The sequence below is a fragment of the Filicampus tigris genome, chromosome 14 (genome assembly GCF_054856515.1).
Source record: "Filicampus tigris isolate MCC_2025a chromosome 14, RoL_Ftig_1.0, whole genome shotgun sequence".
NCBI lineage: Eukaryota > Metazoa > Chordata > Actinopteri > Syngnathiformes > Syngnathidae > Filicampus > Filicampus tigris.
The window spans coordinates 17,375,082-17,519,260 of NC_141230.1; the positions used below are offsets into that span (position 1 = coordinate 17,375,082).

Sequence of the window (144,179 nt, forward strand, 5' to 3'; positions counted from 1 at the left end):
TAACAAAAATTGTGAAAAATGGTACAAATGCAGGATACTCAATTATGAAGCAATCCAATTAAAAAGTAGAGGACGGGTTTTGCTAGCATAAGTGGTCAAATTATTTGGCTCAAGAGTACAGCGGAACTTTTAAGGTAGAAAATCTATGCCGTGTCACTGGTCAAATTCAGATTTGGAAACAAATTTCCCCACAGAAAATAATGGAAATAGAAATAATCTGTTTCAGAGTTTTCAGAGAATTTTAAATGCTGTTTTCCTCAAACACCAACAATATATTACTTAATTTACTTGACTTTCTCCCGACCAAGTAATGGCGGGAATTTGAATGATCACGGTCTGTCTCTATATGTACCCAGTGACTGATTAGCATCCAGTCCAAGGTGCAGTCTCCCTTTCACCCAAAATAAACTGTGATAGGCTTCAGCTCCCTGTTACCCTGAACAGGATAAGCACTATAGAAAACAGGATGGATGAACAACTTATCATCAAATGGATGGATAGACAACTTCTTTATCGTCTGTCACTCACTATAAGTTCTTTACACATAAAAAGAAATAAAAACTCTTTCAACATCCTCTAAACTCTAATAACAGATGCCCAAAAGTGGAAGGAGTGTACGCTGGCCCATTTTGGCCACTTCTTCTCACTTCAAAAAGTTTCTTTTTAGTTTAAATGGTTTACTTTAGCCAGGATCCATCGCCGTTCTTTGGCGAAAGGTAGGACCCACACAGGTGACACCGGTATCGCTGCAGTATAAACTCGCTGATCTTTGCCTCCTTTCATGAGCTAGCTTGCTAGCTAGCTGGCCAGCGCTCATCATCTACCACTCTTGGTGGATCTTGCTCAACTTTCTCTCCGTGCGGCGCCGCGGGCTCGACTACGGCATGGACACCCACACTTTACGCTCAACCCCATTCTAACTGTTCTTGTTTATTGTCATCTGTTGAGTGTGTAGCATTTTTGAGTATCTTGAAAAGTGTATTGTCATGTGAAACTAACGCATGTCATGGTTAATCCACAAAACAACAAAACCCATATTTGAATAAAAAAAAATAGTATTCTTCCTGTCTAGCTAGTTTTCAATCTTACACAACATGCTTAAATCTTATGGAAGAAGAAGTGAATCCTGCCTTTTTATTTAGGAAGATGTTTAGGGGAGTTTGTTATCAGCGCCGGTGTGTGTTGTAGATAATTATCGTTTCCGCAGGAAATCCCAGTATCCAGCCAAAACCTACAGCTACATCACACTGACACAAAAACACACACGCACATGCGGCAATATTGAATGCAGCTGCATCTCCCACAGGGGAAAGGGTAATTTGTCCAGCTCAGAAATAAGGGTCTCTCCATTTCTCTCAGCAGAATGATGAAAAACACGAAGCCATGCTGCTAATGAAAAGAATACTCAGGATGTGTGTTATTATTCCATCAGTCTCACCTAGCGGGGCCCGGCCCGGGGTCCTCGCCAGGGGAAGGGCCACGGCTTTTCCACCGCTCGACTTCCAGAGAGGGCGCTTGTGGCTGGGCTGCCACTCGCAGGTTTCCTCTTCATCCATTCCACAGGAATTTGGCCGCCATTTCCTGCACGGAGGGGACGAGCTTTGACTGGCTTGGCGCACGCAGGGGCGAGTAGGTATTTATCTAACCACATACTGGGCTTGATTCATGTGAAACAAGCACGCCCTGTAAACAGTCTCATTACTGAAGTCCAGCACTTCATCACTCAAGTCGCCCGCTGGAGAGGCAGCCTAAATTGGCGTAAAAGCCTGGTTTGCTCACATTTGCCTGCTTGGAACTGACAGATTGAGCTCAGAGCTAATATGATCACACTGTGTGTGCGGCTTAAAGAATAAAAGTGCCGCTGTATGACTACGTTGGGAATATTGTGTAGCGTTTTTAAGTGTTGACACCTCAAATAGCAGCTGAAAATCTAAACTGAACCCTCACCACAAGTTGAAAGCTGGTAGCAGCACATATGTGACCTCCTTTACTTCTAATACCACAATTTGTCGTACAACAAATCACAGCACCATATGAGCAGCGCATTTTGTACCTGTGCCTCCAGTGGGGAGGGACTAAGCCAACTTGATCCACCTCTTAACACCACCACGATCATGTCACAATTCTAGAAATCATCAATACTCTACAAAAACATGATATAAATAAATTTAAATCTGATCGTCAGTCAGCAACTCAGCATAGAGGCTACAATCTGATTGGACAAAATGGATGGTTAGATTTCATTCACATACTTGTACAAGACGGCGTCAGGGCAAGAAGGTACACACCCTCATCATGCCAAAAACACATTTTGCAGGGACAAGGACTACTTTAGTGTCTGTGTTACATGTCATCATACATGTTCTTTTCAACACAGAATCTCTGGTTAAACTAACAGAAGTCAGCTAGCTACAGGAGTTAGCTAGCTAACTGAAGTTAGCATCGCAACAGATACTTGAGCATTAACAGCCAACACTCACATATTCTCTCTGCTATGTGGCTATAATAAGAACTTGTGAAGTTTAGCTTTATTTTGCTAGCCGGCTGTCGACTGTTGGCATCGCCAGAAGGGTCAGTTTAGTATGTGTTATATGCGTCTTAGATAACCAAAACTAAACCAAAGTTCGAGTTTATTTTTTTAATTCAGTAGAGTGTGGCTCTTCCACAACTGCACTCGACACAGATTTTTACAGTAATGTAGTTTAATCTCATCTAATTATGATGATTACTGGCATATTCAATGCTACCTTAACATCTGCTTCATCACGGCTGGATCCAGGCACCGTTTCCAAATATGGTCGGTCGTTTCATCTCTGCACAATTGAACAGCAGCAAATCCAGAGAGAATCATTTCCGCTCTAAATCTATTTGTCGCAAAGGTCTTCTCACCGCGGGCCACCTGTAATTTGTGCTGTTAACTAAAGGACATTTCATTTCCTGCAGGCAGCAGCGATGGCTCACATTCAAATTCACCGCGCGCGACGCAGAGCACTTTGTTTTTATACAGGCATGCAGCGGTATGAGTCCTTGAGACAATCAGCATACCAGTTAAGGCATAACTCATTCTTGCCTTTTGCGATTTACACGGGTTGAATATTTAAACGATGTCACGCTATTGCAGTGAATACATAAACTTCCTTAAAAACTTCAGTTTCATGGCACCTCTAGCTTTTACGGCGCAACTTTAATTCTGCTTCTTGTGGACAAGGGCACCTGCATGCACTAAAAGTTTTATTAGGTTTACCATCACATTTAGCAGTTTAATTTTATCAATACAAGTACAGCATTTTAAATTCTGCAATTACAAAGAAAGTCATTCTCAATTTTGGTTAAGGATTTTTATTTTATTATGTTTCTTCTTGTGTTGCCCACTAAACGGTTTATAATTGCCTAAAGATGCTACAATATGGCACCACAGCACTACTTTTCTATGAGAAAGGCCCTTGGCCACTTGCTTCATTCACTTCAACATAGTTCCTTGGCAACAAGATGCCACATGATGGCACCAAAGCACTATTTTTCTAGTAGGACAGGATTTGGCACCATCTTTAGGACTCAGTGTGTTTCAAAACGCTTTTAAGATAATAACACTGGATAGGTTAACAAAACAAATGTGAATAGGCAGACGAACTCTGGATAAGAAAAGTCTTTCAATATGATGCAGTGTCATTCGCACCACAACAGTTAACACATTGCTATATGAACATCTCTCTGACGGTGCCACTCACAACCGATCCTTATCTTTGTAAATGCAGGTCTAGGTGGACTTCATAAAGTGACCGATGATTGCATGACTATTTCTAAAACTATGAAAACTTCATATTTTCCTTGCGAGTACTTAAAATTAAGCCAACTACCCTTGTTTTTAACAATAACAGCATCAAACAAGCGAATGAATTAATCATGAGGTTGAAATGACAAAACTGGCACTCTACATGACTTATAATTTGTAATGTCAACTCTGGAAGTATACACCGCAGTGAATTAAACGCTCCTGTCGTGACATGCAGTACCCTGATGAATGAGCGCATCTCAGCCTACAACCTGCATCCTGTGCTAAGAGAAAGTGTCTCCTTGTCGGCAGTACAGTACAGATAGTTGAGTGTATCTGTATTGAGCTTGCTTTGAAGAATGGGTGCCTCGCGTAGCTTCTGGCCCTGATGCTGTCTGCCTGAGTTCACCTGAGCCGAACAAATGGCGGTGTCAAGCTATCTTGCTTCATGTAGCCCTCCGGTCCATTTTTCAGCTGGAAGGCTGCTGGCAAGCAACGGCGGACGGAAGCGTGTGACCCACATGAATTCGAGTGGCACTGCGGCCAACTTAGAGACAGCCAGGAAAGGAATCAAACTATTTGGGACCATCGTTGATGGGAGCTTCCAGAATAGGTCGTATCACAAGCTTTCACTTCATAAATATATGAAGTGAGATTCAGCCAGCCGCCACCTGCCAGGCCAGTAAAGTATGTCGTGTTTTACGATAATACTTTACTATAATTATAAATTCCTATTTTCATGTGGATACGAAAGCAAAGTGAGGAGACTGTCACCGAAACGCATGCGAGCTTTCACATCAAAAATAGATGTTTTGCGGTATGGAGCAACCGTGTATAGTATATATATATTGCCTTTTATGATAATAATACTTAACTATGTTTCTAATTTCATATGCACCTGTGGATAAAGGTATATGCACTTCCTCCCCATAATACAGCTAAATATAATGTCTCTTCCTTGTTTTTTGTGGTTTAATAAAAGGGGAAAAAATAAATTTACAGCACATGGGCCTACTGTACGGGGAACCTCGAAACGTTTATGATAAGAACACACAGTGGTTGCTCAATGAATGGTTCGCTTTTATGCATGTTTTAAGTCACACCTCATTAACTCCACTAAAAATGAACTGTGCTCTAGCTGACTATCATTGTTTTCTCTTATCCCAGGAAGATGGTCTTGTCTTGACTTTGTCTTCCTCTTATTTAATAAAGCAGGAATCACCCCGACCACAAACATACGCAAAAGTCTAATCAGTCATTAATCAGATAAACAGAAATTATTCAGTCATTATATACATTTTTCATCATGACTTCACAATGACAGTAAATGCAAAGCAGATAAATTCTTCAGGAAACTGCTACTTCTGTTAATTTATCATCAACATGATCAAAACCTCACAGGCTTTCTGACCTCCAAAAAGGTTGCAGGTTGCATTTAACACAAAGTTAACAAGGGGGGGGGAAAGAAGTTCTCCCAGGTGTGTAGCTTCTATTTACAGCCAGGATCAGACAGCCTGTTTCTGGGCTACCTTTCCTGGACCTGGACCCAGGAGGGAGAAGACAAGACAGCGTATTAACTGCACAAGAGGTCTAGTCATGACAGGTAATAGAAAGAAAGGTGTATATGGGAAATTATGCAAAAAAAAAAAAAAAAATCAAAGACCACTGAAAACTACATGTAAAATTTGCATAATGTATGTAATCATAAGTGATTATAACAATCAAAGCCTTTGGAGTTTTGAGTAATTGATCTTTTTTTTTTTTTCCTTTTTGAATGCTTGCATTCTCACTGAAGGCTTCTGAAGAACTAAAGCAAGATTCAGTTTTCAATGAGTATAATTATCTTAACATAATTCAACCCGCCATCTCTGTGCCCTGCCAGCAGAGGGCACTGATTGAACAACCATGCCTTGCTGCATCAGAGAGGCTTTTATGAAATGAAATGAAATGGCAATGTTGGATATTGACTGAAAGACAAGAGTAATCACTTATAAATCCTAATTTTATATTAAAAACATTAGTCAAGTTTTTCTATGAGTAAATAATAAAAATTTGACACATGTTCCATAAGTGTCACCCTCTCTCTGCAGCACGTCTTGCTTCCAAACACGCAGCCACATGGTGGTGCTGAAGGCAGACGCTTCAATGTGTTAAAAGTCCAATGAGAGGCTTCATTTGTATTTATGTATTTATTTTATTGCTCCAACAGTGAAAGGCAAGCTGCATGCAACCTCTATAACCTGATCATTCATTTCTTTCTCCTTTTGGCTCAGCCACCTTCCTGCCACCAGTCCACCAGCAGCGGACTGAACAAAGACAAATGAGGTAGCTTGGACTGCAATCGTGTGTGTCCGACAAACAACAACAACAACAACAACAACAACAACAGCAGCAGCAGCAGCAGCAACATTTACGGCTCCTGGAAGGACAGGATACACCGAGCATGGGGAGTGAGAACACAGAGACCTGGGCGGGAATGGTGGCGTGAACAATACAGCGGGACGGCTGCCAGGTTTTATGGTTCGGGATCCTGCTCCCAACCCCCCACCGCCAAGCCCCTCTTCCTTCCTGCCATGTACTGTAGTGTAGCGTACACTTGGGCCGCTATGAACCGCGCGTGTTGAAAGAAGTGAGGCACAACAATGAAACAATACGGGAGCGGCGGCAGGGTGGGTATAGCACATGAAATCGAAATTAATCTCACCAGGGGTGATTCACACCTCACATCCTTCGCTGGGAGGTGTGCTTGAGCCACGTGTACAATTGAATACAAGCACTGGTCACAACATTAGGCTATACTGTAATTGTTATTTCAGCTTGTAAGGTTTGCAAAATACTTCCCTTGGAGTTAAATGTGCCTCACCTAAAGAAAAATGCATGTTGTGTATTTAAAACAACCACATGGCTTTGCTTTAGAGCAGTCCATTTAGCTTAATGCTAACAAACAATGCAAAACGTCATAGACAGGCTAACGAACAGTATCTGTGTCGAGTTGTACATACTTTCTAAAAACAGTTAGGTAAGAGAAATAACCCAATACCAGTCAGAAAGCGACTGCCTTTTTGGGTTGAATATACAACCCAAAAGGTTGGGTCAAAATGAGTAACGAACAAAACAACACAAATAAGTTGTGTTGTACAAAACACAAAATACTGGGCTGTACAAAACACAAAATACTGGGCTGTTTTTGTACAACACAACCCCCCAAAATTGGGTTGTTTTGTGAGTTATTAATTTGACCCAATTTAATGGCTCACAAAATTTATTGGGTCAAATGAATAACATATTGGGTAAAATGAAAAGTTAGTCAGTCTCCTGAGTCAATCCCTTTTTGACCCATGTTGGGTTATTTTTGACCCAACTGTTTTAGAGTGTACATTTTAGTGTCTGCACTTTTTTAATGTTCCAAAGTTGAATCAATGAAATGCAACTTTAACATGTTTTTTTTTTTTTAGTATCTATTCTTCTACTCAAGTACAGACTGCAAGTACGTTTGCCACCATTATGCCAAATGGAATTGCAGCCCTTTGAGAGGGTACAGCTTCCTTCACCTGTACTTGCAGACTGAGTACTGTCAAGGTTGATCAACATCCCGTCATGCAACAGTACACACTCACAATCACACAATCTAACACACACACACACACACACACACACACTTGGCAGACAAGCTGGGGAGGTGCGTGTGTCCGTGACAGCGTCTTAACAGCTGGAGCCGAGGTCATCCGTCAGCATTGGGCTTGATATTAGGGCCGGCTCCCCGGTGGGTCATTGGCACAGATGACAAAGCTGTCTGAAGGAGTTATAGAGCTGCCAGTCTCCCCCTCCGCACGCTACCTCGTCACCTGACCTTCATCCAATCACAGGCCAGGGACTGAATTGAAGAGCCCGCTCACAGCCCACACCCAATACACACACTCGTGACTGTCATTCTATTTCGACAAGTATGTAATCAATTGAGCGCAGACGTCTACCAAGGCTGAACGATCTAAAAATAAAATACGAAAAATTACGGCAGATTATATCTAAACCGCAGTGGGCCTTCAATGGGGATTTACCGGCCTTAATTCCCCTCTTGACACCACCACTACCACGGCATTAAAGGAACCATCAATACTATACAGAAACGCAATATAACCAGTGCACGTACATTATCCGGAGCAGATCAGAATCAAATTGTATCTAATCATGTGACAAAAATCTAAATAAAATATCCATAAATCAAAATCATCAGAGAAGCTCATCATAAAGGTATTCAGGTGTGCAGATAACTACAAATATGTTTTGGGTCGACGGAAGCGCGTTTAAAATGATAGACGGACCGTGAAAAAAAATGTGTAAAATGCCTAGCTCTGATAATAATGATAACAACAATTACATGTTCTTTTCTCATAAAAATATATAATAAGCGCTCCCTTCACATTGGCTTTTACGATACAGAAGGCCCAGCAGTGACTGCAACTGGCAGAGCCACATTTGAGGACGTACGTGACGATAAACATGTATGGACTTGTGATTGGCTTCAATGCAGATGACTATAATATTTCTGCAAAATGCGTATGGCACTTGTCGGTTTTGGAAATAAAACATTTATGTTTGAGGAGTTTCCCAAACAAGCGTAGCTTTTGCAGGGTGAGGAAATCCAACACTGAACGATGACGTCATACGCAGTCTGCTAGTACATACATAGGATAAAGGAATTTTCTATTGCGCTTCATTAGATTAGTGATGTGTTCCCACATACAATTTTAGGAACGGAACTCCGTCGTAAACCCTCTGGTAAATTCTTTCTTTTCTTCTTTTCATGTGACACACACGCTTTCTGGCGCTAACAAGATGCACAACACAACAAGTGGCTAAAGCCTAAAAGACACTAGCATGAACACTAGCACGCCTGCGCGTGGTCCCCACACCAGACAACAATACACAGGCACATCGGCATTTACAGCTCGAACTATATGGCTGCAATAAAAAACAGGGCAAATGAGGCATTCTGTGAGCCCCCAAGCCAGATGTTGAGTGAGTGGTGGGTGTAATAAGGCTTAATGAAGGGTTGGACTTAGCAAAGTGTCCGGGGCATGAGAGGGGAATAAACACAACATAAACCAGTCCTAAAAATTAAACTTGGCAATCGGAAACAATTGGACTGTTCTCGGCACTGCGATCAGTTTGTGTAATCGTAAACGATAGTGTTGTTTAACGGCCTGTAAGTATAAAACAAGTATCATGGTTGTAAAAACTGCAATGAGAACCTTAAGGTGACAATGATGGGACACTTCCTGCACAGGGAGTCTGTCTAGTTTACAACTTCCTTCTTGTGGCGACAATCCAATCAAAATAACAAGTGTCCAGGTGTTGGGTACGACTGGAGAGCGACTAAGACATTTGTCTTTATTATACATTGATATAAATCAAAAAGAAAAGCTGTCAGACTGTGTGCAGCGGTACCCTGACTTACGATTTTAATTTGTTCTGTGACCAAGCTCGTAACTAGGGCTGGGCGATATGGCCTAAAATTATTAAGGTAGTATAAATGAAATCCTTTCACAATAACGGTATATATTGCGATATAGGGCAATAATTCAATATCAATATGTATCGCGATAAACACGTGATAAATATCAATATAAAATACATTTGTCAAAATGTTCCATAGAAAAAAAAAAAATCAGGAAGAAAACCCAGACCCCAGCTTTCTGTGCGCTGTCGGCAGAGGCTGCAGTATGCAGTTAGATTTGCGCCACAATTACAAGCCCGTACGAGGAAATTTGGGGCACAAAAGCGTGTTTTGAGCGCAGCCAAGTCGCCAAGTGCTCGTCTGCATTTTTGCTATTCACGGACCAGCCCGTTCCCTATCCCATGCGAATTCTAGGTAGGCCTTATATATTTTTGCAGATTTGGACATAGTACCTCAATGACATAAGAAATTTGAGTGAATTGATTTTTGAGAGAAAAAAAATCCACAAAATGACTACGTGTGCTTAATGTTGGTTTGCTGTTCAGCAGTTTAGTGCCGTCCTTGAAAGGTAATTTTTTTGTAAGAGAGCCCTTTTCATCACACAATACCATAGATTTTGCCCAATGAAACAAGACTCAAGTTTTGGCTCACAATAAAAAGCAAAAAAATAAAAAAATAAAAAATCCGCCAAGTAATGGCTGGAAACAGAAAAAGTCATGATTTGGGGTAAATTTAAATCCATGTACCATGTACTGTTACTAGACTAATGTACCGAATTGGGCTAAACACAACCCGGCCCAAAGGTGCAGGTCTGTTATCAAGTATACAAAAGTCACACCTTTGAGATTACCGCCTAACCGACAAGCCATATGATAAACGTATCCTTTCTTCTCAGAATGTGCATGATGAACGTTTGGCTTTCAGAAGATGATAATGCCAACTTTAGCTTCAGGTATTTAGGGGAGCTTACTGGCTCCTTCACCCTGAGATGACCCAGTCTTATCAGCTTTCTACTGACATGACCCATTTGATGTTGGTGTGCTGGAAGCACGTAGGGAAAGTTGCAATCATTCATTCTTCATTCTGCTTCAAAGTCATTCAAGCATTCTTCTACGGGAATTCTTTTGTGTCATCCCACGACAGAAAAGACTTTTCCTCAAACCTGTAATTGCTGGCCCGTGATGACGATGGCAATTTTCCATCCTCAGTTTGGCCGGTTAGAGCAATACTTTTTAGCGCCACTTTCGATTAGCAAAACACATATATATATATATATATATATATATATATATATATATATATACATACATACTAAAAGAAATTAACTCTGTTAACTCACTTTTATTTACTTCCTGTAGATGCTGACCTCTGCTCACTGTGCAGCCAAACTTAGAGGAGAGTCACTGTTGCAAAGACGGATTTTTACGTAGTTTTACTTGAAAAAGTTGCTCGATGGCTCATTGGAGAAATCCAAAATAATTTGCACACTTTGCACAGCCAAATTCAAATGCCATATTAGTTGTACGTCTTTGGTGTATTGTTCAACTGTTGTATTTTACAGGAAAAGAATCGTATTCAAGGATCAAAGAAAGCTATTGGAACAGTCTTAGAATCGAAATATACTTTTATTTTTTTTCCACATTAATTCCAAGATTTTACTCAAGTAAATATCACTTCCAAGCTTTGTAAAAAAAATTGTAGTTGAAAAATGCAACTAATCGCGATCAATTATGGAAAATTTTGCAATTAGTTAGTTAAAAAAATGTAATCGCTTGACAGCACTAATAGGCCCAGGTACCAAATCCACGGATGGCCACTGGTGTAAGAGCAGGCTGAACTTTAAGCACTGCTGTTGCTGAGAGCTAATACAGCAAGACAAATAAAGGAAAGGTTAAGAGACATGCGTTGTGGCACAGAGGTCCACTCACTTAAAATGATGCATTGCGATATTGCTTTCCTATTGGCCGGAACATTTATTTTGGGTGATGGCTGTTGGTTTACTGTGTCAGCAAGCAGGAATCATCTGGAGTGTGTGTGCGTGCGTGCGTGCGTGCGCTGTTTGCAAGGTTTTCTCCTGGAGTTATATTAGTTGGGCACACACTTTCTGGTGGTCTGGCTTCATCATAGTAATGGGCCCATTATGGCATAAAATAAATAATTGTTCAGGCTTTACTCATGCATGGAAAGTAAAGCGTGGCTATAATAAATTGAGTTTTGTCACTTTTTCAAAAAACAAACAAAAAAGTAGCCTTGCATTTCATCACAATCAAAATGTTTTAAAAGTATGAGTTGCACAAGTATTCAAGAATATTGTTGCATGATGAATTATTCAAAACGCAGTTTATTTGTTTGTGCTGTCAAAATGTGAGATGAATTTTTATGTTAGCCACGGTGCAAACAAACATAAGTAACCATTTAAATAGTGTTTAGTAGGGGATGTTCAAGTCACACAAAATGTAACTGTTAACATAAGTATTAGCATATTATTGTTGTAAATGTATCTATGTAAATGTAACTACTTGAAAATGCACTGTTGCATTATTAAATCCACAACACACATGGAAGCTGCATTGTCTCGTGTTATGGCAACTTTCGTACAATGGCGACCCTGATTTATGTATTTTATTTGTGTATAATATTGCCAAACCAGCCAGGGCAACTCCTGCCAGTGCTATTCAGAGTTGTGTGCAATGAGCATGGATTGTACAAACTTTGTCGCACCCTAAAACAATAATCAGACACGGTCTGGGGTTGTTTTTTTTTTTACATTTAAGATAAAATATGTTGTATTTTAGGTTCCATGCGTACTTTTTTATTTACCTGTCCCTATTTTTTAAGTTAAAATTTCCTTAGCTAATATTGTGATAATACTGGTACTTGTTTTCTTAACTATAATTGCTTTGGTTACATATGAACCACTTCATGTTCATACTGTAAGTTGCTTAAATGCCATATACACTTCACATCCGTAGGAGCCTTGACTTACAAGCACCCCAACTTATCATTTTTTCCAGTAATGACATGTCAATTGGTCGACTCTTTGATTCGTCTTGCTAGCCAATGTGATGTGCATTCCCATTTGAACAAAAAAAATGAATTGCCTCGCATATGGGTCAGAACAAATATGCAAAGAGAACGCCATGGAAGGAGCTGCTGTCGACCACAACTCACGCCCAGACACTCACGGCTCCTGACGTCACTAACTGGGCCACGCCCCTTAAAGACACACACAAATACAACAGCAATTACACTTTATGAAAGAGGTTTATTTGTCTTAGTTCAAAACATGTAATTGTTTTTACATTAAAACTGTGTTTTTTTTTTAAATGTTTTTTTGGTCTGGGACAGCTTGGTTCCATTTAATTTCAATTCAACGGTCATTTCAGGGTACAACTATATCCTGCATAGTCCTCACTGCAGCTACTTGTTTGCCCAATGGCAATTGACCACACACTGCAGACTGGGAGCGATCTACTGGGTGATTCTATGCAAAATGGAGGTGCTGCTCGAGCGACTGGGTGTGAACTGACCAATGCCGTGCGGCAGAGATAAGCCAGAGCTCAAAGTTGGACCCGTCCAGTTGACCGGGTCAAGACATCTCTGCGGTCAAACGCGAACAAATGGCTCTCCTAGTCAAGTCTCATGTTACCTCTGTCAGAGGAGCGTCTCACCAACACCAACAACAATTAGACTCACTCACACACACACACACACACACACACACAGGAAGTACCTCATCACAACACTGTGCTGTGGCCAAGAGCTGTTCCAAACTTCTCATCTCCTCAAGACTCCTAATGGAAAGAACAGAAGTGAAATGTGTAATATAAACGTCATAGGAGTCCAACAGAAGATATTTCACCACCAAAATGGGTCTGATGATACTGTACAACCTGCAGTCTTTAGTTCTTCATGTAACATGCATGTTCAACTTAGTGTAAATATGACAGAAGACAAAAGTGATAAATCAAGCTGAACACTCACTTTCTGTGGGCGGCCTCTTTAGTCAACAGCAACCACAGAGTGTCACTCATTTACGTTAGAGCAGCAAGGCGTGCCAGGATTTTTTCCTTTTTTTGTGGGGGGGGGCGCTTTGTAAATGTTGAAGTCAACTCGAAAACAAATCATTTTGTTTAAAGGCACTCTGGAATCATGTGCAGATTATCTTCTTGCATGTTCAAAGTGAAGGCATGTGGCCTGCGCAATGGCTGTCTGCTGAGCTGGAGTCTTGGAGAAGGAGGTATGGGGGGGGGTTGGTAGTGGGGGGCTGATCGTGATCTGGTGGACTTCCAGTGTGTCGCCTTGCCACTAGAGGGCAAAGCAGCTCCAAAAATCACGCATGGCTCACATGATGAGACATGGAAGATGACCTCAGTCACAAGGCTGTCTATGGATAGTTAATATAAAGAGGTGGGAAAGACAGTCATACGCTGTACTTGAGTAGAAGTACAGATATTTGTGTTGTGTTAAAAAAAAAAAAAAAAAAAAGACTGTAAAAGTAGAACCGATTTAGCTAATTTACTTAAGCATAAAAAAAGAAAGGTATACTACAGTTTACAATAAAGTTTACTATAAAGACTGATATGCACTTCAATACAAAAGTAACTTGCCACGATGGAATAAACGTTTCCCTCTTTTTTTTTTTGATAAAACACAATTTTAAAATCATGTTTATGTTGCCTGTTGTTTAAGAGCTAAAATAGTATAAGCTTGACTTTTATGCTAGCAAAACAAAGTCCCATAGCTTTGCTTACCCTAAATTTGCAACAACAACAACAAAACATACACATTACTTGTGATTTTCAGATTAGAAATGTGTATTTTAGGCTGTCAAAAAAACACAATGAATTCACTAATCAATTAATCTGTCCATGGCCTCTAAAATAAGGCTATGGGCAGTGATTTTCTGCTTCTTCTAATCTGGTGTGCTCCTTCTTTCATGTTTTTCTGCATCCCTGCTGCCCCCATTTTTTCCCCCACTATTAGACCCCAAGATCTCAATCACTCAAAGCTCGAATGCGGTTAATTTGGTCTCTCTGTAGTTACATATTTTTTAAGTTGTGTTACACAGCAAGCCTATTTTGACGAAGTAAGGCATACAAAGTACGGACATCTGTTTTTAAATGTAGGAAGTAAAAATAAAAACTCATCAAAAAATATACACTAAAGTCAAGTACACAAAGCTGAAAAATCTACAGGTACCGTAAGTATTTGTACTTTATTACTTTCCACCACTATTTATAAGAATCATAAAATTAACGTTTCACACCAGGGACAAATCACAAACGCAGATCATACTGTAAGCGTTTTCCACTGAGACTTTTACATCGTGGCTACCCCAAATCAGTTTGTATTTCATAATTCTAAATTGATTGACAACTGTCTAGTTAAGCTTGCAAATGAAATACAGTATATAATAGCTGCTCTCTGGTTGTTAAGTTGCTACTCTTGGCTCTGCCGTGTTCCTGTGGGTCCCACCACCACCTGAGCCAACTGGGAGAAGGAATGCACAGACTTAATGATGCGCCGTAAATCAGAGGAGCCACACAGGGATCCCGGCCCGCCATTGGGCAGCGCGGAGCTTCCTAAAGCCCAGCCCACTATGAACTTGAGCTCCATGTGTGGAAACAAAGAAAAGCTGATCCACTTGGAATCGCTCGGCAAAAAGAGAACCGGCACGTTCGACACTGCCGAGGCTCTTGTTGGTTGGCGATCTCCGTCGAGGTCGAGCAGGTTTCAGCCAGGCATCGCAGCCAGCGTGGAGGGTTGAAACGGAGTGTGAGGAGCTGTGACCTCCCCTGAGGCTCTCGGGATGCCGGCCGAGGGCACGGAGGGTCTGAGAATTGAGGCCGACTGACATAAGTGATTGCAGCTGCTGCGGAGGCCTTGAAGTTGGCTTCAATAACATCCAGCCAAGTCAGAAGAGATGACAAGGTGTGAGGAGTCTTGTTTGTTCAAACCTCGCTGGAGGTGACAACTCTCAACCCAATGCAACATTGGGCAAGCGGACTTCAACAAATACTTTTGCGATAAATTGTATCACTAAGATCAACTAAGCACAATTGCCAAGCGTACTCCTAAACGCCAAATATAATGTTGCCTATTTTGGAGAAAAACTGTAAAGTTATAAGAATAAAGTTATAAATCATATCTGTGATAAATAGGATGGAAGGTCGTAGCATTAAGACAATTTTTTTGTCTTGAGTTGCGAACAAGTAGTGAACAATACTCACAGGCATATATTCCTTATCCTGTGTGAAAAAAAAAAGGTAACACATCTTAGTCATCAAATCTATGTAATAGTATTTCCATACATATCATACTGGCTTGGTTTGCGTGAGTACCGATACCAGGTATCGTATTGGGCCGATACAGGCCTTATTTTAAGGTATCAGGTCCTCATGGAGGCTGGCGATATCAGTCACCGATACTTAGGGCAAAAAAAATCAGACATTGGGTAAGTCCTCCTCATCCGTAGCTGGCGCTATACTGCGGCAGATTGACATATCAGCAAATCATCATTTGCGTCAGAAAGGAAGGTCTTTGTTCACAATTTTTTGTCATTGTGTTAAATGAAATTTTAGACATCAAAAGTACTACAAGTATCAGTACTCTGTATCGGTGAGTACCCCGAATGACTACTCATACTGATATCAGTTTGAAAAAAAAAAATGCATGGAGATTTTTTCTAATCACGGCAGGGCTCTGTATAAGTATTGATTATATACTTGTATAGAAACAACATTTTCAATGCAGCATGTTGGCCACATTTTTGGAGTATTGCTGTCATTGTAATGGACATTCCAAAAACTGAAAAAGAATCCAGTTCTTTGAGCCTTTTGTATGATTTCCTACCAAAGTGTTATTTGACCCTCTCATGTACACATTACTAATGTCCCTATATTGTGCGTTTTATTTTCATGTACCATACCATAGCTCATTTTTCCAGGGCAGTCAAGTCCACTATAAATGGTCTATCGCGCCAAACTGAAAGGTGTTTACGGGGCAATGGTTGCGACAGTCGAGAGGATGATGCTGAATAACTCTTCATTTTTCTCCCCCGGACCAACTTGTACTAATGACAGTGGTGTTAATGATGTTGACACTCCCACCAGCGCCAGCCATGCTACAGTAATGAGGGGAAGTAAATAGCAGGTAGCTGACAACGCGGTTGCCTCCGCTGCTACACAACTAATGAATCCTTTCACACCCATTGCACATACACTACTTTACAAAAGATGCCAGCACTCTTGGGGAAGCGAAACCCTGCCTTTTGGAACACCTTTACCCACGTGTCTGTTACCACGGAGAACAGAATGTATGCCTGTGAGAATTTGTATGAGCTCTATTTGTATGTGTTGCGGTTGTTTGAACGTTTAGAATGAGCTAACATCTATGCTAATGTTCCGAACCAAACGGCCGTAACACCCTGCAGCAAACTATAAAGCTTAACTTTGTAATTCATCCTAACAGCATAACTTGAAAAGTTGGTGAGGGAAAGTGAACATGATGACTGCACCTGTTTTTAGCCTTAGTCTTGAACCTTTTATACACCATGTGTTATGAGGTAAATTAGATGTATGATGTAACTATATCACACTGTACAGTTTGCAATCTACTTTGTATCTACTGTACCGTACAATTGATAATTAATTCTCTTCTGCTTTTTGTGTCCAGTAAACTTCAAATGGGAGTGACAAATGATCATCTTGAAGCAGACACACTTTGCGTCACCTTTGGAGAACTGTGTGAGCGAGAGTCTTCGTTTCATTTCCTCTTAGTGATGTTTTATGGTAGTCTCCCATTTCTTGACATCAAGAGAGTTAGAACACACGCTAAGCAATACTTGAAATGTGTAGACGTGGCAAACTTTCTCAATTTTGCGGATTTTCACTACGGGGGTTCGATACGATTCGAATCGGAAAATCGTTTTCGATTTAAAAAGATGTGAGTGCATCGAATCGAAACACATGAAATCATTACACGTCATGTATTGAGATATGTATCAAATCTGTTATTGAAGATGTGTGTGTGTGTATATATATATATATATATATAGTACATACATACATAAATACACACAGACGCACACACACTGGGAGAATAAAGCATGATATGAATGCCCCAGGGTTACAGCATGTTAAATAGAACTACTCTCTCATCTGTGCTTGAAATTGTGTCGCTCTGAAAGATGCGTGTAATTATGAGCACTGTTGCATAGAAGTTTCCTCATTGGCATCACATCACACATCAAACATCTGCAACTTGCCGGCATCGTACATCTGTATCTCGGATCAGATGTTGTCACGGAAACACATCAGTCTGCTAAGTGAGGAGATTAAGCAAAGCAAGACGTGCGGAGAGGAAGAAGGAAAGAAAGAAAAATGAGTGGCGCATGTCCTGCGTTTTACCTGCTGTGCTCCCCTCACATGCGTGTCTGTGTGACCTCGCTCTGAACTCCAAAGTGAAAAATTCATTCACCTCAGGAGCGCCTGTACAGCATGTGAAGATTGATGCGCGTGGCAGAACACATGAGTAATGGTGTCAACACGCATCTCAGCACTGGCGGCCATTATTATCATCTTTGCCGTAAAATGACACTGGGACTAATCTGATCTTTAAACAAACAGTCAAGTCAATGCGGTGCCTTTGCGTAAAATAATCTACAGAGTGAAACTGTGAGCTCGCCAATATTCAGGCTTGAAGAAATGATGGCCATGTTCCAGCTTTGCATGTAAAGAGGATATGCTGGATGTTCCGCCTTCTAGCAGCATGTGACCCCTCGTGAGGAATGTAAACCTCATTGCTAGCAGCGCTGTCTGAAGCTGCAGAGTATCCTAAACTGCATAAAAGTGTCAGTGAACGTAAACACAGCTAGAATTGATTTGATTTCTTTAATTGAGATACATTTTGAATAAGAGAACAACAATAAAATGATAAAAATGACAATAGTAACACGAGCAGCAAACTAAACTTCACAACAAGCAGCAGTTTGGCATATTGTGAACAATTCTTAAAAAAAATGTTTTTATTGCCACTTGAAACAATGAGAAGTACTCATTCTGTTTTTAACAAGACCGCGCAATTTGCCTTACGAAAGTCTGCTAGCTTAATGCTAACACATTACTGGAAAGACAGGCTAACGAAAGCAGCATCAATATCGCGGTAGTCATAACGCTTTAAACAGCTTATATTTGAATACAAACGGTAGCAAAACATGTAGACAGACAATACGACAGTACTCACAAGCACGTGAGTACATTGAGAACCGTTGAAAACTTTTGAGATGTAGATACAAAGCTGTCAGACCTGAAATATTTTCCTCAACCTGCATGCTCACATGATGAGCATGTTGCGTTTGTTTTGTGTGTGTGTGTGTGTGTGTGTGTGTGTGTCTGTGTGTGTGTGTGTGTGTGTGTGTATGTGTGACGCAGACTTTCAGAGCAGGGGGGTTGCAGTAGAGCTTCCATCAACACAGTGTCTGAGCAGGCAGAGGGACTCTCTGACCCTCCAGTGAACTTTTTGTGGGGGTTACGAAGGTGCTGGTGAGGTGGAAGGTCAGAATGCAAGCTCGTCACAAACAACGCAGTACTACGCAGACGGCAATGATGCTCATATGATACCATAGCTCATTTTTCCAGGACAGTCAAGTCCACTATCTGCGGGGGTTGGATGCAAAGACCTGCGGCGAACAGCAAATATTTGCGAGTTGTTCCTCACCATTACAAACCACAAATGCATATGCGTTGTTAAAGCAATTCCTCTCCGAGCATTATCACCTCTGCGTTGGATATTGAGTGTCATTAGATTGCGTAATGTGCATAACTAATATCAATTACATCTCACACAGCATTACTGTTGAATCCTTTTCAATATACAGTAGTCTCCAATTAAAGTGATTAATAACAATGACTTGTGGAACTTTTGATGTGATAGCAATTGCTTCCACAATGTTGGTTGCTAATCAAAATGGCAAGAATGCGTCATCTTTATTTGTCACAACTCAACATGCTTATATTGATGTTAAAGAGTAAACTATACATAGCTTGCCCTATAGAGGGTGTTGTGAAGATGTGATGTCAGCAGAGAGCTTTGCTGAGTGCAGAAATGTCCATTTTGCCCTTGCGGCCACATGTGCACCTGCTGTGCACTCGCCAGCTTTGAAGGTGACGGATCTGACGGAATCAACATGAGGAAAAACATCAGGCGTGCCTCGAGCTTTTTTCTGTGGAACACTGCGGCGGCGAAGACAAAAGACACATGCCAAATGGATGTGTATCTGTTGCAGGATATGCTGTATATGTATATGACTATATATGTACTTTTCACGGCTTGTCTCCTGTGCCCCCCCCCTCCCACCACCACCACAGAGGCCCCGGGAAATGCTGAGCAGCAGGAAAGCAGCACAGCAGAAACGACAGACCCAGGGGTGCTCCCACTACACTGCAATGCAACAACACAAGCAACCATAATGGCTGTTCCTCTCCAGTATACATCTGTACTAGGGCTCCACCGATGTGGATTTCTTTTTTTTAGGTTGATGCAAACTCCTATATTTGGCACAATAAGATTCCGCTAACCGATTAATCAGCCGATTAATTACAAAATATATATGATGAATAAAATAACTTGTTTCTTTGGTCCTTTAATGCTTACAACAAAGATATGAATTACAGGTTGAACACTTGACTGTTTTACAATATTTTGTCGTTTAGTATTTGTTTAACTTAACGGCAGAGGAAAAATCGGCAAAAATTGGCTCGTTTTTTCCGATTTTTGAGGGAGATGGTTTGAATGTCATTGTCTTTGTCTTACATTGTAATTTGTAAAAATGTCAATAAATAAATATATGAATAACGGCAAAAATTGGTAAATGAATCGGTCAGGCCCTAATGATGTAAACCTTAAGTTTTGGCTCGCAACAGAATGCAACAAAAATCGACCAAGCAACTCATATATGAGGGCACTCGTATGTTGAGGCACCAATATAATTTCATTACTATGCGTCTGACTTCCTTTCTCTGCTGGTTTCCTCCGGGATGCTTTCGAGCTTAGGCCTAGTTTGCCATTCCAACATCCTATTGAAAATGACTGTTAAAAACCGTTTTTCCCATTGGTTGGGGACATTATGCCTCTGGGGACTAAGCCTCTGAATTCTGCCCGGCAACAGGTGCCCTCGCAAATGTGTGATGTGAACACTAAAAAAATATATAGATATTCTGTTGATCAACTGTATCTCGAGCTAAAATAAGATTTCATAAGTGAATAATATTCGAATCAAATGTTATCTGAGAGAACACTGTTGTTTTACCACCGCGAGCACAAATTAACTTCGGCTCACATGGGTAACCCGTGGTCATTCCTGCTTTATAGTCCTAAATTGAAAGAGTCTGCGAAAACAGGATCACGGTCCTACAGTCCTCCCCTGAACCACTAGGGGGTAAAGCTCCCCACAGTACAGTAGATGGCTGCTGATGTGTATGCAGCAGGTCCTACTGCAAGGAACCCTGATCTCGCCGACCAGACCTCCCTCTGCGCTGTTATCCAGCGGCCTAAATGAACCAGTCCACCTCCGCTTGATTATCATGATGTAAGGCTCCCCTAATTGGATTCTCCGCGGAGTAAAGCCTTATCTATTTTCGAAATTTCTCCTGCAGCATCTGGGAGATGTTGTCATTCCAGTGATAAACACCATTTTCACTTGAGCATTTATTACTAGACAACGCGTGCGGTGAAATGGAGATAAATGAGCGCAAATCCCCCGGCTCTGATACGCTACTATAAGCTTTCACCTCCTGTGCTCCCCGACGCTCCGCCAGCGGCCTCGCCTGCGCGTGGGAGATGCAGCAGCTAACAAATGACCAGCAGGATTATACACTTTGAGCAAGTGAGGGAATTGTTTTGGAAGCGTGTTGAAGAAGAAAAACTCATATCGACTGTTTGGCCTTTTTAATTCTACTTATCGAAGCCATTCACATGAATGAGTTACTTCATTAGGGATACAATCCTATGAGATACATGTTGCCCTGTTTCGATTGAGATGGGTTAAAAAGTTGCGATAGCCAAGTCATAAGAGTAGGTTTTTGTCCAACAGTGCAACCAATAATAAATATTTGGTTACTGATGGTAAAAGTGTTGTGATTCCCAGCCAATCATCAGGTGTGCTGCTAGAAAATGTCAAATGTCATGGAATTGAGACAAAATGTGTTGATTTACTATAAACAAAACATCTTTGTTTTCTACAGTATCTTGGCAAGCGATGTACAGTGACAGGCAGAACAATTAAACACTCTCTCATTAAATGTCAGAAATTGTAATTAATCTGTGTATCCACCTGTTGCCATCGATAAAATAGAATAATAGCTTTGTGTTAGACTAAACAGCCCCAGATTTCACATTGAGTGAGTCAATTAAGATGAGATCAATATTACTTCAGCATAAATGCTTTTTGTGACATTTTTCTTGTGGGCCACGGCGGCCATTTTGTCACTTTCGTCGACTAAAAATGACATCAAAGTTGCTCAGGGCTCAGGTAGCAACCAATCACGGCTCACCTGTTTCCTGAAGCTGAGCCATGGTTGGTTGTCACCTGAGCAACTGTAATGTCATTTTCAGTCAACAGCAAGTGGCAAAATGGCCGCCGCCCGAAATGGACAAAAACGGGTGCATTTGAATGCTTAACAAATACTGTACATGGGAAAGGGAGATGTAAAAAACGCATACTAAATTCCAATCACAATAAGGAGAGGAAAACAAAAATCTCGATTAGATTAGTTTTTCAAAGTCCTTCAATCCTACTATGAAGCCTAGACTATGATCAATTCACCCCTTCAGTCTATGACTACAGAGCAGGTTTTTTTTTGGTTGATTTAGCTCCTTGACAACTCCATGAAAGTGGATATTTTTTTTGAAGTCCACGAAAAGCTAATATGAGGAAACATACAAGGGCTCCTGCATGACCTGCACATAAATGCACCCTTTTCTTATTGGATGATATCCCGTATATTGGGAGAGAAATGCTACACCGCACGCTCCAGCCACAATGGAAAACAATCTTTCCACATCACAGGTCATATTGGAAACTAATAAGGACAGAGACTTTTTGATCCACCTTTACATACCGGTGAACTCTGTGGTTAATACACAGCCGTTATTATTTTACCATCAGTCAGCTTCTCTCACCTCGCAATCTAATAACGCTTCAGCTTCATTAGCATCCACAACGATCCGTTCGCCCTCCAGCTTGATGCAAGCCGCCGGGATGTGGACCACAACACTTTTAAATCGGAGTTTCATTGTGCGGAGAGCCAGGAGGCGACGTCAGTGACAGACCTTCTGGCTCTCAACCTGCGTTCCATCATATGCCCCTTTTTTTTTTTTTTTTTTTTTTTACTTTTTACTGCGGTCTCTCTCCTGACAGGTGGCGAAGCTTTGAAAATCAAGATGTGGTGAGAATGCGATGAGACCCTTGAGGAAGTGGCTGAACTTTTGGCCTCCGCTTTTGGGGACAGTCGGAGCGGCGTGTGCGGTATTAAGTGGCCGACTGCCTGAAAGCTGTCACGAATGGGCAAAACATTGACACACGAGCGCGGCCTCAAGCAGCCATTCATCTGCAAGGCGGCGCTAACCTTGAGAGGATGTTGATGCAACGCGCTTCTGCCGGTGACAGCCCAAAACAAATAGAGACTAGATCATTTTCATAAACACATCTCCAAGAGGAATGATGCTTGACTAAGATGCATGTGGCTCAAAAGCACACACTTTGTTTCTTTCACTAAGCGGCACTATAAAAGTGTATTATGATATTATGAACAGTAGAACAAGTGCACACCTGTCTAATAGGTTTTTATTGATGCGCTTGTCAAGCCTGAGCTTTATATTCATTTATTTTGCTAATTCATGCAAGAACCACCCCATAACGGCACGAGATGTAATAAAGCAAACCATGTGGTGTGCATCAGAACACTAAAATGTTCGCTTTGGGTCTTGAGCTCACACAGTGTGGTAAACTTATTTATAGCGTGTATGCCATTACAGTAGATGAAGACATATGGCTCTTTTAAGGCTGCTAACAATACCAATCAATAATGGTGAACGTCTCAGCCTCGTCACGTTTCATAAATCATCGCCATTGTTTCGGGATGACAGTGATCATTCTCCACTGAGTCGCAGCATGAATGCACGCAAATAATCTCCGTCTTGATCTCGCGGGGAAGAAGACGCCTCCGCACAGAAGAGGTGGTCAGTGCGGTTGAGGATTCGGACGCTTTGTAGGATACGCATAAAAGACAACTGCGAGGTGTGTCGGAAAAGCTCCAAGGCTGCAGCCGCAAAAGATATATTCCAAAACACAAATTGCTAGATTTCCCTTTCAATGTGGGATAGACGATCAACCAGCATGTCCACAAAGAGATTTTGCAGTGTTTGCTTTGTTCAGTGCGCGAGAAGAGGTTGGAGTTGTGGCGGAACAATTTCACCATCCGCCTGCTCACAATGCCCTGAGCATCCGACACTTCCTAGCTGAGAAGAGCATCGCCTTGCTGGAGCAAATACCCGACCTGGCTGGCTCCGTGTGATTCAAGGGGGGTCTTCAAAGGGACCCATTTTGAAAAGACGTGGATGACATCGCCTTGTAAGGAAATGAAATCCATCCACCCGGTGAGGAACGAGGGCCGAACTTGCCTAGTCAAGAATGTGGTCGTTACCTGAGCCCTGAGCAGTTGTGATGTCATTTTCTGTCGACAGAAGTGACAAAATGGCCGCCCCCTGAGATAGCTAAAAAGGGCTGGATTTTGCTACTTAACTCATATTCCACAAACGCAATATTAATCAGAATGCCGTGTTTCAACTCGTGGGCCTGCTAGGAACATCTTCATGAAAAAAATATGTTTGGGTTGATTTCCACTTTAAAAATAACATCATCAATTAATAAAATTCATTAGATTCAGACATTAGAGTCTGCTAAAAATCGTTCTCTCAAAATGTACGTCACATGTCAAATTACTGTGAAAAGGCTCAGCAGCCCTGCTATAAGTACAAAATCCCTTTTTTCTCCTGAGAGTGCGCCTTGGCAAACTGGACTTGTTTGAAGCCAGAACTCGCTCCACACGCGATATTGTCACAAGGCGTGGTATATTTTTGGGGAATGAAGGAAATGCTTGCATGCACACCAACCGGGCCCAAAAAGGGGCTTCCTCTCACTTACAGTAGGTGATGACGGACAACAGCGCAATGAATGGGCCCGCGTCACACACTGCAGCTCGCAGACACATTCATGCACCGGGAATAACAGAGAGGCTCTTCCTCGCGTGGGCATACAGCACACTGCTTGCGAAGGTTGACGTACGTGGGAAGAGACACGGGTCTGCAACCGCCGCCAGGCATCGAGAACGATCAGTCAGTGGAGTTTTTTTTTTTTTTTTGCGGGGTCATGAGAGAGTAGCTAAAAATGACAATCTAAGAGCCAATATGACATTTCGCTTAATAGTGTGATGACAGAATGATCACATTTCCTGTAGCTGCACTCTGTCCAAGTGCTCCATTTTTCTCAACTTAGCCACCGTCTGCCTCACCGTGCTTATAATGGGCCATGGGTGACACTGTACTTATGATAGGATCTCGCATGTCAGCCCGTGTCATGCAAATATTTACCTCAATTCTGGAGTGTGAGTGCACATACTGGAATTCCCTGTTGGTGCTGGAATGATTTCGGAGTCCCATTTCCTTTGGTCACCAGCACAGTACCATGGCCCTGCCCCAACTTCCTTCGAGAGACCCTGTGGATTGAGAAATACAGTTTAATTTGGCCACACCTCAGAAAGTGAGCGAGAAAGAGAGAAGAGACAGAGAGAGATGGCACCAAAAAAGGAAGTCATCACAGTGATGTTGCTGCAAATGCACATTCAAACAGCAGGCATTAGTACAACAGAACGTGATGAAATGGTTTCTAACGGCTTTGTGGAATTATAGGTCAACTTTGTTTATGTAATGTCGCAAGCAGGACTTAAAGGCGATGATTTACAATGCAATAAAAGATATATACCAGTAATGCGTTGCCCCTCAGCCTCCGCCTCCCCCATGGTGAGGGAGGAGTCTGAGTGCTGCGCTCTTTGCGCTTTCATACACTGCCTGTGGATTTCTAGGGCGTCACATTCTTGCACTTATCTTTATAGCCATTAACGCTGTCAGCCTTCTCACATCCCTGTTCAGCCTCACTCACCAAATTCCATGAATATCACTTGACAAACCCGCAATGCTGACTTGCTAACAAATTGACCCATTTGTCTAAAGTAAGTACAAAAAAAAACAATACCGATAAGAAAAAATATGTCATTTTGACAACATTATTGTACGGATATCAAAAGTCAAAATTAATCAAACTCAGCACTCTAGAGGAGAGATAGACCGATATGTTGTTTTTTTTTTAGGGCCGATACGATAACGATTATTAGTAGTCAAGGCTACCGATAACCGATATTTGGAGCCGATATTAATTTTTCGTAAAAAAGAAAATATTGGCATCAAAATCTTATTAAAAAAACGACTTTACGCATGTTTATTTAACATTTTTTCAGATTTGTATAATGTAGATTTTTGGGGGTATTATTATTACTCTAAATTTTTGACAATATACATCTTTGTTACCAAATTGTAACAAATAGTTCATTGAGCACCCAGGGTCGTCAGCATGTCTTAAAAAGTGAAATGAAAACACAAAAAATAGCTCCATATAGGTTTCGACAATAAATGAAGTTCTCCGAACTTTCAAAATGACAGAAAATTCAACTTTCACATATCTTTGTTGATATTACTGAGAATTACTAACTGGGAGGCTGTGTTTAGCCGCGCTAGCTAGCCAGTCACAGCTTGTAGCTGGTTCGGCGTATGTTAGCCTAACATTACCCCGGAAGTTCCCGAGCAGCTGCGAAAGAAGGGAGGATAGGTGACAGTTCAAAGTTGGCTGGCAACTTCTCGAGCGCCGGGGTTTTGAAGCCATTTTCACACCGAAGCAGTTACAACGACATCATCAACAGGCACACGTGAACACTGACTTGCCGCGGCATACCATTCATAACAATTCATTACAAACCCTTCCAAATGCAAGAATCTAACATAACAGTGGTCTTAAAAGTGTAATTTGTTCTTATTATTAGAAGCAGTCCGAGGCAAAACATGACATATTCACATTTCCATCTATTTTAATGATTTGCATTGCAAATGCGCCTGAAATTGTTGCAGTTCTGCATACACGCGATCGTTGTTTCACGTTGTTATGATAAAGAATCCCAAGAAAATTCATAAATATATACAGCTAAGGATAAAATTAAGAGAGCAAAAAAAAAACTGGACTTCTTTATGGTATTTTGACCAGTCTTAATTTAATGCAAATTAATGTTCTATCTGACAATATTTGTATTTGAAACTTGGATGTTATGTTGTATGTTGAAAAAACAACACTGTTCATTTTAGTCAAAAATATCCCTACGAAAAGTATAAGCAGAGAAACATAGTTTTGAACTGGTCTCATTTTCTAAAAATAAAATTGTCTAAATATATTCTCTGCGTGAATGTGAATTTACTTGCTAGAACACAAAAGGAGCTACAGTACACGCAATGTAGTGTCATACCAGTAATAGCCGATAGGGGGAGTCTGGCATCACTGCTGCCTCCAGGACACACCAACACACACTCATGTGAAGATGCTGTCAGCAGTTTGTAATTGCTGATGTTCAACAGCAAGTTCCAACTCGGGAAAATAATGAGGAGAGAGTAATGTTTTCAGATTTTACGATTGTGACGTCATTTACAACACATGCACACACCCACACACACGCCGTTTGTTTTACACTGTGTTGTGGAGCAGCCATGCCAATAGAACCCATTTGGATGGATTCAAAATCCTGCTGCCCCATTCATTTTAGCCAAGCCGCAGCGAGTTGTCTAATCCTTTAGTGTCATACAACTTTGGACAAACAACACAAAGGATTTGGCTAATCCCCTATTAAGGCCCTCTGTAATCCTATTGAAAGCCCTTGTATACACACCAGGTTAAATACTGTAGACACAGCAAAGGTCAAAGGGATTAACCTCACAGAAAGTGATCTGATGCTAAAGGGGAAAAAGACAGAGTAGGGTTGCGACTGTTTGTATTTAGGCTTGGAAGAAACTAAACTTGCATAATGATTAACAGGCCAGTGGGTCGCCCCAAAACAGACTGTCATTTCATTTTCCCACACCTCTTGACAAAATACAGAATCGAGCGGTAGTACCATGACTAGTAAGTAACTACACAGATGTATTATCATCAAGGCTCGACTAACCCGGTATAAAGGCGTAAATATGAAATAGTCAATTAAACATATCGTATTATGTCATGAATATACCTCAAGGGCCCATTGTTCTGTCATGTTTTTAAGACTAAGAACAATAAATCAGTTGTAACCAACCAAATCTTCTCCATTCAATTCATATGCACATACTTTGCTATTAGGCTAACGATATATTCATTTTCATTGGAAGGCTGTTGAAAGCATAATGATGTTAAAGTGCCGTCAAGGGAGCCTGAGCCTGATATTTTACTGGCTGTTTATTTTTACAGAGGAGTGGCCGTGAATCGGTGGAGCCCTCTGTGCTGCAGCTCCACAACTGACAACGTGAGAGAGCATTTCCCAGCTGAAAGTATTTGTTTCTCTTCTCTAAAAACATACGACAATGTCCCAGAAAGCAGATGCGTGTTTGTATTCAAACCTCCTCCGCACATCAATGCTACTGCAGTTTTACGGCGTATAAATGCACCCCACGCACTACCTTTGGCTGTATTTTTTTTTTTTTTTTTTTTTCCAAAGCAGCTTAAGATGAAGAATATGGCCAATTAAAATGTGCGGCCTGGCACAGCAGACACTTATTGTACTGAGTATAATTGATTGTCATCAAATGAGTGTGCTGAAGACAGACTAATACTGTCGGCTACATGAGTTTCTGCGTGCATGGACAGCTGTTTACGAGTGTTGCAAACCCACCCCCGGGATGAAATCATCATTTTTCTCACTACGCCGAATGCTCCGCTCTATAAAAGTGGACAGGGCGATGGGCGATTCTCCATTTCATTTTCCCACCTCACTAACTGTTGGCCACACGGCGGAATGGGATAACTGCGCCAGTAATATTTGCTGTGTGGGACTAAATCCATTAGAATAAGCGTTTGCATAATACAATTCTGTCATTGAGCAAATTGGGAATATGAAACGAAGCAATCTGTGAGAATGAGCCCTTGCAAGTAAATACGTAATGATTTGCACATGGCTGCACTCCTGACATGAGGAACAAGTCTCGACTGAAGCAAATTAGACGAGTCTGATCTATCAGTTGTCAGCCGGGCTGCCCTCCACACACTGAACACGCACTCATCTTAAGGCAGGAGGAGGCTGAAACGAGGTAAGCGTTCTCAAGTGTGCAACTTATGCAAGGAGGCCTTCTGGAAGGCATCTAATCAGCACAATGATTACTCACCGGCCACTCGTGCAAACTGACAGGCCTGACTGATGTGGATGCAAGAGGGCCGAGTGGATGGCGCACATCAGGCCCGTCGGGTCAGAAAGCAACGCGTTGGCTGCATTTGGCCCAGCTGATCTCTAATTAAGGAGGGCATTGACATCATATGGGGCAGCCAAGATGCGTCCAACGCACTAAAGCCAGCAAGAAAGCAAGGAAACAATCTCATGAGCATGAAACAAGACATTATTGCACTGCATTTTTTTTCCCACACTTTCTTTCTGCCAAAACGAAATGCAGGTCATGGAAAATCTACTGGGAAGACTTCCTGCAAGACAGAGTGTGTTTGTGGGAATTCATCCCGAATTTGTGAGGTCAGAGCAGGGTTATAATAGTATTTTGATTTCATTTTTTCATTTTGTTTCATTTCAGTTTGTTTTTACAGGTTTGTTATGTACGAAGTGTGTCTTTTTATTTTTGTCCATAAACAATGGATATTAAGAAAAGTCTACACACCCCAATTCAAATGACATATTTTTATGATTTATCTTGCTCTAATTATTTCAAATGTTTTCACTCATTAATGTGACTTATATCCTGTGCATTTTTAAAAACAAATCTCTCAGGAGATGATGTAAAAATAAACAACTGAGATCACTGGAAAACATGGCTGCGCTCAAAATGAACTACTCACATTCAAACTCACGTTAAATGGGAGGAGGCACACACCTATTACCATTTAATGTGCCTCTCATTAACGCCCCCAAAATGTTCAGCTGTTTTAGTAGGCTTTTCCTGACATTTTTTTATGCAAAAGGTTTTGTGCTAACATTGATTGTTATTTCAAACTGTTCATAATTCCACTTGTCTAACGCCCCTGTTCCAGCTAAAGAAAAACAGCCCCAAAGAAAGTTGCCACCACAACCACGCTGCACCATAGGTATTTTGTTCTTTTGGTGTGGGTTTTTTTTTTTGCTTATGCCAAACATACTGTACACCTTTTGGACTTATTGTCAAGTAGTTCAACCTTGCTTTGTCACATGAATAGGAGAAAACCTTTTGGAATGATTTATCTTGGTCTCACTGTTTGTTTGTTTTTTTAATCACAAAAATCAGGCATTTGTACATGAGTGTATAGACTTTTTTATATGCACTTTATGCAGCTTTTTGATGAATTCATCAATTCGCCTTCAGTGTAGGGGTCCTGTGCCCTGCCAGTGGCCTGACCAGGCAGTGAACTCTTGCATTCCTAAAAAACACGGTCATCCAGCCTCTGTAATTTGTCATGTTAGGAGCTGACAGTAAAAGGTCATCCACTCCCATCGCTGGAGGCAAGAAAAAGCACCAGGATGAAAGTGCACGTTCAGACGACGGCCATCCTAGGACTGGGAAGATGCACACGCACGCTTACACGCACACACACACACATCTTTATCTAATCTAGGCAACCTATCCATCTCATATTTCCCACACTATCTGACTGGAGAAGTACAAGCAAGTCCAATAAAAAGCAACCCAGCACCTAATAAAGAACTGAATACAAGATTTCAGTAGCATGCAGCATGATAGTGTCTGCATTTATAATGTGTGGGAGAATAACTTGAGTCACGTTGTGTCTTTTCAAATGGATTTACGCCTCCCTTCACATCTAAATCTAACATCTGTAGAGCCGCACTGAGACACTCGCCAAGATGTGAAATGAAATATATCCCCTGTGAGAGTATGTTGAATTGAAGAGGAGACCACGTCGCACCACTCATCATACTCTTGTTCGCCGTCGTGACATAGTCGGCTAACAACACCATCCGCCGGCTTTATATTTCATGTTGCGGGATAGTTGCACATTTAGTTTTCGGGCAGACAAGCTATCCATTACATTGGGCCACCTCTGACTCGGCTCCAATAGAGAGGGCAGCTCTCGCAACAGCTCATCCATCATGCGCAATATCAATTGATTACAAAACATAAACAGAGCATCTTTGATATAAGGGGCCAGCTGGACCGACGGGGGCGCAGCACGGGAAGTGCACTTAGAGGCATCCCGCCAGAATAGTCCAGCTTCTGTCTGCTGCCCTCCCTTCCCAGACTGGCATGATTTAGCCACGTCCTTCGCTTCCTGCAATTATTTTACTTCCGAAGCACAACACGACCACAGCCTATTGCGCTGCGACACCGTGGGCTCGGCTCTAATGACTCTTTCAGTTCATCCTCGCATGGACATCCATTAAACCATTCTACTCCCTGTGGTGCACCTACGAAAAAAAAAAAACAGCCTACCAGCGCAAAAACATGCACCTTCATAGCTGAAGGTATGAAAAAGGGCAGACTACATATTAGAGGGCGTAAATGAGGGAGACTGGGTGGGGAACATGGACATATGGTATGTGTGTGTGGGCTGTCTTTACAGACAAAGGCCAAGCTTCACATTAGTACAACATGGTGACATAAGCCTTACAAGCAACAATGTCGACTATCGGAATTCCGCGCAACATTCCGGTGTTATCCCAAAGGTTTCTGTCAAAACCAAAACACGGACACTTTAATAGGAAAACTTTGTTTAACTTTGTGCTGCCCTCGTTCCCAAGGTCTCACTAGTATGAATCTTTTTGGAATAGTGGCAATCGGAATAGCTTAAGATTCTCATCCACAACCAGCTAATTTTTGCCATCTCTGAGCGGCCCAGTCGTACGAAAACGCGTGATCAGCGATTAGTTGACTTCAAGTGGTAAATGTTGATGCAGAAAGTAAAGTCGAGTCGTCAGCTAATCAGTTCCTAGGCAATATTGCTTGTGAGGATTTTATATACACACCGAAACATATCAATAATTGGTATTGTAATGCCTTCACATGTGGGCAAGGAGAGCCACAGTCAGCCATTCATTGAACGGGACACAGACAAACACACAAAATGAAAACACTCAAGGAGCTGCTTTATGCCACAACTCAAGGACAGACGCTCACATGCAGACTAACCTGCCAACCTGACATCACTCACTAGGCCACACCCCTGAAAGGCACACATTGAACACACAAATGCTACAGTGCGTAAAATAATTACGCTTCAAAGTTTATTTCTTTGCTATCTTTTTTCTAATGTTTTTATAAAATACAATGCTGTTTTTCTTTGTTGAAAAAATGTGATGGTTTTGGGGGGGCGGCAAGTTGATGGCTTTTTAATTCATTTCAAAAGGGGGGGGGGGGAATCATGTTTGTATTGATTTTGCAGCTTTCAAATTGTATTATCTCCCTGAATCTGCAAGACTTCTGAAACACATCTAATGTATTAATTATTCAACCAATAAAGAGCTTGAGCATCAGATGGAGCAACTCCAGTCACACTGAAATATGACCAATTATGGCCTTTTAATTTTTACCCAATTGCCTCCCCTATCTCTACTTATATTGCACTCCTCTGCTGGTCCATGCAGCATTAGGGAGGCGTCATTAGGGAGAACCACGTGGCCAGGCGGCGCACACTTGGGCAAATGGAAGTCGTAAAGCAGCGCCGCTCATGCGACAGACGTTACACGCTGACCCTCCCCATCCCTCAGCCGCTGCAAACGGCTGACAGTGGACCAATGACAGGGTAAACCACAGGCTTTTCAAACTCAATTTCGTCCCGCATTAATTATTCCTCTAAGTATTCTATGCCCCTCATGATATCGAAATTCATAAATGTATAAGGTTAAGGGAGGCGAGCTTTGCGAGCTACACTCACCAACGTGATGATACAAATCCCATTTTATGGTAACTACCTAATTAGGACTAGCGAGCTGTGCACCGTAAGACTCATAAATCTGCGTTATATCAGACAAATGCCCCTCGACTCCTCCCGGTTCATGACCAGAGCAAGTTCAGAGCTTTATGATGACTCCAACTTTCATTATCTTGCCTTTTACATTCACCGGCTATGCAGCACGAACACACCTTCATGTTCATCTACATACATCTTGAAATGATGCATCACAATGAATCCTTTGTTTCACAAAATTGAATCAGTAATTGTGTTTTGCTTTTGTTCTATTAATTGGTATGCGCACCGGCGTCCCTTAATTAATTTTGATGTACAGCTATACAATGACAATGAATTAATCTATTCCAATCTAATCAAGGCATCAGTCCTTCGGAATGTTTAATGTTGCTTAAATGATTAAAACCTGAGCGGGCTGTCAAATATACACGAATACAGCTTGTGCGGTGCTCAGTTTCAGGGTGACCCTGAGTTGCTCTTTAGTGTCCTCATCTTAGGTGAGGAGGGTTCAGAGTCGCTGCCGGAGGGTCTATCATTGTCCATTTGAACCCCTGACCTATGGTCTAAGGTTCAGAGGTGCAGATGATACTCCGACTAAGGCACACTAAGGCAAATGGGGCAAATGTGCCAGTCACAGGAAGCTTCACTGGCAGTCTGAATCAAAACTACTTCCAAAATGAAATGAGATCTGTTATTACCCGGATAGACGTATCAATATTCAAGCTACTCATTCTGGGCATACTTTGTGGGAATTGAGACATGAATACAGTGTGCTAAAAAAACATACAGTAATGACATAATTATATAGAATTAAAAAGAATTATACAGTTTTGTCTCACTTTGCATCACTTGTATGGTAATTGTGGTCGGCCATAAAAAAATTTAAAAAAATAAATAAAAAGACAGATAGACCGTACATGGATATCTGTATCCATGTATCCATCCATTTTTATCCGCTCCTTGCAGAGGATAAAAAATACATGACAGAGTACTGTTAAATTTCATGTCTAAATGATGACTGATTTTTATTGAGCCACTGCCTGACCTTGACCACAGATGTAAATAAAGCATCAGCAGCCTGCTGTGGCGCCTTGGCGGGTGCATAGAGAACTGCATAATCTGCGAGAAATTGGCAAATGACATCAGCACAGATTGTAGGCTTGTCATTTATAAAGACACAAAATTTCTACCGCAGCAGATTCACTCCATTCGTGGGAGTTGGAATGTACAAACCACACCACACTTCCAAAACTATGCATAAGCGAGTAAAGTAAGTAAGCAAGTAAATACCATCAGTAAATACTGTCCACTTATTCAGTTGACCTGCGTAGCATGAGCTTGATGACAGTCCTACTTGGTCTTATCAGCTGTGAATGTCAAGAAAACAAGTTGAGCCTACAATCAAATCCTTCCATCACGACGATTATGAAGATTGGCAGGACATGACAGAACTCTTTGTCTCATTCCATTCATTTTTTGTGCACAAGTGCGCAGCATTACTGGAGTGTGAGGTTAAATTGGGCGTCCGAGGCAACATTCCTGTACAGACGGTTGCCATGAGGGTTCCTGTGCAGCTGGCAATGAATTAGCTCACTGTACACTCAATGGACAATTCATTGGGTACATCTGTCATGTCTGAAATGCATTGCATCATACTATTACAAACGCCTCTCAGTAATTGTACACCGCTGCAACTACGTTAGCGTACATTATTATATAAATAGCTTCTTGGCAGTGTTAAACTGATTGATCTAAAGATTACAGTGAAGCCCCATTAATACATCCGCAATAGATGGAAATCCAAGATAAATCCTCATAAAGATATTTTTGATAGTTTTACTTTAAACACACTCAAACTTAAAAATAGCAATGTGACGACAAGTGGTGGAATTTTAAAAAAAACAACACAGGATTAGCATTTCAAAGGCCTATAAAATGCTGTATAACAAATAAATTCATGATTGGTGACTAGATGAAGTATTTTTCTTCCACCACTGCTCTTCTCACTAATAATGTTCTATTTACACAATTACTTGGAAAGTGACAACGTTTGGAACATCGTGGTAATTTAAGTTGACGCGCCGACTCGGGGACCTTGGAATATTGACACGGACGGGTTTATAGGCGGATTTTTAAGATGGACTTGTTAGGCAAATGAGAAAGAGCTTCCCCAAGTGGCAGACAAAACGAACGGGTCCAGGAGATATAATGATTACACATTAAATTACACATAAAACTAAAGAGAATTAAATATTGTATATTCCAACACCAAAATAAAACGCAAACTATATTACTAAATCTAACAGAAGCCAGACAGCTTAACGCTAACATATAATAGGAAACCTAATCGACGGGCTAACGTAAATTAGCATAGACCGTTGCTAGTTTGGGGACCGTTTTTACTTCTTCATCTTGCTGTTAATTAGACCTCAGTGCTATCTGGCATGTTGTGCCACAACATGAAACCAATTTTTTTTTTTAAACTTATCTAAATCTCCAATATAGTGGGCGTACGCACAACAAACTGCAAGAACGTTTGATACATTCCATCTCTTAGTCAAGTTGATTAGCATGCTAAGGAAGCAAAGCGCTGTCGTGGAACACGAAGATGGGAGCTGATACGTGTCACTAAATCGCTCGTTATACCGAATCCTATTTTGCTTTCAGCATGTTTGAGAGGAGAGCATGTGTGCAACACAGAGGTTGACTCCCTTTCCTTGCATGTGCAGCCTGCAGGGAAACCAATGTGCACTACTGGTGAAGGGCTTGTGACATTCACTCGCAATAGAGGACATCGCTTCACTGGAGACCTTGCAGTAGCCATATACGGCAGGCAGAATGTGGCCAGATGGAACTCGGCTAAATTGTCAACATTTCCCTGAAGACCATCGGGCGAAGCCAGTTCTCCAATTTTGGCCGATTTTTTTTTCCCCTCTCAAAACATGTGCACACACATGGAAACTCACAAAACGCTGTGTAAAGTAAGGGCACTGGAGCCTCCCGAGTGGCTCGTGTGGGAGGACAAAGGTGAGACTGGCTGTAATAAAGCCGTATGGCCGCTGTTAAGAAATGAAATGTAAAGCCATCACTGTGATCCATCTTCATTAAACAATTTCCCCTCTCCCTTGCTTGTGAGGGTATCTTTCCGAGGGGTCGGGTGCTACGTCTCCGCCTCTCGGGTGTCGGCACGTGTTTAAATATATTGGAGAGCAACCACGCAACGGACGGACGGACGGACGGACGCCGGTCGCGTGCCGACTGGCTGCCATTCAACTCTTGGAGAGTTTCCCCATCACCCCCCTGCAAGTGATACATTGCAATGTGACAAATGCAAACGGAGGCATTTAGGAAAAGCAGTGGGAGAAGGACTGCAGTCATGTTGTTAATGCGGCCGCTCAGTGCCAAACCAAATTGGAAGCGTTGCAAGCCTGATGTCAGTCACATTGCTAAATCAGTGTGGGCTTGGTTCCATCACATTTCTCCCGCAGGAAGTAACTTACGGCATTTTTCTCAGAAATTACAGACTCAGAATTTGATTTGTTGAAATTGGACATTAAGCACCAAACATGAGAACTGTATCATTGTATTATTTTAACAATATTAAAATGTTACTGGTTGTATTACTTCTCTGTATCAGACTGAGACATGGAGCTAAATAAGCTAACACATGCTTCAAAACATCAACATTTCAGATGGAACGCAGTTCTGCACAACTGCCAGCTACAACCACAAGTCTTGGTGTCACGTTATGCTAGAAAGAGAAAGATATAGGGGTTTTTTTCAGGTACGATACCGGCACCGATTAGTACTAGTCAAGGAGGCCGTATTTAAAAAGTCTACACACCCTTGTTCAAATGTCAGGTTTTTGTGATTTAAAAAATGAGACCAAGACAAATCCTTTCAAAACATTTCCCGTCATTAAAGTGACCTACGACCTGTACAACTGAATTTTTTATTTTTTTTTGTAATCGTTTCAAGTGGGCAAGTAAAAACTAACATTTGAAATAATGTGGTTGCACAAGTGTGCGCACCTTCTTTTAACTGGGTTGCGGTTGTGTTCAGAATTCAATCAGATTCAAACTCATGTTAAAGCGAGCGTGCTTACTATGTAGCTGTCTTAATTTACCGCTATATTTAGTACTATAATAATTTCCTGTTCATAGAGGGTTGATCTCTACCCTAAGGCCGTACAATTAATCGAAATTCAATTACGATTTCAATTATTACACTCCAAGATTACAAAATTGGCATAATCGTAAAAATACGATTATTAATACTAATTTGGAGTTGTTTTGAGGCATGCGCACACGAGTTACTCTGCTGCGCCGCCCTCTCCAAGCTAGCTAGCTAGTTAGCCAGCCAGCCCACACCCCGGAAGTCACACTGCACACGCTCCTATTCAACGTTTTAACAGAGTAACAGACCTAAAAATGGCACAAGACCCACCACAGGAACGACTTGTAAACAAGTCGAAATCGCTTATTTGGTTACATTTTGGGTTTGCCGTGGAAGACGGCGAGCAAAGACGTATAAAGTGCAAGTTGTCTCTGCATCCACCGGCAACACAACGAATCTATTCAACCATCGTTATAAATATCGTAAATATTACTTTAAAAACAAAACAAAAAAGGCTCTGGACAAAGGTCTAAATGTATAGATGAATAGCATGTCTGTTATTCTGTAAAAATTGGCATTTTACTCCCAACAGTTTACTACTTTGGCAATTTATATGTGCATAGCAAGTTAACTCGTTTGTTTGTACAAGGAAACCATACTTTAATTTATACATTTCCACTTAAAAAAAAAAAAAAAATTAAAATAAATAATTTAATAAATGTTGTTGGGTCCAAAACAAACTTAAATTATTATCGCGCTTCAAAGAATTTTGTCTTAATATTTTTTACATGTTTAAAGGAAACCATACTTTAATTTATACATTTCCACTTAAAAAAAAAAATGTTTAAATAATTAATTTAATAAATGTTGTTGGGTCCAAAACAAACTGAAATTATTATCGCGTTTCAAAGAATTTTGTCTTAATATTTTTTACATGTTTAAACCTGCAAAAAATAAATAATGCAAAAAATAAATAATCGTTTGAATGATCGTGATTTCAATTATTACAGGAATAGTCGTGATTAATATTTTTTTCATAATCGAGCAGCTCTACTCCACCGTGACAAATTATATCCAGACTTCTTTGAAAAGCATACTTTACACCGAAGTACGTATTCTGGTCTTTCGCGACTCTTCATTTTACATATGCTCGGCGTTGTTGCGTTTGTATGCTTAACTACTTGTCTGTCTTTAGTCAAAGCACTTCTTGTTAGAAGTGTATCTTATTTGCTGTCACGGAGGTGAGGATTAGTTGCTTAAAAGAGAGGATCCGTACCGCGCAGCCAGTAGTTGCTGCCCATAATGGTGCTGCGCAAGTTATCTTAGCGCATAGCGTTCGCAAGATGCCAAGAAAGAAGGGACAGGATGGGTGACTGTGTAACATGGATGCAACACTTTTTTATCGGAGCTTGGCGATAAGAGCTTTTAAAAACACGTAGCTTTGACGATCACGAAACAGCGCTGTCTGAGATCACAATTTCAACCCCAAAACGATAAAACGTTCAGCCGGACATTGCACCAAACATGCCTTTTCATCTTATGGCCAAAAAGTTCAACCTTGTTGCATTGCACCATAACAAAACCTCCCAAAGACGTGGAATAATTGGAAATGGAAAAATTACTTCTCACAGGCAAATCAGATTTTTCTCTGACAACATAATTAGATGATTTATGTTTTTCTTCTTTTTGTTAGATTTTTTTCCAACGGCGACAGCCTCTCTATCTGTGCCAATTCCAAGGGAAATTGCACCAAAACCTATCGGATAAATTGCCTTTCTATCAAAGTTGTGATTTGTCTAAATACAAAACTCTATAATCAATCTTCAGCTCCTCTCCTTGGGTTTTATCGCAGAAGCTACGAAAATTCCCTGAACACTGCAAGGTAAATCTGTTCTCATGTCAGCAAGCAGCTCCACACATAAGTGTCTTTCACAGTCAGAATAAACACAGCAGGTAAGTGGCGGAAATGTGTTGTAATATATGCAGGGATTTGTCAGAATACAAGAAGCTAAATATGAGTGTATTATGCGAAGGAAATTCACCATGCGCTGCCAATGAAGAGATGCTTTACTGACGAAAACAATCTGCTTGCTCGCCTTGTGCCATTTAACGCAGCTTCTCCTCAAGCATTTCTAGGCAGAGGTGAATAGTGAGCGTGTGCTGTGCATGCGTGTGTGTTTTATGCAAATTGCTAGGCGAGGTGATTAATTCATAATGCGTTTCAGTGCAATGGAAGGCAGCGGGAAGTGATCAAGGGCAAGGACATTATGGAATGGTACAGGCAGCATAGGGCTGGCTCTGCTTGCTCTACACTGTACCACAGCACGACAACAGCTCATTACATGGAGACAAAACACCTCCCCCACTGATAATGAACAGCTTTCACGAGTGCTTTTTTTTTTTTTTTTTTTTTTTTTTTTCTCTCTCTCCCCACCCGTCGTATTTTGTTCCTTCCTGGGCTGCGCATCATTCTTCATCCAACCGAATCAAGTATTGATCCGGCACTACGTCTCATATCCATGCACTATAATTGTACTGTGCATGCAATGTGTCAGATCATTTTGTTTCCTGAAGGTGCAACATATGCGCTGCAATGCATCACCGGCCGCGGTTTAATAACAGACTACAAATGAGATGAGTAAAATGAGTTTGAAGCGCTTCAAGAAATAAGCCATATAGTCTAGCTTAGCTAACATTGTTTTACTGTCTCAGTCACTCACACGCAGGCAGACCCGCTTAGTAGAACTGCACCGAGTGCAGCCAATAATTTAGTCATCGGGGGAAATAAAACAGAAGAAGTTAATATGTTTCGGCTTGTGCTGTGCAGTGCAGTATGTTTGACAAAAGTAAAGACTGCGTGGCAGCTTTGGTTGGACGTTACCTGACAATAGGAGAGACAATACAGCGGTGCCTTGACAAAGGAGTTAAATTCGTTCTGTGACCACGGTCAAAACATCATTCCCTATTGAAATGTATAGAAATGCCATTGATCCGTTTCAGTGGAAAACATTTGAACAAAAATCATGTTTCTATTTTTGAAAAAAAAAAAATCTGTTTAAAAACATTCAAATTATTCTCTAACAGTTGCTGACTTGAAAATTATGCTGACTGCCATTTGTTTATAATGCTATTTTTTTCAAAACACACACAAAATAAGAAAAAGATTTGTTGAAACGGCATTAAAAAAAATACTACTTTTATTCTGAAAATACGCACCAAAATTGCATTTATTTTTCACAAAATGTATTCTTAAAATTAATTTGACAATAGTTGTGACTGCAAGTATTTGTTTCCCATTATTTTCCACGAGTTCTGATGTATTAAAAAATACATAAATCAAACACAGGGGCAATTGTGTATACTCTAAGGGAATTATACATTTAAATTTAGATGGCTTTTGCAGGGCAGCTATAACTATGATATGGCCCCTGATGAAAATGAGTTTGACACTCCTGGTTTAGACCATGTCAAAAATTGAAATCACCTCTGATTGGAAAGAGTTCTGTCATGTCCAGATGTCATGTCCGACGGAGGTGCCCCGGCCTTATGTATCATTTTTAGTGCGGCGTCTCAGCAGCAAGACACAAAGCTGCACTGGCAGCGCTCGCACCTTCAGGTGTCAAGAGTGTTGATGATCGCAGCAAGGACGATGCCCTGCATGTGTCAAACAATTGGCAAATAATTGATGTCATCTTTTCCACTGTTATTTCCGTAGAGGGGCACTAACTGTGTTGCCAATATCAAAGCTCCTGCAGGGGAGAAGGCGAAGCCAGGGATGTGCAACAATAAGACGGATGGAGGAAGTGAAGAAGAGCGAGTGGGCTGGGGGAGGGGAAAGAAGTGCCAGGCTCAGCTTTTTTTTTTTTTTCTCCTCTCCTCCACTGAAGACACACGGCCCTCCGCGAGGAGACAAAACACGCGTGGCCGTCATTTGTCCGACATCTTACGTGATGCGAAGGCCTTTCCCTCGCCATGCCAACCTGTGTGGCAGATGATGTATGTGTTTCTTCAGTCCCGTGATTACTAGCATGGAGCTGCAGAGCGATGCTCTTCACCTCATCAGTTCCACAGGCTGCGCTCCAAGGTGGCTGAGGGATTCGCTGCGAGATGCCTTCTGACACGCAGCACAACCAGGGCGGAGCGGCGTGAATATTATACAGTGCATTTCACCACAGCCACCCACTGTGAACAGATCAATCGAGGTGGATGAGGTGAATTACAATTTTAATAGAGTGCCTAGGAGCAGTAATTAAAAAGAATGATTATATTTTCCCTAAATGTATGAAAAAGTCAACGGTCCATTGGGGCGGTGCAAAGCTGCTTGGGTTTAATGTATAATGTACGTTGCCGATTTGCCTCATGTGTCCTTTGTGGAAACTTTCTATACTGAACTCCAACAGCAGAGCAATTGCTATTGTGATTGTTATGGTTTGTAGGATTGTCATCACTTCCTACGTCAGCCCGTTAGCAGTGTTCATGCCTATCTGTGATAGGGTCGAATGCTTTTGATAAATAATGTAACTGAGATTTTGTTTCCTCAATATTGCGCTTGCGATTTAATATGCGATTACTTTTTTTCCCAAGTTGTGTGTTAGCACTGGGCTAAATGGACTCAGCCAAAGCAAAGCTATGTGGTTGATGAACATAAAGATTGTGTAATTCTCTTTGTTTTATGTTTAGTTTGACATAAACTTGAACTTGTTGTAGCACTAAACAGATTAAAGCCTCTTTTTTAAAGAACTGACAACTATCTGTCAAACCTTTGCTTGTTGTGAGGTGAGTTGAACTCACTGGAACCATGTATCATATGTTGCATTTTTTGCTTGCCAGAATGGTTAGAGATTACTGTTCGTCTGGTAGCTATGCGGATAACGGAACTGCATCAGTTGTTTAATATAAAACCAATTTCGATGGCAAATTTAGTGTTCAAAGTCGACTAGTGAACTAGGGTGCCACATGCGCTGAGCATAGGCTGTTTCGGAGCAAAACGTTCTGGGTTTGAATCTGGACTTAGACAAAACTGACTTTGATGCATTGTTGTTCTTTTCTCAGACAACAAAAAGTTTTACATTTAGACATATATTGTTTCTTTTTTTCTTAATCACCTAAATATTTTTTTTTTGTTCCATTAATATACAGTACCTTTCCAACCTTTGACTTGGTGTGTTATTGCGAAGAAGTAAAAAGCATTGTTGGGCCATCACACAAAGCAGTTGACCTGTAAGTGACACTGACACCTTGTCTTCCCACAGCCATTAATCACTGCCACGAAGTATGTTGAACATTCATATTATGTTTCACTTCATTTGAAATATCAGAAGCCCGCTGCAGTCTTTCATGGCCAGTGGATGATTCACAATTTCAGACGCAGCTCATCCAAGATCAGTGTCGCCTTCAAGAATTTCAACTCCAATGCGTGTGCGTGTTATTTTTACGTTAGCCAAACTTCAAGTGTGATGCAAAACAAATCTCCGTCCAAAGCTTGACCAGACATTGTTCTTGATTTATTTCCAACTGCAATCTGTCTGACACAAAGAGACTCTTGCCAAGTTGAACAGCGGGACAGGAAGGATGTTGTCACTTGAAAGTTCACGACTAAATCTTCCTCGCCGAGCTCGGACTCATTTAGAGCGCTGTGGGCTGTCTGTCAACAAAATATCTGTCTGTCTATCTGTCATTGTTCACCCAGAGAGAGAGAAAGAGATGTTTTTGTAGGGTGACCTGGCCAACTATTTTGTGTCAACTGGTGTCAGGCTACAAGTGCAATATAGTAGCCTGCCTTCAGGCTCAACTCCAAACCAGAGCCCCTTGTGTCCCAAACAACATCAGCAAATATTAAGTTGCTGAGAGGGCCAGCAGAGGCGACACAGATGCTGTGACCAGACAGGAAACCACTCAGCCAACCTGGGTCCTTTAAAAACGAAGTTAACCCAAAAATGTTCTTTAAAATAATATGTTCTATGCACCTCCACTAGCCTAATTCTAATTAATATTGCATTTGTGGAGTATGAGTTAAGCAGCAAGATCCACTTGTTTTTAGCCATCTCATTTGGCGGCCATTTTGTCACTTTCCTTTCTGTCAACTGAAAATGACATCACAGTTGCTCAGGGCTCAGCTAACGACCAGTCATGGCTCACATGATTTTGAAGCTGAGCCATGAGTGTTTGTTACTTGAACCCTGAGCAACTGTGATGTCATTATCAGTTGACAAAAGTGTCCAAATGGCCGCCCCATGAGATGGCTAAAAATGAGTGGATTTTGCTGCTTAAAGAGGAAGTCAACCCAAACATATTTGTTTTCAAGAATATGTTCTAAGCAATCCCACTAGTTGAAACAAGACATTCTGAAAAATATTGCATTGCAAAGTGAACCGCAAAAAAACGATATCAATTACATTCATTAATGACCCAAACCAAAAAATGCTCTAATGGCTTTGTGTAGTGCCACAATACTTTGCACTTTTGTTCCTCTGGGAACGCCTAGCACACCATAGTGGAAGCTTTCTATCCCATCAAAGAAGAGGAAGTGCCCGGCTGCTGACATGATGCCATGCCCCCAACAGACCCGACGACGCAGCACCTTTCATGTTTCAGTTAGGAGGAAGAAGAACAAGCCGACAATGCTGCCTTTGACCCCCTCGATTATTTCTCAGAGGCCTGCACGTACACTCAACAGACACGACATTAGGTACGCTGGCTCTGTCGAATGAGATGCAATTTAAATAATTTGCCTTTTACAAGAGAATAATGCTCCATTTATCTACATGAATAACAATTGTTATCTTACTGAACAAAATGAAGCATTTCTCCCCCCCCCCCCAAAAAAAATTGCATACTAGTACACTCATTGCAATGTTAATTGGAATTTGATTACATGTTCAACCCTAGCATTTACACGACAATACAGAGGTTTGGCAACCTCACATGAGATGAGCACAATATTAAAAACAATTCTTACGTAAGTATGACATCATTATGATGAAAAACGGCTCTGCATTTTAGCTCCAAAATGAAAAGTCTAGTGAATGTACAAAACGTTCACCAAGCGTCAATAAAAACGGAACAGGTTGGATTATTTTAAAGGACGAAGTCATATCCCGCTAACAAAGTTTTTCTTATTATCATTTTTGCCTTCTGGATACAAAGCAGGCCATCCAGTTGAGTGAATTTCAAAATGGGATGCAGAAAAACTCATTAGGTTCCCCCTGAACTTCCCTCAGCTGTGGTTGAGCTGCAGCAGGTTAAGTGTCATTCAGAAATTAGCGTTCTTCCTGCCAAAGCGCTGGACGTCACGTCGGCTGTGACCATTTTTTTTTCGAACTACATTAAACAAACCCTCAGAAGGCCTCAATGATGCATGCAATCTTAATTTTTATTACGGCAATTTATTATGCACTCCCCGAGTTTATGACAGCCCCGACTGTCATTAACAGATTAATTAGAATCCCCCCCCCCCTCGTGCTCTGAGTTAAAGAGAAACGGGAACGCATCTCTTCATAATACGGAGAGCTGGACAGCCGTGTTTCAACGTTCCACCGGCTTTTTCCTTCTTTCCGGGACTAAATGGAATGGAGAAACCGGAGGCATACCAAGGCAGTCAGACACATGTGATGCATTTCAAAAGGACACCACGACCAACACCACCTCCCAATTCATCATATCAACTTCTCCTTGCTTCTTCAACCAGTTGCAGCAAATCTTTGCCCTTCAACTGCGCACACACTTTGACCCTCTCATGTCTTAAAACTAGCAAGAAGAAGAAACTTATTTCCTTGTCGTCTCGGGACTATAGCAACCCTTTAAATGTCTCTTGCAGAAAGACACAGTGGCTGTCTTGACCTGGACAGCAATAACCAAAATGAAATTCACTCCAAACAATACTGCTTAGACAGGAGCAAAGCTACAAGAAAAAGAAAATCATTGTTTGTCCTCCTATGTCGTATTGTTTTACGCTTTTGCACTTTTCTGCTGATTATTAAACACTGTGAGAACAGTTGAACACATAATGACATTTGCTGCTGTGGGCCAAAGCTCACGCCCAGGCACTCGCAAGCAGACTCGCCGACAACATATGCCAGCCCAGCAGGGCCCGCCTCTTAAAGGTACATCCATGTACACAGACACTACAATATGTACATTATTGTCTAAACATTTTGTGCTTGCATTTGTTTTTGGTTTTTGTGTGTTTTTTTGAATACATTTACAGTGTCTTCATAAGTTTAAGTGCGTTGTATAAAATTAAATAGACTCTAATGCATCTGGAAGGTGTAAAACTTTTATGGTACTGTATATTGTCACCATTTTCGTGGATTTTCACTTACTGCAGTTCGGTCTGAATTCAACGTATCGCCCAAGGGAGATTTTTATTTAGAAATGACTTTAAGATTATAATAAAACATCACTTGTTCTGTTTTGTTTAATTCCTGGAGGTAAAAAAAAACATTCACACGTAAAGTGTCATTAAGTAACACATCAACTAACATTACTAATCAGCTTCTGCTCGGTATACTAAATGTAATTTAACAAAAAATGTGATACAGTAAGTAAAAACCAAACCACAGTTTGTCTTGAGCCACAGGTGCTTCTGCTCAACTGAGCTCGTTTACCTTCCGGTTGATTAGCATCACCTGTGGCGAAAACCAAACTGTGGCAGGGTTTTTACTTTCTGGGCCTGGAATTCCCATCTCTGATTGGTACACCTGCGTTCGCCTACATTTCATCAAATGGCTACTTTATGAAAATAACGGGTTTTGAAGGGCATTCTCGGTTTCAGTACAATTTTTGTGTTACTACTTAACTACGCGTCACTTTCATGCACTCCAAATGTGCATTTAATACAGAAGAGTCACTCAACGGCTGGTTGAAAGACTGTGACGCATTATAAATCCAAATACCGACCCATTCAGGTTACAATGCTTTTAACCATTACAAGACACAGTGCAGCACATCAAAAACAAGCTTAATCAGCCATTTCTCCCGAAATAACAAGGCACCGACAGATAAATGTCAGCAAACTCACCCGCGAAGAAACGTTTATGACGTCCATGGTTGAGTTGAGATCCAAAGGGAAACGCTCACTTGCGTGGGACAAGTTCCAGAATGTATAATCCGTAAAATATGCATTCAAAAACTTTAAAAACCCACACACAAAACGGATTAAAAAAAATACGTTATCACTTCAGGTCGCAGGTGAAATCTCTTCTCTGATAGGCCCATTTTCCTGTCAATCACAGCTCAGTGACCATATTAGGTTGTACTGTCCTCGTGTACAATAAGTTCTTAGAACAACATTAAATTTGGCAATTATTTCACGTAAATAAAAATGAAATTCCAGCCGCACTTAAATGTCGCTTATGAAATCTAACACTTTTTGCATTACTGCTTTTCTGCTCTTGGAGGTGAGCAAAAGGGAAAGTGAAAAGGTGACATTTGCAGTGGAGACAAAGCGAGCGTTTTGTTGGCTCAGCAGGTTGCGAGGACGTGACGCCGCTCCCTGGTTTGTTGCATGAAAAGTTCAATTTCTCACCACAGTGGATTTCTTTAATGACACAAAACTTCATTTTTCAATGACAGCAAATGAAATGTGACTTATACAGGCACTGAATACACACATAGAGACTCAATAAGGTCACATGACTCACTATCATTAACTACAGTACGTTGCACTTCATTTTTTCCAAAGAGTTCTTAAGCATAAATGCTCCCTTTGCTGTGTTGATGATACAGTCAACACTTCATCTCCCTGAAGATGCTTCTCTACTTAGACAAGCTGTCAACAACTGTCACAGTAAGATCAGTTCCTCAACCTAAAGTTCCAAGGTCAGAGTAAGGTTCTTTTACGGAGGAAGAGGCTTGTCCAGATTGACTGAGGAGAGAAATCCAATTTTTACCCACTGAGTTTTCAAACTGCAAACCAGGGAGTGTGTGAGGGGTGTCACATCCTCAGCACGTGCTGAGTCGGCAACACATTGTCTTTGTTTCCACTGCAAATGTCAACCTTTTAATTTCCCTTAGCTTTCTCGTGCAGCAGCAAAGTAATCAGGCAAAACACACACACACACAAGCAATTATTAATCAAATATAAAAAGCAGTGAGCTTTTATTTTCAATTTACATGAGCTACATGTAAAAACGCACACACACAAAAGGTCGACCTCTATGACCTTAAAAGACAGAGCTCTGATTGGCTGATCTTATCACAAGGTACAAGCTCAACCAATGATGTTGCACTCATCTGTGAACCGGAAGTAAAAGAAGCAGAAATAACCTGCCAACTTTTTTTTAATGTTTTTTTTTTTGCAATGCTGGTGACCTTTTCTGCATTATGTGTGTGTAATTCTTAATAATGGACTCTTTTATTTGTATGGATTATGCCTTCTGGACCTTGGCCAAGACGCTTCTCCTCTGACTTCTATCTCATCTCTGGACATCAAGTGTCTTCTTGGTAAGTTTGCTGATTTTATTTGTTTCTTTGCTGGATGCTTGTTGTATAATGTGGAAATCTCAGGAGGTTTTTTTTGTTGTCTTTTTTGTGCTTGTCGTTGAAATTGGGTTGTCTGTTGAAATGTTACTGGCAAAACCAAAACTGTTTTGTGAAATGTTTGTATGAAGCTTGTTGATTGCTGATTTGAATGGGGCGATGTTTAGGAATTTGGCACTTAAATGAAATCATTCACTTGATGGTTGATGACAATAATGAATTCTTGCACCCGCCGTGGTGTCCATAGTCATTTGTTTTTAGCTGAACTGACTTTCCTGATTTTCTGACTATTTTTATGGTGAAAGAGTTTTTCTTCTTGACCACAGCAGTGTCTTCTCATGTATCTCTGCCAACACCAAATAGATAAAAGTGTATTATGCAATATTAATATGTGTGCTGTGCTGTAGAAATGGTGCTTAAAACATCCGTCGGTCAGTGTATATTGGTCAAGCAAGTTTAAAGTGAGCTACTGAGCGAGGTACTTTAATTTGAGCAAATTTGTTATTTCAGAAGTGTGTGCATAACTAGTCACCCTCTGCATTATTCAGTATCCAAGAAGTAGCTTTCAGTTTCAAAATGTTTGGTGACCTCTACATGAGGAGCTTCAATAGGGCTTTTCAGTTTTCCAAGAAAAGTCTTGAACGCATCCTTTGTAATCCGAGTAAACAAACACTGTACTTGCTTGTTGTGTTAGTGACCAACGTGCCTCCCAACAGTCCTTTCAAGTCTGATTTGGTGTTGCTTCTGTTCCAGTTGTGGCCTAGAGCACATGCAGTGCAACAAGAATAGCAGCAGTTATTGTCATGCATTTTCAGCGTTGCTTTTCTCTGCAGCCCCTGGACTGAGTATGAATAAAGCTACTGTGTTGGTGGTTTGATTTCAGTGCAGTGGGCAGGCGACATGCTTTTCTGTACTGACTCAGAAACTCATTTTGTCCTTTAGTCACATGTGGCTGGCCCATTTGAGAAAAGTGATGGGAACATCTATAGAAATTGTAGCTTTTTATGTGGCAATGCATAAGTAATCAAACAGGCAAATAGAATGGACTGATTTTATTAACTTGTGCAGCTGTATTATATAAGACTCATCGTTCTTATTGATTACATTAATATCTTGCTATATACTGTTTGGTATACTATCTATACTTTGCAATATACTGTTTTGTCTACTGGTTGCCTGTCTATCCATCTATCTATCCATCCATCCATCCAACCATCTAATCTTGCTGGCCAGCTAGCTAGCTTTCTAGCTAACTCGCTATCTAGCTAACTCGCTATCTAGCTAACTCGCTATCTAGCTAACTCGCTATCTAGCTAACTAGCTAGCTTTAATCTATCTGTCTTTATAACTTCAGAAACACGGCAGTGCAACGTTATGATTCACATAGAGTAGCTTTGACAAATAGGGTATTTAAACTGTAGCTGACAGTAGTGTAGAAGTGTGTATCATACTGAGGTGTTTTTAAATGCGATTTCTTTGGCGAGTGAGTCGATATGTTTAAGTTATATCTGAGCAGGCCACACAGTGACACATTGATTCAGCAAGATAAGATGATCACAAACTTGCCAGTTCCCGCTTCTCACAGGAAGGATCGTCAGTGCTCAAAGCAAATATCGGAATGACAGATTGATACATGGGGACGCCAGACCATGATGATAGTAGCAATCTGTATGGAACGCGGGCCAGAGCAGCAACAAGAAATTACTTTTTTTTTTTTTTTTTTGGTGTGATGCATGGATCCCGCTGTTGAGCCTAGTTCATGGAAAGTTCAGCTAAGCAGGCTGCTCTGTCATGGTCCTTTTTGAATAGATTCATTCTGCACTATCTCCCTGGCAGGCCCGGGGTAATGGATGAGGTGCAAGGCTCTAACAAAAAGCACATCTGCATGCACACGATAACGTGTTTCACAAAGGAGTGGCGGCTTGCTTTGAACAAGGACCCTCTTGGAGATTTCCACACATGGTCTTCATAAACAGTTCAGATCCTCAAGTGACCGAAAATATCCCCGGTCTGAGGTAGACTGCTTTTATTATGATTTCTTTTTTTTTTTAACCAGTTTCTGTATGCCACCTAGAATACAGTTGTACGATTCGGAATTGGAACCATTTTGGGGAAAAGTCTGCCGCTTAAGTCACAATAAACATGCATGACGTTACGAGATGGCAGAACGTCATGTACCATTGGTCACTCAGCATGAGTTTGGTTTGGTACCTTCTTTGCACACCTCATGGGTGAGCACTCACTTGAGATACAGATAAGCATATCATGCCAGATCTTAGTGTACCTCACAAAAGCTCAATTCCGCAGGTTATACTTGTTCTTGGGATGTTTTGCTGCACATATTCCAAAAGAAGGACCACCGTAAGGTTTTCAAGATGAACTCAATTCAAGAAGGGACGTAAAAGAATTTAAGGGACCATTTTTACGCTGGACCAGTTTTTTTTTCCATTTCCATTATTTTCCATTTGTCCATAAGCATTCTGGAACAAATTTTCTTGGATTTCAACCTTTTACAGAATGTGCCAAATAAAAAACAAAAACCTTTTGGGTGGGAAACTGGATTATGGACACAGGTGTGTTTAACGTATCACCAGAGCAGGGCATTTTACTACAAATTGAGCGTCCATTATTCGTCATCCGTCTGCAGCGTGGGTACCCTCATCCGTCATTCGCCTTTTTTTTTCCGGGGGTATGAAAAATAGTATATACTATAGGCCAGTCCGCCTCTAATTTTAAATGGGCGTCTGTCGGCGATTCGAAAAAAATAAATGAATGAATTCCATCTTGATAGATCACGTGATGTTTACATCGATCTCAGCGCGTCACTCGGCTGTAACACGGCCGATCTGATTAACAGAGAGCGCAAGTAAACGGCCGATCGGAATAGATCACGTCACATATAAACAGGTGACCAGAGAGACAAAAAAGTGTCCATGTAAACCCGGCTAGTGACGGATTGACAGACCGGTCCGTCACATAGGCGGAACGCCCAGCTCTGCTTATCACAATAAAAACTCAAAATGGCTTCTTCCTCTTAAGTTGTGTGGCAGTGTGATTGTATGATGTTAATAGCCAGCGTTGAGCAGTAATGGTCATTACTATTTTAACTACATTTGTCAGTAGTGTTGTCGTAACATCTCTGTTTTCAACATCAAATACCTTTCGAATTGTGAAGCTAATTTTCATTGTCACCGTGCAATAATGTACACAGAAGGTACATTTCCCCTGGCAGTTCTAAACCTTAAAAGTATCTGTTCTGTTTGACTTCACAAGCTCCAAGATGCCAATACCGAATATAAAAACACACGTTCAAGTATAAACTAGTCATTGCAACTCAGTCAGCAAACAGAAATTGCTAAAATAGCACTAGCTAGCAACATATTTTCGACAGCAAAAGATTAAAATGGCATGGACACCACATTTCTCTGGTGAGAAAGCTTCAGTGTTGTAATGCTACATTTAGTGTCAAATAGGTTAGCTCACTACATTTCCCAAGTAGCTTACTCAACATTATTTGCTGTAACTTACAACTCTTATGTGTTTTAACCCTCATTTTACAACAAAAATACAGTAGTCTGATGGTTTCTTAGCCAAAGGGGATTAAACTGCCACTTTCTGGCATTATTGTTTGGCTGTTTTAGAAAATCTGGCAGCTGAGAGAGTGCATTTGCACGGATACCTAACATATAGACAAATTTTGCCAGACACAATAGTATGTGAACAAAATTACTGTGATGAAAGTGCCACTGTGGCTATAAACCACTCAGAAATGCATTCCCTTTGCCCTTGCTCTACTGAGCACACGTCATCGCTCGGCATGCGCAGTATTGTATAATTGACTGGCTGGCCCCGAGGCAGCTGGAGGTGTTCACCATCTCTGCGGTCACACCTCGGTGCTTCACAGTTGGCGAGGGCGGCCGTGCCACAAATCACACCCCGCTGACAGCCGCGCTCTTTACCCCGCATCCTGCGGAAATGCAGCCGCTGCTACAAAAGGCCTGGAAGCTAAGACAACGCCTTTGGAGCATTACACCAAAGTTTTGCCTCTGCTTTATCTGCAAAACCAGACCTGATTAACTGTGAGCAAACGGCGGTGGCATTTACCCCGCCCGTAACCTTTAAATATGGCAGAGGAAAACCTCTGCTCCAGCAAAGAGGAGCTTTTGGCCAGAGAAATGCATTGTGTCACACTCCCGAGAGGGAACAGATGGGGACGAGTGCTTGCGGACGAGCCAACAGCAGTCGAGAAATGGATGATTGTACATTTATGTATCAGAAGTGAAGGCTTGAAAAGCCAGAGGATTAGCAGCGGAAATGCACTGGATAGACAAATAAACATAACTAATTTATTAAAGCCACCATAGTGGTGTATCATTTTCACCCTGCCATAGTGCAGATTTTCATTTTTACTTCTGAAAATTCACCTCACAAATCCAACATAGTTTTTTTATTGTGTCATATTCTCACATGCCAACACTGAACACTTAAAGGGAAATCAACCCAAACATATTTTTTTCAAGAATGTGTTCCCAGCAGGCCCACTAGTTAAAAGACGGTATTCTACGGTATATATTAATATTGCGTTTGTGGAATATGAGTTGAGCAGAAAAATCCACCATTTTTTAGCCATCTCTGAGGGCGGCCATTTTGCCTCTTCTGTCGACTGAAAATCACAACTGTTAAGGGCTCAGGTAAAGACCAATCACGGCTCACTTCAGAAAAGAGGTCAGCCATGATTGGTCGGTACCTGAGCCCTGAGCAGGTGTGCTGTCATTTTCAGTCGACATAAGTGAAAAAATGGCCAGAGATGGCTAAAAACGTTTGGATTAAATCTTATTCCACAAACGCAACATTTATCAGATTGCCTTCTTTCAACAAGTGGGCTTGCATGGAACATGTTCTTGATAAAAATATGTTTAGGTTGACTTCCCCTTTATTCCACAGACGCATGTTCTCTATTTACATTTTCATTGTTAAAAAGAAACAACATTGTTTTCCACTGTTTGAGTTTTCAGGCTCTAAAGCGTACATGTAGAGAAAGGGCCAAAGTGACACCTTTTTCAGTAAAAAAAAATAAAATAAAAAAAATAAAAATAAATAAAAAAGTTATGTAAATGGACCCTGAGGATTGTAAGGATAACAATTGGTGCGGTTCTTGCTGGGGACCACAAATGCATTCAGATTGCGGCTGGTGGCTTGAGTGCGTCCCAAAATTGTTCAAGTTTGATTGTTAGCCCATTTATCATTATTCTCTTTGGCAAACACAATAGCAGTGCTTCCCAGAAGAATTGGGGCAGAACTGCAGAAGACAAATAATTTACTAGCACTTTGCCTCACTGAGCAGCAGTGTCAGCCTGCCAGGAAACATCCATTTAAAACCATACATCTTTGCGTCTCCAGGCGCCACAATAACTCACCACGTTCAATAAATACATGGAAATGATGTTCTTATTGTTATTATTATTATTATTGTTATTTCACACACTGAAATTTAGATTTGGTGTATTATCATTAGTTATGTCAGGTTCTGTATTGATTGCTGCATGCAAACTAGCAAGCAAGATTACCAAACCTTCTTTTACATTCAATTTTTGTGCAGATCCAGGTCATGATGCAATTTTCATTTTTTGCAGTTTGTCAACAGTGACTGATCGGAACTGCCCATCCCAGAATATAAATAGCGCCACCCATCTATTTGTAACATCTTACCCATCCTTCAGCAATCAGAATGAACAAATGCATCGACGAAATAGTGTTCCCCCATTATATGACATTTTTTTAAGGGATAATATTTCAAATGTTTTTTCACAGTGAATGTACTCACTGTAATGCACGTGTATGGGGAAAAGGAGAGCTATAGCCGTTGTAATCCTCAGTTGTTGAGCACCCCCATGCTTAAGATGCCGTTGGCCACAGCTCTCACCCCAAATTTTTGTTTTAAAGGCATTTATACTTGGGGCTGATTTCATTTCTGTTGGCAATTTATTCCCTTTGCATGCAGCATAACAGCTAAATGCTGCTTCACCGTGTTTGATTTGAAACCTGGACTCCACTAATTGACCCAAGTTTGCAGACCTCAGAGCCCTAATGTTTTTTTCCAATCACCATTTTCTTAATGTGTTGGGCAGAGGTCTTTGCTGTATTGAATATTTTCATGTATTTAATTTCATTTGATTCATACAATTTTTGGATTTTTTTAACTTGGTTTTACATATAGCAGGTTTAGGATTAAACAAGATTAATTTCACTCAAATGTATGAAATTGCTTTCCATTAGCTTGGCATGTATATTGTCTACGCTCCACATTTCCAGAAGGTAGCGGTAATGCATCCTGTTTGTCAGCAGAATTTGAAATCCACAAAAAGAAGAAGAAATACTTTCCCAGCATGAGTAGCATGAGCTGTAACCAGTTATCACCTTCTAACAACTTTGTTTGTAGCTAATTAAATGTTTTTGCATAAATGACACTTCTTGTCTGTATTCTCCTGTTGTGTTACCCCCCCACCCACATATAGAAATTGCATTTTAACTGGCTCCATTTTTAAAGAGAGCAAGTCGATAAGATCCCCTCTTGGCAGTCTTTTCTGCAATGACACTCTCTCCTCGCAGAAAGTAAATTAAGTGGGGAGCGAGTGCAGTGCGCCACGGTAGGAATGCGGGGCCCCAGGCAGCCCGATGCTCCAGGGGAGCCGGAGTCGACATTATGCTGCGGCGGCGTGGGCCACAGTGGCCACGGTGGCTGACAGCCCAGCGCCCTCGGCGGACGCTCTCGGACCGCTGCCACCATATTCTCGGGGCATTTACATTATTCAAAGATGAATGCATTGTCAATTTTGTGTCTCCAAACACTAGATATGTGCGCCGCTTCACTCCTCCCGCAGCCAAAGGTGGACTCACCTCCGCCCGCTGCAAGACACGCTACAAATGAAATCAAATGTCTTCCTCAGCGGTGCAGAATTACTTAACCCTGCAAGCTGCTGCTGTGCTCTCGCTTTACACGGTAGAGACAAAATTGTAGTGGAGACAAAAATACAGATAGAAAAAGTGTCACCTTTTATTCAAAGGTGGTTGTTTGGATCACCATAATGGCTAAATTGTGAGGAATGATAAAGGGGACTTGGAGAATTTTGATGTAATGGAAAAAAAAGTGTCGAAATGTGGTTCAATAGGCATTTCACCTTTGACTACATTTCATAGATTGACTGCAAAAAAATGTATTCACCAAATAAATTTCATATTTTTGTTACATAGGGATGACCTGAACTGTGACTTTAATTCATTCGATGACAATACTTATTACTCAAAACATTCAGATCATCTTTCTCCATTGAAATGAATGGAAATGCCATTAATCCGTTCCATTATATGTTACCATTAACGGTATTGATGGCGTAACGTCATGTGAGTACCTTTGGCCAGGATGGGTTTAGGAGCCGTTTTTAAAAGCAAGGTAGTTTGGCTGTTTTAAAAACCTGTGTAATTTTCTTTGTTGTATGTTTACTTTGACAGTAAACTTCAACCGGGAGTGCCACGAAACAGGTGAAGCACCTTTTTGGAACAATTGTACAATTCAAGAATTGAACATTTGTTTATACAGTCAAAGAGTGAAAATCGGGGTTTGTGAACCAAGGTTCCACTCAAATGTTATTTTATTGGCATGGATCTCTCTCTCTCTGCCTCACTCGCTCTGAATGTTCTGAACTCCCTGTTCTGATGCCAGTGTTGTGTTGGACCAACACCTCTGCAGCTTGCAGCAAAGTACAACAGTTCATTTTCCTTTGTTGCTTCAACACATTATTATTAAAGAGGAAGTCAACCCCCAAATTGTATTTCCTATAATATGTTCTATGCGCCCCCACTAGTCCAAACACGGCAATCTGATTCAAATTGTGGAATACAAATTATGCAGCAAAATCCACACCTTTTCATCCATCTCTGGTGGGGGCCATTTTGCCAATTTTGGTCGACTGAAAATGACATCACAGCAACTCATTGCTCAGGTAATGACGAATCACGGCTCATGTTTTCTAAAGCTTCTAGAATATAGGATTCTTCATCCCTCATGATCCAGTATTGATCTACCCTTAAAATATTCCCTAAACTTTCTGATTTAGATGAACTGATAACTTTTGGATTGAAATATAAGAATATTGTTATTCATTCCGCAATCATCCTCGTATCGTCAAGTTACAGGCTACTTTATTGAAATAATGTGTCTGGGATTACAAATGAAAATGGCCGGGGATCATTCTTTATCCAGAAGACAGATTAAATTCCAAAGCCTGTTACTGTAATAGGCACACTTGTAGCTTGCCATGAATTAGAGCTCTAATTATATTAGGTACTATTTTAAACAAAATAACACATTTCTTATGATCCATAGGTGTAATTTATAGCAAAGCCAAGTTCATTTTCCTGGGCAATCAATTTTGCTGTGTAGCAGAAGACTAATGTCATTATGGAAAGCGCCGAGAGCCGAGTATCGCACCGAGCACAGGAGGGGTTTTCCAAAGATAAATGAAGATGCAATTTATTCACTCATAATTTCATACGGAAGGAAATCTGTATGAGCATCACCAAAAGAGTGCAGGCCCTAAGCCTGGGCAATGGCGTCTAGTGGGGCTTTTGTGAGGCAGGCGTGGCTAATGTGTGAGTTACTTCAGGTTTCCTCCCATCACCGAGTTATCTCTCACCAGGGAGGAGGAGAGGAGCATCCTGGTCGGGCCCTCCTAAATCATAGCCACGGGAGTGAGTCATTTATTTCACTTACAATTATATCTATCAGCCACACGTAAGAGCTGCCGTAAATCCCCACACTTCTGGTTCGCGGACTTCAGTTCGGGTTTCTCTGCTAGTTACTCTTCAGCCGCTCGCGGTTTCAGAGTCTTATGAATCGGCAAGCCTGTGTGTTAGGTTTTCAGGATTTGAAATGAGATGAATTGAACTCATGAGATGATCGAGAGGATCATCCTCACAAGCAGGATTTTCTTTATTTATCTTGAGGGTGATGCCGGCTGTGATGGAAAAGACAAAAAAATGCGTGATGAAAGCAGCACACGTCTCTGTTCAGACTACTCAGTACAAAGTGGCTAAAGCAGCAAAGCGTAGAACTTGATATTAAATAAACAAAAAAATTTGACATTTTCAATTACGCTTCATATTATTTGTATGAATTATTATGCTGTTAGAAATGCATATTGGTCAAGCTCCCACAATTCTTTATAAATTAACAGCAAGTAGACAATATACTTTACATGCAAACAGAGAAGTGTGAGGTTGATGATAGAATGGACAATGACAGGGTGGACATTTTGGGCTCATGGTCGCATTTAATGAGCACATGGTGGACCGTCACTTCGCAACATGATTCATTATGCAAGCTCAGTGTAAACTGTTTTTAAAAATGTATTTAAATATCAAGTGATATTTCACTATGACAGAGTGGACATGTGAATGTACGCGCAAAATATGATGACAATTACAAAACATAAGGGGTTTTTTTTTCTGCAACCATCCACTGTCTTAACATCCAATGAAGAAAGACAAGATGATGTCACTGAAAACATCGGAGGGTTCTTTAAAGGGCAGCTACTCTATTCTGACAGGGTGGATATCAGTTTGAAGTACACATGCAAAATTCTCACTATAATAATGAAAAGAGAATAGTCGACACCTGCATACTCACAGCTCAGCACCCGCGGGTTAGCTTCTTAACAGATTTTTTTTTTCAGTTGTTTTTTTCAAAACATTTTTATGTTTTGTTTTTGTTTTTGTTTTTTTACCCAGTTCCCTGTGTTTTTCGTGGAACAAGAAAACCATGTAAAAATGATTTTGTATCATTTAACCACATGCCAAAATCATCATAAAAATCAACATCCAATGAGTCTCCCTTTTGCACTATAGTAACCTCTCAAACTAGTTCATGTAAATGTCTGTAAGTGATTTACTTGTGCATTTTTTGCTTCTCTTCTTACACTGTGTTTGGATTTGTACTCAACACAGCTTTCACTTTTGCAAAAAAATTATTTGTTCATTGTAAACAACAAAAACTAAGACAACTTTGTGTGTCAGTGGAGTAGTGCTCACATGGTGTTCCCAAAAGCAACGTTTTAAGTCATACATTTGTCATTGTGACATTTTCTTAAATAAAAGTCAATACATTTACCAGCAGAAGGTTGTAAAAGACAGTAACAGACTTTTATCATAAAAAAAATATGTTTTCGTTATAGGTGGCTTTACAATAACAATTTATACATTGTTTACAACCTTATTGTGCATTTTTTCCGCATCGGAGTTATTAAACCAGTAGAGTGGTTCTTGTTGCATGGCATGTTTTATTGGTTTAACAGTACAGAATATTGAACTGATAGCGTCAGTGTTTGTCAGGTGTCTTAAAGCTTTTTATTTTGCTGTCTGCATTTTCCCAGTCTGAGAGTGTCATAAATGCATGCTTTCAAATCAAAACATCACATTAGTGTACTATGTAGTTTGATAAGCCTATAAATATCAATATCAATATCACATTTTAATACTGATTAAAAAAACACACACAACTATTCTAAGTCTTTTATTGTGAACAGGGATATATAATACATAATACAAGTCAGTGTTACATTAAAAATCCACTGTGGTTCATAAAGTATTTCGCAAAAAAAATCAAATCAAGTAATCTTATCTTATTCACAGTATGAAATTGCCTTTTAAGGGATGGAGGTGGTCATGTCTAAAAGAAAATGAATAATTTACGCAGTAATTTAACAAAAGCATTTTGTCCATCCTTCTCCATCTTCCATTCTATAATCTTTATAATCAGCATCAATCCCAAAAGCAAAGAAGACTAGCAGAGAACTTTACTTTAATGCGAAAAATCTCGCTTCTGTTGATTAGAGTGGGAGGGGAATAAAAGTCCCATTTTCCGTCGGAAATATGTTCTGGATCCACCGCACCCGCAAGACTCCCGTTGTCGTCAGTTGCAGCAAAAATAAAAGCCTTCGTATATAAAAACATCCATTGATGATTTTTTTTTTTCGGATACTGTTTGTTTATAAAGTACTCCCGCGGCGTGTCCATATTCCACTCAGCGAAACAAACACAGCATTCATTCTGGCGGATGAAGATGGATGCAGCCGGAAGTATCGCGAGATCTTCCTGCAGACCATTTGAGCTCTCGTCTCTCCCTAAAATTTCATCTTTGTCGCTTTTAATTTCACCTTAACATCATTGGAGTCCGTGGAAGCGCAACACAAACGTTAGCAGTGGGTGCTCGCGGACGTGTAGACGCCGCCGCAGCACTGAGGACCCCTTGTTGGCGTCCGGCCAGTGCGCATGCGCGACTGGAGCTCCAATCAGGGTCACAGCATGAGCGCGAGGGCTGCTCTTCACTTCCCACAAGATAGATTTATATTTATAGATTTTTATTTGTTTGGATGGCGCGTCTATACTGTTTTTAAATCATATTTAACCGACAGTCTAATTGGCTGATTGCTGCATTTTACTAAGTGTTGTCCTTCTAAAAGATCATTTTAAAGCTTTTGTTTGTAGAAAAATCATCTATTTTGACTATGCAAATGTGGGCTATGTATTGGATAACAACAATGTGTTTCTTTAGCTAAATGTTAATCATCCAAACTTTATTTTTTTATTGCATAACTCCCTCGATAGCATTTTCTCCAGTTTATTCTTCTTCATGTTGTTTATATGCACAAAGCAAAGCTGCACATGCCATAATAGATCACTGGTATACTCGAACCGGTGATCTATTATGTCATGTGCACCTTTGCTTTGTACCCCCATACTCCCCCATAATGCCATTTTGCATATGCGGTTATTTTTTTCAAGGTCCCTTTGCCATGTATTTTTTAAAGCAGTAAATGTGTTCCGATAATCAACATTAGATTCATTATATAACATGTTTTGGTTAGGCTTAAGCTAAAATACCGGCAAATTAATCAGGAATTGATATGAAAGGTAGTTTATGTAGTTCAAATAGAATTGTTAGGTTCCTAAACACTTTGACTTGTGAAATAAAATTAGTTAAATGGTCAAACGGGACAGCCCATTAATCCAATTTTAATCGATTTTATTGTTAAGTACAGTTTTTTCTTTTGTATTTAACTTTATTGGACAATATATTTGCATTTAACTTTCAGAATGTTTATTTAGGTACAATATTTCTATGATTTTCTTTTTTTCCCCCATCTTTTTAATTAACACTGGGGCCTGAAAAATGACTCTACCATACCTTGTTAGATCATTTCAAAAACATGACTACAGTTTCGACTTCCATGGCCAAATGGCGAGTCTTGTGGGGGCAAATTTGGAGATGAATTCAAAGCAACATTTGAGGGGACAACGAGCACGCAGCGTGTTTATGGCCTCCCCCCATTCAAGATTAGCCCGCACGGTTTGAAGTGTGTTCGTTGGATTTGGAATGCAGATGCTTTGTTGGCGAGGAGGAGGAATCAGCGAGGAGTCTGAAAGCGACGAGTTTTTGATTAATGAGCTTTGAAATGGCTCTCCAGGAGCAATAAAGGATGAACTGCTCCCTCTCTCTCTCTCCGCGTGCACGCGTGCATACACATTAAAACACGCACACGCATGCACTTTCCCTTTCTTGCTCGTCAATACATTGGATATGTTTTAAAATCCACCCAGTCAATAAGGATCGAGCTCATTTTCTTCTTAATAATCAGACGGTCGGTGTCGTAAAAAATAATCAAACGTCAATAATCTCCGGGGCCGTTTATATTTCGGTGAAATGCACTTTATACGTTGGATGTGCTGGTGTCTAATTTATCGATCTGCGTCTCCTTGTTTGCGAAGACCAGTGGCGCTCAATTGCCCTCCTGGTAGCCTGCAGCAAACATTATATTCATATTCACAATGAAAACAAAACACACGCGCCACATGGAAATAAAACAGTCAAGTTTGAGCACTTTATTTACAAAATGTCCAACACAATAAAATAGAACATTTCAATATCATCGGGGTCTGGTAATTTGATGAGTAACAACGGGAGACAATGAGTAGAAAAAACAAAATGACATGCTGGTGTGTACAATATTTGATACTTCGATAGTCTACGATTTGTTTAAGATTCCACACAAGATTAACCATGGACACATAGCGGTGCTTATACACTATAAAATGCCCCATTTGGCCCCGATATACAATTAGAATTTTTTTTTTTTCAACAACCCTGTTTTGCCATCAAGTGCACTGATCTGTCCAATCTTACAAAAAAGAAAAACACGTATAAATACTCGCTTGTAAACGATAAATAATGTGCAATCATTAAATAATAAATAGAGGGCCCCAAAAAACGATTATTCAATAATCATGAGAACAAATAAATAAGATGGCGAGGATGAGATCCTGACAAAAAAGACAAAAAACGGGACTAAAAGTCCTTCTCGCTACTGATGAGTTTCTACGTTCATCATCTACAAGCCTTACTTCAAGTCAAATATTCAGTCCAAAATGCGCATTGCACTTTATATATTTATATATTTAGAAAAGGAAAAAAAAGAACGACCTCTCAGACATCCCCACGTGTTCAATAACGTGGGAGAATTATTTAGAAAAGAAAATACACAATAATAGTCATATCAATACTGTGATGATGATGATAATAATGCACATGACTCGCTCGGAGTTATTCGAATAGTGAGGTAATAAAAAGAGCGCAACGTAATACTGGCACACACACTCACACAGCTCCACACTTCCATTACAAGTGCGTGAGTTTGGGCGCTTCCTGAATCCTTCCCTGAGTGGCTTGGTGCGAGGTGAGGTCTGTGTAGGTGGGGTGAGGGTCGCAGGGTCCGTGGTGGTGGTTCCCGGGGATCTGGGCGGCGCAGCTGTAGTCCACGCTGGTGGATGACGGGTGGGGAAGGTGGCCCAGGTTGAACACGGGCCCCGACGCCGGCATGGAATCCACAAAGTTCCCTCCCACGTACACGGGGCTGCCCTGCAGGTTGGCGCCGGCGAAGGTGGCGCCGCTCTGCATGCCGTGGTGCTCGTAGTCGGTGTTCTGGTAGCGCTTCTGCTGGGGCATGCAGCCGCCCAGCGGGGCCGTGTAGGCGGCCAGGCCGTACATGTTCTGCTGGGGCTTGGCGAAGGGCGGAGGCGACGGCGCGTCGTAGGCCAGCGAGCTCCCCAGCTGGCCCGAGTAGCCCATGTGATTGGCGCCGGAGAGCGGCGGGCTTCTGTCCGGGGAGTGCCCCAGGGGCGAGTGCGCGATCCCTTTGGACTTTTGGTCCTTTTTGTACTTCATCCTCCTGTTCTGGAACCAGATCTTGATCTGGCGCTCGGTCAGGTTCAGCAGATTGGCCATCTCCACTCTGCGTGGGCGGCAGAGGTAGCGGTTGAAGTGGAACTCCTTCTCTAGTTCCACCAGCTGCGCGCTGGTGTACGCGGTTCGGACGCGCTTGGACGCCGGCCCGGTCGGGCTCTTTTCGTCGCTCACCTCACCTGTGACAAAAAATTAAAAAAAACACACCCACGTGGATGTAATTTTTGGAGTCATAGTGTACTGATTGTGAAACCATACTTCGCCATATTATTGCGTCCTCTTACGAAAAGATGCTTTAGAGGTTCTATTTTGCAGTACAGGTGCAAATATATGTAGCACCATAACAATGAAGGCTTCATACTGATTCTTTACAATGATTACATTTAATGCATCATCGAGGTTATGATAATGCAACAATTAATTGACAACTAATCAATGATCAAATTTAATCAGCATTTATTGAGCGAACGCCTGCTTTTACTTTGGAAAACATATGACATGTAACGGACCAAACCAGCAAATGAATCGTAATCAAAATCAGTTTGTGTACATTATACACTGTCAAGTTGAAATAATGTGCTGCTTTTTTAATGAAGGGATGGAAATTAAAATTTAAAAAAATCTGATTCATCCATAAATCCAAAAAATAATTGATGACTGAAATAGGTTTTATATATATATATATATATATATGTATATATATATATATATATATATATGTTAGAGTTGCAACGGACTTATTTCAGTACCACGACATAAAAGGTCTTCCGGAATTCATCATTTTTAGAGTTTAATATGATGCAATTTAATAATGATTGTGGTAACAATTTTTTTCAGTATCTCAACATTATTAAAAGTGGAGTCAATATTTGGCACATATTTGTAGCAAAAATACAAAAGAAGAAACGCAGATGATTCATCCATTTATGGGCCATAAAATGATGCACGGCGGGCGTTATCTGGCCCCCGGGCCTTATCTGGCCCCCGGGCCTTGTGTTTGACACCTCTCGACAATTTTACTTGGCGAGCGTGCAACAACATGCACAAGCACCCCCGTCATACCTGCAGCGGGGCAGTTGTTATTCGTCTTCTGCTTGGCATTCTGCCGCGTCTCCTTCATCCACGGGAAAATCTGCTTGGTCAGGGCGGGTGACGAATTGTTGCTCCCCGGCGGAGGCTTCTTCTTCTGGGGCGCGGTGGATCCCGGCGAGGGTGGCAGCGGGGCTCCGGCCTGCTGCTGCTGCTGCTGCTGCTGCTGCTGCTGCTGCTCCCCGACACTCGACGCTTGGCTGCTGCTGTTGCTATTCGGGTTATTGTTGCTTTGGCTGCTGCTGCCAGCGCTGCTGCTGCTGCTGCTGTTTTGCCGCATGCAGTCCCCATTTAAGTCACTCTCTTTGAGGGTCAGCGGCCTGACGGCGGAGGTCTGGATGGGGCACACAGAGCCCTGGTAGTCCGCGTCGATGTTGGCCGCGGGGTAGGGCTGGTGCGTGTAGTTGTACGAGTCAGCCTTGGGGTATGTGTAGCCCCCGAAGAGTCCAGAGTTGTCGTAGTATGTGGCTTTCTGCATTTTTGTTGGCTCACTCAAAGACAATCAAGCAGGGAGCGTGTCTCCAATGGCATCAGTGGCGGTGCTTGTGTAATTTTTCACGTGATTGGCCTCCCCCACTTTGGCTCCAGTCTGTCACCTATACACCCCAAAATATGAAGCGACATATTTTAAGGCTCAAGAACTCATACCTCCCAATCACCCAGAGGTGTGTTTAGTCCAGCAATAATGCACATTGCAGCGCCAGTTGGGGCCTTTTTTTGTTGCCACACAAAACAGTTAAAATTTAACTTGAGCTCAAAAAGGCTCTCTGTGGGGCTTTGGTGTGAAGCTGAATCAGCATTTGACACAGCCACACACAATGGCCTTTTCACTAATCACAAGCTCTGACAAGGCGCGTTGTGCATTGTTTAAGATGGAGAGACACTCACATGGATCACCAAAATAAAATGTGGTAGAACTGTTCATATCAATAAATGGAATGTACGTGTGTGTGAGGTGATGGGGGGGGGGTTGTTGGGGATTATAGTGTGTCGTTGGTGTGGGCGTGGTTGGCACAATTGTATATGATCATTTGTCTTGTCTCAACACAACTTGCATAATCGAATACAATTCAATACATAACAGTTGAAGCAGTGCAGACGGTTATTTAATTTTTAGCGTAGAATTTGCAGCAGTGTAAAATCTTGTTTCTAATACTTTCCACATATCCATAAATTATTGCAAACCCAGAAAACATTATTATTATTAGTAGTAGTAGTAGTCGTAGTAGTATTTTATTATTATTATTATTGGCGTCCCTTCTTGACTTACACACACATTTCCTTGCAAAAAAAAATAAACATTATAATGTCCTCAAAAATTGCGAAGAATTAATTTTACGCGTCCTACCAGGTCGTAATCAGCGTATAAAGTTTCCTCGTAAATATCAAACGCAGACTGTAGTGCATGTTGGTGGTAGTGCTCGTCGTGCTGCATAACAATTGCACCTGTCACTGTGGACCGCCGCTGCAAAATTTATGAGAGCAAATGTGCGCGTCGTACACGCAAAGTAAAACACACACACACGCGCACACACCCATGCACCCACACGCACGCACACACACTCGACTACAAGTGCAAAACAACGAAGCGTAGGCGGAAGGCAAGGGAAAGAATTTCATATGGTGCCGAGCTGCTCTTATAAAAGCGGGCTCGTTGCTGGCAGTGATGCACAATTTTAGTCGGCTTCTCGCCATCGAGAGCGCAAAAGAAAAAAAAAAACGGAACTACTGGGAAAATTCATTTAATGCTTACATTTTGATTGCTCGATTGTACATTTTGAGTGTTGCAGCTCCTCTGATTTTAAAGGTGAATAATGACATTTCCATGCCTTGTGTCTGTGTAGGTCATGAAAGGTTCACTTTATGTTGGGGGAAAAAAAAAACAACAACAAAAGTCTTTGTTTGTTGTGTGTGTTTTACTCACCAAATTCTGCGCAAATGCGTGTGACGCCCTTTAAACATTCATCACCGTTCCCAGCTCCACCTGCAAAACACAAATATATTTTCTCACCGCACCAGTATTGCATTTTTGTAAAATAATAAACATTTGCACCCGTCACAAATATTTTTTATACCCCCCCCCCCCAAAAGCAACGTGTCACGTGATGCCCTTTCCCATTCGAAAAAAAGTACTGCATGTGCACTTTAAGCACAAAGACGATATTTCGCAGCCATAAGCTGTTTTTTTTCCTGACCTTTTAGGTCATGCGGCTTTTAAGTCGACGTTTAATGAACAACGAGGAGCCGTTTTGAAAGCTTTAAGTAGAACCTCAAATTGCGGCAAAACGCCAAAGCTGCTTCACGCGCGCGTCGAGACATTCGAGCGCGTTATGGATGCTTCGGATGTGGAATTATTTGTCAAAGCGGGTCGATGTAAGGCCGCTCGAGTGCTTCGGCCCACTGGGCGACTAGTAGCAGACATGCTCGCCTATTCAAGGCGCAGTGTTCCTCGCCTACGCGCTGCTACGGTAAGTTTGCTCCACACAATGGGCCCGACTCCATGTAGACACTTATTATCTCCACGATGGAGTCGCGAGGGGAAAAAAAAAAAATAGTCGCAAGTGTTTATGTTAAAATGGATATTCGCGTTTAATTTGAAATGTGGAGCTACTGTTCAGTAATTTGTAGCCATAAAAAGATGCATTATGATTTAAAAAAAAAAATCACACTTGAGATTTAAATTCCTTAATGTAGAAATAAGAATAATCCAATTGTATTGGGGACGTTTTTTTTAATTAAAGGCTATAGTGTCCAAAAATGTGAAACCGCTGCGGAAATCTAAACGCTTTTCCTTTGTCCGCGAATCCCAACACATGACTTGAGGTTTTTTAACAAAGCCGCGCAGCTCAAAGCACATAAATCACGCCGAACGCCATTGTGACGATAAGACAACAAATTAATGTGATTTACGATCCAGGAGTCAAAAAGAAGAAAAGTGCCTTCTACTTTTCCCTTCGCGCCGGCTCGCGTGAAAATGAGCTGAAAAGTGCACCGGGTTCCGTCTCCGTCATATTGGGCTTTTCCCCTTCCAAAAAATTCAAAGCTTCCTTTTTGGGGCTCTGCATCCTCTGCACCCGCGAGCGCTTTAACGAGCGTCCTCCGCCTCCGCTTGGAATAAATCACGCTTGCATCAAATTAACCTGCTTAAAGGTTGCTTTGCGCCATGCAGCTGCTTACCTGCGCGTCAATTCATCATTTACAGTAAAAAAAAAAAAAAAAAAAAAAACAAGAAGAAGAAGCGATGGCGAGGTCGCTCTCCGACTCCTTGTCGAATAAATCCTTCAGCCCGCCTTTTGTGTGCACACAATGCTGTCCTAAACCTGATCTTGCTCTTTTGCAGACATTTCCATACACCGGTGGAGACAGTATTCCCGAAAGAGTGCGAGGACTCAGCTACCAATAAAAAGCCAACATTGGGTATCCTTATTTCTGCACAGCAAGGAGGGCAGAGAGAGGGGGAAAAAAACACCTCGCTGGCAATCAATCAGCAAGTGAAATAGCAGGAATTCAAGTGTAAGGCCCCGTGTAGATTTGGGAGCTAAACAGTAGAATATTTGGTTTGGGGAGGAGGGGGGAGCTTTATGATGACAAATAAAGGCAGTGCCCTGCAAGATGCGAGCATATTTGTCCACGTGATTTGTTCTTCCTCCACCTCACCGATCCATTTGGACAAAAAGGCTGCGTTCACATTCGCTCCATTCACAAAACCTGCACGTTTTCCAATCGTACACATTTTTTAGGGGGGTGGGGGGGGGGGGGGCACATTACGGATTTTACATACATGTGGAAAGGTAAGGCCATTGTTCTCGGCACTGACAGTTCGACAACAAGCGTGTCTTTCAATAACACAACCAATGAGCGAGCATTTGTGATGAGAAAGCTTCGGAATGCTTTTGTGCTTGCTGTGAAGGGGAAAAAAAGATTCAGCATATGTTCACAGGGTCATAAAAGTGAAAGATTTACAGTTTTCGCGCTCCCACAACCCCCCCACCTCACCCCTCCTCCCCTTTCTCCCTCCCTCACACCCTTTCAGGAATTACTGGGAATGATTTACAACCACGCACAAGTGTCAAAGTTCCATTTCTACACATTTCTAAATAGTACTTGAATGCATCGCGAAATGAAATATTTTGGCCATCCGCGCCGTGCATGCACACACCCACAAATCCAAAATAAGTGGCCAGGCAAGATGCAGTAAATAATCGGACCTACCCGAGCATCCATCGGTTCGGATGTGTCGCTCCTGACGCTGCTGTGCTGCTTAGAAGGTATTATTGCCCCCCCAACCCCCCTCTCCTTAGGACGATCTTTTCAGTTTTTCCAAGTCTAGATAGAGTCCTCGCGATTAATGACGACGGTGAGCTTCGAGGGGGGCAACGGGGAGCTGCATTAATTATCGGGCCGGTCACGTGATCGGAGACAAGAGTGTTGGGGGGGGGGTGGGGGGGGGGGCGGAAGCAAGCTTCCAGCGAGATGCTGTCGGCGTGGATTTTCCTGCGAATGCCCCCCTAAAAAAAGACGACGCGCTGTTGTTGTCAAGAGGCAAGGAAGGCGGAGGGAGAGGAGAGGAGAGGAGAGGAGAGTCAAATATGGCCGGATGGGGAGAAGCAGCAGCGGGGAAGCAGCCTTGGCGCATGCGGCTGTCATTGGAAGTGGCACGGCGCCTATGGCTGCCATTTATTGGTGCTCGCACATGTAGGTCAGCGCGGATGCTCACCCCAACATGTGTAGTCCAATCACACACTTTTCCCATACAATCATATGCGAATACTAATGGGGGGGGGGGCGACTCGCATCCATCTGATGCGTTCAAAGACATCACTTAGATTTGATTTGGAGTCAAATACAGGAGAGCGTGGATTGTGTGTGTGTGTTTCGGGGGGGGGGGGGGGGATTCCCATGTCTTGTTCGAGGCCTTTTGTGTGATATTGATATGAGCTGCAACAAGGTGTGAGGTCTTTCCCGATTGGTGCCATTTGAAATCATTGAGGATTTTCACTGACTGAAATCAAATCACTTGAAATCAAAAGCATTTTATGACGATATGTTTCGAGGAAAACACTCAACGTTTGCGCAAACGCACATATAGTGCAATTGGTGCTCTCTATTAAGGCATTTATTTTCATTTGAACATGTTTCTTTAACTGCATGCGAGCCTGGCTTTATGCACTATAAACTGAAAAGGATGACCGTGTTATCATTCATCTTAAAATGGCGTTTTCAAATACGTTAATTGTGGTTTACATACAGTTAAAAAACGTGCGTGAACTCAAAATATCAAATCAACTCAGGGCAACAAACTTTGAGAACATTTTAAGGTGGGCTATTCAACAAAAATATTTTAAGTTGTGTTAACGTGAAAATGGGCTGTCCCGCATTTTCAACAAAGAAGCGAGCCTTTGTCCCTTGTATTAGCCCCCAATTTAAAGATAGAAATAAAAGGAACTCGACAAATTGATTTTGAGTAAATAACTTCATTGCTTGTTTTGTTGTGCTAGCACATTGTTGCCATAAATGTCAATAATTTAGATTTTCAGGTTGTGTCAACTTAAATGACCCTTTTAGCGCAAAAAAGCAATGCAAGTTGTGTTTTTTTTTAACAGTGCAGTTGATCTTGGCTGAAAGCAAACTTCACTGCCCTCAAAATCGAATCAGATTTACTTAAATAGCATTTTTACTTCAACCTAAAGGTTTCCGTTTCACCTGACTATTTCTGCCATTAAATTATATGCAAATTTGTATTTTTTGTGCTCACTACTGCGTTTGTATTTTGGATTGAAGCAAAACAAGAGGACAGAAGAAAAATGAGGATAGACTTCAAACATGAGAGAAAATGGGTCCATGTGTCAGATGGCTTCTTGCAGAAATTGAGCACATTCTCACATGCAATGTATGCTTTTTATAAAAAAAAAAAAAACGTTTTAGTCAACGTTCGTGTAAATGCTTGAAAGGAGAGCAGCCAAAAGGCGCACATTTGGCCGATGTTTTCCAAAAGCGCCCGTCCCGTGCACCTGGCACCTCATGCGTCAAAATCTAACGACAATTGAAATTACACGCATACAGGAAATATTGTTCTTTTTAGCAACGCTGACACACATTTTTTTAAACTACTCATCGCTATTTTTAGTCAATATTATCCTTTCTTTTTTTTTCTTTTTTTTTTTTTTTTTTAATTCCCTCTTGGAATGACTGAATTGCTCGGCTGAAATCAGACACTTTCTCTTCCTGCCATCATTTAAATGCATAATCAGTAGAAATCTTTATTTGTTTCCAATATACTTCTCACATCCCGATGCACAAATACAAGGTAGAAAGCATGTACAAAAATAAGACCAGTAAAAGACATTGCATATTGACAATGACGCCTCTATCAGAACATCAGATACTGTGTCTTTTTTGTGGGGCGGGGGGTGTAGAAAGAACTCCGGGGTAGAAATCACGCACCGACTTGCTTTGAATGCTTCACGGAGTTGTTTGTGAGGACGAAAAGGGAGAAAATGCAGCTCGGCCGGCCGGGTCAGGGGTGTCGGGGTCATCCCTCGCGGCTTGAGCGTGTCCCCTGGATGAACCTGCCACCGACCTTCGTCTCAAATACCTCCCCGGCAAGACCTCCACGAGCTGGGACAACTTCTGCTCCTTCTCTTGTCTTCAGACAATGACGGATTTAAAACAAAACCGTAAAAAAAAAAAAAAAAAATCCCCGTCTTTTTTTTTAACCTGGCATAATCCCCCCCACCCCTTTGTGTGACTAAAGACAAAATACATTCTCACATTAAACTAAGACGACAAAAAGCCATGCACAAATGTGTAATTTGTAAAAAAAAAATTACAGAAGGAATTGCATTCATTTCATCGTGTGTGCGCGCGCGATACGAAAAATGTACACGTTGTTTTAACAAATAAATAAAATTCAACATTCTCCTAAAGATTCGCAGTATTTCAAACGAACTCGATGCCATGCGGGAAGATATTTAAAAAGAAAATGGCATGACAGAGAGGAAACATATTAACAAAGAAGCATAATATAATGGCTATTCGCGTACAAGGAATGTTCTTTAAAAAAAAAAAGCTTTATATAGTACAAAATAAGTTAAAACAAACAAGGAACGAAGAAAGAGCGAACTATAAGGAGATTTGTTTTCCTGCTTGCGATTTTTCCTTCAAGCAAATTGTGCGTATTGGTGAAGGGGGCTTTTTTGCATGTGTGTAATTTGAACGAATGGCCTCCCTGTGCTAAATAAAGCTACTTAAGACTGAAAGCCAGCGTGAATCCACGAGAGACGACACTCTTAAATCCACAGAGGCCCTTCAGCCCCCCCCCCCCCAAAAAAATAAAATAAAATAAAAAGATTTGCTTGAATTTGTGGCGCCTGTTTGCAGGAAGAGTGTCGAAACTTTCCGGTAAAATACTGATTGATTTATTTTCGTGACGTCTTAGGCTCAAGTCAACACTGATTTTTCTTGTTAAATAAAAATAAAAGAGTCAAAAAAAGATTTCAGTCCATGCAAAAAAAGTCAGCTGCAAAAGTGAATTTGTTGCGGTTTATAAGGACGTGATCTCAGTGCTGTTGTCCTTGTGAAGGCTTTGCAGGTGGCCGTGGGTCGGCACCGACCTGCCTTTGGTGTTGGGCAGTTTGTGGTCCTTCTTCCACTTCATCCTCCTGTTCTGGAACCAAATTTTGATCTGCCTCTCGGACAGACAAAGCGTGTGGGCGATTTCGATTCGGCGCCTTCTGGTCAGGTAGCGGTTGAAGTGGAACTCCTTCTCCAGCTCCAGAACTTGCTGGCGCGTGTACGCCGTCCTCGATCGTTTGGGCTCGGAACCTGTGTAATCCGGATTCACTGCAAGGAATATCAAAAATAAGGTTTATTATTTAGGAAGTGAAAAGTGCAGGAATCAATTGTTTTGGGGGGGGGGGGGGGTTTACGCACACACACACAAAAAAAAAACGCAATTGCAAGCACCCTTCGGCTTTTTACTCTCTACTGTTTCGCGGCCTGTTTCCCCCCAGCTATCAAATTTACGACTCGTGTAATTGGCAAGGCCTTTCAAACGCTCCCATAAACATCACACGGCCTGATTTCCAAAGCGGAAGGCGAGCTTACCCGTGGTGACGTGCACTTTCTTCATCCAGGGGTAAACGACCGCGGGCTGCTTGGTTTGGACCCCGTTTGGACTCTTGGCGTTCAGCTGGCCACACGTCCTGGCTCCGGCCACATGGACCGACTCGTCCGGCTCCGTCTGCGCGGAGTACGGGCTCGGCTGTCCGGCTCTGTCTTGAACGTGACCCCGCGGCTGCAGCGGAGATTCCTGCACTGAGTTGCAGCCGAACGCTTGCTCCGTGTAGTTGGCGCGTGGGTAGATGGCCGGGTGCTGAAAGTCAGCGTCCTGCGAGGGGTTGAAGTAGTCCGAGCCCTGCTCAGGTATGTAGTTATTCTGCGAATATTCCTCGCAGGGAGGAAATTTGGGATCCACATACTTGGAGTTGACCATATACGAACTCATGGCCATTAATTTGTGAAGGTAGAAAATACTAATTTTTCTCCAGTTGTCTTTTTTCCAGCCTCCATAAAGCCCTCCTACTTTGGTGTCAACTGAATAAAGTTAGCGGACCATGTGACTGTGCGGGCCAATGGAGGTGACGCTGCTGCTCGCACGGGTAAACAGACAAGGAAAGAGCAATTTCATCCTCTCCAAATATGCCTCTAATTAGACTCCTGCAGGAAAAATAAACCTTCAAACATCTGCTTTGCGCGCACGTCTGGAAATGAAAGGTCCACCCGGGGGAGAACAAAACCACTTTATACCTCGGAATTGTTCTCAAAAAAAGAAGACAAACACACCCAAAAAGTAAAGGCTCCACCACCAAGCTCGCATATGTGCTCGTGGTGTTGAAAAGCGACAAAGAAGAAGCCCCCTGGTATACAAGCAGAGTGAGGACAATTGATGGCGACTGTCTTTGTCAAGGAGGGGGGGGGGGGGTCATCCAAAAGTTACACCAATCTCATCCCTTCATCTGCTGCCACGTCTCGCAAACAATTGGTCGCCTCTGGGAATCATTCATTAAGCGCACAAACAAGAGGAGGGGAGGCGTGTGCGCTCCTCGCTAAAATCGCAACTTCACTGTAAACAAACAACAACAACTTGTATTTTGGGGGGCTATATCATTTATTTAAGTTGGAATAACTTTTAAAATCTAAATTATTGACATTTATGGCAACTGTGGTATAGCACAACAAAGCTAGCAAGTTGTATGCTCCGTCACGATTTGCTGAGTTGTTTTGACTTATAGCTTTAAGTTACAAGGGACAATTAAACTCTTATTTCTTTGTTGGAAATGCAGGGAATCCAATTTTCACATTGGCAAAACTTCAAATATTTAGTTGTATTGCCTAAAATGTTTATCAGTTTGTTGCCTTGAAATTTTGAGCTCACACAACTATTTTTTTTTTTAAGGTGTTGAGTAATTTTGCCTAAAACATATATGAAAAACTTGCAATTGTATTTTATTGACATTTAAGGAAACAATGTTGTCACAATCAAAGCAAGCTCCAAGACAATTTGCTGAGTTGTTTTGACTGGTATCTTTAAGTTGGAGGTTCAGTACAAGGGACAACAGCTCTGTCAATTCTTTGTTGTGAAATGAGGGACAGCCAACTTTACAAAAGCGAAACCTCAAACATTTAGTTGAATCGCCCAACTTCAATTTTTGAGTTGACCCAACTTTGTTTTGGATTCCAACATGTTCAGGCGTGAATCCAAGGCCAGAGGGTGGCATCCGAGGAAGTCGATCCATCGAAGTCTTTTCATCGACCATATACTCCCCTAGAATCGAATCTGTGACTGGGCTTGCATCACACAAATTCGGTTCTACAGGGTATATATAGACGACGGCAGGCCTTCCGCAGCAAATCAACACGAAACAATCAAAGTTGAGCTTTCAAGAGACGAGTCATGCAAACTTCTTCATGTGGAGACTTACCCCCCCGCCCCCCCCCCAAAGACTTCCTTCCCGTGTGTTCTTGTGTGTGTGTTTTCCTGCAATTTCCGCCATTTGCCTGTTGATAATGACCCAGTTACTCTGGCCTCTTCTTGGCATTCCTCTCAATTAGAACTGTCAAGTGAAAAAAATAAAATGCTTATTCAGTCTACCAGCAGTTAAAGAGTCATTTCTAAAACATATTTAGCTGACTATACTCCATACCACTTTTGTATTAGTATTGCAACAGCTTTTACAAAGGTTTGACTTTAGATTTTCTTACAAAACAAATCTTTGGCCCATATAATCATGCAAGTATCAATTCACCTCTTTAACTTCAAAGTTAGCATCAGAGTTTCTTTAGCTAATTCAAGTTTTGTTTCATTTTTTTTTGTGCAGAGATCCTCCACATGGCGCCAAAATCCCTTCAGGATGAACCAAACCTTTATCCAACCTAATAATGCAACAATTATTTCACCTCAAAGTTATAGCATTTAAGGTTTACTTCGTTTATTTTTGATGCAGTAGCCTAATCTTCCAAGAGTTCCACATTTCCTTCAGGATAGACAATAAAAATAACAATAATAAAGGTTCTAGATTAAAAGGAACTAACCAATAGTTCCATTCTAGACAGAACCTCTGAAGCGGCTTTATTTTTCTGTGTAAATAAATTCTCTACGTAACTGCATCTCAATCCCCACACTGCCTAGAGTTTACCCCCACCCACCCTCCAAAAAATTTTTCAGGCCCTCTGACAGCTCAAAGGGGGCACAAGTTGACCAATTCCCTTTTTAGCCATTAACTATAAGCTCGGTGGCAGCTACTTACACAGCTCTGCAGCCAAGCTTTCACTCTTACTGATTAATTATTGTGCATAAATTGAGCATTTTCTTTTTTAGATTATTTTTTTTGGGGGTCACATTCTCATTTTGTCACACATCCAATGATCAAAACTATCAATTTTAAGTGAGCGTGAATGTTGGTCCTATAAGAGAATAAGATCATAGGTCATGTGACTTAAGGATAAAGCAACAGCAGGTCCTTTATTTATCCATATACAAAAAATAATAATATTTTTGCCCGTAAATGTGGTTAAAAAAAGTGTTTGGAAAACATTCTTGATTGAACAAATTTAAACAAAGAAGAACAGGATGACATTGTGAACAGGGAATTTTAACTAGGCAAAATTCGTTTCAAATTCGTTTAAGGACAAACGTAAGAAAAAAAAATGAAGATGCAATACTTGCACGTGTGTGTCAGTGAGACAGGCTGACCTGTCTTTCACCTTGCCCAAGCCAGCCAGCACTCGAGACGGGTCAAAGCCGAAATGCAGCACAAAAGAATCATACAGTCAGCGTTTTTCAGCTAAACACTCAAAGCAAGTGTCTTTGCCTGTTTTCACTATTTCAAGGACTGCTGCTTTTAAAGAGCTCCAAATCACACCGTAGAGTTGACAGAATTATTTGATGCCATATTTAGGCGCCTTGTTAAATACCTGAACGAAGCCATTATGCTCAATTCGAAACATTGCAATATATATATATATATATATATATATATATATATATATATATATATATATATATATATATATATATATATACATATATTTACTTACTTACTTTGGTTAAGAACCGATTTAGGCACTGAAGATGCGCATCGGGGCCTAAGGCCAAATGTGACAAATATTTCATATAGTGTTTATTTGTATATAATAATGTGATTATTCTCGTTAGAAAGTAGAACTTTTATGCACCAGAACAGCAGTGGACTGAAGATAAAGCAGATAAACAGCGCTGGAATGTAACTCAAGTCGTGCATAGCGAGGCTTCACGACCATATTTAAATCCACACTTTGAATTTAAATCCACACTTTGAATTTGAATCACATTTGAAACACTGACATTAAAACATCAAAATGAAATCGCGATAAGAACGTCGTGTAGAACGTCATCAACCCGAACCCCTCCCAACCCCCCACGATTTAAGCCGCCCCCATTTTCCACGCAGGAAACAGCGTTAGGTATGTGCGTGACATCATACACCCATGCAGCAAATGATAAAACGCCGTCTTACCGCAGTGCCAGCGACACACACAGCAGCACTATACCCGCGTCCCCTCCACAGCCGTGGACGACACGCAGCCCCACGCGGCCGTCCGGCCGAGCGCGCTCCCCTCCGGCCCATCTGGAGCCGCTCGACGATACACAATGCGAATTATATTTTGTCTTGTCAAGCCACGGGCCATAAAGCAAACTTTAATGGCGTCACGTGTTTCCTGGCAGCCACTCACGAGAGCGCGCGGGCCAATAAATAACCCTCCAAAGTTGCACTTCCTCAGTAATGGCTGTGAGGTTGCGGAGCATGCGAGGAAGGGAGGAAGGAAGGAAGGAAGGAAGGGAAGCCGGGAGGAAGGAAGGAAGGAGCAAAGGGGGAGGAAGGTCATAATTGTCGTGACACCACTGGGAACATGTGCACTGAAATGGACACCTTTCATTTAAGCACTTTTATTGTCATTCTTGTTATTATTATTATTATTATTATTAGCAGTACTAATAGTAGTAGTTGTTGTTGTAGGACCCAAATATGCATCACGGAATGGACATTTCATTTAAGTACCCCTGAAAATAATAGTAATACTGTAATATCCATTATTTGTATGATTTATTGTAGAATTGTATCTTATTTTTACTTTTACTTATTAATGATACAGATTTTTTTTTTAAATGTATTTGGATTTTTGTTTAATTTTGGTTTGACTATAATAGTAATAATAATAGTGTTTCTTTGTTTAGTAATAATAATTAGAGTTAGAGTGATAATAATAAAAATTATGCTGATGAGTGGTAGCAGTAGGATACAAATATGCATCGTGAAAATAAGAAAAAATTATGCTGATGAGCGGTAGCAGTAGGATACAAATATGCATCATGAAATTGAATTTAAGCACACCTAAAAATAATAGTAGGCTATTAATGCCCATTAATTTAATTATTTGTATTCATTTGTATTTTACTTACTAGTAGCAATTAGGAGTAGTTGAAGCAGCTGCGGTTAGCAACTATCATTACTATCAGTCAATAGCAATAGTAGTAGTACTGTCGTAGTAATCGTAGTAGGAAGGATAATAGTAATAGTAGTAGTCGTATCAGCAGGACTAGTAATAGAATGAGTAATAGTAGTAGGCCTATTATTAGTGAGGGTGGTAGTATTAGTAGTACTGTACTATAGTAGCAGTAGGAGGTGCAATAGTAGTGGTACTGTAGTTGTAGTAGTAGCAGCAGTACAAGTAGTAGAAAGGGTGGTAGTATCAGCGCAACTAGTAGGAGGAGCAATATTAGTAGGCCTAGTAGTAGTTGTAGCAGGAATACTGTTAGTAGTGGGATAAGAGTGTAGTACTGTATCCTAGTGATCTTAGAAGTAGTAGGAATGGTAATGGTAGCATTACCGTAGTAATAGTATCAGTGGTACTAGTAGTCGGAGGAGTAATATTAGCAGGCCTATTAGTATAGTAGCAGTACTAGTAGTTGTAGAAGTTATGGTGGTAATAGTACAAAGTGGTAGCAGCAGGAGCAATCATCATCATCAATATTGTGAACAATATAAGTAGTAGTGATCCAAACATGCTTGACTTATGTCAGTGTTCCTCCCTGTGAGGAACGCCATGATGAGGATATTGATCATGTATTCTGCACCCCACTTAACATAAACATTCTCTTTCGGATCAACCACAATATGATTGATTATCTCTAAGCAGTTTCGAAGCTACGTTCATGCACGCAAATGCAATATGACTGTCAGCGACTGAGCCCAAAGCTCCTTTGAGAAACCCACAAGCAAAAGTCGTCATCTGACAGCGGTTCTCCTCAGCCAATCAGAGCGCAGCTCCATTGACAACAAGAGGCTGACTGTTGGGCAACAACGCCTCCTGCTGGTTACTAGTGTATTGCACTCCCACCCTCCCTTTTGCACCCCTCCCTCCCCACATCCAAATGTTTGCACAGTGATGCCAGAAGCATTTTAAAGGAGGCACCTGTTCAAAATGTACATTAACGTGGCCTTAATTTCGTTCATTTTGACGATAGGGTTTTCGTTCTTTGTATTTTCGGTGGCTGACTTGAGGCGTACATTTACTGCAGTGCATGTGTGAAGCCTTTACGGGCCTTTGCGGGCAAAATACGTCTAATTGCGCATTAAACTAAAGGCGTGTGATAAGATTTTTAAAAAATGACGTATTACACTGTAAATATTGTGTGATAGTCGAATAGTAAAGCCATATTTCTGCATTTAATATTGGCAAATTGCAATCTGCAAGGATATCTGAAAGTCCTTTGTGCAGCATATGAGCTTAATCAAAGAATACGTAATAATGTAGAAGCAAAATGCATATTGAAGTCCAGAAAAATGGCGCGACTGTGTGTGTTTCCAGGCTACTCTACTGCTGCTGTCTGTTCTGGTGCTGCCTCCATTTTGCCGCATTGCAGTGAGGTTGTAAATACTTTCGCAGCTGCCTGTCAGGCCGCACTGAAATACTGTCTTTGTTCACTCGGCCCCATCACCAGCAGCTGAAAAGCAGAGCGGATAACGTTGACTTCCTCCCAAACAGAAAAAAGAAAAGAAAAAGAAACGCCTTGCGTTATGAAGCTAGTGCGGCTATTTTGATGTCAATTTGACAGAATTTAGCAAGAGCATGTTCGCAAAAGTGTTCCGCTTTGTCACGATTTTAGACTCTAGCTACACATAAAATAGATTTTTTTTTTTTTTTTTACATTTGTAATGACAGGACAAATCATTTGCATTGGAAAAATAAACATATCAGACAGAAGCAATCGATTCCTAAACTGTATTTCCTGCACAAACGGAATTGCTCCTTGTTACTTTGCGGAAAAAGACTTGTTCACTTTATATAGCAAAAATGGGATTATCAGATCATCTGCACAGTGCAAACGAACTGCCATGCACTTCTCTGCTTGGCATATGCAACAGGAAGCTGTCAGATCTCCCATGCAGACACACATGCACAACAACTTACAAATCGATGGCGGATAATCCATGTTTAATCGTCGACGTTGTCTCATTTGCGTCGGGCGCTGCCGGATCTGAAGTTGACCTCGATGAAGCGAGCAGACGACTGGCAATTTTGACATCGTAACGCTTTGGAGAGCATATAGACGCAGAATGAGGTGATGGAGAGAGGAGGGGGACGTGGGATGGGAAGGAGGGGGTGAGGAGTGTGCAGAGGGGGGGGGGGGGGGTCCGCTTGCCTGCCTGCATGGGACAAGAGCAAAAGAGCCATGACGACGATTGCTGCCTCGCACACATGACCAGTGGCATCCAATGACAGGCCATAGAAGATCATAAAAGCGTCTAGTGCCAAGCTGTAAATTGTGCTCTCACAAAAAAAGGAATTTCCACTGCAGTAACTCTTCCTATTTTTTGGCGCATAAAGGCGAGGGGCCCAGGCAAGTTCCTTTTTCGCCTTTTGCTGCCTAAAATCAACAAAATGTTACCACTAACCACAAGAAGTGAAATGAAGCCATGCATTTTGAGGTTAAACAAAACTTGCCGAAGCAACCCAATAGTATAATTGCCTTGGTCCATTCTAAACGTTTAAAACTATTTTTTTTTTTGTACACAAAAATCAACAAATAAAAGCCCGGTTGCCTCGATTCCCCACAGACATTAGCCCCCTAAAATCTTTAGTTGATATATTTTTCTTTATAGGTTAAAGATGACTTAGGCAATTGTGCTATTAGGCTAAAAATAATACATAATGCACCAAATAATATAAATACACCAATACAAAAAGACATCAAATTGTATTTTCCCCCCTCTGCTTTTGTTTTATAAAAATCTCACACCAGGAGTTTACATATTAAAATTATTGTCATAAACCACCATTTATTTATATATATATATATATATATATATATATATATATATAATATATAATATATAATATATATATATATAATATATACATTTTTTTTTTCTTTTTTTTTTTTCTCATATCTAAAACTGTTTAAGCTGAGTTGTTGCGCATTATTATTCTTGGCTTGTAGGCTATCTGGTATAGCTGCATCTTTTTTTCCGCACTGCGGGCCTGTTGTGTTTTGCGTGGGTGTGTGCGTGTGTGTGTTGGTGTGTTGTATGGTGAGCATAAGACATGTAAGTGGTGAGATGATGGACTAGAAGATTATTTACAAGCGCAATAAAGACGCAGGCTGGCGAGCTGCGCTTAATTTATAGTCTCATTTGGTTATCTTTTCACTATTGTGTATTAGTTTTTTTTCTCTCTTTATATACATAGCCATTCTTAAAAATGCGTTAAATAATGTAACTGTAGGAACACTACATTACATGACTGTTATATTTTAGGATTCTTTTAATATTTTTTTGGGTCATTTTTATTATATTTATGATAATTTATACGACAGCGTCTACGCTATTGTAATGATTTCGGCGCTGATTGGCTAGTAGAAATCACGTGATCCGACTGCCTCGTAGCGAGCTGGGTATAGCGTTTCTTCATTCGTAAAATTATATTTCGAAGAAAGAATTGGCTTTTTTTCAGTTACCATACAAAATCTACTGTTCTTTTTGTGTTTTATTTGAAGTTAATTTATGGTTTTATAACCAGCTTCAATCAGGTCCACTTCTCTTATCATCCTGTCAAAACCAGACCTGAGCCAGGAGTCAACGAAAATTATTAGCTTGTGCCAAGCTAAAGAGTCTCATTGTGCTCCTTTGCAACACTCGGCCTATCATTGTTTATTTTAGTTTATTTTAAAAGTGTTTGACACCGCTGTGTCACTCTTACACACATTTGACGTTTTAAAAGATTCAATTGAATCGGTTGCACTTGATGACGCAGAATGTGTGTGTCCGCTCCGTTTTTTTTAAACGTGACATAGGCGCTGTCATATGACGTCACAAACAGACGGCCAATAGAACGTCTGAATGTGTTCCTGGCCTGTAGAAGAATATATAGAATATATTGAATATCATAGTTATATCATACTAAGCATTTTTAATCTCTCAAATTATAGTTGGGCTCATATTTGCCAAAAAGCCCTTATATTCATTTTTAAATTATTCACAAAGTATTTGACTAATTATTTATTTATTTATTTGTTTATTTATTTATTTATTCTTTGTGTGCATTGTAAGGAGAACATTTGTGGGAAACATTTTTCCTTTTAGAGACCATTGAAATTTTTGACACTCTTCTGGCTGGAATAAGTGTGTGTGTGTGTATGTGTGTGTGTGTATATGTGTGTATATATATATATATATATATATATATATATATATATATATATTTTTTTTTTTTTTTAAAGGGATCCAATTTATTATTAGGCTAGATATTTTGAGCTTTTGTGTGTAAAACGCTTTTGTTCTTTTTCCTTCCTCAGAGGCTTTATTTTGTTTTGAGTGTTGCATGGCGGATCAATTGCTATCACGGGTCCAGAGGTCATGTGGTCATTTGTGTTTGTACAGCAGAATACCACATGAGTGATGAGCCATACATTTCCTAATTTGTCATTTAGCACAGTTCGAAAGAGGCGCGGAGGCTAGAAAAAGAAAAGTGCATTAATTAATGCTCGTGACTGTACCAAGTGATTGTAATTAAGGCGGCTAATCTCTCCTCGCCTTAATATATGATCATTCATTGTCTTTATACTGCTCCATTAGTTTAGATTTCCTGTTACAGTGCAACATTTATCCTCGTGGCAGTCCTCACTTTTATTGCAACGACTAAACGACTGTTGACCTCTCAATGCATACACACACGCGCGCACACGCACGTACACAAAGCAACTGTGTGTGTGTGTGTGTGTGTGTGTGTGTGTTTTATTTTAAAGAACATTTGGGTATCCAATCTTGCAATGTAACTGATTAAAAATACTTCGTAACTGTACATAAATTGTCTTCTTTTTATTAGTCCATTGCTTCGTTGTTCAAGTTTCTGGCAAATTTTCGTTTTACTCCATTACAACCCCTGAATACAATGAAAACGTTTACTCTGATACTTTCCCCCTATCCATCTCCGTTACTCATTTCAACAAAATAATCCGAAAAAAAAATATGTGACGTAATGCCTGAACTGCTGGGCACAAAGAGGAAGAATAGTCCTGCCTGTATTGATTTGGCAGTAATACCGGTATTACGGTATTGGAGGAGGGCATGAAAATTGGAGGTAGGTAATCAGGAAGTCTAATTTGGTCACACCGGCAGTGCACCACTGCAAAAATATTCTAAATAAATTAAAAAAAAAATATATATATATATATATATATATATATATATATATATATATATATATATATATATATATATATATATATAATCAAAATTCTACTCACATTCTGCTCACTTTTTTAAATACTACTTCCGGTACATTTCACGACAGAAAACAATGTCAGATAATTTAAGGCTTCGACTTTAACAAGCTTTGGCTTTACCTTCTACCAAAGTTAATTGATGTTAAGATTCAGTACATGTACATTTACCCAAGTGTGTCATTCAAATACTTTAATACTTTTACTCAAGTTATAGTCTACAAGGTGCCTTTAACTTTGATGAACTCTTCTGTGAAGATACAATATGCTTTTACTGAAGTATCATATTCAGGTACTTTACCATTTTCTACAAGTTGGGCCTATCAAAGTTTTGTAAAAACGTATTTTGCGTTAACTTAAGATACTAGTATTTTTACTTCAGTATCAGAAGTATCTGGTAAATTAACACTTTTCCTCAAGCATGTTGCACAGGGCGCGTTTGAATTCTATTAAAGTTATTTTCTTTTAAAATACTTGCTCAAGTATCGCATTAAGGTACTTGTAAGACTTTTATTCAAGTAAGGTGATCCTAAGTTTTCTGTTGAGGTAAAATGGTACTTTTACTCAAGTAATATTCCTGAAGGTGGGTTAAACTATATGAAAGTTATTTTCTCTTAAGACACTTGTACTTCTATACTCAAGCATCGAATTCAACTTCTCTTCCGTGCTTCAATAAATTTTCTATGGGTTAGGCTATAGGTGGGGTATCAGCTGCTGTTTTCACTACTTATTACAACGTATACAAGGTATTGTATATCATATTTTAAAATATATTTGTATTTACAATAATCCAATTTGTCCTCACTTCACGTTTCTTATACATTTTACCTGCACGATTTTTCACATTTTACTATTACCTCCTTTATATGTTTAATTTTGAAATTGTATGAGCCAAATGGCATTCTACGGCATAGAGATCATTATTACGACTAACTTTATTTCTGTTTTAACGTCTTTTAATCAATATGAACATCATTATCGCTCATTCTGTTGTCATTGTGTTTGGATTGATACCAAAAGAGCCACAGCTCCCTCTAGCGGCGCCACGTGGCGACTCTTTCCATGGTGATGGTGTAAAAACACTAAGCACAATTGGGACACCCCCAAAAATTAGTTTTCGTCTTGGTTCAACGTCCGCTCCAAACTATCTTGCACAAGAAAAAAAAAGAAGTGCACGACGCAGTCCAAGTGAAGTTTCGTTTCCCATCAGTGGGACGCAAGGGTGATGAATTAACGTAACCATTAAGATGTGGGGGTGAGTTCCTGTGCAACAATCCATCGGCCAGACACCCCTGTGACCACATTTTGATTGTCAGCAACACACGCACAAAGAAAAGAAGGGCCCGGAGAGGGGAAAGGGAGCTTTCAAAGGGGCTCGCTGTAATTACCGACTGCCAGGACCAATAAACTCATTTAGGCCAGACGTCTAGCCATCTCTATGGCTTTATTTCTTCCTGCTCTAAAGTCATTATAAGCCCACAAGATGGACAATGATATCGCCCGATCATAAACACCCCCACTGAAAATTCTCCAATGAAATGTATTTGGGATTAGATGCGAACCACTCAAATAGATCCTTTTAATCTGCCTCGTTTGCAGCAAGCCGGCGACATCAATATTGAATCACTATCGTTATATTTGACATAAAATATTATTTACGTATCTTACTATTTGTGTATGTATTTGTGTATGTATACAGACACAGACATCCACACACACATTAGAGTGCATGCGTGCAGCAACCTCTTCAGAAGTCTGATAACGATCCTGATCATTTCGATCACGTGATCACGGTGTGTTGTTAGAGGTAAACACATATATATATATATATATATATATATATATATATATATATATATATATATATATATATATATATATAAATATAAACAACGCACACACGTAAATGGCCGCCTCCAAATAAACGTGCAATTCTGTAAAAAAATATTTATATGCAACTAGCCATTAACTAAAAGTATAACACACACACGCACACACACACGCACACATATTGTATGTTTAATGCTTGTGGCCTTGCCTCCAAATAAATGTGTATATTTCAACAGAAACGGTCAGACAAATGAACAGTGTAAAATCTTTATACAACAAAAGCAACACATATGGGCTACACGTGAACACACACACACACACACACACACACACACACACACATATACACGCACACACTCCCGCTTCCCTTTTTGTCACTTAATCCAATTGCAAAAAAAATTTTAAAAAATGCGTGAGAAAATGATGGCTTCACTGTAACGTGATCCAAAGTGTCTCTCAGGGTGCTTCGAAATCAAATAATAGAAATAGTGCTGGAAAAAAAAAAAATCCAAACTCGTCCACAGTGCAATCCTACAGCTGCTACTTTCCGCCTCTCTCTCGGTTCATCTTCTTCATTTTCATCCTGCGGTTCTGGAACCAGATCTTGACTTGCCTCTCGCTCAGGCTCAGGATGCGGGCCACCTCGTAGCGCCGGTCCCGGCTCAGGTACATGTTGTACAGAAACTCCTTCTCTAGCTCCAGTGTCTGATATTTGGTGTAGGGGCAGCGCTTCTTCCGGCTGGAGCGCGCGTGGATCCAGTTCGCTGCCGGGTTGCCTGCGTGAACAAATTGGGAACCACAAAAAAAAAAAAAAAAGATGATTTGGCTTCGGAAACTCAAGATAACCCTACAATCCCAGCCGGGTATTTCTTTACGATAATCTATTTGGGGAGTGTTGTGATTGACCCCCCCAATGCGCGCAAAAAAGTGCAGAATCCTGTGTAATAACTCCCCCCCTCCAAAAAAGAAAGAAAAAACAGGGCGGGTTCCGTCCCTACTGGGCCGCGGTGTAGCACTGGGCTCCAGGACACTTTTATGGGTCAGTAAAACATCCCGTTTTACGCAGTCAGCTCACACAGTTATAAATCAGCACTGGGGGCGATTTGCATGCATGCGCTTCTACTTACTTGGGTCAACTTGTTTCTCCTCTTTGGGCTCGCTGTGGCTAGAGAGATCACTTCCACTCTGCGACCTATCCGGACCCTCGTGGAGGTCCTCGACAAAAGGCCGACCTCGAGGCTCCTGGCCCGGCTTGGCGTCGCGAATCTTCGGCGGGGAAAGCTCCGGCTTCGGGGCGCACGGCGCGCGTCGGCCGTGGGGGAATCCGGTGAAGCGGGGGACTAGGTCGGGGACCGGGTCCATCCAGGGTCGCGCCCCGATGCATCTCGGGTCCGATTGGTGCGCGTAAGGGTGGTGGTAGAGTCCCTGCGGGTGAACCGGTGGCCACGACGGTGGGAAGACGGCGGATTTGCTCGCGAAGTTGCAAGAGGAGAAGTCAGCGTGGTGCTCGCCGGCGCCTGGCGGCCTGGCGGGGGCCATCGTGTGCGGGGGAGGCTGCATGAAGCGGGAGCTGTAGACCTCCTCCGCGTCGGCACCCAGAACCGCGTCCGCGTAGCAGCTGGCGAGGGCGCCGCTGGAAGACATTTTTTTGTTTTGATGCGAGCACTCAAAATAAAACGACTCGCACTGTTAAGGGGAAGCTCCCCTCTATGAACAATCATAGTATTTTTGCTTGCCTGCGTCTGCACGGATTGGTCACACGGGTCACGTGATCATATTTACTAATACTGCCAGTAAATCAAGCCTACCCTTGTGCACCCCTTTGCTTTTTTTTTTTCTTATTTGATTTTTTTCACTGATATGAATGAAGAAAATAAACAAGACTCGATGTTGGGTGAGCAATTAGTTAACTATAACACGCGAGTGCGCGCGCGCGCGCACTCAGACGGGATCATCCGTTACTCATACACTCAGTAAAAAAGCTTTATAGACTTAGAGAATCCTCGTAAAATAAATGTAATAACACGTTGTTAAAAAAAAGACGCCATTCTTCCTAATCGACCTGGAAACATATTTTCTTTTCTTTTTTTTGAAATTTCACACCGAGTTGGAATAAGCGACAGTGAAATATTCATTGGAAATAGAGTAACAATAATGGGGCTACCGGCCTAATATATATGTATATTTATGTGTATCAATAAATGTTTATGGAGTGCGTGTGATTATACATGCCACCTATAAAAAGAACAGACTCGAGGAAGCAGATCTGCACGTTGCAGTTGATTTTTGTTTCTTTGTATGAAAAGAATACACTTTGGACTTTGACCGATCTGAATTTCAAGACCAATTCTTGTGTTATTCAAGGAAAAACAACAAAAATGTCCACCGTAGTGTTAAAATCGCCAATTTAATAGTCCACGTATTTTAATTGCGAGCAGTAAAATAAAAATGCTTTTCATGTGGCCTCATTTGATATTTCTACATATCGCAAATGAAATATTAATCACGTGCTAAACTGTGTGCTTTGTTTGTTTGTGTTGCAACCATTTTATTGATATTTCTATTTCTATATAGAAAACAGACACGAACACTGTTGATCATTTTATTAAGAGACTGTGCATGCAACACATAATCAGCACACGTGAACCTTGTTTTTTGAGGCCATTCACAGGCCAGTGCGGAGCACATTTGTGGCGAGCTAATGCTTCACGCAAACACATGGTGGACGGCAATACACAAAAATTCACTGACATAGGGCGCGTTTACGCAGCAATCTTACTTCACACTAGTCACTTTATTAGGTACGCCATACAGAAATATTACAAATAGTATGATGCAGTGTAATTGGACAGCACTTCAGTAATAAATATATGATTGAAGTGTGTCCAGAATGATTCCGTTTTACTTAGCTGGTCCCAAAAATTGCTACAATTAATGTATCTATGACGTATAGTGACAATAAGAACAATTGAATTCCCTTTCACTAGATGTCAGAAAGTACATAATTTAGCCTGTGTATCCACTATTTTGTGGTATTTTGTCTAGGATTTTTTTTTTCCTAATCTAAAATATGTGCCTTGGCTCACTACAAGTTTTGAAACATCGCATTATTTTGTGCTTGGTGTGCCTCATAGAGTGACCGTTGAGTGTCCAATAATTTAAAACCCAAAACGTGTGACAAATAACACCAAGAAATGTCCACTGCCACAAAAAAAAACGAAAGTGTACATAGAAAAGATAATACAGTGGTGCCTTGAGATACGAGTGACCTGACTTTACAGTTTTTCCAGATGCAAGTTTTTTTTATTTTTTTTTCTATGAATTGACTTGTGATTGCATAGAAGCGCTGCATGGTTTCAGTGAACTCAATTCAACTCACTTGACGATAAGCAGCAGTTTGGCAAATAGCAAACATTCCTGAAAAAAAGGTTTCAAGATATTTTTACCCCTGCACTTGAAGTTTACTGTCAAACAAAACATAAAACTAAGAGAATTTCTTCTGTATTTGACCTGACTTGACTTGACTTGTATTAAGCAAACTATGCTGCCTTAAGAACGCCCACCGCTAGCTTAATGCTAACATAAGTAGAAAGTGCCAAAGTAACAATTAGCATCAATAGTCAAGGTTTTAAAAGCCTTGAAGCAATGGCTATTTGAATACAAAGGATGGTACAACACATGTAGACAAATAATATTACAATACTCACAGGTATATATTCTTTATCCTCTCTGTATAATATTATGGCAATTTACTGGTAGTAGAAAAAGAAATCAATTCTTCTTCATTTGTGTCTGTCTTATACAATGCTGCCTCCTGGTGGCCAAAGCGAGCATAGGAGAGAGAGCAGCACACTGAATTGGATTTCAGCATACATTTTTTTATTTAAAAAAACAAAACAAAACAGTTTATCGCTTTATCATTCTATTTATTACACTAACAGATTAATGGCATTTCCATTCATTTCAATCGGAAAAGATGATTTGAGTGTATCGTATCTCATATCTCAAGGCCCCTGCGCGATGCTAACATGATGCATCAATACTGCTACGGGGAATCCAGTTCAGGAGAAAGTGAGATTGCAGTTCAGTTCCCGCACTCGACCTTCCCGGTTCATCTTCTTGAGCTTCATCCTGCGGTTCTGGAACCAGATCTTGACCTGTCTGTCGCTCAGGTTGACGCTCCTGCTGATCTCCAAACGGCGCTCTCGGCTCAGGTACATGTTGAACAGGAACTCCTTCTCCAGCTCCAAGGTCTGGTGCTTGGTGTAGGGACAGCGCTTCTTCCGGCCACTCTTGGCTGTCAACCAGCTGCCGCCTTTGGCGTTGGGCTTGTGCTCTGGGCAAAACAACAACATGCCGGGACGTTTAGATACGATGTCGCACATATCCAAGTATACACCTTGAAAAATGCTGGGATAAAAGTCACACAAAAAGGGTGGAATAGGTAACCCGGTTGATAATTTCATCCAACATGTTGGGTCAATATCGGTATTTTGATACGATGTGGGGGGGAAACTATCCATACTGTAGTTGAGTTGAAGTTGAACAAGAAATGATAAACACTCTTAAAACTTCTGGGTCAAAAATAACCCAATTTTGGTTAAAAATTGGACTGACCCATATTTGGATCAATTTGACCTAACTTTCTGGGTTGTACAAAACAACCACCCAAAATTGGGTTGTTTTGATCCAAAACAACTTAAAATTAGGTCAAATTGATGGAGAGGGCGGGTCCCTTTTTTTTTTTTGACCAAAATTGTTTTGTTTTGTTTTTTTGACCCAGCAGTTTTAAGGCCGTACATAATGTCACAAATATTCTCGTACTAGTGTCACAAACAATCAATTTGAAACCCAAAGGACAAATTGTGGGTTTTCCCCTAAACTAGCAAGTCTACAAAAGAGATCCTACGGTGTTAGCTTTGTTCAGTGCGTGAGAAAGAATACTTCCAGGCACGCATGAATATGTGGTATGGCTGGGAATGTGCGTTCAACTCCATGGAAATTTACTGCATAGAGTAAATTTGTAGTTTGAGGATTGGATTTGAAATCTTTTGTGAACTTTTCTGACGCATCTCATATTTCAGTGTATCATAAATGTACATATGTTTCCCAAACTGTCAAAGTCAATACCATGGAGCCTATACCACCATAGGACAAGCAATGCATACTGCTAAATATACCCACACTAAATGTGCTCTTACAAAAATAGAACAGTATCAACAAGTCGGCGCCTCATGCTAAATTCTTGAAAACTGGGGCACATCTGTACCGTCTACCGAGGACAAAAGTGATCAAAGTCACATGACGGGGTACAAATAAAGTTGCATTTATGAGTGCATGTTACAAAGTAAACAATTTTTCCAAAAATTCCAAGGCCAAAAAGTGGTGAAAGTCAAACCTATCTATCCATTCAACCATTTTCTGTACCACTTAAAAGGACTGCAAAAAAAAAACACAGTACTACATTTCAGGGTGCCGGGACATTAAAAGTTATCTAAACTAATGCTTGGAAAAAAAAAGTCTCTTTTGGGGATTATTTGTATGTTTTCCCAGACCAAAATGTGGTAAAAGTCACAGCTGAAACAAAAATAACCTTAATGGGTATACAAATCCCCTGCAAAACAAACAAAAAAAATCTTAACTACAAAGTAATTTGGGATTTTTTTTTTTTTTTTACTTTTTCCAAGACTTAAAATGATTCCAATTTATTTGATTCCAGTTCATCGCAAGTCTAAACAAATGGTAAAAATATAAGGAAACCGTTTTGTGAAAAATGTCAAGGGTATAAACAAGTAGTTCCTTTGAGGGTACAAGTTTTGATCTAAGCTAATGTTTCAAAAATAGCAAAGTTTGTTGATGAGTTTTTTTTTTTTTAACGCTTTTGTAAGGCCAAAAAGGGAGAAGTGTCAAAGTTAATAATGTGATGGGAAAAAAATGCGGAGTTTTTTTTTTTAGGGATTATTTGTACATTCTCCATGGCCAAAAGGTAGTACAAGTTAAGTGTTCAGCCAGAAAAAGTGCTAGCCTTTTGTCCAGATAGTTTTAAAAGCCAGATGTCAATCGTTAAATAAATAAATAACTAAAAGTCAAAACTATGAACACCAAACGTAAAAAATAAAAACAAAAGAAAGAAGAAGCAGGGTTATTTTATGTATTGTTTTGTACGTTTTTCTAATTAAGGCCAAAAAGTTGTAAGCGTCAAGTGTGAAAAGTTGGAGGGTGTTAACATTGCAAGTTACAATCTCAACTAATTGGGGCTGTTTTTTTTTTGTTTTTTTTATACCTTCCCCAAGGTTAGTAACCGCAGTAAAAGTAAAGTGTGAAGCGTCCAAAAAAAAAACAACAACAAGAAAGAAAGAAAGGGGGGGAAAGACCTCTGCTAGTAACAATACACCCCGTCAAATGAGTATTCTACATGATGTCCCCAAAAGTTATCATTTCAGCTCACGTCAGGAAAAGCGGGACTAAAAGGAAGTCAATGTGTGTCCATACAGAGGTCTTAAAAAATCAGTTTGAGATTATGGCACTCCCGTATACTGAAACACTGTAATCGGTTTTGCGTTTCCAAAGCTTATGTTCATTGTTCCGGTTGAAATTATATGGAACCTTATACGAAATGAAATAAAAGGTTTATTTTCTTCATTACTAACTTTGCTTGGAGTTTTGGCAAAGATATCGGCAAGTTTTTTTTTTAGATTATCATAAAGAAATTATTAGCCCTTTAGCTGTTTTTTGTGTGTTGTTATTTTTTTGTTTTATATCGCTTCTTACCAAAATTTTGGAGTTTAGCCAACAGTTCCTTTTGTGCTCATTCGATACTATCGGGGTCACTTAAATCCAATTCGGATTGATCCGAAGTGGTTTCATTCCTACTTTGCTGCTCCAATTTATGAAAGCACAATATCACACAGGCTTTTCATTTTCACACATTATCTTAGATTTCACCACAATTAATTTTTTTTCACATTGAATATTTGTTTACTTTCCCAAAGTGTCAAATAGAACCCTGAACATGTGTTTCTACAGTGTAACATTATTGCAAACATTTGGCCGCCTTGTAAGGAAAAGATTAATAGTTCCTTAGGGGTTACTTCTCATATCATGTACATACGTTGATGATTTTAAAAATGAGATTATTTCACCACATCTGACACCCTTTGCAAACCAAATTTGTTACAACTAAAACATTTCAATTTAATCTTCTCCTTCAACAAAACCGGACCATCATGTTTGTTTTTTGTTGTTTTAACTTAGTGTTATTATTGTTCTAAAAAGTTCAATCGGCGTGTGAAATGCAATGCAAAGTATGGCGTACGCGCGCCCGCATGAAGAGAATAAAGCGCGCGCGCGCTCCAAAGCCTCTCCTTAAACATTACGACTGCGGAGGCTTGTTTGTGTTTTCTTCTCGCTTTTACGACGCCGGAGGCCAAACCCACCTTTGCCATCCCGCGGCACCAGCAGCTCGGGACTCGACTGTCTCTTGTCCTCCTCCTCGTCTTCCTCTTCTTCCTCTTCTTCTTCTTCTTCTTCTTCTTCCTCCACACTGGATGTGCAGCGCTCCGCGGGGCTCTCTGCAGCCACGGGGCTGCGCGGCAGGGCGTCCTTTGTTGCGGGCTGCGGTTGCGGTCCGATCCGGTCCAGCTGCATCAACGTCGGGCTCGGCTGCTGGCGGCAGTGCTGCCTCCCGCTACCGTACGTTTGGCTGAGTCTGAAATAGCCCGGAACTGGAACCTCGGGGGCGTCGGCTCGGTTCGGTTCGGCCGCAAGGGGCGAGTACGCGTGCAGGTGACCGTCCGCCTGCTGGCTGGCCGTTTGCAGGCGTTTCTCGGTGAACATGCAGCAGTTGCCTTCCTCCTTGATGCTCTGTGCGTACGTACAGTTGGGACTGACGGGCGCCTCTGCAAGTCTGCACGCCCGGCCCGGTTCGCCCCACTGGTGGGCGAAGTACGAGGGGACGCTCATGGGCGCGCCGTGGTGGCCCAGCTCGCCCCTTTTGGCCAAAGGTGGCACCAGTCCACAGGTTTGCATGGCGTAGTCAGACGCGGACGGCGCGTACGCGAAAGCGTCCATTAAGAAGGCGTTTGCCGCAGCGGGGTTGGTGGGGAAGGACATTTTGGCCGTCCTCTGGAAGCTGACATATCTGCGCCGCGAGTCGGCGTGCGCGCCGACCACATGACGAGCCCACCAATGAGCTTTGAAAGTGGCCTTGACACGCACTGCGGTGCAGCCCGAAGGCGCAGTCTGCAGCGACACCTAGAACCAGCACTTGAAATTGGTTCATATACGAAACGCTGCCGGAGGGGGTGGGGTGTACGTGGGGGGTTGCGGTTGGGGCCTGGCAGCAGAGGCTGCGTGTGTAACATTGTCTTTTCAGTGGGGAAAAAAAACGGAGAGCACGTCACCTTAGGTGAAGAAGTCCTTCACACATGCACGTCCAAATAACAGTGGAAATACTATTCATATATGTATATATATTAGGGCTTAATGAAGTTGAAAAATGATCTAATTACAATTTGTTTTCCTCAATGTGATTAGTTCTTTTCAACATCCTCTTGGCATATAAGCACAAACAATACATTCATCTGTATTACAATAAACACTCTTTGTTCTGTTCATTTAAAATGGTTTCACCTTAAACTGTGACACACACGCGCTCACACATTTTCAAAGCTCTCATTCCAGTCCAAAGTCCACGAGAATAAACATTGTATTTAATGTTGGCATCGTGTTTTGTGGTCAACCACGTTGGTTTAATTACATTTAAAGACTTTACAACATTTTCCATGTTTTTTTCATCAATTCGGCATCGTTTAACTTAATTTAAAAGGGTATTGCACGTCAGGATTTTGCTACATTTTTTTTTCTTGATGATAAATAATGATAATTGTTGCGCAAATGGCAGAGAAGGGACCCCTTGTTAAGTTCTTGAAGGATCAAGAAATGTCTTTTGCCCAAAAATAATATGCACATATGGGGTTTATTTTTTTCCAGCGGTTGTTTTTGTCTGCACACATAGCGACTGTGAAAAAAATGGCAAATAAAGAAAACTGTTAAGGGAGAAAAAAACTTTATTTTTGGGGGGGTCAAAGTAAAAGTTGTCAATTAATTAAATAAGCAAGCAAATTATATTTTGTTTTGTCCCTGACACATTTTAGAGGTAGGTTAAATTTACACACACGTTCATAACGCTGAACATTTGTTGAAATAAAAAAAAAAAATGTAACCGTACTTTTTTTTCTGCAGAACACTCTTATTAAATGTGAGCCCGTTTTCGTCAATGATGTGAAATACCGAACTGTAATGTATAATTTTTATTTTCCTTTTGCATGCGTCACCATACACACGCACACGCACATTATGTACACAATATGTCTGAACGACAAACTATTGAAAAAGAAATACGTATGAGTATAATTGCACACTTTTTAAATATGTCTTAAAGCAAAACACATTTGGGGGTGGGGGGAAACAATTTTAGTGTATGTTACATTTGCGGTGAGACGTTAAAGGAGAGGATCTTTATAAGGAATCCTCTTGAAATCCCAGCATCAGGAAAATTTGTGCGTTCAAGTAAAAAAAGAAAAAGATTGTACATACATTTAGAATAATTATTACACTATTTAGGGATTACTTCACCGTGTGTTTTTGTGACGTATTATGCACTCGCCACTGATGTTCAAAACAAAGCTTGAACACGTTCAAATTAAATAAAATAGTGTTTTCTCTCTCTATATTCAAGCATTCGTGGTACTGAGCTGAAAATAACCCCCAAAGCCGACATGTGTTGAAATCATTAAAGCTGGTCTGTTTCCTTCGACTGCTTCATCTTTACTTTCCAAAATTACAAGGATGCCCTCTTGTGGACGTTTCGCAAACTGACGTGCACAGTCGCTCAAGTCATTTTGCTGCTGGATTTTGATGGCAACGCAATTAAACGCTTCGTCAAACCTGTTATTTAATGCCCCCTTCCCCACCCCGCCCCCAGTGGATTTGAATTAAAAATGCATTAACACATCTGATTACGTGGATTAAGCAGAACGAGGCAGTCACACTCACGTCCATTGAGAAAACTCAAGTCCACATCCACGTTGATTCGTGTTGAATGTCCATCATTAGTCCCAAAAAAAAAAAAAGATGTCTCCAGCTCCTTGGACAATCGCAACTGTACTTTGAGGCAGGAAAAGAAGGTCTTCATGGGGAGAAGTTGGATGAAGGGGGGTGAGGGGGCTCCAAAGTCCAATAGCCCCTTATTTAGCCGTTTACAGCAGCTTTTATGATTGTGTCTAGACGGTTCAAGGTTTAGTAAACAATCCAGTGTGTGAAAGGAGGGGAAATAAAGGCGTGAGGAGCCACATTTCTCCCCAGGCTTAAAAAAAAAAAAAAAAAAAAAAAAAAAAAAAAAAAAGAATTCCGTCAGCTGCTTGTTATTTAGATTTACATTTTTGCTTGACATATTGACACTACATGACATGCATCCTTTAAATGCACATACACACGAATAAATAATGTCGGCTAAAATAGTTGGTTCCTGATCAGCTGAGGAGAACTTAATAAATAAATGACGTAGAGATGTGACGTCACAATACATGGCGCCTAACATCTGCATATGAAGTAAGCAAGTCTTTGGCGTGTGTGTGTGTGTGTATATATATATATTGGTATATACTGTGTATCAGAAGAGCGGGTTGCCAGTAAAGTACTGTAGACGGTCGCGGTTGAGCTTCTTCTCCTTCATCCGTCTGTTCTGGAACCATATCTTGACCTGGCGGTCGGACAGGTTGAGCATCCTGGAGAGCTGCAGGCGTTTCTCCTTGTTGATGTAGACGTTGAAGAAGAACTCTCGTTCAAGTTCTCGGATCTGGTACTTGGAGTAGGGACACCTTTTCTTCCGCGACTTGCTGGACGAGGCTGGACGCAAACGGACAAGATCAAAAAAAGATTCTTCATTTTCCACTGTATGAATTTTGACGTGCGTAACGCCCAGCGATTTCTTTATGGTTCACCAAGATTGCACTTGAATTCACTCATTTTGTTCTTATTTTTGTCCGACACACATGTGCGCACCTAACATGCATTTCACTACACGATTCTCTTTCCAACATTGTGCAACGCGTCTCCCTATTTTCGCATGTGAGATGTTTTTGCACACAAAAAAAAAAACAATACTCACTGACTAATCAATATGCACTTAAAGCTCTTAGTTTTCCACCTCCAAAATCCAAGATACTGATTTTGCAGAGAAGCATGCATATTTAACATGGCCGCCAGATGCAATTAAGTGAGGCTGTTTCCCATTGGTTCCCCATCTCAACAATATAAGATTACCAGCAGTAATCCACTTACTCTGCCCCTAATATTAGGCACGTGAAGCTGTTTTCAGATATAAAGGCAAAATATCCTTATCGCGCTGGGAATTACATGAACATTTGAATGTACGCCTAACATAACCAAGAGGTGCGCTTAAAATTTTAAATGGGTTCCCCATCTCAACCACTCTCAGTGAAATCCACTAATTTGTCCCTTCAATATGCACACATTGCCAAAAAGTGAACCATAATATACAAGACCCATTGGAAATTGCCCCAAAAAGCACCCGCGTTTAACATTAATTTAAACGTGCTTGACATTCGTTGACGACATTGGCCAAAAGGTGCGCTTGAATAAAGTTATTTACAAGAAATGGCGCTGCATGCATTCATCGAAGCCACTGTTTGGACGCACGTGTCGCATATTTGCAAGCATGCGCAAACAGCGTGGCTCTAAACTACTCCCTGTCCCAGTAATGACTTTATCCCTTCCCTTCAAATTCAACTACAATCTATTTATGTTGTCTCATTTCAAAGGCAGCTTGTTTACGGATGTATACGTAACATGACCAAAAGGTGCACTAAAATGAGGCGTTTTCGTCCTTATTACACCAATGCAAGAGCGCCACAGGAAATGCCGCTAAAATACACTGTTTAGTCGTGATCGGGCAAAATACGTTGATTTTATTGCTAATGGGATTGAAAATAAACCATGAGGCGTTTTAGAATGGCACAATAGTTAATAATACAATAATCAGTCATAAATAAAAAGAAAATACAATATTTTCAAAAAATCGTCCAGGGTTTTAAAATTAATCAGCACTTGATGTTTTTTTTTTTTTGTTTCTTTTTAAACGCCCATGGCACTGAGGTAGCATGAAAAAAAGTGCACTTTTATCAATCTCTTCCTTGCCAACTGAATAATGAAATCAGCAGTTAGACATTTATTTTTCCGCTTATTTTGCGCACATTCGCGTAGTAGCTCAGCAATGTACATCTCATTTTTGTCCAAATGTAACATTTAAGGTGTACCTTTACACACCCTGTTTGGGGATATGCGAACGTTCTAATGGCGAAAGGCGCATTTGAATTAAGTTTAACAAAATGGGCTCATTTACTTTTAGACACGTGCATTCGTGCATGTGGTGTGCAACAATTTTTTTTCCCCCTTGAGGGATTGTAATTAGTATTTAAAAAAATGCGATAGACGTATTGCCTTTTAAGGTAATGTTGCTAGTTTATTTGTGACGCTGTTGCCGGAGAGAAACTTGGCTGGGAAGATGTAAATAAAGCTCTATTGTGTGGTTACTGGTACAGCAGCCTTGCCACTGGAGTACAGCAGGGCAAGCGTGCGCGTTTGGCTTAACAGTTTCCCATTGTAAATACCTTTACAGCCGTAAAGAACATCTTATTGGGATATAAAACGCTTTTGCATGCTTATAAAGCCGCACACGAGCGCGCGCGGCCACGACGAAGGACACGCCATTGTCCACGCTGGACTCTCCCCTAATAAAGGGGGACTATACAACCCACTCTGCTGGCTGCCCTTGTCGCCACAGTTGGACGACGAGTCGTCGTCCACGCTGGCCGCCGTGTCCCCGCCGCGCTCGTCCACTTTGGCGTCCCCGGCCGCGTCCTCGCCGCTTTTCTGCCTCAGCTGCGGCTGCGGCTGCGTCGGCGGCTCGGCGGCGTTCTTGTCCGGGTTGGAGCCGTCGAAGAACTGGTCGAATCCCTGCGGCAGGACCCCGTTGCGTCCCACGCCGGGGAAGAGGTTGCAGGGCGAGCCGGCGCCCGCGTGGGGTCCGCCGCCGTACAAGGGCTCGCTCTTGAAGGACGACTGGATCAAATCCCGGTGCATGATCTCCTCCGAGGAGTAGTAGGACGCGTAGTTGCCCCGGTAGTGCCATTTGCTGGGGTGCTCCAGTCCGTAATCCCTGAAGGAGACCTCGCGAACAGGTTGTCCGATGTTGGCCGAGTAGGGGAAATTCACCTGGCACGAGGTGCTTTGCGGCAAAAAGGAAGAGACGGACGTGAAATCGGGCGTGGAGACGTAGTAAGTGCAGCTGGGCAGATACATGTTGGACGCGCGCTCGTCGTAGTCCGTCATGTCTGCGACGGCGGGAGGAGAAGGCGGAGGAGGCGGGCGGCTTCGGCTTCTCCGAGGCGTGTGTCCGTTAAACTTGGCCCATCTGGCTCGCCAGCCCCGACGCGCGCAAAGAGCCGCGAGCGGGCTCGCTATACATCTTGATCGATTCTTGAGGTAATTGTGTCATGTGATCCCCCGGCCCAGAAATTACCATACATCAATATCGGTCATTAAAAAAAAAAAAGAAAAAAAAAAAAAAAGCCGTCCTGAGAAACTCATGTGAGGCCGTGAGAGAGCCTCCATTGGCTCCCTGGGTGCTGGGGGAACTCCTCTCTTGCGCCATCATGAACAAGAAGAAGAGGAACTGCAATATTTTCATTCAGTCTCACTCATTGACAACAAGTTGACAAGTTGCCATCCGCGCAATTCCCCCCCCCCTCCCCTCTCTCTTTTCCCCCCACGCACGGCCACGGACGTGGAAGCATTGACGTTGACCTCCAGCCTTATTAATGAAGGGCGTACGAGGCGGCAGGAAAAACACCAAGGCCACATGCACGTCCATGTTAGAACAGCGAGCAGCACAAAGACGCCGCATGTCATTATGCACTTGAAGCCTCATTGCGCCGAGGCGATATGATGCTTGGCGCACTTAAACAAACGCATGATGGCTTCTAATTCGACATTCTTTATTGTCCCGCGCGCAATAAAACAGACGCTTGCATAAATACAACACACAACCTGCCCCCACCCCCCACCCCCAACTTCCCTTCACCACTTTCCATTCCTGCCCCTCGTGAGGGAAGTGATAAGCAATCATACAAGAAATTAACTCGACGAATATGCACTTAAAATGCAATTAAGGGGCTTGATGATTGCTCAAATGAGGATGAAGATAGTGGAGAGGCACACGTACAAATCACAGTGTACAAGTCTCAACTATTCCTGTGGTTCAGTTAAAAATATATAGATATTAAAAAAAATATATACATACAGTGTATATATATATATATATATATATATATATATATATATATATATATATATATATATGTGTGTATATATACAGTATATATATATATATATATATATATATATATATATATGTGTATATATATATATATATATATATATATATATATACGTATATGTATGTATATATATATATATATATATATATATATATATATATATATATATATAAAATTGCAATTAGTTTTACTTGATAATTATGTCATGGATTTTTTTTAGACACAAGCAATACATTTATATGAAATAAACAATATCTGATTTACTATACCAAAATGTGTTTGTCTTGTACGTTGGTCTTACGCGTAAAATGGTTTCACTTTAAACTGTAAAACACACACACACACGCGCGCGCACACACACACACACAAAGCTGTCTGTGTGCTGCATGTAAATGTTATTAAATTAGTTCATAAATAAAACAATAAATATACGTCTCTACTATACAGCGTTGCTGCATTTGCCAGTATTATCACGTGCTCCCTTAAGGCGACTACTGCCACGAATGCATTACAATGTGGAAAAAAAACACACACAACAACACTTTTTAAGGCAAAAGTGAGCAGCAAGAATGTAGTTGTAAATTATAAACTGCCAGGGTTGTCCTGTGTATATGTCGCCAAGGCGAGTATTATTATGCACAACATTACATTGTTAGGAGAAAGAAACAATATTAAAAGGTACAAATCGGGAGCGGTATATAGGAGAAAGCTGACGTGTTGTAGTCTTGTGTCTGAATGCCTTTATTGTTATTGAGGGGACTTTTTACGTTTCAAGCTCTGTGTTCGCCCTTCACTGCATCACGCGCACTGTGTTTGGAAAACGACACGCACACGCGCGCACACGCGCGCGCACACACACACATGCAATTCACCATTAAATTATAATTGCAAAGACTTAAAAAAAGCTGAGTACAGCAGTACAATTGCTGCCGAGAAATGTTCTATTTTGACTCTATTTCAATTATTTACTTTAGCCTCTTTAAGCCATTGTCCCTCTTCTTTTTTTATTTCAGACAGATTTTTGGACAAATACAAAAGATAACTTGGAAATAAATTCACAAACATTAAAATAGATTTTTATGGAAGAATATTAGAAAGCATTGTTTTTTTATAGAAATTAATAGGGAAGTATTTAATAGCCTAATTATACTTCTATATTTTTGCTCCTTTTTGCCACCCACGTGTCACTTAACATTATATTGATAGATATATATAGTATGGTTCATCCTTCCTTGCCTTCTTGCAAAAAATAATCTCTAAACTAAATACAGTCTATATAGAATCCAGTAACTGTTCCAACAGTGTCCTTTTTTTATTTTATTTACTTTGCTGCTAACTGTGTTTAGTCATTGTCTGCTTTACTTGCCGGCTCCTAATTTTAGTTATTTGTTATTTGTAACAAACCTCGGCAGTGAAGTTGGAAGAAATATGCTGTAGTGTTTTAATATAAAAAAAATAAATAAATAAAAGCTTCTGTGGCTATATTTTTAAGCACAGTTATGACCTGGCAACATTTCTAAAATTCTCCTTTTAGAAAACTCCCATCCCTAAAACTAGCTGTATGGATCAATAGTTGTCTCTCAGTCATAGTGTGAAGCAAATTAAGTCAGTTGTTTATCAGTGTCTGGTTACAGAAACAATAAAAAGAGGATGTATTGTCCAAGAACCACAGCATTTATTTTCCAAGGGAAAAGACCAATGTGGTTCACAATTTTTCACGGCAATGTTGTCCATTTGACCCCCCCGCCACCCACACCCCCCAACACCAAAAACCCTCCCAATAAAATACATTAAAAATATCTATCCAAATGTTAGGACACGACAAAATTGAGAATGCGTGGGAAGCTGCAACGCTCAGTCCACTAACTTGACCTTAACTTTGTTTTGGCACCCCCACTGTCTTTAGGGCCCTGAGCTAAATGACGCTGTCTGGCCGCGTTTTGCCGCAATAAAGCAATAAAGTCACAAAATGGGGGGCGGAAACGCCGCACAGAGGAAGCGAGCCTTTGCCGCAGCAGTAAAAAGTCAACAACAGAAAAAAAAGATGCCTGCCCCAACGTCTTCTTTAGCATCCCGAGGGCAACACTGCGGAGAAGACAACATAATACCGCGCATTTTAGATATAACATATTGGAAGGATGATATCCTTTGGATTACAAATTAAAACGGAGAATATGCTCAAGATAGTTTTAGCCAGTTTATTCCATTGTTGAATGAGAATCGAATCACAGTGACGTGAACGTGTACAAGCTCTGGAACTCTGCAATTTGCAACATCAATAATGCGAGAAGTTGCCTGTTTGTATTTTGAATTTCGTGCCCACGAATTAGCTTTTTCGTGGCTGCAATGTAAAACAGTTGAAACCAAATCCAGTCGGACAGGTTTTTGATTGTATTGATTTGTGTGGGTTTTTTGTTGTTGTTGCTATCATCTGTTCAATATAAAACGCTGTAATTCTGAAGTTTTTGGTGAGTGCTCACGACGGCAAATAAAATTGCAGTTATATATATATATATATATATATATATATATATATATATATATAGTCACCTTCAAGTGACTTTGCAACAGTGCAGCTGCAACTATAGTGTGTGTGTGTGTGTGTGGGGGGGGGGGGGGTTGCGGGTACAACAAAACAAAAGCTCTGATTTTGCAGTTGTTTTTTTTTTCTTACCCTTGAATGAAGTTGCTCACAACCGTCGTTTTGTGGCGTGAGGTTTGTGTAAAAGGAATAGTTTAGTTTAGTAACACTAGAGAGAAAGCTGCTGTTCAATTTTCCTGCCTCCAATAAAAACAAAGAGAGGGGGGAAAAACAGGAAACATTTAAAAACACTGAGAAGTGAATACTTGATGGCTACTAGTATTTATTATAAACATGACGTCATCCTGCTCCATACAGTTGTATTTTGCTAAACATAACTGGATCAGCTTATGTGAACAGGTTGACCAAAAAGAGGTATTTCTTAAAAATGGATATTACGTAAATATAATAATTACATTTAATCCTACATGTCATGGACAGGTACTAAAAATGCATTTCCGTCAGAAATCGCTGTTTATTTACACACTTAAAATGCGACCTATTGTGTATCATGAGCATAACAGCACAATTATCTCAGTCAACTTTAACTTGCTAGCACAATATTAGCCTAACAGCAAGTACCTATAAGTCATATTTTGATATTTTCAGAAAATGACAAAAAGCCTTATAGCAAGCATTGGGTTTGTGTTGACATTGAGCTTAGTAGCACAGTTGCCATTTTAAACTTACTCCCACAATATTTGTTAGGCCAATTGCATAATTGACGTTTCCTTGTTGATATGGCTAAATTGATAATATAGTTGACTGTCATTTTTAACTTAGTTTCACAATAAGAAAAAAATTAAAAAATACCAACGTGCTTGCTAAAAATGTTTTTTTTTTTCTATCTTTCTTTTTTCTCTCTCTCTTGTTTCCCGGAAAGTTTCACTATATGACGTAGGCAACTATGCTATTAAGCTAGCGGCATTGCTAAAACAATGATTTGCTCGCTAAAAATTGTATGTGTGTTTTTTAAAAAAATTTTATTAATTGATTCGCCGTCTTCAAAGTAACTGGACTCTGCTTGATTGTTGAATGTGTTGTTGTTGTTTTTTTTAACCTTGTTTTCTGAAAATTTTCAAAAATGACTCAGGCAGCTAAGATATTCGGCTAACTCTTTTCAGACCTCCGAATAATTCACATTTCAGCAGCGACCATCAGAACTGTTACGGTTCACATCCACAAAGCACGTTTTTTGGGGGGAAAAGAGACGCATTTATTTACAATAATATGTATTAAATCCAATAGTAGACAAGCATGCATATGTGTAATACGTATAATCGAATGGGCGTCAACGTGAACTTGAGCTTCTCAACACTCAAGACAGAGAGGGGAAAACGCACAGCATAGTTGAAATAGTCACTGTGGAGATTGGGCGGTCTCCAAAGCAGCCACCGTCAAGTGTGAAATGTCTGCCGTGACGGGGATTGCAAGCATTTCACACACGTTTATAAATAAAAGCCCACGTACGCCAGCCAGTCGTGGCGTGACGTGGCGCTGCTGTGGTGGTCCGCGAGACAGGAGCGTCTTCTCTTTTCTTTCTTTCTTTCTTTCTTTCTTTCTTTCTTTCTTTCTTTCTTTCTTTTTAGTCCATCAGTAAGAAGCAAAGACTTGCTCCCGCATCATGAGTCTCTTCTTCTTCATCCTGCGGTTCTGGAACCAGATTTTCACCTGCTGGTCGCTCAGCTCCAGTCTGTCCGACAACTCTTTGCGCTTCTGCCTGTTGATGAATTCGTTGAGCAGGAACTCGCTCTCTAGCTCAGCCAGCTGAGGCTTGGAGTAAGGCTTCCTTTTCTTTCGGCTCCTCACCTGCTGGGACGAGCACCACGGACCACCTGCACGCACGCACACGCACGCACGCGCACACGCATCGTTAACACCTACAGTTGGAAGACGACCATGCTTTCTGATCTAGCATGAAAGAAAGCTATCAAAAGCTAAAGCTAAGAAATCTAAACATACCACACAGGTGAAAGGGAATTATTCATTGCTGAAAGTAGCTAAAATTATACAAAAACATATATATTTTTTTATAAAAAGTAATAAAAATGAAATTGGAACAATAGAGAATGTAATGTTTATAAAAGCATGATTTACTATTGTTAGCATACTAAAGCATTGTGTACAATGCTTTTGTGCAGGTTTCTTACAACTTAACTTGCAGAAGTGTCGCATTGTCTTTTGATCTGGTCATGACAAGACATAGTAACTTTTTCCATTTTACTTCTATTCCAATATCAGCTATAAAAATAAAGACATGATATAGTTTAGAGCGAAGAGTGATCTTAAAATACACAGTCAAGGAAAACATTTATTTGAATAACGTTTTGGGGAATTATTGAACTATGTATTGGTAGATGCTTACCAACACAGTATTCATCTACTGACAAAGGCATGGTGACGTCTATTATTTGTCGGAGGTATTCTATCTATCTATCTATCTATCTATCTATCTATCTATCTATCTATCTATCTATCTATCTATCTATCTATCTATCTATCTATCTATCTTTCATGACAAACAGATGATGACTTTTATTCTACTTTATTTCCATTTATGACAGAAAATACGTAATATTGTTTGAGACAATAGTGGCACGGGTCGCTACAACAAGCGGAAAATAACCATTTATTTTTAAATAAAATTAATTGAATCCATGTGTTGGAAATTATTGCTCCATTTATATTTTTCCCAAAACGTGTCAATAAAAATAAGGGTTAGCTACTATTTGAATGACTTTACCGTAACTGATATGACGCATATTTCTTACAGCTGTGCATCAGAAACAAAGGAGACAATAGTTTTAAGGAGCTAAAATGGAACCCGAGAGCCCTATTCGTGTTTCTGTCCATCTGCCTTGTGTGTCTGTCCATGACCTTGAAAGTGCTTGAAAAGTGCTTGAATTTGATCTTGAAAAGGGTCCTGCAGAGAATGAGAGGTCCACTATATTTCTCGCAGCGGAACAGCCGTTTATAGTCAACGGCTAGGAAACCGCGCAGTCATAAAAAAGTTGTAAATAGACATAATTGCAGGATATTTCCAACAGAGACTTGCTATAACAATCAAATAAAGGGCTACTTGACCTTCAGCAAAACACGTGAGCGTGGACGGAGGCCGAGCTGTGTCTTGCTGCTTGTTGATTCCGTGCAGTCGTCGCGCGCACTCCTGCTCCAGATGGCCCGCAGCCGAACCGTGCCCGTCCAAGTATCCCCGCAGCTCCTCGGCGTAAACCTCGTGAGGTGCCCCCGACTGTGCCACCTTGTGGTCTGCGCCAGGCGGGCACCGCGACGCCGTTTCGTCCTGCAAGGGAGACTTGGCCGAGTCGCCGTTGTTGTTATTGTTGTTGGCCGCGCTGTTGGTTCCGGGCGCGGTCGAGTTGGTGCGAAACGTCGGGCAGTAGGCTCCGAAGGTGCGGCTCTGCGCGGGCGGCCCGGACGCGCACGAACTTGACCACGGGAGCGTGCACAGCTCTGCCCTCCTGTTGTAAGGGAGGTGGTGGTGGTGATGATGGTGGTGGTGGTGCAGCGGGGGCATGTGGTGCGCCCCGGCGTTGGCGCCTCGCAAGTTGGACAAGTAGAGCGTCTCGGGGGTCAGCAGAGGTCCGACGTAGCCCGGTGGGCTCAGAGGGTTCCGTTCGCACATTGCCATGGAGCTGGCCGCGCGCACGCTGCTCCCGAAGCGCCTTAGCAACTTCTCAAGACTAACGGCTAGCTAATTGGTGATTTGTCAACGGGTGCTCACGTGATATGCAAAGTGCGCACGGCGGCCCCACCCTGCATGGAAGCTCCAAATAGAGCGAGACGGATCGGGCCACGATGCTCACTGTGTGTGTGCGTGCGTGTGCGTGCGTGTGCGTGCATGTGCGTGCATGAATTCATCCATTTTCACCTTTCGTCTGATTTATGGCCATAAAACAACCGTAAAGCCTCTATGACAGGAGCAAGAGCTTTTACTTTGGGAATGCACAAGAAAACCTCTTCACTGTCAAATACAGCTTGTATTTTTTAGGGGGGGGGGGGATTATAACAGTAGTTGGAAACACTTTAAAATATTAATTATTGATATCTATGGCAACGTTAGTTAGCACAACAAAGCAAGTAAGTCCCCAAAATTTGCCGAGTTGTTTTTACGTATATGTTGGGGGACCTATAGCAACAATTAGTTCTATAAACTCTTATTTCTTTGTTGAAAATGCGGGAAAAAACAATTTCAGGGTTAGGATTACAGTGTTGTTGGGCCACCCAAAAGAACAAATAATACACCCGTAAAAACTACTGGGTCAAAACAACAACAATAACAACATCTTGGGTCAAAGATTGGATCGACCCTCTACTTTGGGTCAATTTTGCCCAACTTTGAGTTGTTTTGTACACAAAAAAACATTCTGAGGGGTCATACACAAATTGGGCAATTTTGTGCGAAACAACCCAGGAAGTTCATTCCAATTTTTGACTCAACTTAGGTTATTTTTGACCCAGCAGTGTTAAGAGTGTCCTAATACTGAAAAAAATAATGCTAATAGGTGAAAACACAGTAGATTTAGACTCACACCAATATTTTATTTTATTGTATTTCATTAATTATGTGTCAGTTATTTCAATTTGATTTGTATATACGACGTGATTGTTTTTGTGTTAAAATGTATAAATGCATGACTGCATTTATACAATTCGACGCTAAAACCATGCACGTTTGTGAAGCCCTTTGTGAGTCGTCTTTGTAAAATAAACAGCTTTATACATAAACTGTGCTTAGTTGTAGCACTTAATATTCTACTTACTTCTAATGTCAACATTTAAAGGACATCATTTCAACTATACCTTACAATAATGCGACAAATAATTTACATTTTTCCTTAAACCATATGTGAAGCACTTTATCTTTATGAGTTATATTTGTGTTATAGTTACTTAAATGTTCAAGTTAAAAGGACGTAATACACAATTTTGTTGATTGAACTCTAGCCTTCAATAATGTTCAAAATACCTCCAAACCCTCCATACCGTTTTTCCATAAAACCACGTGTGTGAATCATGTGAATCCTCTCTGGAAATGCTAAATGTGGGCTACGTGTTTTTAGTTTTGATTGGAAAAAAATGCATATCACGCATTAATTCATTGTCCAAATCCCCCATAGATTCTTTTCTATTTAAACCTGCACGCACACGCAGTTCAAAGGAGATGATAAGTCATTTTGGTGGTTTTGATTAAAAACTGCACTCCACAAAAACGTTCTTAAAGCCAAATCCCCTGTACTGTACGCCACTTTCCCTCAATACTACGCAATTGGCTTGTACGAATGTATGAATATTATGATTATTATTCGGCGTCTGAATGCAGTTACAAAAATCCACGTAAAACTTCATTTACAATTGTGTTCATCATAAATCCCCCAAAGGCACATTAAAGACTAATACAGCTCACTGTACTCATTTTGAACCCTACTAGGATCTTGGAAAACAGACATTCATACGCCGTAAAATATTTCAAGCCAAATCCAAAACGCCCGAGCAATTGGAACGTTCAAGGAATGTTTCTTTTTAATTCAGTTTGGACCTCTTTATAAAATAAATAGGCTTGTGTTGTTTTTATCTGTGCACAATTTGAGAGCCACCGTGCAACAATGAAGTTATTCTGTATCAATCCTCCGATCCCTTGAGCTTGTCACGCAGCTTTTCTTGCCCACTTGCGTCATGCACAACCAAAGAACGACAAATATAGAACATCACAATGATGGTTTGTTCCACTGTAAACTATAGGAACGTTGCACATTTAGCATTCTTTTTTCTTTTTCTTTCTTTTTTTTTAAATTCAGCCACACTAACTTGAATGTTATTTCGCCACCGGAACAAAATCGAGAAAATGTGCGTAATTTCGTCTGTTTTCAAATCAACAGGAATACAAAAACAAGACTTGTGGAGTCGCTGCAGTGCTGCATTCACGGTCACAAAACGGGTGGGGAATAGTTATAAACTAAGGATTACATGTAAACAAGAAGACACTTCGTGTTTTTAGTTGTTGTTTTTTTTTTATAATCGCCAGTATACAAAGCTAAAAATTCTTAGCGTGTTTCATTCAACATCCTTTGTCGCCATAAAAGTCTTTATAGGGCCGAGAAAGGCAAGGGGAAAAAAGGAGGTTAATAAGAAAAACAGATGCACGCGTTGTTTTTCTGTTAAGCGAATGCGAATAAACGAACGTCTCAAGCTCAACCATTACACGACAAAAACGACTTTTCTTGACGAGAAACTTGCCATTTGATGCTTTGACAAAAGTGGAACTCACAACCATAGAATTTGAAGACATTTATTTGGAGTTAAATCCTTTTTTCTCCACGTATTCACGCATAGAAAACGTCTTGAAATTTGGAATTTTTGTTTTGATAAACGTCAATTCGTAGATGGAAAAAATGTGGAAATTTGATTGTGTTGTGTTATGGCTCTTTGTGTGAGGAGCTTCACTGCAATGTGCTTTTCTGCCTGCCAAGGAATCTCTCCCCTGCACTATTGTCCTTGGTAATAAACTTGCTGCCTGTGCTGCATGCATGCTGCTTCTCTCGTTCAAGTTCTCTGCTGCTCTGCACGTCTGTCTGCAACACACACACACGCGCGCGCGCGCGCGCCCACACACAAAAGTGGGAGACTCTTCAAAAATCTCTCGATTGGCGCCCATTTGCAAGATAAGTTCACATTTCATTTCCGCGTTTGTAGGTGTAACAGCATTCAATTAATCAAATGAACTTTTGTTGTAAGGCTGTAATTGGATTGCTTTCTTAGGGTTTAACAGAGACTTTTTACAGACTTCTGTGTGTTTGTGTGTGTAGGGGGGACGCCAAAGTTTTACAAAAAGCCAACTTGAAACTTGTTTAAAAGGTTAACCTTACAAGGGTGACGCATTTAAATGCGATTCACGCTGTTAACAGACTGTAAAGTCAAAGGTATATTGTTGAGGCAGGTTTTTCCCCCTTCGTTTTCACTTTCTTTATAGCTGCTGCCCATCTTGTTTTTTGAACGTTTTTGGAAAACAAGAGAAAAAAAAAAAAACCCACAACAAATTCAACAGGAACGTTTGACCTTTTCAGATTCCATTCACCGAAATTACGGAAACTCTTCACAGACACAAAGAAACAAACAAGCGAAAAAAAACAAAAACAAAACAAAACAAATGTGTAGCGAGCATGATGTTGTCATAGTAACTAAAAATGACTTCGCCAATTACGCTACGGCACATTTATTTATTTTGTTGTAGAACGAAGGGCTGAGCTGCTGTTTAGTCAGTTTGATTATTTTCACTGCTGCAGTACCGTTACAATAGTGGAAATTTTGAAATGCATTTTCTAAAATGGTATTATAGCATTACAATATAATTTCGCAATTGTATGTTCTTGTTTCGGCCTGCTCTGCGAAATAATAGTTTAACTTAAAGAAAGTTAAATTCAGTAGAACCAAAACATAATACAATGTATTTTATTCCATTTTTTTTTCGGCTCGAGAAGTGTAAGTAGCTTTGTTTCAGCTCTTAAATTGAGTGTTTTGAAAGTGTTTTTTTTTTTCCAGCTCTTGAATTGTTTCGAACCACGTCGTCCTGATTCAATTCGATTATTTTAAAGTATACACACTTAACATAAAAAAAACTGAAATCATGCGTAGCAGCAATATGGTTGCATATTGCGCAACTGTACCCCATCGGTTTTCTTTCATTCAAAAGAAAGAAAAGCGATCGTGTTCTAAAGCTACTTGGCCTATATATTAGGAATAATGCAGAGACCATTTGGTCCGCATTGGAGCCATTGGCTGAACCATAAAGACCGGGTGCTAAATAGTACACAAATGCGGTCCTCTTTATATGCGTCCAAGTACAAGAAACTCTTTTTTTTTTTTTTTTAAATGTATAGAACCTTTTTTCTTTTTTAGTGCACGGTTCAAAATATCTCTCGAACACCATACTTATGCCAGTGTTTTATAAATGAGTCGTGTTAATGTTAACTTTCGAATATGGCTAGTTAATGAGTGCAACAAGTAAGATGTTTTAGGTTTTTAAATCACGGAGACGGATTAAAAAAACCCACTTAGACTGTTTTTTTTTATATATATTAGCCTACTTTTTATATTTTTTTAAAAGCAAAAAAAAAATTAAGCATCGTGTTCTTCGTGAATTTTATTTGTATTTGTGTGAATTCCACATGCCCCATTTTGCACAGTTGTGACACTTTATCAAGTGTGAGACGAGGAAGTATGTGCATGCACCTTGTGAGAGTGCAACTGCGTGGAAAGAAGAAAAAGAAGACGATAGAAAGAAGCCTTTCTGTGCTCCTGCTAACACAATGACTATAACTGGCTCCTAAACTGACCTGTCAGCACTTTATTACGACCAATGGGCAGGCGGCAATTCTCTCGCCGCCGTTCATTTGTATTCCGCACGCAGAAGTAGCCACTGTGCATATTAAATTAGTAACAGTTTAGTATCCCCTGAACTGTATTCCATTAAAGGTGCTAATAATTCACACTTTTAACAGTCAATCCAGAAGAAAGCTGAATAATGGCCGTGGCAAAGTGAAATGTATCTATCTATCTATCTATCTATCTATCTATCTATCTATCTATCTATCTATCTATCTATCTATCTATCTATCTATCTATCCATCTATCCATCTATCCATCTATCTATCTATCTATCTATCTATCTATCTATCTATCATGTACGTTGCGTATTTGCAACACCCAGTCGAGCATGTTTTACCTCTTAATAGGAAAAAAAAACAGTGTTCCATTTGGGATTAGTAATTGTAATTTGGGACCATTTTGTTGAAACCATATTTAAGGCTGCTGGTTCGTTGAACGTTATTATGGGCGGTGGCTGTAATTGCAATAATTGTACACTAGATGGTGAGCTAACGCAAGCAAACTGGGCCGCAGGCGCCCTGGCAGGAAGCAATTATAAATTGTGTTTTAAGAAAATAAAAAAAATCCCCGCAGTGGCTTCATAAACGACCTATTCTTTTTAATCCCAGCCTGTAGGCCTTGATATATTTTGCACAAGCGTGCTTATTTTCACCCATCATTCCTCCGTTTAGATCAAAGTGTCAAACTCAGGGCCCGGGGGCCAGATCCGGCCCACGACATCATTTTATGTGACCCGCGAAGGCAAGTCATGTTTGTTGACTCGACGTTTTTCTTTGAAATTGTCTTCACTGTTAACACAACATCTGAGCTATTGCAAGCATTTGGTTCCAATCACTCCTTTAAAGTACTATGAAAAGTAGTCGAACAAACGAGTTACTGGCTTCTGATTTCAAAACTAGTTGTCCATCAGTTTGTTGTGAATGATGTGATAATATAAGGCGATCAAATGGGTTCACAGTCGTAATGGCCCACCATAATGTGACCCGTGACAAAAAATGAGTTTGACACCCCTGGTTTAGATGATCCACTTTCTGTGTTTCAACTAGTGGGCTTGCCGGGTACATATTCTTGAAAAAAATGTGTTTGGGTTGATTTCCACTTGAACGTTTTTTTTTCCTAAATACTGTATAAACTCATTGTGAATTTGATGCCTGCAACACGTTCCAAAAAAGGTGGGACAGGGGCATGTTAACCACTGTGTTGGATCACCTTTCTGTATATGCAACACTCAGTAAGAATTTAGAAATTGAGAGCACTCATTGTTGAAGTTTATAGGTACAATTCGGTCCCATTCTTCTGATGTATACAACTTCAGTTGCTCAACAGTCCTTTGTACTATTTAGTGCTTCATAATGTACCACACATGGTTCAATGGGAGACAGGTCTGGCCTGCTGGAGCGCTAGTCTAATACAAATTGAACTGTGGACTCGTCAGACCACAGCACACGTTTCCACTTTGTGTCAGTGAATCTCAGATGGGCTTGGGTTCCTGTAGATGCCCGGGGTCCCCGCTCTGTCTGCCCCATCTTTTGCACGCTCCTGGTGTGAAGACTGGTAAAAGTCAAAGCACTGTAAATTCAACTTCCGTACTTAAGTAAAAATAAAAAGTAGACTCTATATTGTACAAGTTGTATAAGTACAACATTAAAAGGAAAAATGTTTTTTTTTTACTGTCAGTTCTAAACCACAGATTTTTAGTACTTAAGGCAAGGCAAAGCAACTTTATTTAATAGCACATTTACAGGGCAACTCAATGTGCTTCACACAAACAAAAGCACAGCATCTAAATGATTGTGAGACTTCTGAAATTCTATACTTTTAAGTAAAACCATTTAGTTAAATCAGTTTAAAGCGGTCGCAATGTGAATGCAGACACCACAGTAAGAACTGTATTGCCAAGTGGCTCTAAATTCCAACTTGGGACACGTGAAAAAGGACGGTGAAGCCACGAGAGGTTGCAGTTCTTCTGATGACCACTAGATGGAGATAAGTCCACAGATGTTCTCAGCTTGCTTGGCCTGCCGCTTCTGCACTGCAGTCAACATAAATGCACATTACAATATGTTAATAATTAGGCACTCAAAACACTTTGACCCTAAACAAAAGTTGTATTAGGCATTTAGTGTTGTTAACTATGTGATTATGTTTACAAAGTATCTTTACAACCATTATTGTGGCTATCCAGAAATGCTATGGCCAAAATATAAGACATATTTTTGTGATACACTGTAAGATAATCGTCAATGTATAGCATGGTGGACAAGTGGTTACCTCTGCCTCACAATGAATTCTGAGGTTCGTGGATTTTATTGCTTGTGTAAAACTAAACCACACCACACAACTTTGCCCAAAATATCTGCTAGCTAACACGCAATTCAAAAGGCCAAAGACTGGCTAATGGATGTTGCGACGATTAAGGCCCTTTAAGCAAAATATTTGAACACAAATAGAGCAGAAACCCATGCCGATGGGTAATATAACAATACTCACAAGTATATGTTCGTTCTGTGAGAAATCATAATTACGACTGCAGGTAGTTGGCGGTCTTCTTCCTGTTTCACCATAAAGCACATCTACGTTTGTATTATACTTCCCCCTGGTGGCCAAGGCACGCACGGCAGAAGAAAGCTCATCGATTTAAACCAGGGATGGGTGACTGGCGGCCTACATCCACAATCAGAGTGGCCCTCGATGAATTTTGAAAACCAAAATGTTTACTATAGCAGAGCAGTTTTAAGTTGTTACAACAGTGTTCACCACTAGATGGCAGAAATCGCTTACTAGCACCTCAAACTCCAAGAAAGTACTAGCGCATCAGAGAAGAAGAGCGCGTGGATCTTGGCAAAAAGCAGAACTGAGACCAAATTTAGTTAGATCTCAGAAGTACACAAATAACTGATTATTTTTTCCACATGAAACGTTGACAGTTCGTTTGAAGAAGTGCATTAAGAGTTACAATGCAACAGCTTTTCAATTCTCCTATAACAAAACCGAGTTAACTTTTCTGCTCTATAATGCACTGTTTTACTGGCAAGTGAGTCGGCCTATTCATTTAGGGATTTTGAATGACATGCAGGACAAACGTGAAATATTACAATCTTTATGTGAGTTGACTTTTGTGAGCGCGTCCACAAAATGAGTTCTTGCACTGAATGTTGGATCAGCAGTTGTGTGTCGTCTTTGAGTGTGAATTAGAATGGAGGAGATCCCTTTGCATACGAGGAAAAACTCAACATATATTTTGTCCTTCAAGATAGCATTTTTGTCAGACAGCTTCAAAGAAGTGCTGATGAAAAATTGTGCCCCCCTCCAACATTTAAGTCACCCATTCTTGATTTAAAGCATGAAGTCATGATGCAAAAACGTAATTATTTTTTCTCAATGTTTTTATAAAGTAGTACTGTTTTGAGTGTTAATTCTTATTGCCAAACATATTACAATTTATTTGTGTGTGTTTTTTTTGTGTTGTGGCTGGAACGAACTAATGGCATTTCCATTCATTTCAATGAGGAAATATAATTGGGTAGTATTCTAAGTATGGTCACGGAAGGAATTAAGCTCTTAAGGCCCCTCCATTATATGCCAATGTCAAATGCTTGCAAGGTGTGTTGAAACCTGCAGGAGGCGCCAGAGGACGCCGAGGGGGTCCTGTAATTATGCCTTCATAAGCTTTTGGAAAAAAACCAAGAACCCCTTGCAATGCATGCATTTGATACTCCCATATAAGGCAACTACTGTGTAAACAATGCAAGACGCGACCGCAGAAAATTGCAGGGACTTTTAAAGAATTAATAACAATTTATGTAAAGTGAGATAAAGTACATTGAGCACTGAATTAGTTTTGCTGCTTTGTTGTAAAAAATGTGCAAGAACAAACTTACGTTGCGAACGTAGAGAATGCCCGAAAACCAAAAAGCTTGGAAAAAACACGTCTTACAGAAACGAAATTAGCATTAAAACTCACGTGCGAGAAGCTGGCACAACCCCAAAAAAATGAAGCTAAATAAACTAAGAGGGGGTAAGCAATAAAGCCTCGCAAGAGGAGGGGAGGGCCGACGGAGCTGCGAGGGGAGGGAAACAATAGCGAATCAAAGCATAATAATATTCCTAAATGAAGAGGGAAATGTTGCAGCGCTCATTTTATTAATCAGACTGTCAATGTGAGCCAGCCGGGAGGCCAAAAAGCCAAAGAGCTGCGAGAGGCGCCCTCACTCCTCACTCACTCCTCTTCTGCTCTCCTCTTGGATATTATTCGTCTGACCGAAGACCGCCTCCATCATCAACTGACAGCCCTCTCCTATTTATTTGCTTATAAACCTGTTACAATAAATGATCATTGGAGCCGCGTCAACCTGCAGAGAGCATTTTTTTTAGGGGGGGGGGGGGGCGTTGAATGACATATTGCCGGTGTGCAGGGGAGGATGCCAGGCACATTTTGAGCACGCTCTCCTCAATTTCTTCCATTTATTGCGTGTTGCTTATAAAGAGCTTTAGAGACCTCGCAGAGACACTTGCATGCGGATTGAGCTCCCGCATCCAGCCCCCGCGCAGGACCACTTTACTTCCTCCTCCTCCTCATCCTCCCCGCACGTCTTGATGATGGAGAGGATAAGAAAGGAGATGATACTGATGGAGAGGGGGCTGCACAGTCCAGTGGCCGCCAAGAGGCTCGCCGATTCGGCCGGCAATTCCGTACTGGAGGCCCTGGAGAACTCCCAGCACGGAGGACGCCTCAGCCCGAGAATCACGTCTGCGTCCCTGCACGGGAACCTCGCGGACATGCCGAGTAAAGGCAAGTTCGAGATCGACAGCCTCTTCGGGTCACACCAGGGCAGCGAGCACAGCCCCTCGGCGGACATTTCGTCGTCGGAGAGCCGGAAGAAGATGAGCATTTACTCGGAAGTGTCCCAGGAATCGGACATCAACAGTGATGTGGAAGTGGGCTGCCCCACGCATCGCTCGCCAAGTCAGCACAAGGAAAACAATAAAGGTTAGGTTGAATTAACTGCAGTGCATTATTATTATTGTGGACATCGTCACTAGTGTTCTTATTTGATAATAACAATAAGGCTGTGAAACGGGCACCTACATACTTTTTTTTATACAACCCAAATCAACGTTTTCTTATTTAAAAAAAATATTTCCCCCCCCAGGTTATTCAGATTCTGGCTCGTCCAACACAAGTTCGAGCTCCCTGTCCGGTATGAACGGAAACTCGGGGGCGTCCAACAACAATTCCAACGCGGATCAGGTTAGGAGGTACCGCACAGCCTTCACCAGGGAGCAAATTGGCCGGCTGGAGAAGGAGTTTTACCGGGAAAATTACGTCTCCAGGCCGAGGAGATGCGAATTGGCCGCTGCTCTCAATCTGCCTGAAACCACCATCAAGGTAAAGCAGATCACGTGCATGGAGAAATTGCTGCAATTATTATTTTCATATCACTTCGCTGATTTTTTTTTTTTTTGTGTGGAATATATTAATGCACTAAACGTTCTGACGTTTAGCAGTACTTCAGTTGTTATTTTGGTGTTTTACTGCATGAATAGTAAATTCGAGATGACTTCACATATGGTCAAAAGCAATTATTTTGGTTCTATACCAGATAGCAGGATTTTACACAACAAGTCAATGCATCATGAATTTAAACAGAGTATAAAATGGTGGTTCTGGATGCACGTGTTTTTGTTGCATTAATAGACGCGGTGAATTTAAAAAATAAAATAAAATGTTTCGGTTGTTTCTGTTGCACGAGTGGCATTCACTTTGCCATTATTATTATTATTTTCGCTTGATTTCTGTACAGTCAATTCATCATGAATTTATCATTTAAGAAGAGTAATCTTTTGGTTTTGGTTGTTCCTGATTGATTGTCCACAATATTTTTCGTTGCTGCAAAAACTGTCATTTGAGATTGAATTAAAAAATACTTTACATTTTTCAGCAATGGTTTTAGTCTTTCCTGCATGCTTGAAAATGTAGTATTAAAAACAATATAAATAGTCAACTGATGCTAAGGTTTTCGGTGGTTCTTGGTGGCAGGTGTGGTTCCAGAACCGGCGCATGAAGGACAAGCGTCAACGGCTGGCCATGTCGTGGCCCCACCCTGCTGACCCCAGCTTCTACACCTACATGATGACCCACGCGGCGGCCACGGGGAGCCTCCCGTACCCGTTCCACTCCCACATGCCCCTGCACTACTACCCGCACGTCGGCGTGACGGCGGCCGCCGCGGCCGCAGCCGCCTCGGGGGCCGCGTCGTCGCCCTTCGCCACCTCCATCCGGCCCCTCGACACCTTCCGCGCCCTCTCGCACCCCTACTCCCGGCCGGAGCTCCTGTGCAGCTTCCGCCACCCGGGACTCTACCAGTCGCCGGCGGGCCTTAACAGCTCGGCGGCGGCGGCGGCCGCGGCGGCAGCGGCGGCTGCGGTCGGCGCTCCGTCCGCCGGCGCGCCCTGCTCGTGTCTCAGTTGCCACAGCAGCCAAGCGGCCGGCGCGCTGGGCTCCAGGGCCGCCGGTGCCGGCGCCGACTTCACCTGCACGGCCTCGGGACAAAGGTCCGAGAGTGGATTTTTGCCCTACTCGGCGGCTGTGCTCAGCAAGACCTCCGTACCCTCGCCGGACCAACGAGAGGAGACGTCACTCAACAGATAACTGTCAACAGCCCTCAACGACCCGCATTTTGTTTTTATTTTCAACACTCTCTCTTTTTTTTCCCTTTATTTAATTGTTTAGAAAATCCGATTGATTGAAACCGGAACTCGATAAAAAGCTAAAAGACCAATGGCAACTAATTACAATGATTGTAGATTCATTTTTCTAAAAGACAAACGTTAAAAAAATACGCACACAATTTCCAATTTTGCAAACCTCCCCATAAAGGAACACGTGACGTGCCATCATTTGAAAATTTGAAGAAGAGCCTTAAAACAAACACAACAAATGTTTGCCCCTCCAAAACTCTCTAAAAAAATTCCAACGTTTTTTAATTTAAACTGCAAAAAAAAACAACAACAAAAAAACATCGACAGATTCATTCTACTGAAAGTCTTGAAGTCGGTTAAAAGCATTTTTCTAATGGACCAATGTCTGCCAATTACCATTCATTCTAATATGCAAACGTTCAAAAAAAAGACCCACAGATAGTCTGAACAATTCTCAAAATGTCCAATACTTTGAAATTAACCCTAAATAACTCACACAGATTGTGTCCGTAATAACAGATTTCTGTTTTGTTTTCAACTTTATTCTAAAATCACAAAGGCTCAAATGTTTTCGTTCATTCCCTTATTTTGGAAGTCTGATTAAGACTGGAAATCGTTAAAAAGCTTTTTTCTTATGAGTCAATGGCAGCCAATTACCATTTGCAGACACTTCCGGGTTTAAACCTTAAGAAAAAAAAATCTCTCACTCACACACACACACTTTGTTTTGATTGTGTCTGCATTCCTCGGTTATTGTCTACGTTGCAACAATTCGCAAAAAAAAATCTCCAATATTCTTAAGTTAAACTTAAAAAAAACTCAAACAGATTGTGTCAGTCATTCTTGACGAATTTCTGCGATTTATTTTTATTTTTTGCAAGTGACATTTCCCCAGTTTTGAGTCACGTTTACACAATGTTACATTTGGTTTCATATTATTTTCAACCAAACAAACATTTAGGTTTTACATTTCTACAATTCTACAAAACTTAATGTCCCCTTGCGCAATGTGACACTTTAATTGGCGTTTTAAATTTTAAATTTGTAAAATTTGACTTAGGAGACACCTTGCAAACATTTTAGGTTCATTTTGGTTAATGTTATATTTTAGGTTCCAACTTAAAGTAAAAGACACACATTGTGTTTTTTAGCCATTTTTACTGTTGACCATTTTTTGTAATAATAATTCTCAAAATGTTATTAACTGTGATCCACCTTTTAAGGTCAATTTAATTCAAATTTGCATGTCAAAAAGACATGCAAATGGTATCTTTAAACCATTTGTGACCCCCTTTTTTTCCATTTCTATAATTTCAAAATGCCACCAACTGTGAATTACCTCGTACAACTTGTAACCGATCTTTTATTTTAAGTTAAAACAAAACAAAAGAACAAGTCATTGTTGACTTTTTCCATTTATAAGCTTCAATCATTGTCCACAATATTTATATTTGGAAATCTCCCCAAATTGTGACTCACCTTGCATCTACTCATTTAATTTTCTCAATTTCATTTCTGCATTTTGTGCATGCGTGCCACATCTTTCTTGACTCCACAAAAGGCAGCAGCGATGTTTGGCAGCAGCCGACAGCATGTTTGCAGCAGCACCTCTGCTCTGCTCTGCAGGGACCCTCCTAATCAGCTTGCAGGCGCGCGTCATTTTGCATCGCCTCTTTCTTGTCAATTCCTCTCTTAATAATGCGAGCATGATGACAAAAATTGCCAATCATGCACCCTAGATGGAGCTTCCTTTTGAATAGGCGGCTGCGAGGCAACTTGCTCGTTTGGAGACTTGCTGTCAAGTCCTAACAACCCGCGCAGGGAAGTCATTAGACATACAAAAGAGCCAAGGCGAAGACAAAGGAAACTCTGTATATATGGTGAAGAAGTCAAGGCTTGCAAATATGATGCCCAAAAGACATCGAGGAGGGAGCCCGCGGTTGTTTTTGCTGTATGGAAAATGTCTCGATAAAAACCAATTGATTCCTCGTTCGTTTTGTTTTGTTTTGTTTTTGTTTTTTTTTACAGTCAAGGCCGTTGCATCAAACACACTTTTCCAGATGGAGATCCTCAGCACACATAAACAAGGGGCCACATTCTGACAAATTCGTCTGTGCTATTTTATTGGTTCCTATGTGGGACATCGCTGATATGTTAATTTAAAAACATTTGAATTGTAAATTGTGGACTATTTTGAAAATGGTTAAGTTATTGGGGAGGGGAAATTCTTCCTGTGGATGTAGTTTTTTTTAATGTGTGACTTTCTGAATGTTGTTAATGTTGAAAACACTGGATGTGAGCCAACCGCACCAATCGCCCCTAAAATCAGCAATTTCTTTTTTGTGCAAAATTACAAAAGACTGAAGATTTTATTTTTTTTACAGTCCACTCAAGTATTTTTTTTTTTATGTCTGGTAAACGAGCACTGACATAAAAGAAACATAATACAGTATTGACCTTTTTACCTTCTTGGGTCTGTATAACTATCGCTGTATTTAAAATAACAATGACTGTATGGATTTAAATATTTTAACTTGGAAAAAGATGTGCAATATGAAATGTAAATCCTGTTATTTATTGATCGTGTTTGTTCTTGGGGGAAAAATAAATACAAAATCTTCACACACTTCCATGCCTTTATGCTAGACTGCACAAAACATTTTTATTTACAGCTCTCAATGTGTTTGCATGGCGTGACACAGTTCCATCGCGCTGTTAATTAAAAATGCATGCAAATGTTGGGACGGGGGGGGCTTCGATGAGGGGTCACTCCAGCACTATCATTTACCATTATTTGTACATTACCTCTAAATGATACTGGCCGATCCTGTCGTTAATTGCGCCGGGTTCAAATATACGCACAACGTGCACCAGAATGGCCCCCGGGGACTTGAAGATAAGTTGCTTTTTTTCTACGTGCCCATTAAAGAAGCAGGATTAGGGGGCTGCGAACATGGGCGTGATGTATCGCCGTGTTTCCTGGCGCTTTAAAGCGAGCCTTGCATTGAGATAGATGGTGGGCATGAAAAAAAAAAAAAAAAAACGGGGTGGGGGGTGAGGTGGGGGGCGGCGCAACACTGGCCACAATAACGCCATTAGTTTTGCATCCAGAGAAGAAGAGAGTGGGGAACAAAATGCGTCATAACGTTGTCGAGTGCCTGTCACCTTCACTGAATGTTTTTTGACACGGGGATAAATCTCTGGCTTGTTTAATATTCTGCTATATTCTGCTTTATTTGGGTGCTAATAGAAAAACCAAATTAAATGTCCACACAGCCGAGATAGAAACGCGAGGATCGATGATGCGGCCCCTACTGTCCAATCGGGCCGCCACTTAATTGCCTGTATTTGCAGGATAATTGAACGGCTTGTTGTAAATTGAGGGATTTTATATAGAAAGCGCATGAAAAGTGCGTTTACTGACATTCATCGCGTCTTTGACATTGATTATCTGATCAGCGCCGTGTCACGCTCACCTCCAATTCTTCATTACACACTGTTTATGAGCTGTTACTGCACAACTCGCTTGTTCCTCGGTGATTGATTGCCTTATTAACGCGTGTTCTTGTAAGTGTGACCGGACTGATTACGATGCATATGTTTAGAATAATGTTTCATTTAGCTGACTGCGAGTAATGCGGGGTGACAGCTGCTGCGGGAGGACAAAAAAAAAAAAAAAAAAAAAATGAGAGGGGGAGGTATGGAGTGGTGAGTAAACTACAGGGAGCAAGCGGGGCCAAAACGCAATGAAGGTGGCACCGCAACGGCCATGCGCAGCAGCTAGCACACGAGCAAGTGATATTGTGGCTAAAGTCACAAATAGCTTTTGGTTCATTTTCAAGAAGTGGAGGTTCGCACCTGTGTAAGCTGGCCCGACACATACACTCTAAAAACGCTTGGGTTAAGAATAACACAATTTGGGGTCAACAACCCACTACTTGGGTCAATTTGACCCAACTTTGTGGGTTGTTTTTGCAGAATAAACCCCCAAAATTGGGCTGTTTTGTACAAAACAACACTAGAAGTGGATCGGTCCATTTTTGAACCAAAATTGTGTTATTTTCAACCCAACTGTTTTTAGAGTGGTGGAGCAGCTGCATTAAGGACAGGAGGGGCAGTGCCCCACCAGACAGGTCGTTTACTTTCTTCATTAATTATCTACAAAAATGCAGGGTTGTTTCCAAACCTACTCACTGGGTCCACTCCTAAAACCGCCGGGTCAAAAATAACCCAATAACCCAATTTGGGTCGAAAATTTGGGTTGTAAATGATACTTTCTGGGTTGTTTTGTATCAAAAATGTGTCCATTTTTGGACACTGTTTTTTTACCCAGCAGTTTACTGTGGGTGGATTTTCAGAAGATTGGGTTACTTTTATCCAAGTTCATGATTTTGACCCAGCAGATTGGGTTGAATATGGATTTCAGTGGGGTGACGATCCGAAGCTGGTCGCCATCTTGAAAAGTACGCTCTTAAAATCGCTGGGTCAAAATTAACCCAATTTTTCAGTTGGAAAACTGGATGGATGGATGGATGGTCGAATATTGGACTGACCCTTTACATGGGTCAATTTGACCCAACGGTCAAATGGGTTGTTCCGTACAAACGAACCAATTTTTCAAATACAACCCAGGCAAGAAATAAGAATAGTAAAGGCACTTTGGTCTATTCTGTCTCAAGAAACATGTATTTGAACCTGTGAAAAGTTTTTAAATTGCGGAATTGTTTGTACTGTATTAGTAGATCCACTTCCTTGTAAAATTTAAGCTCCCTCTGAATGGCTTTATTCAGCAGGGTCAAATGCCCTGCTCTCCTGTGAAGGACACGAGAAGACGGACTAAGTCAATAAGTGTGAAAGTTGCACAAAAGGGAATAAGCAGATCTTTTGCTGCTAAGAAAACACACAGTGGTAGATTATCCTTTAAAATGCTATAAGTGGGACTTAAAAACAAATGAGTTCAGAAATACAGATGGTGAATGAGGACCAATTTTGTTGTATTGTTCCTTATGATTACATCCAAAGCCAATGAAAGGCTATCGTATTTTCCTCCCATTTGGTGCACTATTTGCATCACACGACGCAGCTGTTACATGGAGCCTCAGACCATCAGGTAGCTTCCAACACCTATAAGATCCCATTTAATGCTTTCAAATGTTCCCCAAACGTGAATGGAAGACGAGAGCTTAATGAGATTTATGCCGCCATTACGCTTCTAAAGTAGTTTCTGCTCTGTTTGTCTCAAATCATTGCCTCTGTTCAAATGTTACCTTCATATATTACATGGCATTAATTCAACTATAGCTCATTAAGACGGAGCGAAATGGTTAAATTAGCTTATCAAGTCATAATCATGATGAATGGGCTTTTAATTCTGATACAAGCTGGGCAAATTGCAATTTTGTGCGTTTTGATGGTTCTCAAATAACATTTAATATAACGGGTCATCCCCTCAATCAATTACTGGAGGCTGCGAGCGTGTTGTGTACAGGATTTTTTCATGCATATGTATCGAAATGTGTTCTCAATTATCTTTGGAAATTGCTTTTATTGGGTTAACGATTAATTCTTCCAGAGGTTCTTTGCTCTGCATATGGTAATGGTGGTGCAACAAATTAATATTCCTGAGACGCGGTGTATGCTTTAGATTTTCAAGTAGTTTTTTTTTTTTTTATATATATATTACGTAGGTGTATGTTTGGGGATTTGAAAATACTTTTATGAAAATGCAATTTCTTATGGGACTGCCATAACTTCTTGGTTGAAGTAAAAAAAAAAAATTGTGTCTCATCACATGTAACAGATGTGGTATATTCTGAATGCACACTGACAGAGTGAATACACAGTACATACAAATAAAGAATAATGGATACCTCAGACACCATATTTATCACAGTGTCACTGGGCGGAATGGGGGAAAAAAATCCAGGAAAAACATGAAAGTCCAATATATGAAAAAAGAAATCTGCAATGCCGCAGGTGCCGAACTGTGAATATGCAGGGGTTGAGTGTAGTTGTAAGTTGTAATATCACAAATCACCACTAGATGGAAGACTTAGTTATGGGTACATGGGTCTTTATACTGCCCTATACTACAGGAATAGGCCTAATACTTTTGTTGCAGCTTTGGAATGACAATAGACAAACAGTACCTAAATTATATTAAGATTTGAAGTGATTTTATTTTTGTGAAAAAAATGTACAAAATGAGTTCTTAATGTTGGTTTCTTGTTCAGCAGTTTTGTGCCCTCCTTGAAAGAATTTTTTTTACACAAGAGCCATTTTCACTTGAAAAAAAAATCACAGTTACATGGTTATTTTGTTGTTTGCTGCAAACCCTTTGTTGCTGGGTTAGGAGGGTGGATCTTTTATACATGCTTTGAAAAAATTACCAAAAATGAAATACAGTACATTTGGTTAAAAAGTGCGTGGTCCTATGTGCCCACCGAGTGGCACTAATACTGGGAAAATACTAGGCCTGACCCAACACCACTATGGCAATTAACCAAAGACTCATTGCATCGTACTGCCTCTGTCCATGACCTACCACTTCAGAATGAGACTTCCAAGCAGTGGAGCACAGAAAGAATGCCCATGTTCTTGGGTGTTGCAATGGGACACACCCCCTAAGCTTGACACCATCTAAACCAGGAGAGCTGCAGACGGTCAGTACCAAGCCACAGGCAGCTCAAACCAGTCGGATCCATCCAAGGTATGTTCTTTTTATCACTCAATTCTAACCCACATTCACGTCCATTCCAAGGTGTCCGGTTAAATAGCTTTTAAGACGTAACGTCAATGCAACACGTTATGTTAGCATTAACTCTCTTGCTAGCCGGAGTTAGCTCGTACGGGTAACACTTGTTGGAAAAGTGGATTAAAGTAATTTAAAAGCATTGTTGATGTCGTACTTGAGGTTGACCATTATGGGAGCAATAATATGACTTCATGTCGTGTGTAAATGAAGCGAAACGACTCGCGATGTGCACTTCTGATGCTAGCCTTAGTTAGCAAGCAGCTAGCCGATGGCTCCCGTTCTAGACTATTTTCAGGCGTCAAGGAGTTCGAAGCTATTCCAAGTGTTCACATGCCTTGTTGCTTGACAACTTGAGTGAAACATTGGCGCTTTATGTCCACAGGTGGAAGACGTCAAACACTGAAAACATTCGACGAGGAGGCTGCAATCCCCTTTCACCATCATGGGGGCTGTCATCTCTCGGTGGAGGGTGCGTGTTTGTTTTAAACGGAATGTTAAAGTTATACTCTCACTGGCCACACCATTAGGTGCACTCACGCGCCTTTTAATGACACGAGCAATATCAACAATTGTGCCTTTAGAAAGGCAACAATGTTCATCTTAAACTAAACAGTTCATTGTGTAGCTACAGGAGTTCAGCCAAATGTTAGACATGCTATGATGTGATGCATACTGTACAGTGCACTTTTACACCACTTTGCATACTACAACTTGTTAATATACTGCAAGTCCTCAAACAACTGTGCTTTATTATCTATGCAAAATGTGTTTTATTGACGGTGCAAGTGTAGTTTTGTGGCTTTGACACATGCACGTGTAGATCGCGTAGAAATAGGCATACGAAAGAGGAAGTTCCATGTTTACTCTGTTATTTATTCCCCTTTTCCCCCCCTTGCAGGCCAAACCTTCCACTGTGGAGATTTTGGAGGGAATAGATAAGGTATGCTTAAAAGAGGAACACTTTGCTTTTTAATTGTATTCTCTGCATTAGTTATTTTCCACATGCTGATAGATAAAATACTTTAAAGTGTAGTGTATCGTCTAATTGGCTCTGTGGGACCCATGCGCTATGAGGCAGGCCATCAGGTGTGACAGTTTTCATGACAATTGCAAAGCTTAAGGTGCTGTCAAAACAAAGCTCAAATCAGTAATAGACATGTAGTCAAAATGAATCCTTGTGTATATCTAAAACACTTCCTCATTCGAGGACTGACGGGGCTTTAGTGCACCGCTACAGTTAAGCTTGCAGGCTATTTTCAGCCCTCTCTCCTTGGAGTGCTTGACACTGCTCAGGTCAAGTAGCAACAAAACATCCCCTTAGAAAAACATTCTATCTCTTACTGCTAAAGATTATTTAGTTTTTTCTTTTCTTTTTTTTTTTGGCGGGTGTCTATTGTTACATATCATCCTTTTACTGCATCGGATTGGGAGGATGTTAATGTACTGGTTCTGGAGTGACAGATGCAAATGTTAGAGTGGAGACTGAGGTACATTGACCTCATTAGCTATTTGTGGATTGGGTAACCAATACTTTAAAGGGGTGCACGAAGGAATACAGTACACGTCTATAAAAGACTGCAATGGCTCCATTAGATAACGACTACAACGTCAAATAAAAATTTAGCTTAGCTTTAGCAATAAAACGAATGCGTTTGACTCTTTACCTCATGGTTTCCTGAAAAAAAGCATGCTTTGATTTTTGAATTAACATAAGCATTTTTTTCCTTTCAGGACATTCAGCTTTATGAGGAACACGGCGAAAAATACCAAAGACAGCTGAAGATTTGGCTCGGCCGACTGCTTTTGTACTCTGCTCTTCTCTACCTGATCACCTCCGCAGTGGTGTATTGCTGGTACCTGCCGGAACAGCTCATAGGGCGCTTTATTCTCGCTCTTCCCTTTGTCATATTTCCTTTATTGTAAGTACAGTACACATAATCCACTCTACATGAAATGGCGCCATGTCCATCCAATTAACATCGTCCTATTCGTTCTTTCCTTTTTCAGAGTGTGGTTGCTTCGAAAACTCCTAATAGTAATATTTTCACGAAGAACTGAAAAGAACAGTATGAGACTTTTATTGATTCATCAATACAATTTTAGTTGGCATTAGACTGAAGTTGATTTTTCTCCCCCCCCCCCTTCAGATGAAAAACTGGAGACTCTTAAAGTGCAAAAGAAGAAAATAGTAAGTTATACATTGATATACTGTATATTGTTGATTACTTTGCAAACATTCTAAAAGGTGGCCTCCTTGGTAGAAGTACTGTAATAATATGCACATAATCAGCGAAATGTTCTTTTCCACCTTGTAAGATACATGAGCATTTCAAATCACAGTGGTCTTGACTGACTTGAACACCTTATGTCGAAACCTTTCATTATTGCTCTTATCAATCTGATCAGTACTTTGTATTTGCTAATGAAGGTGCTGTGCAGATGGCATTGGATTGGTGTGAAGACATAACCCAGTAAACTACTCTGCTAACATCACAGTAATTAATAGCATGTAGCGCCGCAACAAGATAAATCTGAGAAATGACTTGTCATCCTCTGTCGGGTCTAATAACTTTCAATAATTAGGGCTGATGGATTTTCACCGTCTCCATTATCGAAGTAGTGAATGTAATTATTCTTCACATTACATGTAAACATGTAGAAATGTTTGGTATTTACTGTAAATGAAGATATGTACTTTCTGTCACTTCTAATGTCACGGTAGGTGTACTTTATTACAGCTAGATAATGAGATATTAGATGATCATTAAATGAGTCTACAGTATTTTTCACCATGCAACTCTCATTTCAGCTTGAAGAAGTTATGGAAACAGAGACGTATAAAAATGCAAAAATGATTCTGGAAAGATTTGATCCTGATTCCAAGCGGAGAATGGTGAGCAAAGTAAATCCTAATGAGAGTCGTTTGTTATGGAGGTTCAATACATTTCACTGACTGAATAAATGCAATTCCCATTTCAAATTGTATCTGTTAGCACAAGTTATAAAATTAAAGTAAAAACAGGAACCATTTTAATTTTGTTCAACACAACCCATTTTAGGGGTTGAACAATTTCATGTGCCCAAGTAATAGTTTTTTTTTTTTCTTTGATGAAGGAACTTACATCGTCTCCACTCGGACCCCAGATGACGCCAAAACCAGGCCAAGGTAGCGATGAGTAGTAACAGCTCAGTTTTCTGTGCTACGCTTTCCTCCTTTTACCACACCTCACCGTCAGTTTCTCCTTTTTTTTTTTGTCAGAGCTTCGCCAACGCAATGTCATCCCGAAAACCCCGGTGGCGGTGACTCCTGCGAGCGGCGTGGCGGGCCGCCCTCCTCTTTCTGGCGGGCCCACCAACCCCGGACGATCTTCCCACTCGGCCCCAGGAGGACCCCCAGAGAGGGGCCTGTCTGCCGCGGCTGCTCAGGAGGACTTGACGAGGAAGCCCGTGACCCCTGGAACACCTGCTCCAGGATTTGGTGAGTTACCTGCGCACAGTGGGGACCGTATCATAATGTGGCCGATTAAGGCGTGATTTACCCTTCCTGGTTCTCTCTCCCCAGTTGCTCAGGCTCCGTACAGTATTGTGTCTTCAATCTAAACAAAGTACATTTGAGATGCGAGTGTAGGAATTGCTCAAAATGACTTACTTCTATTCTAGGTTTAAGGTTTCTCACACTAGCGCATGAATTGAGATTTAAAAAAAAAAAAAAAAAAGCTGTGTGCTTTTTATGTGTATTTATTGGCATGTTTTTAAAGCTCAAATAAAAAAAAAAAACTTTCCGTAGAACAGTTGTCCTGTGTGGGAGACATCTGTGTCTCCATATAGAAGGCCTGACTATTCAATATCAATTATTTCTGGACTATGAACGCTCAATAGATGAAGCCAATGGGTGCAAACAGTAAAGGAAATGTGCTCCTAGAGGAAGCCGCGAGCCGTAATTGCCATGTGGAATGCCAACTGTGAGCAATGCACGAAGCAGGATTACATTAACTATGATTAATTAGCCGGAGCACCGTTTGTTCTCTGGGCAATGGTGGTGGAATCTCAGTAAATGTCTTCTTGGCAAAATTGCCTTTGGCATTGGCAGCGCCTCACAAATGGTTTACACGACTTGATATCACCTGCTTCTGCTGAAAATTGAAAGTGAAAAGCAATTTGATACACAGAGTCGCCGCAGAGTTTCCATATGTCGACGAATTAATAACCAGCAGGGTACTGAGACGGTGCCAAGTCTCACAGAAATGACCAGTCATCTTCCTATGATTGCTCTTGATGTTAGATTATATTAATTACTACTCTCCAACACCGCGGGGGGGATCTGGACGTGCTTTGCAAGGGCGATAAGAGTCATTAACAGCAAGGATTTTTTTTTTGTGGAATGTATCTCGCTTTCTTCTTGTTTCCTTAGTTGCATCCTCATGATGTTTCATATTCGTATGGTGTTTTGTTTGAAAAGGGATGCACCCCCCAGGCCCGCCCCTGGCCAGACCGGTGCTTCCAAGGCACAGAGGGGCTATGGACAGAGTCATTGAGTACCTCGTTGGAGATGGCCCACAAAACAGGTATATATTTTCAGTCTATTATCATGTATACTCTTGCTGGCCACATAATTAGGTAGCATGAGCTGAAGACCCATCCCATGTGACGAATATGTTTTTTTTGGCGGCTGTAAAATTGATGAGTTATTTATTTATTTTTTTTAAATCACTGTATTCTGTAACTAATCTGTCATCATACAGATCGTGCAAGTTTGCGGCCTGCACATGATGTCAGCCTTAATTTAGGCCAAATTCCTTTTAGTAGGGATGTGATGGGGGGGATGAAGTTGAACTAAGTGACATTCAAGGTTTTGAGCTTAGCAACACGGTGTTTTATCTTGCTTGTCGAATGATGTCAGTGTTAACTTTTTTTTTTTTTTTTTTTCCATACCATTTTTGTAAGAATGAGCATTTTCAGTCTACTTCACAAAAGGATGACAGGTGAACTTAATTTGACCTTCTCAAAACTTTGAAATACAACAACTTGCTGTTGTTTTACTAGGAGCTGAGGTAAAATTCACAATAGCTAGTATTTTTTATTATTTTTTTTTAATTTGAAAAATTAATAATTTCCTAGGATGTCTGCTTCAGCTTTCAGTGACTCTCTGTTATTGTTGGAACTTGGAGATCACATTACAGTATATGACATTAGCAATTGTCAAAGCCAGAAACACTGGTCCATTCATTCAATTCTTTTAGTACAACAAGTTGTGCAAAAAGTACTGAAACAATGAACAGTTGAACCCGTGAATTCAAAAGTTTGAAGAAGGTCAAATTAAGTTGACCCGTACAGGTTACAACACATTTTAGAAACATCCTGAAAATTCACCTGAAAGCTAATTATCCCTAATTTTTTATGAATAGTGTCATTTTGCATAATGGTTGTCTGCTGTCTACAAATCGTTTCTAATGCATCATGGTGTTCCTAGTAGCAAGTGTTGATTGAATACATAGTTTCCATTCCATTCACAGTACTTTTTTTCCCCATCCCTCCCTCAGATTCGCTCTCATATGCCAGCAGTGTGTGTCCCACAACGGCATGGCCTTAAAAGAGGAATTTGAATACGTCGGTAAGACTTGGAGAAGCACTCAGCTCTTCGTCAGTCTCGCTCAAATGCTGCGCCTCCATTTGCCCTCTAGCACTTGGCAGCACAGTATATCATGTGGTTTTTAAATGCCTCCACCACCGCCGACCCCTGTGAGCAAATTTGCACCAAGATTGAATATGCAAACCGGTGCTGCGCATCAATCTTAAGTCTTTATGCATCTCAGGCCTTTAAAAAAACAAAAAAACAACATTGGCTCAAATTTATGTATATGTTTGTGAGATGACATTCACGTTGTTTTATTTGTTTCAGCCTTCCGATGCGCATATTGTTACTTCCTCAACCCTGCCAGAAAGACTAGACCTCAAGCACCCAGACTCCCCGAGGTCACTGGTCAGCTCAAGATGTCTTCTGAGGCACCCTCCTCGTCATCCAGTGCTGACGAAGACTATCCGCAACCTGTTAAAGGTGATGAGAGCATACATACCAAACTCAAGGCCCAGGGGCCAGATCCGGCCCGCCACATCATTTTATGTGGCCCGCCAAAGCAAATTATTTGCACAGGCTTCGCGTTGCTTGCTAAAATACCCAAATTGTAAAATTGTCTTCACTTTTAAAAATGCAGACATACTGCAAGCATTGTCTTAACCAATCCCTCTTTTAAGATAAAAGTAATATAATATTTTAACGTTTTTTTGGCTGGCCTCTGATTTCAAAATTAGTTATTCATCCATTTGGTAGGTTTACGTAATATGATCATACATTTATTTGGGTTCACAGTCAAAACGGCCCTCCAAAGGAAAACCAAACTACGATGTTGCCTGCGACCAAAATTTGTTTGAGACCCCTGGTCTAATTGAAGCAAAAAAAACAAACAAAAAAAAAGTCTTTCATTAAATCATGGTTCATTTGCCTTTATTGTAGCGTAAGCCTAACCTGTAAAACCAAAACATGTCCAATAAACCTGATGTTTATTTTAATATAGATTCATTTATTGCTTGTGTTTGTTAAAAAAATGTATCAGATTGGAGGACTTTGAAAAAAAATAATTGCAGATTAAATCGCTGTCACAATATTGAGGGGGGGAAAAAATTTGCTTATTTTACAAACTTGTTCAGCCTTGGTTTTGGGACATTTTGGATTATTCTACATTACTGACTTGGTGGGAACAGTTGGGGGAAGGCCCTCTTCAGTTGTGGCATTACTGTTCCCTAGTGCACAAAGCTAGTTCCATAAAGACATGCTAAAATAAGTGTAGTGTTTAAAATTTAAGTTATATCTGTGCTGAAAAATACACACAGTAGTTATGGATAAATACTAAAAAGTACATTTCTTGCAAATGTTTCATTGGCAGGGGACGCACAACATGCAACTCCCCCAACCCCCCCAGAGTCCAGCCCTGAGTCTGACCACCAAAGCAAGTCACAAGACGAGCCATCTGAGAAATCTGATGAAGAGCAGGATTTGTCTGCTATGGAGGTGGAGTAAAGAAAACACATTTCACATCATCTGGAACTTTGGTGAAAGAGATTTAATGAGTATGGTCCTACTTTGGAGTAGCGCAGTAACCACCACCGTGTCTTACTGTGCTTTTCAATGTACTCAGGCCTTTGCTTTGGCAAGCATTTTTACTGTAGTGATGAATTGTTTGGCACTAGCATCTGGTGGGAAAATATAAATATAAATATTCACCAACCAGTTTTCATAACAGAGATCTGATGCTCTGTAGTTTGTCATGCTGCATTGTACTTGTTTACCTCTGTATTTGACTTCATGTCTTAATAGGAAACTGTTAATGAAACACGTTTTTATGTATAAGGTCCATTCACTGCTGTGCCTTAACCAGTTGTTGACTGGGGGCGCTGTGTCGCAAAGTGGTGCAACCAACATGTTTACACGAGACGGTACAAACTGTACAATAGAAAGCACTTGCAATATGTATTTATTTCTCCAAACAGGGAAGGACATTATCGTTGGTACTGTGCACCTGCTGGATGTGCCTTTTATATTTTAAATGGCTTCCTCTTGAGTATTTTGGATGCAACCTATTTACATTTTGACAATCTCTTTACCTGTTTTCAATCAAGTGAATGAATGTGTTTGCTGCGAATGTGTCAGTTTGAGTGTAAATATTAAAATAAACTTTTGAGAACGTTTGTCCTTCTTTTCAAAATACATTCTGATTACAATACTCACGGGCATATATACTGCATGTCCCCTGTGAAAAACGACTAATGTACAGCAGCTGAACATAGTCACTTGTGAATCTCTTCTGTGTTCAAAGTCTTCAAACAAAATTGCATTTTGGATTTGTGAATATTATGTGCAACTGTAGTCACAGGGACCTCAGGCTGCTTTGAGACGGTCATATAGCCTTTTAACATGTATGCCGAAATTTGTATTTATAATCACCTGAGACAACTCGCTCCTTCACTTTCCCTGGTCCATGTTTAGTGTGGTACATGCCAGCAAACAGAACAGTGACAACTTGTCACCATTTGAATAGGCCAACTGACTGATTACAAGTTTGAAGATACCTGTGATGCTAATTAGCAGACACGCCTTGGTTGAACATGTCCCTATGGTCAAATTATTTTCAGTCTTTTCTAGGGGTACCATCATTTTTGTCGAGGGTTTCATGAGGTTTTTTTTTCCCCCCGATTTGTCAACTTGGCCACACCACTGAATAATTTCTGGTTACGCCTCTTTTGCTATGCCCATCACTCGTAGAGCAACCCATCACAATATGAACATAAAGTGCTTTCTTTGTTGGCATGAATTTTGTAAAATACATTCATATTAAAACAATGTTTATGTCATTTATTTGTTCACTATTAATTGTGAAAGGTCCAGCAGCTGACGTTGACTCGTTGCTGAACGATTCCAAACACAGCCACAGTGTGAGCGATGCTACTAGCGAGCAAGAGAGGCATCGACTCCATGTTCTAAGAGAAACACTAAATGGGGAATAGAAAAAGGTAGAGCATGTAAATAGCCGTGATTAGATCAACTCTTGTGCATTCCGTATGTGTGTCAGGCTTTACAAATTGCTGCCCTGTTTCGGTTCCTCACGGCCAATGTTTAAACGGTCCATTTTCATTAGGTGGCCAATTTTAGCTTGTGATCATTTTATTTTCGCTCATTGATCATTTCAGACAGCGTAACATAATGGTGTTGACATCGAGCCCGACCAGTCTTGATTGCTTGACCCTCTTCATTTGCAAGCAGATAGTCATTGCAGCTACAAAGTTGCTCTGCTGCCACCGCCTGACCCTCTTCCCCTCAACATGCACTGTAAACTACGATTGAGGTCAACGCACCACATCTTCTATGGGTTTTGATAATGTATGTTTACAGAGACGTGACCTTCGGGGCCTTGTAATGCATCAATGTGACATCCACAGTAACGCCTGATTCCACCGCATGCTGTTTGGGGTTGACCTCTGACAAGAGTCGAACGGGGGGGAAAAAAAATGGGACATCAATAGGACAATGTTTGGATGTTTTCACACCACTGGGATCTTATTCCACCATACACAGGCCGCACATGTGCATGCGTGTCATCTTTAAGTGCTCTGTGACATTGTCTGAGATGATTTGTTTTGGGCTCAGTGTTACATTTTTCTTATTTTACAGATGATGTTGCCGCCATCAAAAGATCACTTTTCAAATAAGAAAATTACCTTACCCAAATACTCATTCCAATTTGTTGACTCATGTTGCTAAACGCGGCAACCAATATATTAGAACTTAACTTCCCATGGAAATTTACAGGAAATATTCCATCCTTTGAAACCTGAATTAAAATTGAGCATTTTCTCCTGCTGTACAGCCAATGGTTTCATTTGTTGACGTCATGATGTATTATATTTCTTTCCGTTGTTGTATTCAGTAATGGATTCTGGCATGTGCATTATGTGCGGCCCACTCCTGGCCACATTGAGTCTGTTATCTTTAGGCTAATGCAAACATTGACAATTATTAGCATCTTTGTGGCTGCTTTATAACTCTTTAAGCAATGGATAGGAGACAGGCAATATAACAGTAGTCACAGGCATATTGTATTATTGATCCTCTGCGAAGAGTGACTATGTGAATTCCGCTTGAGTTTTAGGCAGGACACGCCCCCGCTGCAATATGATTGGATGTTGCGTCAGGCAGGGAAGTAAGTGTAAAGTACGAATTGGCCTAACCCCACACCAGAATGAGCAGCACAATGCACATTGAATTGAATGAAAAAGTGTGACAACAACGCTTTCATTCTTTTTTTTAATTATATAATTCCTGTATGGTTTTATAAAGTATGATAATAAGGAGCGCTCTTCTATGCATTAAAAAACCCATTGCAAAATCGTTATTTTTTGTGAGTCTGGAACAGATTAATGGCAAAGATGATTGAAGTGTTTCAAGGTAGAAGCTTGGTCAAGGGACAAATTGAACTTGTATGTCAAGGTGGTCAGAATCTAAATCTATGTAAAGGGATGAAGGCAGAATATTTGATACAGCTCGTGTATTGGATCTTAGGTGGTCATAATGCTGTGGACATTAAGACATGAGACATTATAGACATATTCAAAGAATCTGTGAATAATGGGATATCATAGAAAAAGCTGCACTTAAAACTTCTTCAATCAGAATTTCTGTCATGGCAACGCTAACAGATTTTCACACTTGAAACAAATGACTGATGAAATACAAAGCCCCAGTGCCGAGGTAATTTTGTACAAGCAATGAAAAGGCACAGCGGAGCTGTCCCAAGGTTCATAGTTCTATTTCACTCCCATCTCTCACGCGTGCGTTCGAGGCCACTTGACTCAAATTTATACTGATCTTTTATTTATACCCAGAAAAAATGGCAGATAAGAAACATAAGCGTTCTTGATATTGTGTTCTGTCATATCTTGCAGCCAAAGATTGAAATCCTGCGAAACAATTTTCTGAAGAAATGAAAGAGCGCGCCCTCCTGAACCCCGGAGGAAAAATAAGCCCGCCTCGCAAAGCGGAATATGAAACAGAGGCCCCGAATAAGTAAAATAGACAAGTGCACCAGGCTTGTCACTTTTCCATTTGCTGCCCCCGAGTGAGAGCACTTCAAAAATTCCCCCCTCATCTCAGCCTTTATCGTTATGCTCTATCTACTGTACTGAATACAAAAAAAAAAAGAAGACCATATCTGGCAAAGGAGGCTTTTAAAGATTTGCCTTGATTCTCCCAATCATTAAGTAGCAAACAACAAAAGTCATGATGGAGGCGGTGTGCTAAATGCTGAGATGAGTGTCACAGACGCAGTTAACGCGCTTGCGACATTAGACGTAACGACGGGCTCTCGACAACAGCATCATTACACCGTAATAAGAGCAGCATCTCCTTGAGAGCGGCATTAAAATCACATTAGAGTACGCGAGAGCTGGCCTTGATGAGCACTGAAGGGGTGATGGTTCCGAGCAGCCGGGCCCATTATTGTGCTGACTCGCACTCGCTCGCTTCTCGATTGCCACTTGACAAAAAGCTCGGCACAAAAGGTCATCAGCCTCTTCCGAGAAATTAGCTCGAGAAAGTCAAGCCATTTAAATGCTGCGAGCTCGGATTGGATTGGATTCATTTTGAAAAAAACAAAAAAAAAACAACCTCATTCTATCTGTCAAATGACAAATGCCTGATGAAACATTGTTTATATAGCAGAATGACATTCAGGGATCAGAGAGCATTGTCATTGTCTGCCCTGTCTTGAGGTTATTACAACGCGAGAACGATGACGTCGCTGTTTGACAATTATTACTGTAAACAATATGCCACCGTATTGTAATTATGTACTGAACTGTGAGGATGCGCTTCTATTACAAACTAATCTCGCTGCATTGCTGCGTGAAATGAGCTGTTGAAGCGTGTTCGCATTTTAGATACTTTTGAATGCAACATTGTGTTGGGATTCATTGTGTGGTTTTACGAAAAGGATTGGTGTTGGGGTGTCCACACGTTTTTCGCAGAGGGCCGCATATAGAAAAATAGAAATCAACCCAAACATATTTTTTTCAAGGATGTGTTCCCAGCAGGCCCACTAGTTGAAACACAGCATTCGGATTAATATTGCGTTTCTGGAATGTGGGTTAAGCAGCAAAATCCACCCGTTTTTAGCCATCTCAGGGGGCGGCCATTTTGTCACTTGCTGTCGACTGAAAATGACATCACAGTTGCCGCATAGAACATATTATAGCAGCGCAATTTTTTGGGTTGACATTTCCGCTTTAGTTAAAAAAAGTACTACATCACAGCTTTCTGTTCAAGGTGATAAGCAAATTTTGGGGTGGTCCGCAGCCCGTGTGACCCCCGTAATGGTTGAATCATTGTTTGTTGAATTTCTTGCGGGGGTTTCATTGTTTCCCAAAAATATTTAAAAAGGACCGGGTAATCAGTTCGGCGATATTTAGAAAAGGTCTTTATGAAACCATTATTTAATTGTAGTAATGGATTTGTAGTAGTGTCGAACTGAGAATTTGGGTGTCACAACCCTCTGACTTTTTCCACAATCACACTTTTCAGGCCCGTCTTTGAAAAAAAAAACAAAAAACATTGTGATGTGGGCTGTGACAAATGAAAAATGTTGGGACTGTCTCAGTAGTTGATTCTCAGTTTTTAATACTGTCAGTCAGTCATCAAATCCATTTCTGTCGTTATACTTTTGTTATTATTACCATTACCTGCTTCCATTGATTGGCTTTGAGAAATCACACCATAGTGAAGCTTGTGGTGGCCATTTCAACTGGGGTTGAGGTGACCCATTATGGTTCCGTGTCCTATGAACGGTTACAGAAACACAAGCGGGATAAGGAAGAGGAGAGGCGAGCCGGTGCTGCATAAGTAGCTCATGTGGAAATCATACAAAGCATCCTGCAGGCAGCAGGTTCATTTTATGGCTCCATCTATTACCACTCTGTCATTGTTAATTGTCTTCTTTTTACCTCGGCAGGATTCTCCAAATTGGCCCTATCGAATGTGACAGGAGGAAGAGCATTAAGCATCTGACAAGATGATATCTAAGTTCAATTTCCTACTCCTCACCTGATTTATACCTGCAGCACATCATTTTCCTTTCTGTCATAAAGACCTCGATAAATCAGCGGTGCTCATGGAAGCGCTGCACAACAGCCTTTCCTGGATTTGTATCCCCAGCATTTGCTATTAGGGAGCCATTACAAGCACATTTTGCTCCCTCAAACAAAAATGATCAAATCTAATATAGGCAAGATTAGAGAGATAAAGAGAGAAAAGCGCAGGCGGAGCTGCTCCAAACAGCGCCCTAGCTAAACAATATGTTCTAAACTCAATATAAAAAAGAAAAAAAACCACAATATATAATTTTTTTTCCGCCGGTGACACCATTATCCATCTGTTTGGACAAAATTGCTGTATCATGGTATAAATCTGGCATACAAGTGACATATCCTCTAAAATAAAAGGCAACATTAACTGCTCTATCTTCTAGAGGCCATGGGACGAGCGGGCCATAAGCTCAGTCAAGTGTGATGGCAGTTATACTGTGTTTTTACTAGACTGCAGACAATTATACTTTGCTCCTCTCGCCATAAGAAGACAAAGTGCCTGGGCTTCAGCTGAAATGATTTCAAATAGATTTTCCAAAATGTCTCTTGGCAGATTGCTTCCATACATTATTTCACTTAAATGGAAAGGGGAGGGAAAAGAGAGGGAGCCTGCAACACAAATCAATCACAACACTTTAGCACATGGAGAGATGAGAGCTTTCAGTGTGCGTGTGTGTCTGGATAACGTTGAAGATGTGCACACAAGGACGCTGATAGGACGGGCCACATCTTTGCTGAATGATGACACACGGTATGCTTTGGTGGTGAGCTGCCAGAGTTAAAAAGAGAGAAATAATGCATATTAAGCTCACCTGCTGACTTTGGAGGACTTCTTTTTTTTCGGTGGCAAGCTCCATTCAGCCAAGCTTGTCTAAGCCCTTCAAAAAAATTTGATGAATTGCAATTATTTGATAATGTTATCAGCTGACACTTAGTCTAGTCACTATTGCAAGAAAAGGGCCGGTTTTCCAATTAACTGATGCATGCTATCAATTATGTATTAAGACAACCATGACAAATATTCTCACCGGATATTAAGATATTTTAGATTTACAATTTTGACGCCAGTAACAACAATAATCAATACATTAAAAAAAGTGTATTTTTGAGCAATCTGAGTGGAAATAAATAAAAAATATCAACTCATAAAATAAACTTTGTTTGAACAATTTACAGTACGTCAGAATATCACGTACATGGCAGCTGTAACAGATACAATAAAAGAAAGGATAAAAAATAAATTGATTATTACAAAATATGTTGTGAGCTCTTAAATAGATTATTAATATCTATCTTGAATAGATTATTAATATCTATTCGATATATAAAATCCATGAAAGAACAAAAGTAAATGAATAAACAAACAAATAAATAAATAAATACATAACCAAATAAATAATTAAATATATAAATAAATAAATACCAAATAATGAATAATGATTAAATAAGTGACATTAATCTATTCGGTTGATCGTCATTGCTCTCTTTTTTATTTATAGTTCTCCATTGTTGTTTACAAAAAAAAAAAAAAAAAAAAAAAAAAAAAGCATAACTGTTAGCTCCCGCTAGCATGATGTCACGATCTGGGAAAGAACGGAAAAGGTGACCTGAGGACGACAACAAAAACGACGACAGGACCAGGTAAGAAGTGACGTTTTTTAATGGTAGTTAGAAGTTCATCGCATGTCGGACTTTTATCATTTAAGGAATTAAGAAGGCCACTCCTTGGGGACGACAAGCCATTTAAATCGAGCACACAGGTGTATGCTAGCAGATGTTAAGTTCCTACAGTACTGTCTTCTATTCCTAATAATGCTCTTGGATGTTATGAAAGGACCCATCAGTTGGGCCGGATTTCTCTTTTGTTTTGCCTTGTTATCGTTTTGTTGTGCATAATTATGTATTGGCCAGATTTTGTGTTATCAGTTTATTTAATCTATTGCAGTTATTGTGCATTCTGTGCATCCCGTAAAATCTATGGTAGAAGATGTCATACAATCACACCTTGTATATAAATTGAATGCTGAAAATATGATGATTAATGCTAGATTTGAGCTTTATGATTGGCATGGAGCAGACAATCCACGTTGCACTTTTTTTTTTTCTTTTAGATTGCAAGGAGAAATTTCTTCAGAAACCATACAAATGGCAATCTTGCTAGTGTCCTTGATGTTTTAACGTGTGATGCTCGTCACATAAAAGTCAAACCGAGTGTATAGTGTCGAGGATTTATCGCTATATTTAGGCCATAACAGCTCTCTGGGCCCTCCTGCGGTCTGCAAAGTCAAAATTCTAGAGCAACACATCAGTGGGGGAAAAAAAGAGGGTGGCAAGTGCGGAAGCTCAAAGATGACATTTAGGAAACTGCAATACAAAATACTGCCAACAGCATGACATCCCCGAGACAGCATTCATGAAAGTAATTATCTCAGTAAAGGTACAGAAACAGTCGAAAGCCTCATCTTTGTGGACATTATTAGCCTGTTGGTACTGCAACTCTGTGCCAGATAGTTCTTTACTGGAATATTCCCTGTTGCCAACCATAATTAATTGCTTTACAGTCTTCAAGGCCATAATGCTCATCAGTTATTAATTAGAAATTCATTTCACTGAATAAATAATGCTCATGATTGATGATGAAAGTGGTAATTAGGTTCTTGGTACAATTCACTGGGGAAAAAGCCTTTACACTTGAATCTTGGCTGCTAAGTAGTTGCCCATTTACGGGACTGCTGCTATACCTCTTGTCATAAACCCTCGCCATCGCGGGAGCATCTGGATTTAGGGAGCACTAAGCAAAGTTGTAATTTGCTGAGGTTACATTTGGCAACCAGCTTCGAGTCGAGACTCTTTCGTCCTCCCACTCTTTGTTCCATAAAATTACCAACAACAAATAACCTTTTAGCAAGCTGTAAGCCTACTGCGTATTCACCATTGTCAACTCACATGAGGTTAGTATGAATTAAGAGCACAAAAACTCCTGCGTCCCTCATAGGCATCATAGCGCCTATAATAGTCCTTTTTTTAAATGACGAGACAGAAGTGTGAAAACTCAAGCCATCTATGGCTCACTATTGATTTTCGACCCAAGACCCGTGTGTTGTTGATAGCCTCTTTGATATATTTTCCAGCAAACACCAGTCCCCTTGGAGTTTTGTGGAAAATAAACCAGTCAATATACACCTATTAGGATTTCTTGATCTGAGCCCATAAAGCTGCGCTGTACAGTGTTTCCGATGCTCATTGCATCATAATAGCAACGAGAGCAGCAGCTATTACTTTTAGAAGATGAACCACCAACATTTGAGCGGCTTGCTGGAATAGCGTTGTTTTAGAACAATCGATGCAATTGACCTGCATTATACTGGAAATACAGTAGAACCTTGAAGGTCGAACACAGTTCGTTTCTGTAAACTGCTCTGATTGGGATTCATTGTTCTCATAACAAACAATGTAAGTTGAGGTAATTAGTTCCAGAGTTAAACTGTCACCAATTGTTATTTTGTTGTCAGCTATTCACATGTAAAATACTGTCATTTACCAGTGCTGAACGAAGAAGCTATCATTTTGGAAACGTAATAGACCTAATGTCAAAACACTCTTCGTTTAACATGAATCGATGTGTATAATGTATTTAATACAGTAACCCTTTGTATATTCGCAGTTCAACATTTGCAAATTTTCATACTTCATACAGAGGCTCCCCACTCTGAACTTTTTTTTCCACAGCTACATTTGAAATGATAAAAAAATAGCAAATTATAATTGTAAAAAAACAACACAACAAGGCAGTTTTGATCGGCCAAATTTCAAATGGCAGCAAATCCAGTTGCCGATGGTCTGCCACTCATGAAAACTGGTTGCGTCGCTCAGTGTGCACCGGACGCACACTTTTTTGAGGCCAAAAAACAAGCCAGTTTTTATACCACTTTTGAGGCACAATTTTGTTAATTTTTGCCCATTGTATGATCTTTGAGGCTGTACATGCTGAGATCCTCTCGGACGCAAAAGACCAAACGGGAAAAAAACAGCAGCAGATGATGGTTTAGCCTCATCAAACAAGGATACTATTACCAGTCTCTTTCGCCTGTCATCGGGCGGGAGTGAGCAATAGTAACAACCCTTTCCTCGTCCTCCCTTGCAAACCAGTATCTGTCCTATTAGCAATTTATAATGGAGATCAAGAAGTAGTCAGTGCAGAATGAAGACAACTGTCTGCTCCCTTTCCTAATTGGCTTTATGTTCACTTTCTGATGAATGGCTTGCCACTACCACAGAGTCCTGTGGTTTTTATTGCCCTAATAGGCCCCAGTAACTGGATTTACTAACAGATAGTGGGTCAAAAAGGACATAGAGAGCAAAAATGTTAATTAATATCAATAATGGCCAATTATTAGTTTGACAGAGGGATCCCAGCTAGTTGTGTGCTCTAATGACTGTGAGCTAACTTGAGGGGAAACACCGGCGGATTAGCATAACTGTGTATGCGCGCTCCATGGAGGTGCCCAGCAAACATCTGTTATGTTAGAAATTCAAATAGAATTCCTATTAGTAACCCTGGCTGTGGTTGCATAATCAGTCATTCTTCTCTGGCCATTTTGCAGGCACTAACAATGCCCTTGTGACTGGTGGAACGCCTCCCTTTGGGCTTTCCAATCAAACGTGGCCCCATGTGGACCTGCACGTCCTAACAACAGACAGGCCAACGTGGACTTCTAAGGGGGAGCTTTGTGCTCTGACAAGAGCTCAATGTATCCACCCATGACACATGACCGCAGAATAGAATTTTTGATTTCAATACAGCAAGAAAAATATTTATTGTCCGGGCGCTCCAGCATCTTGCTGCTAAGGGAGTTGACTCTTTGTAATCAATGTTTGACTTCAAACTAAATAAATGCAGCCAAAGCCAAGCGACCCGGCGTTACTGATTGTCCGTGCTGCCTGAAAACAAATACAAACCATTTGTCTTGTGGACATAAATCCTACACACTGTATGTTTAACATTTAGCGCGACCCTGTTTTAAGGAAAGGAGACGCTGGACATTATCATCGTCCTCGTCTTCGGCTTCTTCAACAGTACAATTGTTCAGTCCAATCAATTCGCTTGCATTAAGGTTGTGTTTTAAGTTAGGATTGGGAGGATAGCAAGCGTGAAAAGTAAAAACCACAGACGGTGAATATTGTAGCTCAATGGTTGTATTCGAAACGATTTCTTCACGATAAAAAAACATTGTTGTTATTTTGTCGTGATATTGCCTTCTCAGCTTCTTATTCTGTCCAACAAGGCTGTGCATTGTTCACTCTTACTTTAAGTCATGTAAGCTCTTGCGGTGAGTCTGAAAATGTTCGACTTCCATCGTGATTTACAAGTCTTCGTGTGACCTTCTCTTTTTGTAATGTAAGCCTGTAATTCTCTGGAGTGTAACGTCATGTTTGATCAGAGGAACTACTGGTGCTCTGATCTCAGGTGTACATAAGTGAAAGCAAGCAGACGATTTTTTACTGTTCGGGGTAAAATTGTAATGAGCGGCGTGCATTTTACTCTCTGTGCTTGTCCAGAGAGTTATGAAGAAATTGTACAAAAACTTGGCGTTCACAAATTAAAAATCCACTCCAAAAACAGCCATGTCTTGTCTCAAACAAAGGGTTCAAAATGAAAAATAAAAATCTCTGTTTTCAATTTTGAAATACGTCATTTTACGTGTGTTTTTGGATGTTGTCAAGCTTAACATGTCCACTCTGTCGTGAACATGAATTGAAATAAAAACCTTTTGGAATTTTGAAATATATTTCTTTAAACATTACAGAGATAGCTTGCCAACTGAATCATGTTGTTAAGTGAAGGACACCATGTGCTTATTAAATGCTAACATTGCCCGAAAACGTCCACCCTGTCAGCAAGCTCACATATTTAGAAACTTGGACTGTACATTGTCAGCTTAGTTAATTTATATAAAAAAACGAGTGTGTTTTGACTAACATGTATTTCTAACACTTAGTACAGTGAATATGAAGTTAAGTGGAAAATCTCAACTTTTTTGGGGTGAAATGGAGATGCGTCTCAAAGGCACCTTATGCAGGGATAATAATCCAAATGACTTTTGGAGAAAAGGAAAAACATGAATTTCACTATGCACCTTTAGCTCCCACATTTGAATTAATATGGTTCTACTGAATTAATTTGCAGTTGTTAATGAAAAGGCAACATATGTCTGGTGCACAGTGCTGCATCCAACAGATTTGGGCGCAGTATACGTGACTGGGCGACACCATGCTCGTATGTATGAAGTGGCTTCGGCTTCACGCTCCTTTCCATTCCGTGGCCTCCGGTGTATAAATTTGCCTGATTGTTTTCCTTTCCCTTTCTTAATTCATTGCAGTCGGATTCCTCTTTGATGCAGTTCTGTTGTCCCTCAAACAATTGAAGTGGAGACAATGGAGGCATAATGATAGATCCGTGTACCCACCATCTGTAAGAGCATCTGCTCCCGTGCATCTGTACAACATGCTGGAGCGGGGAGCCTCAGTAATCTGCATAATAAGGAGAGGGCTTATCTCAGTCTAGTTAATAATCACAAGCAATCGATGCACTTCATTCCCTCAGTCCTTACTGTTTGGGTGGAAAAAAAAAAAAAAGGAAAAAGGAACGCAGCAAAGTTTTAGTATGTTAGCTGTATCCTCCAGATAGTCAGGGGTCAGAAGCTGTTGATTTTGCCTGGAGCTACAGATTTAGTCAGCACTCAATTTCATCTTTTCATGAATACCATAATTATAGAAGGACACTCTGAGTTATCATGCCGCTTCTTACTTTCTTTTCCTGTTATGGGGTTTCTAGCCTCCATGGCAATGAAAGACCTCGACTCAGAATTGGATGTAAAGCGTGTACTCCTTCACCAAGGTTGAACTGTTAACAAAAATGGGGAAAAAAATAGTCGAGGACAATCTTTGTGTTGTTTGTCCGGCCACATTCTGGCGAGCACCACTCTCGTGTGACAAAAATGAAACAATAGAGATGACCTTCGTTGTAAGGCCTTTATTTTGAAGGCCTACACAAACACACGAGTTAACTCCTGGCGCAACATAAAATTGTGTCGTTAACCCATTAAGGCCTAAAGCGCCTTTCTCAACAGCTCCCCAAAACCGTCGGTCGCCTTTGGAATTACCCTTGAAAACCTGAAGTTCTCCCAGAAATTCAACACTTCCAGAATGATTAATATCTCAGCCCCTGTAGCAGACAGAAACATAATTCCAAAAGAATTAAAGAGCTTAGACATGTGGCTTTCACACAGGCAGAATTTATTATTATTTACTGTTTCAATCGAAGACGTAAAAATAACGTGTCAGTGCAAGAGAAGCACTATTTTAATTTGAAAAAAAAAATCGAGTGGTAATTACCACCCTCTATCCTGTTACAAAGACGTCAATATCGTAATTGTCTACAAACCATATCGTATCACGTTCGACTGGTTCCACTGGTCGAGCATGTCGTCTATCTATCACTGCCCTTACTTACTTTAATCAGAGCTTCCGGCGATCGACGGTGTCCGCCATTAGCCTACCTACGGCTCGAAAAAATCCCACGACATCCTCCGCGGTCTCGCGACACCGTCACGTGTATATTCTGATGCATTAAGATGGCTAAGAAATGGAGAATTGGATTAAAAAAGGACAGTGACATATCCGCTCTCCCGTTTCGAAAGGTAGAAAGACGCAACAGCGCTCCCGGCCCTGGTGGTAGAAACGCGGTTAAGCGCTCCCGGGCTTAATGGGTTAAAACACAACAAAAATGAGGGGGCGACTCGAATGGAGTAGCGAAATGGCCGTTAAATGAACACTGAATCAGAATTTTCCCATTCCAATCAGAATGTATCATTGCATATTCTCATTATGTTTTGATGGCGCGTCCTGTCTTCCTATATCTGCTGTTTCTACATGGGTAGTGCGCAAGTGTGAAAGCTACGTACTCAGACGCCTGGAAGTAGTTATGAGAATACTTGGTCGGTTAACGTCGCGCTAGCAACAAACGAAAGGGAGTTTGCAAACTTGGACGACAAACCTGACAGATAAACTAGCATAGCGCTAGCTAGAACCAGTAGTAACAACGTAGATGGGCTTAAAATGGGACCAAAGAGAAAAAAACATCCCTTGTTTTGCCTTTGGCCATCGTACGGCACGGGATCCTAGAGTTTAAAGTAAGTTATTTTAAACTAAAAAGGATCATTTTGAATCCAGTCACATTTGGGTGTTTTTGTCTGTCCAGTGAGAATGACTGAAGATGGAACCAAATTTGGATCCAGATCGTCACAACGCTTTAATGGGTTTGCCACACATTCCCCAAATTTCACAGAAATCTGCTGTGTATTTGTTGTGGCATGCCAATAGAAAATTAACTTATAACCCTCATGTTCTCTCATACTTGATTTGGGGGAGGTCACATCTCAGCTAACAGAAGCATATATCTTTCTTTAATTTCAGCAACATGTTCTTCTGCAACTTCGGAGTTTATTGGCTGCCCTTTTTCAATTATCAACCACTATAATGGTGAAGAGTTGCAAAAGAACTAGAATGGATTTAAACAACATGCCTTGAAAATAGCTTTTTAGAAAAAGTTGGAAATAGAACGCTTTGAAAATATGCTGACGTTGAACTATTGGGAGGCCTTTTCTTTCTATCATTTAATAAATGCCTTTGGGTTTTAAGACTCAGTATATGATTATTTTTTTAAACTAAAACACTTGACAGTGGCTCATAGGAATATATGGCATTGATTGGATAGAACGTCTACAATATTGACCAAAAAATGTCTCTCTCTCTCTTTCTTTCTCTCTTTCTCTCTCTTTCTCTCTGTCTCTCTCTCTCTCTCTCACTCTCTCTCTCTCTCTCTCTCTCTCTCTCTCTCTCTCTCTCTCTCACCAACCTCTTGTTAAATATGCTCATTAAATCAAGTTGATGATACACTGCAGTACGAAGAAAGTTTAATGCACCAAATGAATGCAAACAAAGCTAAAAGACAAGTATCTTGTTTACCTTTTATATTAGCAATAAGCAACAGCTACGCAAATGCATGATTTTATACTATTTAATACTGTGCATTAAATAGTGGCAGTCGCTGTGCATAGTTCCCGTTCATCCTAATTAAGCATGCATGATGCTACTCTCCCAGATGCTAGGCTTCTGAAATCCACCAAGCAGGTGTATCCAGTCCCCAAGTGAGGCCCGAGAAGGAAGACGCTCTACGGAGAAGTGCAGGTGTGACATGTTAGGAGAAGTCCAGGTGCTTATTGAGTTATCAGAGGCAGCCGCTGCTTGTTTGATTTATCACCAGGGGTTTAGCGTTGCCATAACTGAGCAGCACTATATCAGACAACAAAATAAAACGCCCCGAAAACTACCTGCTGCTGTCTTGAAGCTACGATAACTTACATCGAAAGCACTGTCGGACGACATGTGACACCCATTGCTGATAAACTAACAATTCTTAGTAGCTGGTGTCGTGACAACACTAAATAAATCTCAAGTGTAAGGCCTTTGCCAGCTCAAAGTTTCACCTTGAATGCCTTGTAACTACACTAGGACACATTGAGAATGCGTTAGGACCAAATAATATGGTAGACCCAATGTGGCACCTAGGCAAGATTTTATGTCGCACCCCTCCATTGGTGATTTACATATTTAACAAAAATGACATGTCACTCAAATTTGAATATGGAATAACGTGAAATTCAATTCAAAAAAATCTAAAAATGAAAAACCATATCTACATTTTTTGTATTACCCATATTAGATAAGGTATAACTTCCTTGCCATTATTGTGAAATGTTCATTAGCAGAAGCAAACAAGCAGTAAACTTACAGTTTAATATGGAATCTAAGAATACTCGAGTAGTAATAGTAACAATGATATGTACTTTGACACCGATGTAAATTTGAAAACAATTAACATGCTTTAGATAATTTGACCTCCAAAACAACAAAAAACCCACTAGGGTTAAACATCATATTCAGTATAAAGGGGTAAAAGGGAAAATCAT

At 40.7% G+C, this 144,179-nt stretch overlaps 9 protein-coding genes and 2 long non-coding RNA genes across 14 annotated transcripts in view; 4 read left to right on the forward strand and 7 right to left on the reverse strand.

The window, feature by feature from the left end:
* Nucleotides 1-12,253: 12,253 nt before the first annotated feature.
* LOC147136590 (uncharacterized) lies at nt 12,254-45,766 on the reverse strand. Of its 2 annotated transcripts, XR_015089488.1 has the most exons (4): nt 45,608-45,766; nt 24,882-25,006; nt 12,964-13,024; nt 12,254-12,446 (listed from the first exon to the last, which is right to left on the reverse strand). It is a non-coding gene; the product is annotated as an uncharacterized LOC147136590 (long non-coding RNA). The 2 variants fall into 2 exon arrangements; XR_015089489.1 differs by lacking the exons at nt 12,254-12,446; nt 12,964-13,024 and adding an exon at nt 18,458-19,405.
* A 1,090-nt stretch (nt 45,767-46,856) lies between these two features.
* Nucleotides 46,857-72,601, forward strand: LOC147136591 (uncharacterized). Of its 2 annotated transcripts, XR_015089560.1 has the most exons (4): nt 46,857-47,031; nt 70,585-70,873; nt 70,999-71,109; nt 72,201-72,601. It is a non-coding gene; the product is annotated as an uncharacterized LOC147136591 (long non-coding RNA). The 2 variants fall into 2 exon arrangements; XR_015089559.1 differs by having other exon boundaries at nt 70,999-72,601.
* On the reverse strand, nt 60,665-66,710 carry hoxd3a (homeobox D3a). Its single transcript, XM_086051632.1, has 4 exons — nt 66,662-66,710; nt 64,374-64,433; nt 62,423-63,045; nt 60,665-61,539 (listed from the first exon to the last, which is right to left on the reverse strand). Exons 3-4 carry the CDS (start codon nt 62,925-62,927, stop codon nt 60,797-60,799), a joined length of 1,248 nt encoding a protein of 415 aa, XP_085907758.1. The 5' UTR covers nt 62,928-63,045; nt 64,374-64,433; nt 66,662-66,710; the 3' UTR covers nt 60,665-60,796.
* On the reverse strand, nt 69,852-72,249 carry hoxd4a (homeobox D4a). The gene is made up of 2 exons (XM_086051633.1): nt 70,556-72,249; nt 69,852-70,291 (listed from the first exon to the last, which is right to left on the reverse strand). Exons 1-2 carry the CDS (start codon nt 70,959-70,961, stop codon nt 69,993-69,995), a joined length of 705 nt encoding a protein of 234 aa, XP_085907759.1. The 5' UTR covers nt 70,962-72,249; the 3' UTR covers nt 69,852-69,992.
* A 10,531-nt stretch (nt 72,602-83,132) lies between the features above and the next one.
* On the reverse strand, nt 83,133-84,322 carry hoxd9a (homeobox D9a). The gene is given in 3 exon segments (XM_086051813.1): nt 83,133-83,377; nt 83,729-84,287; nt 84,290-84,322. Coding segments are annotated over 3 exon segments (837 nt in total).
* A 2,142-nt stretch (nt 84,323-86,464) lies between these two features.
* hoxd10a (homeobox D10a) lies at nt 86,465-90,728 on the reverse strand. 2 transcript variants are annotated; one of them, XM_086051828.1, is made up of 3 exons: nt 90,253-90,713; nt 90,038-90,186; nt 86,465-86,937 (listed from the first exon to the last, which is right to left on the reverse strand). In XM_086051828.1, the coding sequence occupies exons 1-3, from the start codon at nt 90,711-90,713 to the stop codon at nt 86,663-86,665; spliced, it is 885 nt and encodes a 294-aa protein (XP_085907954.1). In that variant the 3' UTR covers nt 86,465-86,662. The 2 variants fall into 2 exon arrangements, with proteins under 2 accessions (XP_085907954.1, XP_085907953.1); XM_086051827.1 differs by having other exon boundaries at nt 90,038-90,728.
* Nucleotides 90,729-93,273: 2,545 nt separating this feature from the next.
* On the reverse strand, nt 93,274-96,142 carry hoxd11a (homeobox D11a). The gene is made up of 2 exons (XM_086051811.1): nt 95,441-96,142; nt 93,274-93,509 (listed from the first exon to the last, which is right to left on the reverse strand). The coding sequence occupies exons 1-2, from the start codon at nt 96,012-96,014 to the stop codon at nt 93,274-93,276; spliced, it is 810 nt and encodes a 269-aa protein (XP_085907937.1). The 5' UTR covers nt 96,015-96,142.
* A 3,762-nt stretch (nt 96,143-99,904) lies between these two features.
* hoxd12a (homeobox D12a) lies at nt 99,905-103,298 on the reverse strand. Its single transcript, XM_086051824.1, has 2 exons — nt 102,687-103,298; nt 99,905-101,437 (listed from the first exon to the last, which is right to left on the reverse strand). The coding sequence occupies exons 1-2, from the start codon at nt 103,249-103,251 to the stop codon at nt 101,196-101,198; spliced, it is 807 nt and encodes a 268-aa protein (XP_085907950.1). The 5' UTR covers nt 103,252-103,298; the 3' UTR covers nt 99,905-101,195.
* Nucleotides 103,299-112,601: 9,303 nt separating this feature from the next.
* evx2 (even-skipped homeobox 2) lies at nt 112,602-117,288 on the forward strand. The gene is made up of 3 exons (XM_086051875.1): nt 112,602-112,995; nt 113,159-113,394; nt 114,046-117,288. Exons 1-3 carry the CDS (start codon nt 112,602-112,604, stop codon nt 114,655-114,657), a joined length of 1,242 nt encoding a protein of 413 aa, XP_085908001.1. The 3' UTR covers nt 114,658-117,288.
* A 3,929-nt stretch (nt 117,289-121,217) lies between these two features.
* lnpa (limb and neural patterns a) lies at nt 121,218-129,323 on the forward strand. The gene is made up of 13 exons (XM_086052537.1): nt 121,218-121,416; nt 121,844-121,930; nt 122,360-122,401; nt 123,193-123,380; nt 123,469-123,527; nt 123,609-123,649; nt 124,271-124,354; nt 124,576-124,627; nt 124,721-124,939; nt 125,921-126,026; nt 127,002-127,072; nt 127,361-127,516; nt 128,403-129,323. The coding sequence occupies exons 2-13, from the start codon at nt 121,904-121,906 to the stop codon at nt 128,534-128,536; spliced, it is 1,179 nt and encodes a 392-aa protein (XP_085908663.1). The 5' UTR covers nt 121,218-121,416; nt 121,844-121,903; the 3' UTR covers nt 128,537-129,323.
* Nucleotides 129,324-135,734: 6,411 nt separating this feature from the next.
* atp5mc3a (ATP synthase membrane subunit c locus 3a) overlaps nt 135,735-144,179 on the forward strand; it is a 98,170-nt gene continuing 89,725 nt past the window's right edge. Inside the window, exon 1 of the mRNA XM_086050980.1 lies at nt 135,735-135,789. The gene's annotated coding sequence lies outside the window, so the exon portion shown is untranslated. The remainder of the gene's footprint in view (nt 135,790-144,179) is intronic.

Excerpts from the sequence above, each read along its gene's own strand:
- hoxd3a (XM_086051632.1), bottom strand. The coding sequence starts at position 62,927 with ATGCAGAAAGCCACATACTACGACAACTCTGGACTCTTCGGGGGCTAC. Across the intron at positions 61,540-62,422 it reads TAACAACTGCCCCGCTGCAG|GTGAGGTGAGCGACGAAAAG; the intron begins GTATGACGGGGG and ends TTTTTGTCACAG.
- hoxd4a (XM_086051633.1), bottom strand. The coding sequence starts at position 70,961 with ATGGCCATGAGTTCGTATATGGTCAACTCCAAGTATGTGGATCCCAAA. Across the intron at positions 70,292-70,555 it reads GAAAGTGCACGTCACCACGG|TGAATCCGGATTACACAGGT; the intron begins GTAAGCTCGCCT and ends TATTCCTTGCAG.
- hoxd10a (XM_086051827.1), bottom strand. The coding sequence starts at position 90,713 with ATGTCCTTCCCCACCAACCCCGCTGCGGCAAACGCCTTCTTAATGGAC. Across the intron at positions 86,938-90,037 it reads GGTGCCGCGGGATGGCAAAG|AGCACAAGCCCAACGCCAAA; the intron begins GTGGGTTTGGCC and ends TGTTTTGCCCAG.
- hoxd11a (XM_086051811.1), bottom strand. The coding sequence starts at position 96,014 with ATGACGGACTACGACGAGCGCGCGTCCAACATGTATCTGCCCAGCTGC. Across the intron at positions 93,510-95,440 it reads CGACAAGGGCAGCCAGCAGA|CCTCGTCCAGCAAGTCGCGG; the intron begins GTGGGTTGTATA and ends GTTTGCGTCCAG.
- hoxd12a (XM_086051824.1), bottom strand. The coding sequence starts at position 103,251 with ATGGCAATGTGCGAACGGAACCCTCTGAGCCCACCGGGCTACGTCGGA. Across the intron at positions 101,438-102,686 it reads GCTCACGTGTTTTGCTGAAG|GTGGTCCGTGGTGCTCGTCC; the intron begins GTCAAGTAGCCC and ends GCGTGCGTGCAG.
- evx2 (XM_086051875.1), top strand. The coding sequence starts at position 112,602 with ATGATGGAGAGGATAAGAAAGGAGATGATACTGATGGAGAGGGGGCTG. Across the intron at positions 112,996-113,158 it reads GCACAAGGAAAACAATAAAG|GTTATTCAGATTCTGGCTCG; the intron begins GTTAGGTTGAAT and ends TTCCCCCCCCAG. Across the intron at positions 113,395-114,045 it reads TGCCTGAAACCACCATCAAG|GTGTGGTTCCAGAACCGGCG; the intron begins GTAAAGCAGATC and ends TCTTGGTGGCAG.
- lnpa (XM_086052537.1), top strand. The coding sequence starts at position 121,904 with ATGGGGGCTGTCATCTCTCGGTGGAGG. Across the intron at positions 123,381-123,468 it reads TTTGTCATATTTCCTTTATT|AGTGTGGTTGCTTCGAAAAC; the intron begins GTAAGTACAGTA and ends TTCCTTTTTCAG. Across the intron at positions 124,355-124,575 it reads CTGATTCCAAGCGGAGAATG|GAACTTACATCGTCTCCACT; the intron begins GTGAGCAAAGTA and ends TCTTTGATGAAG.